Source organism: Maniola jurtina, chromosome 27, assembly GCF_905333055.1.
Source record: "Maniola jurtina chromosome 27, ilManJurt1.1, whole genome shotgun sequence".
NCBI lineage: Eukaryota > Metazoa > Arthropoda > Insecta > Lepidoptera > Nymphalidae > Maniola > Maniola jurtina.
In genome coordinates, this window is record NC_060055.1 from 4,721,669 (window position 1) to 4,850,123 (window position 128,455).

General features: G+C 39.2%; 7 protein-coding genes and 3 long non-coding RNA genes across 12 annotated transcripts; 4 read left to right on the plus strand and 6 right to left on the minus strand.

Annotated features, from left to right (window-relative positions):
• Positions 1-1,795: 1,795 nt before the first annotated feature.
• Positions 1,796-23,791, minus strand: LOC123879233. Its single transcript, XR_006798969.1, has 3 exons — positions 23,781-23,791; positions 23,026-23,031; positions 1,796-1,896 (listed from the first exon to the last, which is right to left on the minus strand). It is a non-coding gene; the product is annotated as an uncharacterized LOC123879233 (long non-coding RNA).
• On the minus strand, positions 5,489-24,183 carry LOC123879229 (synaptic vesicle glycoprotein 2A-like). The gene is made up of 14 exons (XM_045926845.1): positions 23,587-24,183; positions 20,191-20,354; positions 19,074-19,219; positions 17,932-18,079; positions 17,050-17,212; positions 12,485-12,703; positions 11,169-11,289; positions 10,210-10,353; positions 9,617-9,709; positions 8,959-9,239; positions 8,331-8,548; positions 7,211-7,370; positions 6,514-6,704; positions 5,489-5,696 (listed from the first exon to the last, which is right to left on the minus strand). The coding sequence occupies exons 2-13, from the start codon at positions 20,315-20,317 to the stop codon at positions 6,557-6,559; spliced, it is 1,968 nt and encodes a 655-aa protein (XP_045782801.1). The 5' UTR covers positions 20,318-20,354; positions 23,587-24,183; the 3' UTR covers positions 5,489-5,696; positions 6,514-6,556.
• Positions 24,184-25,809: 1,626 nt separating this feature from the next.
• LOC123879058 (origin recognition complex subunit 4) lies at positions 25,810-39,542 on the plus strand. 2 transcript variants are annotated; one of them, XR_006798936.1, is made up of 8 exons: positions 25,810-26,288; positions 27,277-27,402; positions 28,271-28,493; positions 32,428-32,643; positions 35,620-35,849; positions 36,143-36,351; positions 38,905-39,259; positions 39,342-39,542. XR_006798936.1 is itself a non-coding variant. In XM_045926564.1 (8 exons), exons 1-7 carry the CDS (start codon positions 26,079-26,081, stop codon positions 39,173-39,175), a joined length of 1,485 nt encoding a protein of 494 aa, XP_045782520.1. In that variant the 5' UTR covers positions 25,810-26,078; the 3' UTR covers positions 39,176-39,209; positions 39,342-39,542. The 2 variants fall into 2 exon arrangements, 1 of the variants encoding a protein (XP_045782520.1); XM_045926564.1 differs by having other exon boundaries at positions 38,905-39,209.
• On the plus strand, positions 28,833-31,180 carry LOC123879060. Its single transcript, XM_045926566.1, has 3 exons — positions 28,833-29,306; positions 29,472-29,575; positions 30,482-31,180. The coding sequence occupies exons 1-3, from the start codon at positions 29,024-29,026 to the stop codon at positions 31,097-31,099; spliced, it is 1,005 nt and encodes a 334-aa protein (XP_045782522.1). The 5' UTR covers positions 28,833-29,023; the 3' UTR covers positions 31,100-31,180.
• On the minus strand, positions 29,574-31,818 carry LOC123879059 (protein ALP1-like). Of its 2 annotated transcripts, XR_006798937.1 has the most exons (3): positions 31,222-31,818; positions 30,929-31,054; positions 29,574-30,398 (listed from the first exon to the last, which is right to left on the minus strand). XR_006798937.1 is itself a non-coding variant. In XM_045926565.1 (2 exons), the coding sequence occupies exons 1-2, from the start codon at positions 31,657-31,659 to the stop codon at positions 29,589-29,591; spliced, it is 1,248 nt and encodes a 415-aa protein (XP_045782521.1). In that variant the 5' UTR covers positions 31,660-31,815; the 3' UTR covers positions 29,574-29,588. The 2 variants fall into 2 exon arrangements, 1 of the variants encoding a protein (XP_045782521.1); XM_045926565.1 differs by lacking the exon at positions 30,929-31,054 and having other exon boundaries at positions 31,222-31,815.
• A 2,046-nt stretch (positions 39,543-41,588) lies between the features above and the next one.
• On the minus strand, positions 41,589-100,410 carry LOC123878942. The gene is made up of 18 exons (XM_045926318.1): positions 100,157-100,410; positions 79,694-79,786; positions 74,793-74,927; positions 73,813-74,208; positions 73,416-73,446; positions 70,524-71,905; positions 59,653-59,736; positions 59,317-59,400; positions 58,514-58,896; positions 53,979-55,713; positions 49,817-49,936; positions 49,514-49,606; positions 49,055-49,189; positions 48,012-48,461; positions 47,631-47,661; positions 44,766-46,676; positions 42,199-42,922; positions 41,589-42,037 (listed from the first exon to the last, which is right to left on the minus strand). Exons 1-18 carry the CDS (start codon positions 100,205-100,207, stop codon positions 41,881-41,883), a joined length of 7,995 nt encoding a protein of 2,664 aa, XP_045782274.1. The 5' UTR covers positions 100,208-100,410; the 3' UTR covers positions 41,589-41,880.
• On the plus strand, positions 59,857-70,409 carry LOC123879222. The gene is made up of 3 exons (XR_006798968.1): positions 59,857-59,963; positions 67,856-67,939; positions 70,331-70,409. It is a non-coding gene; the product is annotated as an uncharacterized LOC123879222 (long non-coding RNA).
• On the minus strand, positions 92,070-96,808 carry LOC123879220 (histone-lysine N-methyltransferase PRDM9-like). The gene is made up of 2 exons (XM_045926833.1): positions 95,400-96,808; positions 92,070-93,286 (listed from the first exon to the last, which is right to left on the minus strand). The coding sequence occupies exons 1-2, from the start codon at positions 96,037-96,039 to the stop codon at positions 92,139-92,141; spliced, it is 1,788 nt and encodes a 595-aa protein (XP_045782789.1). The 5' UTR covers positions 96,040-96,808; the 3' UTR covers positions 92,070-92,138.
• Positions 96,883-97,430, minus strand: LOC123879221. Its single transcript, XR_006798967.1, has 2 exons — positions 97,271-97,430; positions 96,883-97,106 (listed from the first exon to the last, which is right to left on the minus strand). It is a non-coding gene; the product is annotated as an uncharacterized LOC123879221 (long non-coding RNA).
• Positions 100,411-101,315: 905 nt separating the features above from the next.
• On the plus strand, positions 101,316-112,152 carry LOC123878969 (zinc finger protein 271-like). Its single transcript, XM_045926373.1, has 8 exons — positions 101,316-101,534; positions 101,887-101,979; positions 102,304-102,438; positions 103,021-103,409; positions 103,797-103,834; positions 104,602-105,146; positions 105,315-106,570; positions 111,969-112,152. Exons 1-8 carry the CDS (start codon positions 101,484-101,486, stop codon positions 112,084-112,086), a joined length of 2,625 nt encoding a protein of 874 aa, XP_045782329.1. The 5' UTR covers positions 101,316-101,483; the 3' UTR covers positions 112,087-112,152.
• Positions 112,153-128,455: the final 16,303 nt, after the last annotated feature.

Genomic DNA, 128,455 nt, shown 5'->3' on the forward strand with positions numbered 1-128,455 from the left:
GCACGGCAGCCCCTTAGAGCGCTTTCCAGTCAGTTTTAACAAAAAAAAAAACACTCCAAAAAGACAGAGCACGCCCGCCAGCTAACACCAACACGGACGAAGTCCAGAGTAACTATATGATTCTATATACAAATCGTAAGAAGATTCGCTTCTGTCAAGTGTGCGGCTTTTTTTACATAAAATAAATTAGCCAATCTTTCGTCAAAACACAAAAATATACATGAAATTGACATTTTAATTATAAAATTAGATTTTTTTTTAGTTTCTTTAGAGATAGGTGGAACAAAATTGACTAGGGATACACGTAGAAGCTGCAATTTTTTCTAGGAGGTGGCAATTTCAGGTGTGTTAGTATACAATGAAAAGTAACAGGTATCATTACAGAATGCGTCTAAAAAATATTATTGAGGTGGACGCGAAGGGAATGCCCGCGGCATTCAAATTTAATTTGGTTTTTCGCAATTTGTAAACTAATACGACAAAGTAGGCTTATGGCACTTTAATTGCGCCAATGGCAGTATCATCCTCACAGGTTTATATAAAAATCTTTATTTAAAAGGGTCCAGTTTAAGAAATTAGCTCAAGTATCGACTATAACTCACAAATTAGTCGATACTAGAGCTAATTTCTTAAACTGGACACTTTCAAGTAAAGAATTTATATAAACCTGTGAACCTGCCATTGGCGCAATTAAAGTGCCATAAGCCTACTTTGTCCTATTAGTTTACAAATTGCGAAAAACCAAATTAAATTTGAATTTCGCGGGCAGACCCGTCTCATGCCCCTTAAGTAGGTACTTTTATAACAATTGAGTTTTTTTTGAGTGATTATTAGTTCACTACAATAATGAGAATTTTATATGGCAAGTAATAGTTTATTGTTAGTTTTTACACGTTGGTGCTAATTCGGTTTAAAAAAAAACTAGATTAATAGCCGAAATTAATCTCTATCCACGGAAAGAAGTTAGTATGGCATTCTCTCTGTTACGCAATCCCATACGAATGATAGAGACGAAAATTTCAGTGGGCGTTAACCTTGAGTGACCACAATTTACGTTAGTAGGTTAGGTTTTAGAATAAAAATAATAGTGAGGGTACATATAATAATAGTGTCTTTTATAACCTATCAAAATAATAATAAAAGCAGTCTATTATGAATATCACTTAAGATATGGCATCTACGATATCATGCTAAAAACGGGCATACTTCACGAAAATATAAAACTACCCGCATTTTTATTTTCCACTAAGATTTTGCTCTTGGGAATAGGAACAACACAACTAAAACTCGGTCAGGTGCGTGTTGGACTCGCACACGTAGGGTTCCGTACACTTTTCAACTTTTTTTCTGTCTCGTCTGGCTTTACAAAGATTAGCCAATGTCAATTTTGTAGTTATTTGTAACAAGTTAGTTAAACTATACAAGTATGGACCCCGTCTGTGCCAGCGCTCGCCGACACACGCACGGCACCCCCTTAGAGCGCTTTCCAGTCAGTTTTACCAAAAAAAAAAACACTCCAAAAAGGCAGAGCACGCCCGCCAGCTAACACCAACACAGACGAAGTCCCTTTTCCATTTTATTTTCATGGAAGGCATTTTGTTTTTTTTTATTTGTTGTTACAGCGACAATAGAAATAGAAAGTATAGATCGTTTCAACAAATAGTTCCTATGGCGTTATGTTAGCTCCCCTGTCTGTCTAAGTCATTGGCACTATATTGGCATGAGAAGACGCAGATTTTGTTTATTTTCATTTCATTCATTCATGAAAATCAAATGAAAATAAACAAAATCTGCGTCTTCTTATGCAAATATGCTGCCAAGTGCCAATGACTTGGACAGACAGGGGAACCAACATAACGCCATAGGAACTATACGTTGAAACAATCTATACACATTCTGCAAAAATTTCAACTCTCTACCTATTGCTGCTGACAGACAGACAAACGAACGGACAGCGGAGTCTTAGTAATATGGTCCTGTTGAGCCGTAGGGTCTTTTCGGAGCCCTAAAATCTAACATTATGTATGCAAAGGCGGCCTTATTGCTTAAGCAATCTCTACCAGGCAACCTTTGGTGACACGATAGTGTTTGTAGGATACCAAGTTTTATATTTTCGTGAAGTTTACACTTATTTATACTAAAAAAAAAGGATTACAACCATTTTCACCCTTCCTTACGATATGTTCAGCCTTAATAACTCTACCAATTTGTAATAATGCTAAATAACATAGTTTTTAGTATTAAATAGTTGTTAGCGATAGTACAATTCTTAGGTCCGACAAATAACTAAGTATAGGGTAGTACTGAACTTGTAAAAAATACGGGAGCTGTATTCACTATAGGCAAGTGCTTGACCACAATCACACCTGATGGAAAGTGATGATGTGGCCTAAGATGGGACGCGTTTACCTAGAAAATGCGTATTCACTCTTGTTTTAAAGATACCGATTGCTTAGGAAAGTTGCTTAGGTAAATTATTTTGAAAAATGATATTTGTTTCGGAAAATCGTTATACAAATCATGAGATTATACAAATTGATGGATATATGTATAAAAATTGGCAGACTGGTTAAGCGAGTTTGACCCAAATTAGTATCTGGATTGGGTAACAAAACTTTGGTCACACTAAGTAGCGACTCAAAACTACTTATTTTTAGAAATACGTATAATGCGTACATTTTGAGATCTTTTTTTTTCTCTCTCTCGTCTGGCTTTACAAAGATTAGCCAATGTCAAGTTTGTAGTTATTTGTAACAAGTTAGTTAAACTATACAAGTATGGACCCCGTCTGTGCCGGCGCTCGCCGACACACGCACGGCACCCCCTTAGAGCGCTTTCCAGTCAGTTTTAACAAAAAAAAAACACTCCAAAACGGCAGAGCCCGCCCGTCAACTGTCAGGTCAAAAGTACGATTCATCTTTCTTTTTTCTCTCGTCTGGCTTTACACAGATTAGCCAATGTCAAGTTTCTAGTTATTTACAAGTTAGGGAAACTATTTATGTATGGACTTCGTCTGTGCCGGCGCTCGCCGACACACGCGCGCGCCCCTTTAGAGCGCTTCCCAGTCAGTTCCACCACCAAAAAACACCAGTGAAACACAAAAACCGGCCACTTTTAACAAAAAAAAACACTTCAAAAAGGCACTGCACGCGCGCCAGCAAACGCCAACACAGACAAAGACCAAAAATCATACTTTTGGACATGACAGTTGACAAATAGAACTAAAAATAGCGAGTGAGATCTCAAAATGTATGCATTATATTATCTACTTTTTAATATTATTATGAAGCTGATTTTTCAATCGCCAAATAAATTTTAACTGACCAAATAATTTGACATTTTGACAGATTTCCAATACAAAACTGTCAAATAATTGGCGATCGAAAAATCGTTTTCTGAATTTTTACAACCGTAGACATGAATTTTGTTGACGAAAATTATTTTATAGTTACGTATCTTTATAATATTTACAACTTTTAACCTTTTTTTACAATAATAATTTAGCTGCCCCTACACATAGACTTTTCATGACCGAATTGATATATTTTCTGTCTCTTTTTAACCCCACAAATACATAATAATATCAGCCCCTGTTTCACATACAAAGGTTTTGTATTAGAACCATTGTAATAGGCTATATTTGACAGTTGTCAATAATGTATGTAAAATAATCAGCAAATATGAAATTGCAGTAATATTAATTTCTGTTTTTTCTTTTAGTTTTGAAATAAAACTTTTGAAATATTGAATTTGTTATAATAGACAACATTAAATAAAATATTAAACTTTTCTTTATGAAAGCCCTGTTTGTTTCAATAAAATGATGTGTGTGATTACTTAATACTTATAAGTAATAATATATGAAATGTCAAAAGAGGCTTATTAAAATGGCTCTACAGTAGTTATCTCGCTCTTTCAACAGTGCTCTATATAAGTAATTGATACATCTATCTTTGTCTAATTCTTACATGGCATATTTTGCCAGGAACTCTTATATTTCTTGACACATATTTCATATCTTGACATTTTTGGAAGCCTAGATCAAACAGTAATTCACATTTTTGCATTTCTCATTCATGGACCTATATACCTATGAATAGAACTCTCCTTATACCTACTTGAAGCAAATAACTACTTTAATTTTTTTTTTTTTGTATTTTTTTTTTGTATCGCTATCTCACTTCGACTAACGAATTAGAGCGAATGGTCCAACCTCTCGCTCTCACTCGACAGTTGAAGTGGGACAGCAAATTATTTACTTCAAGTAGGTATTAGGAGCGCTCTATCCATCTTTAATATACATTCATGGTTTCATTTCACTACATATTTTATGTGAACCTACTTTAGCCATAGCTTTTTGTATAAATAAAGATATATAACTTAAAAAGAGAAGGGATTATTGCTCCCTCACTTTGTCACATTTGTCTACTTTCTCACTCTTTCGATTTGCTGTTTCTTTCAAACACTATTTTTTAGAGCGAATGGTCCAACCTCTCGCTCTCACTCGGCAGTTGAAGTGGGACAGCAATATATTTACTTCAAGTAGGTATTAGGAGCGCTCTATCCATCTTTAATATACATTCATGGTCTCACTTCACTACATATTTTATGTGAGCCTACTTTAGCCATAGCTTTTTGTATAAATAAAGATATATAACTTAAAAAGAGAAGGGATTATTGCTCCCTCACTTTGCCACATTTCTGACTACTTTCTCACTCTTCCGATTCGCTGTCTCTTTCAAACACTATCATTCACCGACTTTTAATGCGCTGTCTCGCTCTAACAGTCTAGCCACTATTGATTGGCTATGACTGATCTACTACTTTCAACCTATATTTGACCTCTTGTCATTTATACGAGCCTAGTACTTTATCCGTTAACTTTTGGCCTTTTATGTAACCCTCATACAAGTCGAATCGGCAAAATTCATTTGCGCAGAAAAGGGCAACCTAACCTTGACTAAAACCAATCAAAAACAGACCTTATCGCTTGACGTTAAGATTTTAAACCCATGAACAATAGAGACTCTTGCTATCTCGCTCATAATTCGCGCGTACAAAACATGGCACGTAGGCAACAACCAGTAACGGACGCGCGCTATAACTGGCCGAGATATTTTCGCGCCATTCAAAAATAATATTTCTGCGCAGGTACATCGACATAACTTATAAAAGTGGTAGTACTACTACTAAGCAAAAAACTATTTTAAAGAATAAAAAAAAGCAATGAATACCACTACCTATATCGTCTAATCGCCATCTTTTTAGGGTTTTTCACACTAGTAACACATTTTCAATCTCTTTCTAACACACTAGTTCACCGTATCGCCGTCTTGTTCTATCGTAGCCTCGTGGCTATTCCCATGACCACGAAGTACGTGCCCAACTACGTACTAAGCAGGTATGAGTATTAAATACGCATTAAATTATAACTACCTATTGACTTTTATGTGAGCTGGTCCTAAGACAAAGTTAACTGAAGTTAAGACACTGAAAATATCATTGTCTCTTGCTAACACACTAGTTCACCGTATCGCCGTCTCGTTCTATCGTAGCCTCGTGGCTATGCCCATGACCACAAATTATAACTACCTATTGACTTTTATGTGAGCTGGTCCTTAGACAAAGTTATTATTTTTGTTTGACTAACAGAATACAGGAAAACACCCATCTCATTTTTTCACTGTAAATATCATTGTCCCTTTCTTACACGCTAATTCACCATATCACCGTCACGTTCTACTACGCATGAATGATGAGTATTGAATACGCATTAAAAGAACACGTAAAGAGGATATAGACATCACTATCAACATCAAATTTCTTGTGTAAATATCTGTCTCTTTCTAACACACTAGTTCACCGTATCGCCGTCTATGACTATGACTGCAAAGTAAGCGCAAAGCAGAAATGAGTTCTTCTTAAATTATTGATTTTAATGTGAGTTTTAAACTTTTAACAAGTTATTATTTGACTGTATGTTGGAATAAATAATATTGGGAGAGCAAAATACCAACATTTTGTTCACACTAGTAGCACTAATTCACTGTTACTGTATCTTTCTAACACACTAATTCACCGTATCGCTTTCTCGCTCTACTGTAGCCTCGCGGTTATAGGAGTGGCCATGACCACAAAGTTACATGATAAGAATAAAATATAATATTGATAGTTACTATTGACTTTTAGATGAGCCTGATACTTGGACAAATTATTTTTTAATATTTCACTAGTAAAATAAACAATCTTGGGAGAGGACTCTTTAGCAACACTTTTTTTTTTCACTGTCACTATTCTTTTCTGACGCGATGTTTCAGCGTATCGCCGTCTCGGTCTATCGTAGACATGGTGGCCATAACCTCAAAGCAGGATAAGTTTGCCTTAAATTAACTGTTGATTTTTCTGTGAGTGATACTTTTAACAAAATAATTAATGCCTGACTTTTGGAATAAATAAATGGTTTTGGGAGAGGAAAAGACGAATATTTTGTTCACACTAGTAGCACATTTTCACTGTCACTGTCTAACACACTAGTTCACCGTATCGCCGTCTCGCTCTATCGCAGCCGCGAGGCTATAGCGGTGGCCATGATTGCAAAGTATGCGCATAGCATTGTACTGAGAAGGGGGGTACATGCTCCCATACCTCGTACCGCCGCCCCTACCATGTAAGCTATTGATAGGATCAGTCCATGTGCTGTGCATCTGTGGGAAAGAGATAAAAAATAATTGTTAGGCTAAGGCAACGAAATATTTAATAAGTCAACTAGCAATAAGTGTGTCCGCTTTTTCAAATTTACAGACTAGCGCTTGGCTGCAATCAGACCTGCTGGCAAGTGATGATGCAGCCTAAAATAGAGCGTGCTTGCTTTGAAGATATGTAGCACCATCTCGCTCTTAGCGAAGTATATAGAGGGAGCGAGCAATATACTCGCCTCAAGTTAGCGGGACTAGTGTAGCTTCCACGATGTATAGCGCCATCTCACTCTGTGCGAAGTGTATAGAGGGAGCTAGCAGTATACTAGACTCGAGTGAGCACAATTAGTTGCGCCTCCACGATGTATAGCGCCATCTCGCTCTGTGCGAAGTATATAGAGCGAGACCGCAGTATTTTCACATAGAGTGAACAAGATTAGTGTCGCCTCCACGATGTATAGCGCCATCTCGCCCTGTGCTTAGTATATAGAGAGATAGCAGTAAGGTATACTCGCCTCAAGTGAGCGGGATAGGTGTCAATGATCTTGACCCCTACGCCGAAGAATATCACGATGATGACTAGTCCGTACACAGCCTCCACGATGTATAACGCCATCTCGCTCTGCGCGAAGTATATAGAGGGAGACAGCAAGATCAGCAAGGCGCATATTGCCACTGAAAACGGAATTCGACGGTAAAATAGCAACTTATACCAGGTAGGTGAGGTTCATTTGTACGAGTATTTGGAAATCCAAATCATAGGAGAGATAAGTCAAGGGTAAAGTGGGTTTTGTGACCGAATTCTTCTTTTCACTTCTCCCACTGCGCAGGTACAAGGTCGGAGGCCTTTTAATAAAACGCTAAATATACAGAGCGATATCACAAAGCGCAAGTACCAGACGCCAACTGTAGCTTACGTAAAGTACCAGGAGAGCATGGGAGCATAGGAGACTAGGCTTTGACCATATAGAAATTTCCATACAACACTTGCATTGCAAAAAAGCAGGCTTAGTCCGCTTACATCCAGCAAAAGACTTTTTTTAAGAAGAATATTAGCCATGCTAATCATGACTAACACTCCCCTTTCCCCTCCAATTTAGCGTAAAGCTTGTGCCAGGAGTGGGTACGACAATAGTGCAGCGGGTGGGGTTTGAACCGCCGACCTTTCGGAATTCAGTTCGCTCCTCAACCGTTGAGGCTCTATGCACCTCTATGCATGAGAAGTAACAAGTGTAAATTAAAAATTTTCAACACCCCCGACAAATCATTTTCAAATAAATAATTATGTATATCTAGGCAACGTCCATCTTGACAGCTTGACATTTGTCAATTGACACTTGAATATTATGAACCTAAGGGTTATGTAACCTTCTTTTCTACAATAAAACTAGAAAATAGCTGATAACTTTTAAACGGCTGAACCAATTTTCTTGGATTATAGCTGAGAACACTCTCGATCAAGCCACCTTTCAAACAAAAAAACTAAATTAAAATTGGTTCATTCGTTTGAATGAACAGATTCGTTTCACAGATGCACAGATACACAGATACACAGATACACAGACACACAGATACACACGTCAAACTTATAACACCCCTCTTTTTGGGTCGGGGGTTAAAAAGAATGGGTAATACCTGTCGCGGGCGGTCTGTGCAGGCTGCGCGGCACAAGGCACGGCGCGGCGAGCAGCGCGGCGTGCGCGGCGAGCGTGCGCTCGGCGAGCCGGCCGCGCACCGCCCAGCGAAGATCAGCGTGCCGCGCGCACGCGCCGCGCATCCCGCGCACCGTCGTGCCGTTCAGCACGCAGTCCGCGTGCAGCTCGCGCCCCTGCTCCATGTCCGTGTCGATGATGCTGCACAGATAATGCTCAGTCACTCTACCGAACTGCAAGCTACGAGACCCAAAACACCAAAAAGTGGCACTAAAACAGCCAAAACTGGTCCCAAACACTCAAAATTAGCTACTAAACCACACTTACTTGCAATTAACAAACACGGAGGCCCGGAAGGCGGTATAGGACGTCTTGATGTTCGTAAGCGCCGCGTCCACAAACGTGCAATTCACAAACTGCACATGCGACATGAGTATGTCACGGAACGTCACGTCGATATAGTCCACGTTCTCGAGCGTCTCGTAGTATGACGCATTTAAGACCGAAAACAACCGAAATCGGCTCCAAAACACCCAAAAGTGGCACTAAAACAGCCAAAACTGGTACTAAACGCGCCAAAACTGGTCCCAAAAACTCAAAATCACACTTACTTGCAATTAACAAACACGGAGGCCCGGAAGGCGGTATAGGACGTCTTGATGTTCGTAAGCGCCGCGTCCACAAACGTGCAATTCACAAACTGCACATGCGACATGAGTATGTCACGGAAGGTGCAGTTCCGGAACGTCACGTCGATATAGTCCACGTTCTCGAGCGTCTCGTTGTAGGAAACGTTGTCGAATGTAGTATTCGTTATCGTTTTCTTGGCAGCGTCGTATTGCTCGTTGTCGATGATCGTTACGGCGTATGGCACGTAGAGTGAGAGGTAGCACTGTGAAAGAGTAAAACATATGACAATTTTTTTTATTCAAACTAACTTTTAAAAGTACTTTTGAATCGTCAGAGTAATACACCACTGATCCGGAGTGCCGTTCCTAACGAGAGAGCAAGCAACTCGGCGGCTGCTCTTTTCAAATGTTCAATTTACAATAATATTATGCCATATTACTAAGCAATTGCAGTCAGTAATTGTCTGTCTGTCTGCAAGCTTTTCAAAGCCCAACAGTTTCACCGATTTTGATGAAATTTGGTAAAGAGTTAGCTTACATCCCAGGGAAGGACACGGCTACTTTTTATCCCAGAAAATCAAAGAGTTCCCACAGGATTTTTAAAGTCCCATCTGTTTAAACGATTTATCCCACGATTTACCTGTATAGCCACAGCGAATAGCAGCATGCCAGCCAAAGAAAGTGTAGTGTGCCTATATGCGCTCGAAAATAGCTGGAAAAACGCCTGCCAGAACTGAAACAAAAGAAAACCGGTCAAGTGCGAGTCGGATTCGCACGCGAAGGGTTCCGTACCATCATACAAGATATACCTAACACTTATTTAGTAGACTGCAAGTTAATAACAGACTGCGCCATCTATAAGTTATTTTTCCGTGATGACATTTTTTTTGTGATTTAACCACAAATTCACGGTTTTCGGATTTTTTCCTTACATGATTTTGTCCTTATACGATTTGATTCCCTTTTTTTAACAGATTACAACATGAGGCGGACCAACGAATTCCTAAAAGGTGGCAATTGGCGGAACCTCTGGTGCTGCAATTGTTCATGGAAGGCGGTAATCACTTAACATCAGCTGACCCGCCTGCTCGTTTGCTCACCGTTTCATTATAAAAATTTTAGAAAAACACACGATAAAGTGATCCTATAAGGGTTCCTTTTTTTCTTTTGAGGTACGGAACCCTAAAATACATATGACTGGCTCTAGTGAGCTATGACCTTAAAGGTCCTAACCATTTTAACACTGTGCCTGACGTGGTGCAGCGCAGGCGGGCGTCTCTTCCCCGGCAGCGACAGTTCGCCGAGTCGGTAGTCTGCGTCGCCCGACAGAGTCGCCGCGCGACCGCACAGTCGCGTCTGGTTTCCACTGTGTATACTCTGAAAGACAAAATAAAAATCGACTCGATTCTTAGATTCCATGCCTGGATAGAACGTAGAACCTAAGAATCCCACCATAGAACGTAGAACCTAAGAATCCCACCATAGAACGTAGAACCTAAGAATCCCACCATAGAACGTAGAACCTAAGAATCCCACCACAAATGCTCAACACACGCTTTACACACGTATCACGCACGGTCGCACACGCTTCACACACGCTTCACATACGCGATTCGCACATGCGTTACTCACTCACCACATACAGTCACTCACGCCCAATACCCGTGCCACACACCCTCTACACATGCGCAACACACGCACCACTCACGCGCAACACACGCTCTACCAAAGCGGTATGGGTTTAATAAAAACTGCCATTCCCCTCCCAAGTTAGCCGCTTCCATCATCTGTATCATCACTTACCACCAGGTGAGATTGCAGTCAAGGGCTAACTTGTATCTGAATTCTGAATAAAAAATAAAAAAAAAACACGCTTCACACACGCGCAACACTCGCAGCACAAAGCGGCAGAATATATAATACTAGCTAATGCCCGCGACTTCGTTCGCGTGGATGTAGGTTTTTAAAATCCCGTGGGAACTCTTTAATTTTTCGGGATAAAAAGTAGCCTATGTGCTAATCCAGGGAATAATCTATCTCCATTCCAAACAGCCCAATCTGTCCAGCCAATTTTGCGTGAAGGAGTAACAAACATACACACATACATACACACACACACACACACACACACACACAAACTTTCGCCTTTATAATATTAGTGGGAAGTGTAATGGATTACTTGTTGAACACACCTGATAAACCATCATAGCGTCCACCTCTCGCCCAACGTCGAGTAAGTAGCGAGGAGACTCGGGCGTCCATATTAGGCTTATGAGGGACGCAATGATTGGCAGTGTGCATAATAGGAGATATCTGCAACAAAAATTATCATGATCATCATTAACTCAAAAAAACCGGTCAAGCGCGAGTCGGACTCGAACACAAAGGGTTCCGTACCATCGTACAAGATTTAGTATTTTTAGGGTTCCGTACCTCGCAAAGGAAAAAGGAACCCTTATAGGATCACTTTGTTGTCTGTTGTGTAAGTCAAGAAAACTAAAATAGATTTTTATTTATTTCATCCATATTATCCATAGATTTTGATTTATCATGCAAAATGTCAAGAAAGGGACTCGGTGAGCGAGTTTGACACGCAGGCTGGTTTTTTTTAACATTATAGTGGCTACACTCTATTACTCTCTATCTGTGTAGAAACAGCGAAGTGGCAGATACATGACTCTAACGGCCGAAATTAATTACTTATCTATCTGTAATCTATACACATAATAAAATTGTAGAAAAGTGGTGTCTGTACAATGGAAATATATAAAAAAAAGTAGCAGGGGTTGTTATTATATCGATGCCGAACCCGAAATTGTAATTAATTTTTTTTTGTCTGTTTGTCTGTTTATCTGTGTGTTTGTGCACGCTAATATCAGAAACGGCTTATTCGATTTAGATACGGTTTTCACTAATATATTGTAGTAAGCTTCACTTAGCATTTAGTGTTTATTACATGTCAATCGGTTCATAAATAAAAAACTTATGTCAATTTAAAGAATCACGGCGAACATTTTAACGTACAGAGTATATGCTGCCCGAAAAGTCACTATTCCACGCGAACGAAGTCGCGGGCACAGCTAGTCTGTCAATAAATTTCTTAGCAACGTTGTTATTTGTCAAGAATCACATGATTTTTTTGACAAATAACAAAGTTGCTAAGTTACTTATCGACAGATTAAAGATAGAATGATTATTAATTTCGGCCGTAAGTCAACAGGAAGTATACTGTATAACTTCTAAAAATGGACTTCGTCTGTGGTGGCGTTTGCTGGCGCGCGTGTTGTGACTTTTTGGAGTGTTTTTTTTTGTTAAAACTGACTGAAAAGCGCTCTAAGGGGGTGCCGTGCGTGTGTCGGCGAGCGCCGGCACAGACGGGGTCCATACCTACTTGTATAGTTTAGCTAACTTGTTACAAATAACAACAAACTTGACATTGGCTGATCATTGTAAAAGCCAGACGAGAGAAAAAAAAAAAAAACTTCTAAAAAAATAAAAAAATACTCACCTATGCCAAGCACTAAAATGCTCTTTATTCTCCACCAGCGCCTCGGGTCCAGTGCCGGGCAGGATCGCCTGCGCCAGCCCAGCGGACAGTAGGATGCCAGCGCCCATACTGGCCGGGAGAGTGGCGAGCAGCGCCGTGCGGTAGGGCCGCGCCGCCACCTCGGCCGCGTACGTGAACCCCGTGGATATGATGCCCCCGGAACCGATGGCTGAACAGAATCTGATGGACAAGAGGATATAATATCATCATCCTGGAGGAGATAAGACGACCCCGTGGATATGATGCCCCCGGATCCGATGGCTGAACAGAATCTGATGGACAAGAGGATATAATATCATCATCCTGGAGGAGATAAGACGACCCCGTGGATATGATGCCCCCGGATCCGATGGCTGAACAGAATCTGATGGACAAGAGGATATAATATCATCATCCTGGAGGAGATAAGACGACCCCGTGGATATGATGCCCCCGGATCCGATGGCTGAACAGAATCTGATGGACAAGAGGATATAATATCATCATCCTGGAGGAGATAAGACGACCCCGTGGATATGATGCCCCCGGATCCGATGGCTGAACAGAATCTGATGGACAAGAGGATAAAATATCATCATCCTGGAGGAGATAAGACGACCCCGTGGATATGATGCCCCCGGATCCGATGGCTGAACAGAATCTGATGGACAAGAGGATATAATATCATCATCCTGGAGGAGATAAGACGACCCCGTGGATATGATGCCCCCGGAACCGATGGCTGAACAGAATCTGATGGACAAGAGGATATAATATCATCATCCTGGAGGAGATAAGACGACCCCGTGGATATGATGCCCCCGGATCCGATGGCTGAACAGAATCTGATGGACAAGAGGATATAATATCATCATCCTGGAGGAGATAAGACGACCCCGTGGATATGATGCCCCCGGATCCGATGGCTGAACAGAATCTGATGGACAAGAGGATATAATATCATCATCCTGGAGGAGATAAGACGACCCCGTGGATATGATGCCCCCGGAACCGATGGCTGAACAGAATCTGATGGACAAGAGGATATAATATCATCATCCTGGGGGAGATAAGACGACCCCGTGGATATGATGCCCCCGGATCCGATGGCTGAACAGAATCTGATGGACAAGAGGATATAATATCATCATCCTGGAGGAGATAAGACGACCCCGTGGATATGATGCCCCCGGATCCGATGGCTGAACAGAATCTGATGGACAAGAGGATATAATATCATCATCCTGGAGGAGATAAGACGACCCCATGGATATGATGCCCCCGGAACCGATGGCTGAACAGAATCTGATGGACAAGAGGATATAATATCATCATCCTGGAGGAGATAAGACGACCCCGTGGATATGATGCCCCCGGATCCGATGGCTGAACAGAATCTGATGGACAAGAGGATATAATATCATCATCCTGGAGGAGATAAGACGACCCCGTGGATATGATGCCCCCGGATCCGATGGCTGAACAGAATCTGATGGACAAGAGGATATAATATCATCATCCTGGAGGAGATAAGACGACCCCGTGGATATGATGCCCCCGGAACCGATGGCTGAACAGAATCTGATGGACAAGAGGATATAATATCATCATCCTGGAGGAGATAAGACGACCCCGTGGATATGATGCCCCCGGATCCGATGGCTGAACAGAATCTGATGGACAAGAGGATATAATATCATCATCCTGGAGGAGATAAGACGACCCCGTGGATATGATGCCCCCGGATCCGATGGCTGAACAGAATCTGATGGACAAGAGGATATAATATCATCATCCTGGAGGAGATAAGACGACCCCGTGGATATGATGCCCCCGGATCCGATGGCTGAACAGAATCTGATGGACAAGAGGATATAATATCATCATCCTGGAGGAGATAAGACGACCCCGTGGATATGATGCCCCCGGAACCGATGGCTGAACAGAATCTGATGGACAAGAGGATATAATATCATCATCCTGGAGGAGATAAGACGACCCCGTGGATATGATGCCCCCGAATCCGATGGCTGAACAGAATCTGATGGACAAGAGGATATAATATCATCATCCTGGAGGAGATAAGACGACCCCGTGGATATGATGCCCCCGGATCCGATGGCTGAACAGAATCTGATGGACAAGAGGATATAATATCATCATCCTGGAGGAGATAAGACGACCCCGTGGATATGATGCCCCCGGATCCGATGGCTGAACAGAATCTGATGGACAAGAGGATATAATATCATCATCCTGGAGGAGATAAGACGACCCCGTGGATATGATGCCCCCGGAACCGATGGCTGAACAGAATCTGATGGACAAGAGGATATAATATCATCATCCTGGAGGAGATAAGACGACCCCGTGGATATGATGCCCCCGGATCCGATGGCTGAACAGAATCTGATGGACAAGAGGATATAATATCATCATCCTGGAGGAGATAAGACGACCCCGTGGATATGATGCCCCCGGATCCGATGGCTGAACAGAATCTGATGGACAAGAGGATATAATATCATCATCCTGGAGGAGATAAGACGACCCCGTGGATATGATGCCCCCGGAACCGATGGCTGAACAGAATCTGATGGACAAGAGGATATAATATCATCATCCTGGAGGAGATAAGACGACCCCGTGGATATGATGCCCCCGGATCCGATGGCTGAACAGAATCTGATGGACAAGAGGATATAATATCATCATCCTGGAGGAGATAAGACGACCCCGTGGATATGATGCCCCCGGATCCGATGGCTGAACAGAATCTGATGGACAAGAGGATATAATATCATCATCCTGGAGGAGATAAGACGACCCCATGGATATGATGCCCCCGGAACCGATGGCTGAACAGAATCTGATGGACAAGAGGATATAATATCATCATCCTGGAGGAGATAAGACGACCCCGTGGATATGATGCCACCGGATCCGATGGCTGAACAGAATCTGATGGACAAGAGGATATAATATCATCATCCTGGAGGAGATAAGACGACCCCGTGGATATGATGCCCCCGGATCCGATGGCTGAACAGAATCTGATGGACAAGAGGATATAATATCATCATCCTGGAGGAGATAAGACGACCCCGTGGATATGATGCCCCCGGAACCGATGGCTGAACAGAATCTGATGGACAAGAGGATATAATATCATCATCCTGGAGGAGATAAGACGACCCCGTGGATATGATGCCCCCGGATCCGATGGCTGAACAGAATCTGATGGACAAGAGGATATAATATCATCATCCTGGAGGAGATAAGACGACCCTGTGGATATGATGCCCCCGGATCCGATGGCTGAACAGAATCTGATGGACAAGAGGATATAATATCATCATCCTGGAGGAGATAAGACGACCCCGTGGATATGATGCCCCCGGATCCGATGGCTGAACAGAATCTGATGGACAAGAGGATATAATATCATCATCCTGGAGGAGATAAGACGACCCCGTGGATATGATGCCCCCGGAACCGATGGCTGAACAGAATCTGATGGACAAGAGGATATAATATCATCATCCTGGAGGAGATAAGACGACCCCGTGGATATGATGCCCCCGGATCCGATGGCTGAACAGAATCTGATGGACAAGAGGATATAATATCATCATCCTGGAGGAGATAAGACGACCCCGTGGATATGATGCCCCCGGATCCGATGGCTGAACAGAATCTGATGGACAAGAGGATATAATATCATCATCCTGGAGGAGATAAGACGACCCCGTGGATATGATGCCCCCGGATCCGATGGCTGAACAGAATCTGATGGACAAGAGGATAAAATATCATCATCCTGGAGGAGATAAGACGACCCCGTGGATATGATGCCCCCGGATCCGATGGCTGAACAGAATCTGATGGACAAGAGGATATAATATCATCATCCTGGAGGAGATAAGACGACCCTGTGGATATGATGCCCCCGGAACCGATGGCTGAACAGAATCTGATGGACAAGAGGATATAATATCATCATCCTGGAGGAGATAAGACGACCCCGTGGATATGATGCCCCCGGATCCGATGGCTGAACAGAATCTGATGGACAAGAGGATATAATATCATCATCCTGGAGGAGATAAGACGACCCCGTGGATATGATGCCCCCGGATCCGATGGCTGAACAGAATCTGATGGACAAGAGGATATAATATCATCATCCTGGAGGAGATAAGACGACCCCGTGGATATGATGCCCCCGGATCCGATGGCTGAACAGAATCTGATGGAAAAGGTGATATAATATCATCATCCTGGAGAAGAAAGGTCCATGAAAGTACCAGGCTTTCATAAATACAGAAGAGTTTAGGGTTTAGCCCCCCCATAAAACCCGTCAGTCCGTTCCCAGTCACCAGTAAAACACAAATCCCGGCCACTTTTGACAAAAAAAAAACACCCCAAAAAGGTGGAGCACGTACGCCAGCAAACACCAACGCAGACGAAGGCCCCTGGTCAGTGAACTTTGACTTTTGAGGCCCAACAATCTGAGAGCACCAGGCTGGTAGTGTAAGCAAACTGACCTGGCCATCATGAAGGTGCCGTACGTGGGCATGAAGGCGGCGATGGTCGCGAACACCGCGTTGACCGCGAGAGCGGAGTGGAGCGCTCGTCGCCTGCCACCACGCTCGGCGAGCGCGCCCCAACCCACGCCGCCCAGCGACCAGCCCATTATCGTGATTAGAACTGGAGATAACAAGTGTAAATTAAAAATTTATAACACCCCCGACAAGTGAAGGTTACAGTAACTAGAAAAGAGCTGATAACTTTCAAACGGCTGAACCGATTTTCTTGGATTATAGCTAACAACACTTTCGATCAAGCCACCTTTCAAACAAAAAAAAAAAAATTAAAATCGGTTCATTAGTTTAGGAGCTATGAGGCCACAGACAGATACACAGATACACACGTCAAACATGTAACACCCGTTTTTGGGTCAGAGGGGTTAAAAATAAACCATCGCCGGATGGTTTATTTTTAACCCCTCTGCACTAATCCGTACACCAAAGGTTGCCTGTAAGAGATGCAATAAGGCCGCCTTTGCACCAACTAGTATAGTTTCTTCTAATGTTTTCTGTAAAATTATGTTTGTGTGGTCAATAAAGTTTTCCAAATAAATAAATCGATCAAGTTTAAATTGAATTCGCACGAAGATTCCGTGACATCGTGCTAGAAATAAAACTATGATTTTTTTTATTTTCATGGCAGCCATTTTGAAATTTTATTGTTTGTTGTTATATCGGCATTTTTTTTTAAATTAGATTACGGTCGGAGTGATACAGGGTATACAAGTGTAAATAAAATAATAACAACCCCGACAAGTGAAGGTTACAGTAACTAAAGCTCTCGTATGAATGAGGCCTAAATGATTATGATTATGTCCATGTTCAGTGGTTACCACTCACCCAGCCAATTCTTCTCGTGCGGCAGTATACACAGTTCGATTTCCGCGGAGGGCAACACGAAGGCGATGGAGGCGAGCTCAAGTGAAGCTCCCGCGACGGCCAGGCAGACTGCCACATACACTTTGAGCTGGGATAAACCACAGCCAGCCTGAAATAGTTCAAACAAATCGCAGCAACCGACTCCAAAAAAACCGGCCAAGTGCGAGTCGGACTCGCGCACTGAGGGTTCCGTACTCGGGTATTTTTTCCAACATTTCGCACGATAAATCAAAAACTATTATACATAAAAATAAATAAAAATCTGTTTTAGGATGTACAAGTAAAGCCCTTTCATATGATACCCCACTTGGTATAGTTATCTTATTTTGAAAATTGAAACACATTTTAATTATTTTTTTTTAATGATGTAACCACAAATTCGCGGTTTCCAGATTTATTCCTGTACTTGTGCTATAAGACCTACCTACCTACCAAATTTCATGATTCTAGGTCAACGGGAAGTACCCTATAGGTTTCTTGACAGACAGACAACAAAGTGATCCTATAAGGGTTCCGTTTTTCCTTTTGAGGTACGGAACCCTAATGATCTGCATCATCACTTACCACAAGGTGTGATTGCAGTCAAGGGGCTAACTTGTATCTGAATAAATAACAAGTGTAAATTAAAAATTTATAACACCCCCGACAAGTGAAGGTTACAGTAACTAGAAAAGACCGAAAAGACCTGATAACTTTCAAACGGCTGAACCGATTTTCTTGGACTATTCCGCGCCTACGATCCAAAGTATTTGAGTTTTCCAAAACATCATTTTCAAATAAATAATTATGTATCTAGGCAACGTCCATCTTAACAGCTTGACATTTGTCAATTGACATAATATTATGAACCTAACGGTTATCTAACCTTCTCTTCTACAAGAAAACTAGAACAGAGCTGATAACTCTTAAACGGCTGAACCAATTTTTTTGGATTATAGCTAAGAACACTCTCGATCAAGCCACCTTTCAAACAAAAAAAGTACATTAAAATCGGTTCATTCGTTTAGGCGCTACGATGCCACAGACAGATACACAGATACACACGTCAAACTTATAACTCCCCTCTTTTTGGGTCGGGGGTTAAAAACACAATAATTACTTACTTGTCGTAACGCATCCTCATGGAACTGCTCCAGCACGCTGGAGTCGTTATAGTCCAGGAGCTCACCGCTCTCGTTGCTCTCCGCGTTTTCTTGAGGCGCGTTCCCCATATTCCCCGCGTTACCAGGGTCTCCCGAGCCTTCCGTGCCTAGAGTAAAAAGAAATCAGGACTTCGTCCGTGTTGGTGTTAGCTGGCGGGCGTGCTCTGCCTTTTTGGAGTGTTTTTTTTTTGTTAAAACTGACTGGAAAGCGCTCTAAGGGGGTGCCGTGCGTGTGTCGGCGAGCGTCGGCACGGATGGGGTCCATACTTGTATAGTAAAACTAACTTGTTACAAATAACTACAAACTTGACATTGGCTAATTTTGTAAAGCCAGACGAGAGAGGAAAAAAAAAAAGAAATCAGTCAAGTGCGAGTTGACAGACGCACACAAAATAACACTTTTTAGGGTTTCATACCTCAAAAAGAAAAACGCAACCCTTATAGGATCACTTTGTTGTCTGTCTGTCTTGTCTATCAAGAAAACCTATAGGGTACTTCCCGTTGACCAAGAATCGTGAAAGGCAAGTGTGAGTCAGATTCCGCGCACCGAGGGTTCCGTACTCGGGTATTTTTCCAACAAGAAATACGGAACCCTTATAGGATCACTTTGTTGTCTGTCTGTCTGTCGTGTCTATCAAGAAAACCTATAGGGTACTTCCCGTTGACCAAGAATCGTGAAAGGCAAGTGTGAGTCAGATTCCGCGCACCGAGGGTTCCGTACTCGCGTATTTTTCCAACATTTTGCACGATAAATCAAAAACCATTACGCATAAAAGTAAATAAAAATCTGTTTAAGATTGTACACGTAAAAGCCCTTTCATATGATACCCCACTTGGTATAATTATCCTACTTTGAAAATTGAAACACATTTTAATTTTTTTTTTCTGTGATGTAACTACAAATTCACGGTTTTCAGATTTATTCCTGTACTTGTGCTATAAGACCTACCTACCTGCCAAATTTCATGATTCTAGGTCAACGGGAAGTACCCTATAGGTTTCTTGACAGACAGACAGACAACAAAGTGATCCTATAAGGGTTCCGTTTTTCCTTTTGAGGTGCGGAACCCTAACGTACCTTGCACATTAAGTTTCCCCTCGTTGTATGTCATGCTGTAGGACTTGGCGAGGGAGCCGAAGCTGCCCAGTTTTGACGAGGTCTCAGAGTCGGAGCGCGCACGCACGAGGCACGCCTGTTCCTCCATTGTGCGGCCGGCTTAACACTAATGTATTGCGATACATCTGAAAATACAAATCATATTAAAGCACCTTAACAGATTCAACTTACAACTTGTATCTAGTATGCTCCTGGCAAAAGCTTATTACACAATCGAGGATTATGTAAATGATAAAAAACCGGCCAAGTGCGAGTCAGACTCGCGCACCGAGGGTTCCATACTCGGTTATTTTTCGGACATTTTGCACGACAAATCAAAAACTATCATGCATAAAAATTCATAAAAATCTGTTTTAGAATATACAGGTAAAGCCCTTTCATATGATACCCCACTTGGTATAGTTATCTTATTTTGAAAATTTAAACACATTTTAATTTCTTATGACGTATTAAAAAATAAACTACTTACTAGATCTCGTTCGATAAGAAGTAGCCAATGTGCTAATCCAGGACATTATCTATCTCCATTCCAAATTTCAGCCAAATCCGTCCAGTAGTTTTTGCGTGAAGGAGTAACAAACACACACACACACACATACACACACACACAAACTTTCGCCTTTATAATATTACTGTGATTAGCTGATGTCCACGAATTTGTAACTGTGGATTTAGGTTTTTAAAAAACCTGTGGGAACTCTTTGATTTTCCAGGATCAAAAGTTGTCTATGTCACTCTCCAGGTATTTAATACCCAAAAAAATCACGTCAATTCGTTGGATATGATTTAACAGGGCTCTCTCCGTCACTTACTCCATACAATCGTAGTCCCAATTTCATTTGAATATTAAGCAACCAAAGTCCATGAAATTTCGCAGACATATTCTAGAAACTAATATCTATGCCTGTGGTGTTTTAGATTTTTCTAAAAATATGTACTTAGTTTTAAAATTACAGGGGCTCAAAGATTTGTATGTGAATTTTTGAGACCGCGTAACTTTGAAACCGAATATTTTAACGGAAATCTGGAAAACCACAGGCATAGATATTAGTTCCTGGAACATTTCTACAAAATTCCATTGAGTATGATTGGTTAGTATTCCAATGAGAGACAAACTACGTTTGTATGGAGCGAGTGACAGAGAGACCCCTCATAAGAACAAACTAAGAAACTTTCGCATTTGTAATATGGGTAAAAAGTAGCCACATTGATCCAAGGTAAAATCTATCTTCATTCTAAAACTCATCCAAATCCATCCAGCGGTTTTTGCATAAAGGTGTAACAAACATACATACAAACTTTCACCTTTATAATTTACTAGCGACCCGCCCCGGCTTCGCACGGGTGGACATTTATTTTTTCTATTTTCCGGGATAAAATATAGCCTATACGGATTCGGAAGAATCCCTCTAAGTAATGGTAAAAGAAATTTTGAAATTGGTCCAGTAGTTTTTGAGCCTATTCAATACAAACATACAAAAATACAAAAATACAAAGGTTTTCCTCTTTATAATATTGGTATAGATTAGTGTGATATATGATTTCACCAATCCATATGGCCTTAATAACAAAGTAGTTCTTCATATTTTGACCTTATACAGGTTTCACTTAATTAGTGCTAGTAAATTAATATCATCCTGCAGTAAATAATAGTGCTAACCAAATAGTTTTTTTTTTCATGTAATAATATTATGATATAACTCTTAAACTATGCAAAAGATACAAGTGTAAATTAAAAATTTATAACACCCCGACAAGTGAAGGTTACAGTAACTAGAAAAGAGCTGATAACTTTCAAACAGCCGAACTGATTTTCTTGAATTATAGCTAAGAACACTCTTGATCAAGCCACCTTTCAAACAAAAAAAAAACTTAATTAAAATCGGTTCATTAGTTTAGGAGCTACGATGCACAGACAGATACACATGTCAAACTTATAACACCCCTCTTTTTGGGTCGGGGGTTAAAAATTAAATCATGTAATCCATAATTCAATACTAATATAAATGCAAAAGTGTATTTCTGACTGTCTACTAGCTTTTCACATCCCAACTGTGTAAACAAAATTTGGTATAGATGAACGCTTGGATCCTGGAGAAAGACAGGATTATTTTTTATCCCGAAAATTCAAAGATATCCCACAGAATTTTTAAAAAACCGAAATCTGACACTGACACCACAGATATCAACTAGTAATCCATACTTTTACAGTAAACACAAGACAGATAATATGATTGCTAAGCTATGGACACATTTAGCAGAATTCTTTGTTCCAAATTCCAATACAATATTATAAAATACTGAAACGTAAGGAGAGGATACTGCATGGCTTAGACACTGTTGAAAAATTCCAAATTTTTCTGTTCAAGGAACCTAATTTTTGACCCTAGCCTTAAATTGTTTTTTTTTTGTTTATAAAAGAATATTAGCCATGCTAATCACGACTAATGCTCCCCTTTCCCCTCCAATTAAGCGTAAAGCTTGTGCCAGGAGTGGGTACGACAATAATGCAACGGGTGGGGTTTGAACCTAGAAACCTAAAATACATAAAATATTTGCTATTACCTTTGTTGTATAATTATATCTAAGAATTAAATTAATAGAGAGGTAGTATAAGATTAATGTACTTTAAAAACATTTTTAACATTTGGGCATGCAAAGTAAGCATAAGCTGGAAATAAAAAAGGGTAAGTAAATAAGTAAACCACAAAAGTAGGCATTGTACATAGAACTACATAACATAGGATAACTAAAATATAAATTACATAGTAGGAATAGCAAAAACACCAAAACAACAATAAACTGGCCTAACACTGATAACTTATCTATAAATAACCAAATTCCAATCAATTGTTCCATGCACAACGTGAATAAAATAATAATTTCTTATCAAGTTATCACCAATAAAGTTGAACGACTTCTAGACAAAGCAACAACAAAATAACTTACGTTTAACTGCAATATTGATAAAATATTATCAAGGGAAAGAGATTAAACGTTAAATTTCATTTTAATTTTGAGCTATTCACGCAAAATCATGAAACAAAATAAACATGCGAGAAAAATTTCAAGATCAGACAAAATTCTTTGGACAAACGCAAGGTAGGTACCACAGACCAGAGACTAACTTTTTCACAGGAAGTGACAGTTAATAAGGTTTTAATTCATTTTGTAAAGCCGTATTCACACGTATGCGAACATAACACCTTAAAAAGGTATTTATTGTCATGAAACTACTAAAAACAGTATTCAAAATTTAATCACGGACAATTATTGTTCTGTATAGTTATTATACTGTTTCTGTATATTCTAAGCATGGTTTAGGAAAAAAATACTACATTATAGCATTAAACTTACAATTTTCAAGCGTAAAGCAATGAAGTTCGGATTGTAACACGTCTTATTATTCTTAAACTCTCATTATGCACACTGAAAGCGACATCACACCAGTATTTATTGAGAAAATTTGTACAAATTACATTGTGATTATTTATTGCTCGTGATATGTGCAAATTTAAAAATAATATTGAGCTGTTTAGAACCTGCTGCACATCATACACATCTTGGTTTTAGTTGGAAAGAACTAAAAAGTAAATAAAAACCCCATTCCACTAATATAAACACTTCGATCACACATTTCCGTTAGTGCTATTACTCAATTTTGCAATACGAAACACATTAATTAAACACTGCGCGGCTAACACTTTAATTTTCAATTATTATCATACGATCGTTTATTCACTAATATTTCACCTATTCTTTTAGTAATTTTAAAAACTTATACCACTAAAACTGCAACAGTTATTAGCAAATTAGTGAAATAAAATTAAGTCTATTTATAGAAATAAGAAGTCCTCAATACATCACACTTATAACTAAGTGCTACATTTATAACTGCGGAGTTTAAGGTCAAAAAAGGATAGAATAACAAAACGAGTAATTGTAGGAACGAGAGGTGTATAGTAACCCATGGTGGCATGACAAGCGTAATGCAATACAGCACCATGACACATCTTCGGATTGATCCTGAGATATTTTTTGAAGTGATTACGTAAAGAACTTTGTTCTACTTGTAAGCAAAGAAATTGGGAAACTCTTATATTCTACTAATGAATTGAATAATGATTAAAAACCCTGTTTAGTATAATATATTATATTTTATAGAATTATTTGATAACAAATAATTTCAATCATTAAACAATGTGTACTTAGCTTAAGATAAAGTTCGAAAATAACAACCGACTTTAATGTTATTATTGGATGGCAATTGGCATGTACCTACATACACAAAATTAAAATAACTATTGTGAGATTACAATAATACAAAACTAGCTCGTGTGTAGCGTATCAAATCGATTTATGGAGCCCACGCAATGCGCAGCAAGGAGTGTCGACACATGCGCAGATAGATTTAATAAAACTATAAATTGAAATAAATTACATGCATTTATCTATACTAATATTATAAAGAGGAAACCTTTGTATTTTTGTATTTTTGTATGTTTGTATTGAATAGGCTCAAAAACTGCTGGACCGATTTCAAAATTTCTTTTACCATTACTTAGAGGGATTCTTCCGAATCCGTATAGGCTATATTTTATCCCGCAAAATAGATAGGATTTTTCATGGTAGTGAAAATTGTGGAGTAAGGCGTCGAAAAAACTGCCGTACGTTAACGATTCTCGCGAACGCTGCCTAAATGGTTAGAGATGTATGGTTGACTTCTATAGAAAAGTTGTAGAACTCAATAATTCCTACAAAAAAGTCCGCGATAGTATAAACCAAACATTTATATTTTAGCCATTATAAGCACTTTTCCATAGAATAAAAGTAATTAAAATTATTAGCCTATGTTTATTGATCATATTAACGTCAAATACTAATCCTTATCCAAATAAACTATTTATTGAGCAAGATTGTTTCAATAGTTATAAATTACTTTTTATTTTATTCCAATCGGACAATCCATTCAAAAGATATTACGAATTTAAAATTGTAATTGGTATTAAAATGAATGATGGTGTCGCACGACTCGCGCGAAACCGCAGGGGTTCAGAGAGCTTAAAAAATAAATGTCCACCCGTGCGAAGCCGGGGCGGGTCGCTAGTGTAAGATAAAGACCAATGTTATGTATTTTATGACCAAAGGTTATAATATCTAGTTGGTACTATTGTTGGTACTATTTGAAAAGGAAAAGTTGCCTAGCTAGGTAAGCCTTATTTGAATGACCAACCATTCAAGTCAGCGCAATAATTGTCTATGATAGATAAATAACGTAAAATCCATTTTGTTTTTGAACGCAAAGAAAAAAACTTTGGCTGACCTTCAACCGACCTGTCAGTATTGGTCGGACTTCGTCTGTGATGGCGTTTGCTGGCGCGCGTGCTGTGCTTGTTTGGAGTGTTTTTTTTTGCTAAGAGTGGCTGGTTTTTGTGTTAGTTGGTGTTTTTTGTGGTGGGACTGACTGGGAAGCGCTCTAAAGGGGCGCTGCGCGTATGTCGGCGGGCGCCGGCACAGACGGAGTCCATACTTGTATAAATTCAATAACTTGAAAATATCACAAACTTGACATTGGCTAATCAGAGTAAAGCCAGATTTAAAGAAAAAAAAAAAAAGTATTGGTCAGTATGCTGTCAGTTGCTGTCAGTCATCTCAATCTTTTGTTTCTGGTCGGTGATCTCAATGTCAATGTCAAAAACTTGAAGCTGCGAAACCGCGAAATCAAAAACATTGAAAACGTGTTAATTTTTTGCATTTGTTGTAATTTTTCTCTTTTGAGGCAACAAACGCGCTGTGATTTCAAACCGTAAACATACAAATTAACGAACCGTAAACATACAAAACGAATTATGGACGACCAAAACCCAACACAATCAGCTTTGCATAATATGAAGCTAATAAAAAAGTATTTGAAGATTAAAATAATGGAGGACAATATCTCGTTTACGGGTCGTAAGTATGAAAGGGAACACGTCTACGATTTGATAGCACGGTCTGTTTTACACGGGGAGTCGCATTCAGCGCTCATCATCGGACCCCGAGGCTCTGGTAAGACTACGGTAAGTATCGTCAGCCTGTTTGCGTACACTCCTGGACCTTTCTTCACCCTTTCCTAAGGCTGCTGGGCTCGGCTTAAGGCTGCTTTTCCACCAGAGATGTGCTATGCTACGTTGCTATGGATGCGTTTGATATCCACCAATCATATTCATTGGTGCACATAGCTTAGCACTGGTGGAAACGGATTCAACTTAGATAGTTTTTTATATGGAAGGATGCGTGCTATGGATGCCTGCTAGGGGCCGTCGCGAGTGGTGTAGCTATGTGCAGGCACGGCAGGACGCGTGAGCGCCTCTCTCCTCACCGCTTCCTTACTATCGATACATCGCATAGCTCAAGCTGAGCATCTTTCTCGCGCAGCTACATTTTCATAGCGCATTCTCCTCGCACAGCTACATAGCTTAGTATTGGTGGAAAACGGTCACATGTTTTCGTAGCGTAGATTTCACATCTTTGTAGCATAGCTGCATATCACATCTCTGGTGGAAAGGCACCCTTAGTATTGCGCCCGCGCTTAAGTGGAGCGGGTAGGGGGCTAACGCCAAAAACAACGATTCATAATAGTTTATGAGATCTTTTTTTTTAATTTTGATATTTCTAGGTTAGTTTTATGTTTGAGTAGTTCAGGGGCGAGGTGGTTAGAGAAGTTGGAAGGTTAGGGGAACATCACTAATCTTTCCCCTCTCCCTTCAACTAAGAACAGTTAGAGACTAGACTAGACTAGACTAGACTAAATAAAAAAAGACCTGAACGAAATGTAATCATCCCAACTCCATGCATACTGGCAAAGCTGTGCCGCCAAGCAATTTAAGGTGCAGGTATGATGCTGTGTTGAAACCAAAGCATGGGTATAGTAAAAACTGCCATACCCCTTCCAGGTTAGCCCGCTTCCATCTTAGACTGCATCATCACTTACCACCAGGTGAGATTGCTGTCTAGTACTAACCTAACTTGTATCTGAATTTAAAAAATTGTACCTTGTCTTTGCAGCTCCTAAATTGGGTGCTTCACCAGGTGTCCAACAAAGTAGACTTGGTTAATGATGCCTATCTCATCAAATTGAACGGCCTCATACATCATGATGACAAACTCGCTTTTAAATACATCACTGCACAGGTATTTCTTTTTATTTTTTTAGGGTTCCATACCTTAAAAGGAAAAACGGAACCCTTATAGGATCACTTTGTTGTCTGTCTGTCTGTCTCTCATTCACTCCGTCTGTCCATCATGTCTGTCAAGAAAACCTATAGGGTACTTCCCGTGTCCTAGAATCATGAAATTTGGCCAGTAGGTAGGTCTTATAGCACAAGTAAAGGGATAAATCTCAAAATCGTGAATTTGTGGTTACATCATTAAAAAAAATTAAAACGTGTTTGAATTTTCAAAGTAAGATAACTATACCAAGTGGGGTATCATATGGAAGGGATTTACTTGTACATTTTAAAACAGATTTTATATATTTTTATGCATAATAGTTTTTGATTTATCATGCAAAATGTCCAAGAAATACCTAAGTATGGAACGCTCGATTCGCGAGTCTGACTCGCACTTGGCCGGTTTTTTACCTCGATGCAGGCCCTGCACAGAGGACTATCAGTGACATGAAAGGCATCATATTCCAGACTAGCTGTGCCCGCGACTTCGTTCGCGTGGAATAGTGACTTTTCGGGCAGCATATACTCTGTACGTTAAAAATGTTCGCCGTGATTCTTTAAATTGACATAACTTTTGTATTTATGAACCGATTGACATGAAATAAATACTAAATGTTAAGTGAAGCTTACTACAGTATATTAGTGAAAACCGTATCTAAATCGAATAAGCCGTTTCTGATATTAGCGTGTACAAACACACAGACAAACAAACAAAAAAAATTAATTATAATTTCGGGTTTGGCATCGATATAATAACAACCCCTGCTACTTTTTTTTATATATTTCCATTGTACAGACACCACTTTTCTACAATTTTAATATATGTATAGATGCGGCTAGAGAGTGCAGTCGGTGACAGAGTATTTGGGTCCTTTGCTGAGAAACTGAGCTTTATACTGCAATGTCTGACGAGCGGTGCAGACAGACAGTGCAAAACTATAGTGTTCATATTGGAGGAGTTTGACATGTTCTGTCACGGTGCACACAGACAGACACTTCTGTACAATCTGTTTAACATCACACACACCAATAAGGCGCCCGTGTGTGTATTGGGTGAGATTTATTTTTATTTGCACCAGAAAGTTGTAACAATAGAGACAACAAGTGTAAATTAAAAATTTATAACACCCCTGACAAGTAAAGGTTACAGTAACTAGAAAAGAGCTGATAACTTTCAAATGGCTGAACCGATTTTCTTGGGTTATAACTAAGAACACTCTCGATCAAGCCACCTTTCAAACAAAAAAAACTAAATTAAAATCGGTTCATTACTTTAGGAGCTACGATGCCACAGACAGATACACCGATACACAGATACACACGTCAAACTTATAACACCCCTCTTTTTGGGTCGGGGGTTAAAAAGAAAGTGGACAGGGAAGCACTTATCTCTATAGCCGGGTCCACACCGGACGATCCATCGCGCTCCGATCGCGCGCGGCAGCAGCGCGATCCAAAGATGCAGGCGGTGTGGACGTGCCGCGCGCGATCCATGCGCACGTATTGGAGCGCGCGCTCCCTACCTCGCGCGATCCGTGTGCGGTCGGTTTTTGTGCCAGCCTCAAAGGTGCCTCAGTTGCGTGATGCGCGCGGTGTGGACGGTTGTGTTGGTTCGCGCGATCCACCTCGCCATGGACATCTCAGAAAGTCGCCGTTTGATATCGCTTTATAAAGAATTTAAATGTTTATGGGATCCCAAAGATTCTAATTACACCAATAGAGGTGTTAGAGATGATGCTTGGTGTCAGATTTCTCGTGAAATGGGGAATAAGTCGATCGAGAACCTAAAGAAAAAAATGCGATCTCTGGCGGGAGGCTACAGAAGGGAGAAACACAGAGAGAAGCAAAGCCGTATAACTGGATCCGGTAAGAAAACAAAGCTACTTTTTATCTGTAGGTATTAAAATTATATATTTTATTATAAGTAATTACATCATAATATTTACTGTGGATTTCACGTGATTTCGCTTTTTACATTTAAGCTGTTAGAAATACACGTGGTTATTTTAATGAGTAACTTGTTTATTTCAGGTGCTCAAGATACATATAAATCAAAGTGGTTTGCGTATGATGACTTCGACTTTATGGCGGATAAAAATGAACCCGGAACCACACGCGATACATTGGAACATATTGTGAGCTATTAGTTTACTGATATTCATTTTGCCAAACTATTGTATGGTTTGTAACAAAGTGTCTTGCTAAGTGGGACCGTATTGTAGTGGCATTTTCTGTTGCTCTTCTTGGTACGACGGCCATCGGTTGTAGCGATTGTGATGGCGGTTCATTTCGCCAGCTTCCAGGTATTACATCTCCATTCTCCTGTACTGTATCAAACGTTCCTGGCGATATAAAGTTAGGATTACTGCGTAAGTAGTTATATAAATGAACCGTTGCCAGCACGACTTTAGTCGCAGTTTCTGGTTCCAAAAGCATAGGTTTACGCAGGACTCTGTAGACAGAACTAAGTACTCCAAACGCGTTTTCAACTACTCTACGTGCTCTTGACAGTCGGTAGTTGAAAATTCTTTCACAAGAACCCCTTTCCCGTGTACCATCGTATGGTTTCATAGTATAATCATTAAGCTGAAAAGCTTTATCACCTAGTATATAATAGGGTACCTCAATTTTATAGGGAACTTGCAATATCTCCGGTGGAGGAATATTTAGCTCTTTTTTTTCAAGTTTTTTATATAAATTTGTGCTTTTGAACACGCCTCCATCTGATATTCTGCCTTTAGTCCCAACATTCACATACAGGAACCTATAATTTGCATCTACTAATGCAAAAAGAACAATACTAGGAAATAATTTGTAATTATCAAAGTCGTTGCCACTATTAAAAGGCGATTGTATAGCGACGTGTTTGCCGTCCATCGCTCCTATCACGTGTGGGAAATTCCACTTATTCTCGAATTGCTGAGAAACTGTACGCCATTCTTCTTTAGTTGACGGCACCTGAAAATAAAGGAGATCTTAATTATAATATAAAGCTGAAAATAAGAATAAGCAGTAAATAGTAATAATAATTGTTGTTACAGGTAGAATCTGATACGACTGATGGGGAACTTGAAGTTAATACTACAGTGAGCGAAAACGAGAACAGTAACATTACTAGTGACACACAACCGGAGAGAGCCAACCACCACACAGATCAGAGTAGAGAGCAGAATGATCAGAATGCACAATCCAGTGTCCAAACAACAAACAAAAGAACAAAAAAAAGAAAGAAAACTACTTCTAATAATGCAGATGACATATCAGATGAAACTCTTTCAGAGGCTTTCCAACTTCTGCAACAATGTGCTCAGCCACCACAACCGGAAACTGATTCTTACATTGCTTTCGGGCAGTATATATCTACTGAATTGCGGAAATATGATGCAGTAACATTAGTTAATGTCAAAAATGCTATATGCCAAGTTATTTTTCAAGCTGACACAGGAAGATATGGGGATAGCAATTATGGATATTACACTAATTCATACCCTGGCACACCAATAGCATCCACTTCATCACAGTCCCAGTCTCTACAACCTCAAAATTATCCAGCTCCAATTCCACAGACATCACCGTCTGCTCATCTAGCCTCCAATTCATCGCAGTCCCAGTTTCTGAAACCTCAGGATTATTCACTTCCACAGTCACCACCGAATTAAATAAGTACCTACCTATATCATGTTTTCAAAAAATAATTAATAATTGTAAACATGTTACTTCTTTAAATTATGATTGTAATACACTACTTTTTTATTGAGTAATAAAGTATGGTTTTACTTACCTTTACATAATCATTTAACAGGTCAATGATGGCTTCACAAACTTCAGGAATAATTATCGATATAGACTGTTTGGAAATGCGGAACAGATACTGCAAACTGACGTACGAATCTCCAGTTGCTAAAAATCTCAATGTTAGTAATAATCTTTCCTTCACAGTAATGGCATCTCTATAATTTGTATCATTCTTTCTTAGCTTGTTATTTAATAATGAACACAATATCTCAAATTGATTAGCATTCATTCTTGCAAAATTGTGTTCAACTTTATCTGACACTAACTCTGCGTACAGCTGAGTCCCAGATTCCAAGCGATTTTTGTAAATTTGTTTCACCCAAAACCGTCGTTTTCTTTTTTGTGATTTTTTGCGCAAGCATTTAAGCAAAATAAAAGTTACTGCTGCAACGGCAAGACGCCGCCGTTGTACGTGTGACTCCATATCGTACAAGAGTTAGACTGGCTGAATCACGGATCGCCTTAGGATCGCTTGGAGCGCATATTTGGGATCGCAAGTTTCCAAGAGTGGATCGGCATAACACGATCCACGATCCACGATCCGCGATCCTGGATCGCGGATCGCGGGATCGATGGATCGTCCGGTGTGGACCCACCTTATCACACTTCACACTAATATTATAAAGGCGAAAGTTTGTGTGTATGTGTGTGTGTGTGTGTGTGTGTGTTACTCCTTCACACAAAGACTACTAGACGGATTTGGCTGTGGAATGGAGATAGATAATATCATCCTGGATTAGCCCATAGGCTACTTTTATTCCCGTTAAATTGTGATAATAAAATATACCCAACTAAGTTTGTTGTGGGCTCTTCTCAGACTTGAGCGCGTTTGGAACCCTCGTAGCTTTAGTTTTAAGTTTATGTAATCAATTATCACCACTTAACCCCCAACCCAAAAAGAGGGGTGTTATAAGTTTCACCTGTGTATCTGTCTGTGGCATTGTAGCTCTTAAACTAATGAACCGATTTTAATTTATTTGAAAGGTGGCTCGATCGAGGTGTTCTTAGCAATAATCCAAGAAAATTGGTTCACCCGTTCTTATCAAGTTATCAGCTTTTTTCTAGTTACTGTAACCTTCACTTGTCGGGGGTGTTGTAAATTTTTAATTTACACTTGTAGTAATAAATGATTTTGACTTTTGACTTTTTGATTTTTAAACGTACAAACCTGTATTCTATTTTATCGTTCCAGGCATAACAAGTCACTTAAACGTTATGGAGCTACTAGATAAACGAGTGAAGTCCCGATTCTCACATAGGAACATATTCATTTACTCCAACGAGACAGAAGTGGGTGCAGAGTGCCCCGTAACCAACTACAAAGAAAAGCTAGTTCAATCTCTCAGTATGCCCCTTAGCTTGGCAAAAAAAGATATGTCTGAAAAACGCAGAGGCAGGAAATCGACAGGTAATTTTTTTTTTTTTTTCTCCCGTCTGGCTTTTACAATGATTAGCCAATGTCAAGCTTGTAGTTATTTGTAACAAGTTAGCTAAACTATGCAAGTATGGACCCCGTCTGTGCCGGCGCTCACCGACATACGCACGGCACCCCCTTAGAGCGCTTTCCAGTCAGTTTTAACAATAAAAAACACTCCAAAAAGTCACAACACGCGCGCCAGCAAACGCCACCACAGACAAAGTCCCAGGTAATTTTTACTTTGTATCTATCCATCTTTTTTGTTAAGGGGCATGAGACGGGCCTGCCCGCGAAATTCAAATTAGTCAAAATTAGATTAAAACAAATTAGTCGATACTAGAGCTAATTTGTTAAACTGGACCTTTTCAAGTAAAGATTTTTATATAAACCTGTGAGGATGATACTGCCATTGGCGCAATTAGAATGCCACAAGCCCACATTGTCGTATTAAACTAGCGGCACGCTATGATGGCCGGTTTGACGTTTGTCCGCTCATGAAGTTCCGTATTAATTGATAACGACTTTGAAGGAAATAATTGTATTACTTTATTGACGATAGTGATGTGCAGAGATTCATAAATTTTATCGAATGTAGTTTTAGGTTTAGGACTCAAAATTTATTTATTAAATTGATTTCTTAAATGTATACAAGTGTAGAAAAATCAGTTTGCACCATTTAAGGGGTGAATGTACTTGTGAATATGAACAATTTTCACTATGTGGACAAACCTCTGAAATCGCAAAAAAATATCAATAAATTTTTAAAAATGGAATCTAATACGATCGTCACATAGGATCGCTGGCTGGCACAACTACTACCTCCGGCAAACTCGCGTCAATGCTCAATGCAAAACAAAGCAGTTTCGAATTGACGTTGCTTCGAAAAGTATAAACTGTCAGTGCAATGCGATTGTGATATAGTTTTGACCTGGCTTTGGATTTCAAATATTGATACTGCATTACTGTTGACCCTTGCTCGTTAATTTGGACTCTGTTCAAGCCCTTTGTTGTGGTTGTTGTTTTCGTCGATATGACCGAACGTACGCAGAGAACTGTTCTAAATAGTCAGACACGTGAGTTCGTAATACGCCTTCGTAACTATTTCGATCGTGAAGCTCAAAATGGAGGGCCAATTTTACCTATAACGTCAGTGGTTGAACGCGTAGCTGATGCGCTTAATATTGGACAACGAACTGTTAGACGGATAACTAAAAAAAAATATGGCGAGACTGGCACAGAAGAAAATAAACTTCACACACCAAAAAAGAGAAAACGAGCAAAACCAGTCGTAGGCATCGATAGCTTTGATGCCGATGCTATCCGAAGACATGTTTACGGCTACTATTTACAGAAGGAGTATCCAACAAGAAAAAAGTTGGTGCATTCACTGAAGGAAGCTGGATTATTCTTCGGTGGGGAAAGTTCTTTAACGAAGATTTTGAAGACCATTGGATTTCGATACAAAAAATGTAACAAACGCAAAATATTGATGGAAAGATTTGATATAGCGATGGCAAGGTATACTTTTTTACGGCAAGTGAAAGAAATCAAAAATTGGCAAAATGTTGTGTTCTTGGATGAAACATGGCTTAATGCTAACCATACTGTAGGCCGTTCTTGGAACGATGACACAGCAGCATCTACTTCCAAAGTTCCTGTAGGAAAAGGATCGCGACTTATAATTTGTCACGCCGGAACCATCAACGGGTTTGTCGAAGGTTCTCTCATGGCTTTTGCGTCAAAAACCACTGGAGACTATCATGAAGACATGAATGGAGAAAAGTTTACTGAATGGTTTACCTCAATGTTGTGTAGCCTCCCTGAACCATCTATTATAATTATGGACAACGCCCCATACCACTCGATGCAAATTGACAAGCCACCTGCCCAATCCCAAAAGAAAGCTGATATCGTCGCATGGCTTCGTAAAAATGGCGTAGATGCAAACATGAATATGTTAAAAGCGGAATTAGTACGTCTTTTAAAAGAAAACAAACCAACCAAGATCCGATACGTCATTGACGAAATAGCATTAGAACATGGGCACAGAGTTATACATTTACCGCCTTACCATTGTGAGTATAATGCGATTGAGTTGGTGTGGGCTCAAATTAAGGGATATGCTGCAAGACACAATACAGAACCCCCATTTACCACAAAAAAAATGCTAAAATTATTAGAAGAAGCTTGTGAACATGTGACTAAAGGAGACTGGGAAAAGGTTGTGAATAGAACTGTTAAATTAATAAGGGAAGATTATGAAAGAGATGTGAAAATAGATAATATTATAGAAAACAAACATATAATTATTAATGTATGTGATGATAGCAGTGACGACAGTGAAAATAGTAGTATGGACGAATCTGATTAATTATGGCCTTTTGTGGCACCTTTTTTGGTATCTTTTGTATTCATATGTTTCTTGTGTGCATATAAAGTATGTATATTCATTTTCGTTCAAATATTCAGTTCGTTCAAATAAATTAAATAAACATATACATTTTTGTTTTATTAAACCTATTTAATCAGGTACAAAAACAAAACTTAATTGTTTTTTGTTCGAGAATAAATTGACATTCCACATCACTATTGTAATGTGTCAAACCGGCCATCATAGCGTGCCGCTAGTGTAGTTTACAAATTGTGAAAAACCAAATTAAATTTGAACTTCGCGGGCAGGCCCGTCGCTTCCACCTTAACAAGGATCGCAAATATCGTCAGCATTAGTAAGTTCATTTGTCTCGTAACTCCCAATCTTCTCATTTAAATTAAGCAAGCATGTTTTTAGGATTCCAAACCTCAAATGGAAAAACATAACCCTTATGGGATCACTTTAGGGTCTATCTATTAAATTTAAAAAAAAATAGTAATTAGTTATTTTTGCCACTTTTTTTTCATGGTTTATTTTTCATGGTAAGTCACCATGAAAAAAAAAACTGTTATGTATGATCATATTCTATTTTTCAGTTAATATGGACGAGCAAATGGAAGTTGATGGTGAAATCCAATTTTGCATACCAGATGTCATCCTAACTAAATGCAAAACAGATAAAAGACAATTCCAGCATCTGGATTCCAGTTTTCTGGAAGATTGGAATGCCCACATACAAAGCTTGGCGAACGACCAAAAAATTCTGGATTCTCTGGAAAAATTGTACCACTTCACTGGCAATGAACAAACCTTTAAAGATATTTTGGTAAGTTAATAAAAAAAAATGGCGATCCACACTGACAATTTTCCCGACAGATGGCGCATAAGTGAACCGGTCATACACATAACAAAAATGTATTTTCAATTTTCGAAGTAAAATAACTATACCAAGTGGGGTATCATATGAAAGGGCTTTACCTGTATATTCTAACAACAGATTTTTATTTATTTTTATGCATTATAGTTTTGAATTATCGTGCAAAATGTTGAAAAACATACCCGAGTACAGAACCCTCGGCGTGAGGCTGACTCGCACTTGACCGATTTTTTTATTTCCAGTTTCAAACAGTGTCAAAGCTGTTACCAAACAAGCCATACATAGATACCACAGAGCTATGTAATGCAATAGACAGCGCAGTGTGCTCGGAGCATAGAGTCAAGCTCCTACAATCCCTGTCTATTCTGGAGTTGTCTCTGGTCATCGCGATGGTACACGGAATGGCCATATTCGACGGACAACCGATGAACTTCGAAATGGTTTTACACAGGTAAGTCAATCATTATCATCTGATCTGACGTCCGCTGCTGGACATAGGTGTGTGCTGGACAGAGGTTTGTGGTGGGCATAGGTGTGTGGTGGGAATAGGTGTGTGCTGGGCATAGGTGTGCGCTGGACATAGGTATGTGCTGGACATAGGTGTGTGTTGGACAGAGGTGTGTGCTAGACAAGTATGTGCTGGACATAGGTGTGTGCTGGACATAGGTATGTGCTGGACATAGGTGTGTGCTAGACAAGTATGTGCTGGACATAGGTGTGTGCTGGACATAGGTATGTGCTGGACATAGGTGTGTGTTGGACAGAGGTGTGTGCTAGACAAGTATGTGCTGGACATAGGTGTGTGCTGGACATAGGTATGTGCTGGACATAGGTGTGTGTTGGACAGAGGTGTGTGCTAGACAAGTATGTGCTGGACATAGGTGTGTGCTGGACATAGGTGTGTGCTGGACATAGGTGTGTGCTGGACATAGGTATGTGCTGGACATAGGTGTGTGTTGGACAGAGGTGTGTGCTAGACAAGTATGTGCTGGACATAGGTGTGTGCTGGACATAGGTGTGTGTTGGACAGAGGTGTGTGCTAGACAAGTATGTGCTGGACATAGGTGTGTGCTGGACATAGGTATGTGCTGGACATAGGTGTGTGTTGGACAGAGGTGTGTGCTAGACAAGTATGTGCTGGACATAGGTGTGTGCTGGACATAGGTGTGTGCTGGACATAGGTATGTGCTGGACATAGGTGTGTGTTGGACAGAGGTGTGTGCTAGACAAGTATGTGCTGGACATAGGTGTGTGCTGGACATAGGTGTGTGCTGGACATAGGTGTGTGTTGGACAGAGGTGTGTGCTAGACAAGTATGTGCTGGACATAGGTGTGTGCTGGACATAGGTGTGTGCTGGACATAGGTGTGTGCTGGACATAGGTATGTGCTGGACATAGGTGTGTGTTGGACAGAGGTGTGTGCTAGACAAGTATGTGCTGGACATAGGTGTGTGCTGGACATAGGTGTGTGTTGGACAGAGGTGTGTGCTAGACAAGTATGTGCTGGACATAGGTGTGTGCTGGACATAGGTGTGTGCTGGACATAGGTGTGTGTTGGACAGAGGTGTGTGCTAGACAAGTATGTGCTGGACATAGGTGTGTGCTGGACATAGGTGTGTGCTGGACATAGGTATGTGCTGGACATAGGTGTGTGTTGGACAGAGGTGTGTGCTAGACAAGTATGTGCTGGACATAGGTGTGTGCTGGACATAGGTGTGTGCTGGACATAGGTATGTGCTGGACATAGGTGTGTGTTGGACAGAGGTGTGTGCTAGACAAGTATGTGCTGGACATAGGTGTGTGCTGGACATAGGTGTGTGCTGGACATAGGTGTGTGCTGGACATAGGTATGTGCTGGACATAGGTGTGTGTTGGACAGAGGTGTGTGCTAGACAAGTATGTGCTGGACATAGGTGTGTGCTGGACATAGGTGTGTGCTGGACATAGGTATGTGCTGGACATAGGTGTGTGTTGGACAGAGGTGTGTGCTAGACAAGTATGTGCTGGACATAGATGTGTGCTGGACATAGGTGTGTGCTGGACATAGGTGTGTGTTGGACAGAGGTGTGTGCTAGACAAGTATGTGCTGGACATAGGTGTGTGCTGGACATAGGTATGTGCTGGACATAGGTGTGTGTTGGACAGAGGTGTGTGCTAGACAAGTATGTGCTGGACATAGGTGTGTGCTGGACATAGGTATGTGCTGGACATAGGTGTGTGTTGGACAGAGGTGTGTGCTAGACAAGTATGTGCTGGACATAGGTGTGTGCTGGACATAGGTGTGTGCTGGACATTTGTGTGTGCTGGACATAGGTGTGCGCTGGACATAGGTGTTTCGGGATCTGAAGCCCAGATCGAATGTACGCCGGAGTACATGAGAGTCACCGTACCCATGGATGGAGACAGGAAGCTGTCATACCTCGACCAGCTCAAAGGTAAGGCATCTATCACCTGGGTGCCTGGTGCACTACGACCGCCCGTTGTGCCAGATCCTTTTTTCCACGCACATGCAAACTGTGGAATCAACTCCCATCGGCGGTGTTCCCACTAGATAACAACAAGGGGTTATTCAAGGGGTGGACTAACAAATTCCTGAAAGGTCGGCCACGCATCGGCGGTTCCTCTGGTACTGCAAATGTTCATGGGCGGCGTCATCACTTAATCCGCCTGCTCGTTTGTTCGCTAAGGAAGAAAGTTCTCTTGTAGGGACTTTCACAAGGCACAGTCTTCCAATTAAGCCCGATTCCATCTTAGATTGCATCATCACTTACCACCAGGTGAGATTGCAGTAAGCCCTTGGCTGAGTATTTGAGTTTAAAAAAAACCCAAAAGCTTGATCTGCTATCCATTGAAAAATCGGTTTGGTATAATATGCATTGCGATTCAAGAATGACGTCCATTTTCAAATCCAAAATGGCCACCTTTTTTGTACAGCATACTCTTAGCAGCTCGTTTATACTATCGCAAGAAAACTATCATAAGTTTGGTTTTTCACTTGTTACAGATATACCAAATTCGCCAATACGAACTCTTCAAACCAATCCGTGCCGCGACCAGTGGTGCTGAAGGCATTCGAACATTTGGAGCTGCTACAGATCATAACCCCTTCAAAGAATGCGCCCCACAGTTCAGAAGACGCGTGCACGAGTAGTGTGCAGAAGGAGTATAAGCTTTACGCCCTGTCTGCGTCCGTGGATGATGTGAAGCAAGCCATCGCGAGCTACAGAGCACTGCCGACTGAAATTAGTCATTGGTTCAATAATTCCATTGACTGAGTTCCAGAAATTCCGAAATTAATCATTGGAACAATGTTTCTATTGACTGAGTTCTAGAAATTCCGAAATTAATCAGTGATTCAACAATCAAAATAAAATCAATTGAAATAAAACTACCAAACTACCATTTTACTTAAATATATAGGTACTTAGGATTGTAAGTATTCAATTCCATTGATTGAGTTCCAGAAATTCCGAAAATAGTCATTGATTCAACAGTTCCATTGATCGAATTACAGAGATTCCGAAATTAATCATTGGTGTAACAATTCCATTTGACCAAGATCCAGAAATTCCGAAATTAGTCATTGGTTCAACGGTTCCATTGACCGAGTTCCAGAAATTCCGAAAGTAATCATTGGTTCAACAGTACTATTGACTGATTTCCAGGAATTCGGATATTAAACCAATGACTAATTTCTATTGACTGAATTCTAGAAATTCTGAAATTACTCATTGGATAAATGGTTCCATTGAATGAGATTTCCGAAAATTCCGAAATTATTCAAGAAACTAACTAAGTTACAAAAATACAAAATAATCATTGGATCAACAATTCCATTGATTGAGTTTCAGAAATTCCGAAACTAGTCCTCGGTTTAGTAACAATTATAGGATACCTGCGACTTCGTTCGCGTGGATTTAGGTTTTTAAAGATCCCGTGGGAACTGTTTGATTTTCCGGGATAAAATGCCTATGTCTATTACAGGGACGCAAGCTACCTCGGTACCAAATTTCATACAAATCGGTTAAGACTCAGAGTATCTATCTATACAGTCCGACAACCCTCTTTTGGCGCGTGGCCTAAATCGGAACTAAAGCCGCCATCTTGAGAAGTGCACTTGTTGATAGTTCGCTGTGTCGGCATAAAGCTTGCATAAAGTGACAACTGCGCCCTCACTCGTGCCAAGAGAGCCTTGTCGGACTGTCGGTTCATTCTTGGTAGGTTTTTTTAAATTGAAATAAAATAACACTCGAACTACAAAATAGTTTATTCTCAAAATTGACAAATTTCTAGAGACAAAGATGTACAAAGCAACGTATTTAAATTCAATGCACAAAGCACATTGCAGTCAAAATAAGATAACATTACATAGGTACAAAATACTTTGTTTACATTTTACATGATTTTTACATACTTGCTATCAGGTGCCTTTTGCAACCTGTGTGCTAAGTATGAGATTTTAAGGCTAATAAATTTCTTTTTGTGATGTAACCACAAATTCACGGTTTTCGGATATTTTTCCTTTACTTGTGCTATAAGACCTACCTACCTGCCAAACATGATTCTAGGTCAACGGGAATTACCTATCCTATAGGTTTTCTTGACAGACGGACAGCCAGACAATAAAGTGATCCTATAAGGGTTCCGTTTTTCCTTTTGAGGTACGGAAACCTTAAAACAAAATCCTTCAATTGCTACTAAGCTAACTGCCTAGCTGACTGACAGTTGTTCCTGTTAGCCACCCGCCTTACAGGCAAAGAGTACTCACCAGTGTTTTCTCATGTGCAGCACTAAATAACTGCTCTGACTACATTTATACAGGGTGTTTGGTAATTAGTATATAATGACGACACGTACCCATGCTACTTTGATCTGATAAATACAATGCTGAAGTATAATGACGAAATAAAATTATAATTTTTTCCATACAAAATTAAACAAGTGTAAATTAAAAATTTATAACACCCCCGACAAGTGAAGGTTACTGTAACTAGAAAAGAGCTGATAACTTTCAAACGGCTGAACCGATTTTCTTGGATTATAGCTAAGAACATTCTCGATCAAGCCACCTTTCAAATAAAAAAACTAAATTGAAATTGGTTCATTAGTTTAGGCGCTACGGTGCCACAGACAGATACACAGATACACAGACACACAGATACACACGTCAAACTTATAACACCCCTCTTTTTGGGTCAGGGGTTAAAAAACAAATTAGGTATGTCAAAGTTTTCATGACCCTAACGTGCCCTAACTCACTGAGATCGTTGGCCATCTTTAGATAGGCCGAGGCCAACGATCTCAGTGAGTTAGGGCACGTTAGGGCCATGAAAACTTGGATATAAGAAAAAATTAAAATTTTGTATGGAATCACACTAATATTATAAAGGCGAAAGTTTGTATGTGTGTGTGTGTGTGTGTATGTTGCTCCTTCACGCAAAAACTACTCGGATTTGGCTGAAATTTAGAATGGAGATAGATTATATCCTGGATTAGCACATAGGCTACTTTTAATCCTGGAAAATCAAAAGAGTTCCCACGGGATTTCGAAAAACCTAAATCCACGCGGGCGAAGTTGCGGGCATCTGCTAGTTTTTTATAATTTTATTTCGTCATTATACATCAGCAATGTATTTATCAGATCAAAGTAGCATGGGTACGTGTCGTCATTATATACTAATTACCAAACACCCTGTATTGGCACAACCCACAACTAAAGGGTTTCTGACCGGTAGGTATGTGTTCTCATGTGCTGCACTAAATTACTTTTCTCCGTAAACTTACAGTGGCATAACTTACAAGCGAAGCGTTTTTCACCAGTATGCGTTCTCATGTGCTGCACTAAACTACTTTTCCAACTAAATTTATATTGGCACAACTCACAACTAATGGGTTTCTCACCAGTATGTGTTGTCATGTGCTGCACTAAATTGCTATTCCGCGTAAACTTACAGTGGCATACCTTACAAGTAAAGGCTTTTTAACCAGAATGTGTTCTCATGTGCCGCACTAAATTACTTTTCTCCGTTAACTTACAGTGGCATAACTTACAAGCAAAGGCTTTTTCACCAGAATGTGTTCTCATGTGCCTCAGTAATTCATAGTTCCGACTACATTTATATTGGCACAACTTGCAACTAAAGGGTTTCTCACCGGTATGTTTTCTCATGTGCTGCACTAAATTACCTTTCAGCGTAAATGTACTGTGGCACAACTTGCAAACAAAGGGTTTTTCACCAGTGTGAGTTCTCATGTGCTGCACTAAACTACTATTCAACTAAATTTATATTGGCACAACTCACAACTAAAGGGTTTCTCACCGGTATGTGTTTTCATGTGCTGCACCAAATGACCTTTCTGTGTAAATGTACTGTGGCATAACTTACAAGCGAAGGGTTTTTCACCAGTATGCGTTCTCATGTGCTGCACTAAACTACTTTTCCAACTAAATTTATATTGGCACAACTCACAACTAAAGGGTTTCTCACCGGTATGTGTTGTCATGTGCTGCACTAAATTGCTATTCCGCTTAAACTTACAGTGGCATACCTTACAAGCAAAGGCTTTTTCACCAGAATGTGTTCTCATGTGCCTCAGTAATTCATAGTTCCGACTACATTTATATTGGCACAACTTGCAACTAAAGGGTTTCTCACCTGTATGTTTTCTCATGTGCTGCATCAAATTACCTTTCAGCGTAAATGTACTGTGGCACAATTTGCAAACAAAGGGTTTTTCACCAGTGTGAGTTCTCATGTGTTTCACTAAATCACTTTTCCTTGCACATTTATAATGGCATAGCTTACAAACAAAGGGTTTCTCCCCAGTATGTGTTCTCATGTGCTGCACTAAATCACTATTATCTGTACATGTATAGTGACATAGCTCACAAGCAGCTTCTGCTTCGGTATCGTCGATGTCAAACACTTGTTCACATTCGTGTATAGTTTCATCCTGTTCAGTCTCGTCACGGCGCGTGTCGTTGTCGTCATGGGTCGCAAGTCTCGCGGGCACAAGAGCGACTGAAACAAAATATTCAGACTTTTTTTCGAAAATATTTCAATAAAACTTAAGCTAGCCTTATACTATACAAGTCATGCCCGCGTGGAATGGTGCCAAGAATACTGGCTGCATTTCCACGCTGGACAGCCAGGCTGATCCGTTCTGACTTATATAGTCATGAATGTACGTTGTACCTACCTTTTGTTGTTATGTTTTGTACTAGCTGATGCCCGCGACTTCGTTCTCGTGGATATAGGTTTTTGAAGATCCCGTGGGAACTCAATGATTTTCCGGGATAAAAAGTAGCCAATAAGAGACCTTGCCAACGTTTGTCTTTACTCCTCTTGCTACGAAAAGTTAATCGACCGTGATGCTACACATTTTTGTTGCATTTCATAATTTTGTTACTCAATTCATCCAAGAAAATAATTTTACCAAGTGGGATATCATATGAAAGACCGATATAAGATATCATACCAAGATACCAAGATATCATATGGAATACACGGCGCTGCAATTGCTTGTATACAGTATGGCATATTATTGTAAATTGTACATTTTAAAAGAGCAACCGCCGAGTTTCTTGCTGGTTCTTCTCGGTAGGAACAGCATTCCGAACCAGTGGTAGATTATTTTGACGATTCAAAAGCACTTGTAAAAGTTTAATTGAATAAAAATAATTTGAGTTTGAGTTTGAGTTTGAAAGGGCTTCACCTGTACATTCTAAAACAGATCCTCATTTATTTTTATACATAATAGTCTTTGATTTATCGAGCAAAATGTATCATTTAGGTACGTATATTTATGCAAATACATAGTACAAAACAATTTTTGGGATTTTAGTTCGCGGTTTGTTTCGATGTTCTAGCTCAGAAAAGAAATATTTCACACACCCAAAATATGTATGGAACCCTAAAAGAGTGGAGCCCGATTCGCACTTGACCGTTTTTATTCTTCTTATTGTTACAACAATATTTTCATACGATTAAAATTACTTACTTTACTTGAACTTTTCGTTGATAAATAAAACACACATACAAATGACACAATTTATTGAAATAAAGAATTGGGGCGGTAGTTTTAAAATATAATAATATTATTACAAAGAAATAAGTACATTTAGGTATTTCGTACGCGTATTATCCAATTATTTAGTTACTAGCTGATGCCCGCGCCTTCGTTCGCGTGGATGTAGTTTTTTAAAAATCCCGTGGGAACTCTTTGATCTCCATTCTAAATTTCAGCGCAATCCGTCCAGTAGTTTTTGCGTGAAGGAGTAACAAACACACACACACACACACACACACACACACACACACACACACACACACATACACACCCATACAAACTTTCGCCTTTATAATATAGGTATATAAGCTGTTGTTTGATACCTTAAATATCAATTCACCATCAGGGCTTAGGGGTTCATTACCTTGCAGCATCAGCATTGAGGAGTTGGATGAAAATTGAACAGATGGATCTTTGAGTTAAAGAGCTTTAACTTGACTCATTGAATTTAAAAGTCCAGATTTCATGGTTTTGCTTTCATTTAATTTATCAAGCTTCTTAGAGAGATTTCATCCTTATAATTGACCCTAACGATCGATGCAATAAAAGTACAGGTTGTAATTTTTACAGATTTTAGTCAGTTCGATTCCCGCGTGTGACAAGCGAATTTTCGAAAATCTTTAAATGCAGTTTTCTTTCTATTTAAAAATAAAGGAATGTTTTCTTGGAGTAAAATTTAGTGGGTCTTATGTTAAATATAAAATCCTTCTCACATGTACGAATTATCATGGGCCTCTTTAAATTAGTTTTCCTAGTAAAATTGATACTGGCACAATTCACTTGCATTATTAGCTTATGAATTATGAGTGTGACTTCTCATGTGTTTCAATAAAGTTCTTTTAGCAGCACATTTATATGAGCAGAACTCACATGCAAAAGGTTTCTCCCCAGTGTGAGTTCTCATGTGCTGCACTAAAGAACTATTCTGCGCAAATTTATGATGGCATAACTTACAAACATATGGTTTCTTCCCAGTATGTGTTCTCATGTGCAGCACTAAATGACTATTCCGTACACATTTATATTGGCACAACTCACAAACAAACGGTTTTTCACCAGTATGAATTCTCATGTGCTGCACTAAAGCTGATTTTGTACTACATTTGTACTGGCACAACTCACAACTAAAGGGTTTATCTCCAGTATGTGTTCTCATGTGCTGCATTAAATTACTATTCTGTGCAAATTTATAATGACATAGCTTACAAACAAATGGTTTTTCACCAGTATGTGTTCTCATGTGCAGCACTAAATGACTATTCTGTGCACATTTATACTGGCACAACTCACAAACAAAGGATTTATTACCAGTATGAATTCTCATGTGCTGCACTAAAGCTGATTTTGTACTACATTTGTACTGGCACAACTCACAACTAAAGGGTTTATCTCCAGTATGTGTTCTCATGTGCTTCACTAAATTACTATTCTGTGCAAATTTATAATGACATAGCTTACAAACAAATGGTTTTTCACCAGTATGTGTTCTCATGTGTTGCACTAAAGTACTATTCTGCATACATTTATACTGGCACAACTCACAAACAAAAGATTTATTACCAGTATGAATTCTCATGTGCTGCACTAAAGCTGATTTTGTACTACATTTGTACTGGCACAACTCACAACTAAAGGGTTTATCTCCAGTATGTGTTCTCATGTGCTTCACTAAATTACTATTCTGTGCAAATTTATAATGACATAGCTTACAAACAAATGGTTTTTCACCAGTATGTGTTCTCATGTGTTGCACTAAAGTACTATTCTGCATACATTTATACTGGCACAACTCACAAACAAAAGATTTTTTACCAGTATGAATTCTCATGTGCTGCACTAAAGCTGATTTTGTACTACATTTGTACTGGCACAACTCACAACTAAAGGGTTTATCTCCAGTATGTGTTCTCATGTGCTTCACTAAATTACTATTCTGTGCAAATTTATAATGGCATAGCTTACAAACAAATGGTTTTTCACCAGTATGTGTTCTCATGTGCTGCACTAAATTACTATTCTGTGCAAATTTATAATGACATAGCTTACAAACAAATGGTTTTTCACCAGTATGAGTTCTCATGTGTCTCACTAAATCACTTTTCCTTGCAAATTTATAATGGCATAGATTACAAACAAAGGGTTTGTCACCAGTGTGAGTTCTCATGTGCTGCACTAAGTCACTGTTCTGACTAAATTTGTACTGACATAACTCACAAACAAACGGTTCTTCTATACTGTGAGCCATAATGTGTTTCACTAGGAGATTTTTACATTTAAACCTATGTTGGCAAACGTCACATATATAGTTGCTTGTTTCCTCTACATGTTTTGCTGAATATGAAAGTTCCGTAGTTTCCATTGTTACTATATTTCCCACATCATTGTCATTGTTCAAAGAAACTTTGTCTACAGTAATAATATGTGAGGTGACTGATTCATTGGTTTCTGATATAGGGAGTTCATCTTGGCTTTCTGTCTCACCAGAGTCAGTATCGTTATTTTTACTGACCAAATCAGAAAAACTGCAAATGTTTAATGGTGATTTTATGCACTGCGTAGGCTCATTGTATTTTTGGCTCGGTTTGTCTGCTTCGTCATTATCAATCCCAAACACTTGTTCACATTTGTCGATTGCTTCAGCCTGTTCGGTATTGTCAGGGTGCTCTCTTTCGTCGTCAGTGCTCGCAAGTCTCGCGGCCAATACGTCTGAAACAATATATGTTAACTTATCATTCGCTGTTAATCGAAAATGAACGCAATAAGTTTCGGTTGCTTTACAATATTTATAGCGCTTGATATGAACACTGAGAAGGCTATGCTCGACTTTATAGTCTGTTACAATAACAATTAGTATGAAACAATCACAAACCCCTTTTATATATTCGCTAATAACGTCTGCATTTCTCATACTTATGTAATACTTGCACTGTAGGCAAGTAGGCTGTACTTAGAAATGTAATTTTTATGACCCCTTATTATTATCGCCACACATACTCCTATGTACTGTAGGTATACATGTTGCTTCGTCAGATACAAAACAAAAAATTGGTTGTCTGTAAAGTCGGTTTACTGACGATAGTTGAACGTGACAACAAAGGCCGATCGCGGCGTTACCTCGCCTGCGGCGAGGTAACGCATGAGTCATGTCGAGGTAACGCCGCATGAGTCATGTTTTTTCGTGCGTGCAGCCGGCTGTATCGAATTATAAGACGTTGTCACGTCAAAAAAGAGAATATGAAGGACACTTAACTCGCCCCTTTCACACGCAGGCCATACCAGCCAGGCCAGCAATGGAACCATATCTACCTATTCAGTAAAGCACTACTTAAATAATTATAAATGCTAAAGTGTTAGTATGTTAGTTACTCCTTCAATCACACCGCAACAGAGCAACATGTCGACTCGGATTTTTGCATAGATTCCTATAGCAAAAACATGAAGCGTGATATATTAGGCTACTTCTTATCCCGCAAGTAAAAGAGTTCCCAGAGGATTTGAAACGCGGACGCGGACACAGTCGCGAGCATCATCTAGTAAATTATATTTCATTTCATTTAAAGGGCTTTCACACCTGTATGTGTTCTCATGTGCCTCAGCTACTTTTCTTGTGTGTGTGTATGTGTTTGTGTGTGTGCGTGCGTGCGTCTGTGTGTCACTCACCGGTAGCTGAGCAGCCTTCACTCGCGCGAGTCTGTGGACAAGTAGACACAATCAGACTAACTACGACACCTCATCTTAACCCTTAAAGCTATCACGCTGTTCGCCGTTTGCTGTTCAACCCAGGCGACTTGGCATGGAGCAGCTCCTCTATTCCTTCGTGCTATGAGTCGACAGTGGCCATATTTTTGGGGCAACACATGTCCTGTTGTTAATTCGTTCAAAATAAGCGCCATACAATAAATGTAAAATAATACAAGGTACCAGACCAAAGAGAAAGAAGAGTGCCAGTACGCGGCCCAAGAGTGCCAGTATGCGGCTCAAGAGTGGCAGTACGCGGCTCAAGAGTGCCAGTACGCGGCTCAAGAGTGCTAGGGGGCTCACCGTGCGATGTCTCGAGTGCGCGTGCTCGTTGTACTCGCGCTCGCGGGAGAACTCCTCGCCGCACTCCGTACACTGCAGCGTCACATTCTCGCACTTCAGCAGATCCCGCGTCGCCAGCGCGCGCTCTTCCACACGCGACATTCTCGTCAGCAGCACTCTGCACAGAGCCTCGTCCAGCAGCTTGGCGTCCCGCAGCATGCTGGCACTGCCTTCGGACTTCACCGAGGCCTGCGCGTCTTCGCTGTCCGAGGCTTGCGCGTCTGCGCTGTCCCAGTCCGCGCGCAGGTCGGGCTCCGTCTTCACCGAGGCCACGTCTGCGCTGTCCCAGTCCGTGCACAGGTCGGGCTCCGTCTTCACCGAGGCCACGTCTGCGCTGTCCCAGGCCGTCTCTACAGAGGCCTGCATGCTGTGGTCCAGCGGGCGCAATGCAGCGATGTGCTGTCTCGTTATCTGAAACACCCACCCACTGTAGCAGTGCACCCACAACATACACCCACACCCTGGCAGCAGTTTTTATGTTTTAAGTTAATTCATACTGATTAGTTTTCCTGTACTCCAATCATTGCTGAGAAATCTAAATCAGCAACATAATATTATTCTATATTGATGTGATTGTGAAGAGAGACTATCAGTAGGAATGGCATTCCATACCAGTGGTAAATTATTTTGACAATTCAAAAGCACTTGTTTAAGTTTATTTGAATAAAAAATATAATCTATTCTAAATGTTAGCACCAAAGTCATTTAATTTGAAATAAATGAAATAAATACCACCTTGCATTTTTAAAATGATGATGTCAGATTTGAAGCAATAGTGTAGTGATGTAGTTCTGTTGTGTCATTGTGAATGATCAATGAACTTTTTTAGATGGAGCTCACACAATTTTTTGATATTACATACATACATAGTCATATTATTTACCTACATTATATAATAATTTACATACATTGAATATGTATTAAGAGTTAATTCTGTACCTAAGAAGTACTGCTTCTCTGTTATGTCAAGTTCAAAGCCAATAGTCAAAGTCATTATAACTCACCACTTCATGTTGTTTCACCAAGTCCATCATCAGCGCACGAGCTCTCAAGCTCCTGTCTCTGAATTTGTCAAAGTTTGTCAATCTCTGAGCACATTCAGCGCAAAGTGAGTGTTGTAGGTTGCCTACGTCAAACAACTGAAACAAAATGTATTCAACATTAACAAGTGAAGGTACTGAACAGATCTTGCTCATCTCTACAGTGTGATGATTTGTCAACTGCACTTGGTTTTGTTCTGTGAGGCAACTCTATGTATATGCAGCTATTTCAATTGACTGTAAAATTATGTTCACACAGGTGCAGCACCTATGTCTCACATAACACCAGGAATCTGGTGGATTCTTCTAAAGATTTTGTAGCCTAATTGCACCACTAGAGTTAGCCTGTACTTTTCACTTTCATTTTGAACAATTTTGTCATTTACCATGTTTGACAATGAGATAGATAAATGAACAACTTACAGGATAACCAGTCAAGTGCTCATACGCTTGTTCCAACTTGCATTCGCTCACTGAAAACATTTGGCTGTCAGTGTCCAGGCATGTCATGCAAACCTGCAACAAACAGTACTAAATGTTAGTTTATCCACGTCCCACAGTCGAGCAATGGCCTCCTCTGGAGCTCAGAGCCACCACACTAAGGCGGATCGCCAGGCTACCGATATTTCAGAATCCTCACAGTGTGTTCCTTCACCTAAGCCTTCCGCAGTGAGGTGAAGCCACTGACACATTGTAAATATCGCGTATGTATAGGAACAGAGGCGCCTGAGCAGGATTGTACCCGGTCAGCACAGCTCGGTCTATCGAGTTGTTCAGTGTACAGTTGTAATGCCTCGGCGCGTGGCAGGGGCTCGGACAGAGCTCCAGAAGCTCCGACTTCACTACGCATTAGTGCTGGGACACAGACCTGCACTGTGGCGGCGTGGAGGCGCCTCTCGCCGCACAGCTCCTGCTCCATGTTACCTACTATGCGAGTATGGGTATCTACTATGAGTACTCGGACCGTTTTCAGTTCTCCTGTCTCCAGCTCCTACTGCCACTTACATACAGCTACATTTGTACCGACAATTTGAACCATCGATTTGATGTGATTTGAACAAATTGAACAGCCATAACCACAAAAACCATATAGGTAACACTTACAAAACTAAAAAAATAAATTGACACTCAATAGGCTTGTAGAATAAATATCGATATATCGATTAGTCCTGTGTCAGTCACGACCGATTCGGTCATTTGACTGAGGTCGCGCAAAAGTACTGATGAACGAATCAGTCGTTTTTGACCGATCCGGTTCAACCAGTCGCCACGAACCGAGAACCACCGAGAACGAAGAATGAAACTAAAAAATATTGAAAGAAATGATTGGTCTACAGATCATAGTAAAATAGTAATAGTAAGTAATCTATACTAATAAATAAAATTGGAGTGTCTGTCTGTAATTTCGAAATAACTACCGTATATTAAGGTCATATGGTTATTTGAACGATACTATAACTGAATCACACGTTTTTAAAATTTTTGTCTGTCTGTCTGTCTGTCTGTTTGAAAAGGCTAATCTTGGGAACGGCTGAACCGATTTTGACGGGATTTTCACAGACAAGTAGAGAATTGACCAGGGCTACTTTTTTAACCGACTTTCAAAAAGGGAGTTGTGTTTTTCTACCTATGTACACCGAAATCTCCGAGATTTCTGAACCGATTTGCGTCATTTCTTTTTTAATCGATAGAGGAACTTTGCGACATTGTTTCATAAAAAATTTGGAGTCCAACTCCTCAATCCTGATGCTGCAGGGGATCTGACCAATCCACGCGGGCGAAGCTGCGGGCATCAGCTAGTAATATATAGATATGGACTAGGTAGGTATATTTTCCCAATATTTACCCTTGTTGTTATGTTCATTGTAAAATTGTAGGTATCTACCTACTTCATTTAGGCAACACGTGTAGGTATATGAGATGCATAAGGTTTTAGTATCTATAAATCTTAACATAATGATTAAACATGTTTAAAAATAAAAGCTCAATTAAAAAGATAGGTAATTACATCATAACAGTGCATACAATCGGGAAAAATATTACAATAATGCAGCGATTTTGAACCCGCGTCGTCCGACGACCTATAACGAAACGCGAAACTATACGAAACGAGCGTGCGCAATCGAGACGTCTTGGAGTCTCATCGTCCGATTCACGACTGAGACTGACGACTGAGACTGAGTACCGAATACCGATACATTCGTGAGGAACGAAGAGACTGATTGGACCGAAGTACCGAAGTACCGAAAAAATGACTGATGACTGATGAACGACCGAAAAGATCTCAGTCGTTGCTGTAATCAGTACTTGAACGACCGAATCGCAGAAAATGAACGATTGACACAGGACTAATATCGATATATTGATATTGGCTATATGACGACATTTATGAGGAACTTTCAATGGTGCGTTCCATAGAAGCCTCATAGATGGCACCCCAATATGTCCCAAGGTGTCAATCGTAAAATAATTATCATGACTCTTTGACTTTAAGTCATGTTTGTTTATTTGAATGCTATCTATGTAATTTTGATAATTTAAATTCTTAAATTAAATTAAAGTGTCCACTGATTGGCTGTAGTTGCATTATATTTTTGCACACTGTCTGCGTCTGTAGGTTGTGTTCGGGTCTAACTATTGTAACTACTACCATCTGTTATTACCCACAATTTTGCAATATAATTATAATTATCATTTGGATATTACACTAGCATTTTAGAACCGCCATTATTCTTAAATAATGTTACCGATATACCCAGTTGTCTTCTCGATGGGTACTCATGTTATAAATATGTTTATTAAATATATCGATATTTTTTGGCACATTCGACATCCCTAATTGACAGTGACACTGCACTGCGTTCTTACCGGTGTTGCCAACGCACTAAATAAATTGGCGTCGAAAATGTACTAGATACAGTAGTGACGGGTAACATTGGTATGATAGCGGAATAGATTTAGAATGCTACTAAAAAAGTTTTGCGTAAATGTGGTATATTCACAGAGGTTCTCTAAACACAAGATGTAAGCGGTGAACCAATAAATATACAAACAACAAAACTAAAGTAGTCCTCAACTCAATTGTTTTAAAAAGACCGTCTCCATTTTCAATATTCAACTCTGCATGCCCGCGGACCACAGAAGTTACACAGAAGTTAGTAGGTATGGCATATTTTAAAACGAGACAGATTTATGCGGTATACTGAAGCGAAAATTGTATGTCTATGCCGTATACTGTCTCATTTAAACAGTGTCTTAAAGGCTCGATGACACTGGGCTAATTTACGAGCTGCTAGTCGGCGAGTTTAAAAGCTAGCGAGTGAGCGAGTAAGCGAGTGTCGATGACACACAAAACATTCCACTCGCTCAGTAGCCAACTAGCTAGCGTGTTGACATTTTAGCTTTAACTGCCAAAACGCAGATGCTCGCAACTAGTTTACTAGCAGTGATGATGACACGTGGCTAGTTAACTAGCTTACAGGCCAACACGCCAGCGAATGGCGAGTAAATTAGCCCGGCTTTCTATTTTTCAAGCAGCGTTTTTACAATCTGATAATCAAAAGCAGATTGTGAAAAAGCTCGATGACACATGGCGAGTTTACAAGTTACAAGGCAGCGAGTTCGCTAGCAGCTTGTAAACTCGCCCCGTGTCATCGAGGCTTAAGTCGGAGCAAAGTCAAAGTAGGTACCGGTCTCCACCTAAGCGGAGCAGAGAGAAGTATACAGACAACCAATCAGATTTTTAAAAGATAACGGGATAATATTTTTGCATCATTTATTATTATCAGTCTGATTGGTCGACTGAACACATCTCTTCTCCTCTCCTCTTAGGTGGAGACCGGGCCTTAGTGGCATTAACCACAATAGCCGAAAGAATGAGGTATAGCTATAGATTTGATCTTTCATATCAATGAGCCCCAGATAAGTACTCTGGTCATTTTCTGAACGATGGATAGATCAGATATTGACCGGTATTATGATGAGGCAGGAAGGTAATTACAGAAACTTTGCCCTCGATGAACCAAATGGTATGTAGACAAAATATAAATTAATTGTCTGACAACTGAACAGGATAGTGGTGGGTAATTAAGGTAGGTGGTATACATAGGTAGGTAAATCATAAAAAGGTAAAAAATATATGGGCTCAACTTATATATCATATTCATATTCATTTATTTCTTCCTTAAAACTAAAAATTACATCTTTGATAGGACCAACTACCAACCCATTCGACAGTTTGTCGGCAGACGGCAGCACGATAGTCTTTTTATTTACCTCGACTAATTAGGTACAAAGCACTCCCCAAATACCTTCTACAAACCCCAACCTCCTTGCTACGTTACAATACTAGTAAAGGCTCGCTTGCAGCTCGGTTTTAATACCTCTATAAGCCCTGATTCACACGAGCACTGACAATACAAAGTGCGCGTTAAAAAAAGCATTAACGTGTGAACAGATACTTGGGAATGCATTTGTTCTATATGAACGCTTTTTTAACAGACGTTAAAAAAGTTCTCGATCGAATTAGCCCCTATGCAACCGTTTCATAAACTAGTATTATACCTACAACAAAGTTATATATTATTATCTACGTGTTTCTGTTTTCTACCAGATATTTTGGTAAGTTTTGCATGTTTGTACATGTAATAAAAAAACAACGATATTAAGGCATAAAAATATGTTGGGCAAATTATTTTACAGAAATTCTCAGTTTGTTTTAGGTCCAAAAATTTGTTGGCCAAAAAATATACGAGAACTTATAAACATTTATCTATTTTTCTATGGTTCAGGTAGCGCCCCTTGTTCGAAGCCAGAGCGAGTTAATAGTTACAAATAAACTCCTGCAGATATGTACAAATCATCACGTGCCTCTTTGGAATTATGATTTATGAGTGTGACTTCTCATGTGTTTCAATAAACTACTCTTAGCGGCACATTTGTACGAGCAGAACTCACATACAAAAGGTTTCTCACCAGTATGTGTTCTCATGTGCTGCACTAAACTACTATTCTGCGCACATTTATAATGGCATAGCTTGCAAGCAAAGGGTTTTTCACCAGTGTGGGTTCTTACATGCTGCACTAAAATACTTTTCCGACTACATTTGTACTGGCAAAGCTTACAAGCAAAGGGTTTTTCACCAGTATGAGTTCTTATGTGTTGTACTAAATCACTGTTTTGACTACATTTGAACTGGCACAACTCACAATGGAAGAGTTTCTCACCCGTATGTGTTTTCATGTGTTGCACTAAATGAGTATTCCGCGCACATTTATAATGGCATAACTTACAAACAAAGGGTTTTTCACCTGTGTGAGTTCTCATGTGCTGCAATAAGTTACAGTTCTGACTACATTTGTACTGGCATAACTCACAAGCAAAGGGTTTGTCACCAGTATGTGTTCTCATGTGCTTCACTAAAGTACTATTGCGCGCACATCTATAATGGCATAGCTTACAAACAAAGCGTTTCTCACCAGTGTGTGTTCTTCTGTGCCTCACTAAATCACTGTTCTGACTACATTTGTAGTGGCACAACTCACAACTAAAGGGTTTTTCATCAGTATGTGTTCTCATGTGCTGCACTAAATGAATATTCTGTGCACATTTATACTCGCATAACTCACAAGCAAAGCGTTTCTCTCCAGTATGTATTTTCATGTGCTGCACTAAAACACTTTTCCGACTGCATTTATATTGGCACATTTCACAACTAAAGGGTTTCTCACCAGTATGTGTTCTCATGTGCCGCACTAAAAGACTGTTCTGACTACATTTGTACTGGCACAACTCACAACTAAAGGGTTTCTCACCAGTATGTGTTTTGATGTGCCGCACTAAAAGACTGTTCTGACTACATTTGTACTGGCATAACTCACAACTAAAGGGTTTTTCACCAGTATGTGTTCTCATGTGCTGCACTAAACCACTATTCTGCACACTTTTATACTCGCATAACTCACAAGCAAAGCGTTTCTCTCCAGTATGTGTTTTCATGTGCTGCACTAAAACACTTTTCCAACTGCATTTATATTGGCACAACTCACAACTAAAGGGTTTCTCACCAGTATGTGTTCTCATGTGCCGCACTAAAACACTTTTCCGACTGCATTTATACTGGCACAACTCACAACTAAAGGGTTTCTCACCAGTATGTGTTCTCATGTGCTGCAATAAATCTCTGTTCTGACTACATTTGTACTGGCATAACTCACAACTAAAGGGTTTTTCACCAGTATGTGTTCTCATGTGCTGCACTAAACCACTATTCTGCACACTTTTATACTCGCATAACTCACAAGCAAAGCGTTTCTCTCCAGTATGTGTTTTCATGTGCTGCACTAAAACACTTTTCCGACTGCATTTATATTGGCACAACTCACGACTAAAGGGTTTCTCACCAGTATGTGTTCTCATGTGCTGCACTAAATGAATATTCTGTGCACATTTGTACTCGCATAACTCACAAGCAAAGCGTTTCTCAGCTGTATGTGTTCGCAGGTGTCTCACTAAATTACTGCTCTGACTACATCTGTACTGGCATAACTCACAAGCATAGGGTTTCTCACCAGTATGAGTTCTCACGTGCCACACTAAACTACTGCTATCTGTACATTTATAATGACATAGTTTGCAAGCAAACGGTTTCTCACCGGTATGTTTTCTCATATTGTGCCTTACTAAATCACCTTTCTTACTACATTTATACTGACATAACTCACACGTAAACGGGTGCTCACCGATATGAGTTCTCATGTGCCGCACTAAATGACTATTCCGCGCAAATTTATAAGGGCATAGCGTACAAAAAAAAGGTTTTTCACCAGTGTGAGTTCTCATGTGCCGCACTAAATGACTATTCCGCACACTTTTATAATGGCATAGCTTACAAGCAAACAGTTTCTTCCCAGTGTGAGTTCTCACGTGCAGAAGTAAAGCACTTTTTCGACTACATTTATATTGGCACAACTCACAAGCAAAGCATTTCCCACCAGTATGTCTTCTCATGTGCCGCACTAAATGACTACTATATTTACATTTGTATTGGCACAACTTGCAAGTAAGCGGTTTTTCTTGAGCGTGAGACATAATGTGTTTCACTAAAATACTTTTACGTTTAAACTTTTTTTGGCAAATGTCACAAATATAAATTTTTTGCTCGATATGTTTTTCTGAATATAAATCCGTTGTTACAATATTTCTCACATCACTAACATAAAACAAAGAAACTTTCTCTACGGATTCTGTAGTGCCTGACTCGATGATTTCGGATGTAGGGAGTTCATTTTGGCTTTTTGTCTGGTATTCGGAACCTTCAGAGTCAATTCCATTATTTTCAGTATCTGAGTCAGAAAAACAATTAAGTTTTCGTGTCATAGAGAGCAATTGATCTTGTTCCAGTGCGGCTTTCTCAGATTTTCTCAGAGCATCGCAAGTTGTCTCTGAGCAAATGTTTGGCATGTTTATGCATCCTTTGTCGTTTGTACCAGTGTTGTTTACTTCGTCGTCATTATAAATCTCAACCTCTTATTCACATTTGTCATTTGTTTCGTCTTGTTCAGTCTCGTCATAGTAAACATTGTTTTCAGCACGAAGCGCAAGTTTTCCAGGCAGAAGAGCAACTGAAACAAAATATTCAGACTTTTTTTCGAAAATATTTCAATAAAACTTAAGCTAGCCTTATCTAATTACTATACAAATCATGCCCGCGTGGAATGGTGCCAAGAATACTGGCTGCATTTCCACGCTGGACAGCCAGGCTGATCCGTTCTGACTTATATAGTCATGTATGTACGTTGTACGTACCGTTTTGTTATATTATGTACTAGCTGATGCCCGCGACTTCGTTCCCGTGGATATAGGTTTTTGAAGATCCCGTGGGAACTCATTGATTTTCCGGGATAAAAAGTAGCCAATAAGAGACCTTGCCAACGTTCGTCTTTACCCCTCTTGCTACGAAAAGTTAATCGACCGTGATGCTATACATTTTTGTTGCATTTCATAATTTTGTTACCTAATTCATCAAAGAAAATAACTATACCAAGTGGGGTATCATATGAAAGGGCTTCACCTGTACATTCTAAAACAGATCCTCATTTATTTTTATACATAATAGTCTTTGATTTATCGAGCAAATTGTAATATTTAAGTATATTTATGCAAATACATAGTAGATACAAAAAAAATTTTGGGTTTTTAGTTCGCGGTTTGTTTCGATGTTCTAGCTCAGAAAAGAAATATTTCACACACCCAAAATATGTATGGAACCCTAAAAGAGTGGAGCCCGATTCGCACTTGACCGTTTTTATTCTTCTTATTGTTACAACAATATTTTCATACGATTAAAATTACTTACTTTACTTGAACTTTTCGTTGATAAATAAAACACACATACAAATGACACAATTTATTGAAATAAAGAATTGGGGCGGTAGTTTTAAAATATAATAATATTATTACAAAGAAATAAGTACATTTAGGTATTTCGTACGCGTATTATCCAATTATTTAGTTACTAGCTGATGCCCGCGCCTTCGTTCGCGTGGATGTAGTTTTTTAAAAATCCCGTGGGAACTCTTTGATCTCCATTCTAAATTTCAGCGCAATCCGTCCAGTAGTTTTTGCGTGAAGGAGTAACAAACACACACACACACACACACACACATACACACCCATACAAACTTTCGCCTTTATAATATATATAAGCTGTTGTTTGATACCTTAAATATCAATTCACCATCAGGGCTTAGGGGTTCATTACCTTGCAGCATCAGCATTGAGGAGTTGGATGAAAATTGAACAGATGGATCTTTGAGTTAAAGAGCTTTAACTTGACTCATTGAATTTAAAAGTCCAGATTTCATGGTTTTGCTTTCATTTAATTTATCAAGCTTCTTAGAGAGATTTCATCTGTATAATTGGCCCTAACAATCGATGCAATAAAAGTACAGGTTGTAATTTTTACAGATTTTAGTCAGTTCGGTTCCCGCGTGTGACAAGCGAATTTTCGAAAATCTTTAAATGCAGTTTTCTTTCTATTCAAAAATAAAGGAATGTTTTCTTGGAGTAAAATTTAGTGGGACTTATGTTAAAAATAAAATCCTTCTCACATGTACGAATTATCATGGGCCTCTTTAAATTAGTTTTCCTAGTAAAATTGATACTGGCACAATTCACTTGCATTATTAGCTTATGAATTATGAGTGTGACTTCTCATGTGTTTCAATAAAGTTCTTTTAGCAGCACATTTATATGAGCAGAACTCACATGCAAAAGGTTTCTCCCCAGTGTGAGTTCTCATGTGCTGCACTAAAGTACTATTCTGCGCACATTTATAATGGCATAACTTACAAACATATGGTTTCTTCCCAGTATGTGTTCTCATGTGCAGCACTAAATGACTATTCCGTACACATTTATATTGGCACAACTCACAAACAAACGGTTTTTCACCAGTATGAATTCTCATGTGCTGCACTAAAGCTGATTTTGTACTACATTTGTACTGGCACAACTCACAACTAAAGGGTTTATCTCCAGTATGTGTTCTCATGTGCTGCATTAAATTACTATTCTGTGCAAATTTATAATGACATAGCTTACAAACAAATGGTTTTTCACCAGTATGTGTTCTCATGTGTTGCACTAAAGTACTATTCTGCATACATTTATACTGGCACAACTCACAAACAAAAGATTTATTACCAGTATGAATTCTCATGTGCTGCACTAAAGCTGATTTTCTACTACATTTGTACTGGCACAACTCACAACTAAAGGGTTTATCTCCAGTATGTGTTCTCATGTGCTTCACTAAATTACTATTCTGTGCAAATTTATAATGACATAGCTTACAAACAAATGGTTTTTCACCAGTATGTGTTCTCATGTGTTGCACTAAAGTACTATTCTGCATACATTTATACTGGCACAACTCACAAACAAAGGATTTATTACCAGTATGAATTCTCATGTGCTGCACTAAAGCTGATTTTGTACTACATTTGTACTGGCACAACTCACAACTAAAGGGTTTATCTCCTGTATGTGTTCTCATGTGCTGCATTAAATTACTATTCTGTGCAAATTTCTTATGACATAGCTTACAAAAAAATGGTTTTTCACCAGTATGTGTTCTCATGTGTAGCACTAAAGTACTATTCTGCATACATTTATACTGGCACAACTCACAAACAAAAGATTTATTACCAGTATGAATTCTCATGTGCTGCACTAAAGCTGATTTTGTACTACATTTGTACTGGCACAACTCACAACTAAAGGGTTTATCTCCAGTATGTGTTCTCATGTGCTTCACTAAATTACTATTCTGTGCAAATTTATAATGACATAGCTTACAAACAAATGGTTTTTCACCAGTATGTGTTCTCATGTGTTGCACTAAAGTACTATTCTGCATACATTTATACTGGCACAACTCACAAACAAAAGATTTATTACCAGTATGAATTCTCATGTGCTGCACTAAAGCTGATTTTGTACTACATTTGTACTGGCACAACTCACAAACAAAAGATTTTTTACCAGTATGAATTCTCATGTGCTGCACTAAAGCTGATTTTGTACTACATTTGTACTGGCACAACTCACAACTAAAGGGTTTATCTCCAGTATGTGTTCTCATGTGCTTCACTAAATTACTATTCTGTGCAAATTTATAATGGCATAGCTTACAAACAAATGGTTTTTCACCAGTATGTGTTCTCATGTGCTGCACTAAATTACTATTCTGTGCAAATTTATAATGACATAGCTTACAAACAAATGGTTTTTCACCAGTATGAGTTCTCATGTGTCTCACTAAATCACTTTTCCTTGCAAATTTATAATGGCATAGATTACAAACAAAGGGTTTGTCACCAGTGTGAGTTCTCATGTGCTGCACTAAGTCACTGTTCTGACTAAATTTGTACTGACATAACTCACAAACAAACGGTTCTTCTATACTGTGAGCCATAATGTGTTTCACTAGGAGATTTTTACATTTAAACCTATGTTGGCAAACGTCACATATATAGTTGCTTGTTTCCTCTACATGTTTTGCTGAATATGAAAGTTCCGTAGTTTCCATTGTTACTATATTTCCCACATCATTGTCATTGTTCAAAGAAACTTTGTCTACAGTAATAATATGTGAGGTGACTGATTCATTGGTTTCTGATATAGGGAGTTCATCTTGGCTTTCTGTCTCACCAGAGTCAGTATCGTTATTTTTACTGACCAAATCAGAAAAACTGCAAATGTTTAATGGTGATTTTATGCACTGCGTAGGCTCATTGTATTTTTGGCTCGGTTTGTCTGCTTTGTCATTATCAATCCCAAACACTTGTTCACATTTGTCGATTGCTTCAGCCTGTTCGGTATTGTCAGGGTGCTCTCTTTCGTCGTCAGTGCTCGCAAGTCTCGCGGCCAATACGTCTGAAACAATATATGTTAACTTATCATTCGCTGTTAATCGAAAATGAACGCAATAAGTTTCGGTTGCTTTACAATATTTATAGCGCTTGATATGAACACTGAGAAGGCTATGCTCGACTTTATAGTCTGTTACAATAACAATTAGTATGAAACAATCACAAACCCCTTTTATATATTCGCTAATAACGTCTGCATTTCTCATACTTATGTAATACTTGCACTGTAGGCAAGTAGGCTGTACTTAGAAATGTAATTTTTATGACCCCTTATTATTATCGCCACACATACTCCTATGTACTGTAGGTATACATGTTGCTTCGTCAGATACAAAACAAAAAATTGGTTGTCTGTAAAGTCGGTTTACTGACGATAGTTGAACGTGACAACAAAGGCCGATCGCGGCGTTACCTCGCCTGCGGCGAGGTAACGCATGAGTCATGTCGAGGTAACGCCGCATGAGTCATGTTTTTTCGTGCGTGCAGCCGGCTGTATCGAATTATAAGACGTTGTCACGTCAAAAAAGAGAATATGAAGGACACTTAACTCGCCCCTTTCACACGCAGGCCATACCAGCCAGGCCAGCAATGGAACCATATCTACCTATTCAGTAAAGCACTACTTAAATAATTATAAATGCTAAAGTGTTAGTATGTTAGTTACTCCTTCAATCACACCGCAACAGAGCAACATGTCGACTCGGATTTTTGCATAGATTCCTATAGCAAAAACATGAAGCGTGATATATTAGGCTACTTCTTATCCCGCAAGTAAAAGAGTTCCCAGAGGATTTGAAACGCGGACGCGGACACAGTCGCGAGCATCATCTAGTAAATTATATTTCATTTCATTTAAAGGGCTTTCACACCTGTATGTGTTCTCATGTGCCTCAGCTACTTTTCTTGTGTGTGTGTATGTGTTTGTGTGTGTGCGTGCGTGCGTCTGTGTGTCACTCACCGGTAGCTGAGCAGCCTTCACTCGCGCGAGTCTGTGGACAAGTAGACACAATCAGACTAACTACGACACCTCATCTTAACCCTTAAAGCTATCACGCTGTTCGCCGTTTGCTGTTCAACCCAGGCGACTTGGCATGGAGCAGCTCCTCTATTCCTTCGTTCTATGAGTCGACAGTAGCCATATTTTTGGGGCAACACGTGTCCTGTTGTTAATTCGTTCAAAATCAGCCCCATACAAAATCAATGGACTCAAAAATAAATAATTACAAATGTAATTAATACAAGGTACCAGACACCCAATGAAATAATGAAGTATGCGGCTCAAGAGTGGCAGTACGCGGCTCAAGAGTGGCAGTACGCGGCTCAAGAGTGGCAGTACGCGGCTCAAGAGTGCCCGTACGCGGCTCAAGAGTGGCAGTACGCGGCTCAAGAGTGGCAGTACGCGGCTCAAGAGTGGCAGTACGCGGCTCAAGAGTGGCAGTACGCGGCTCAAGAGTGCCAGTATGCGGCTCAAGAGTGCCCGTACGCGGCTCAAGAGTGCCCGTACGCGGCTCAAGAGTGGCAGTACGCGGCTCAAGAGTGCCAGTACGCGGCTCAAGAGTGGCAGTACGCGGCTCAAGAGTGCTAGGGGGCTCACCGTGCGATGTCTCGAGTGCGCGTGCTCGTTGTACTCGCGCTCGCGGGAGAACTCCTCGCCGCACTCCGTACACTGCAGCGTCACATTCTCGCACTTCAGCAGATCCCGCGTCGCCAGCGCGCGCTCTTCCACACGCGACATTCTCGTCAGCAGCACTCTGCACAGAGCCTCGTCCAGCAGCTTGGCGTCCCGCAGCATGCTGGCACTGCCTTCGCACTTCACCGAGGCCTGCGCGTCTTCGCTGTCCGAGGCTTGCGCGTCTGCGCTGTCCCAGTCCGCGCGCAGGTCGGGCTCCGTCTTCACCGAGGCCACGTCTGCGCTGTCCCAGGCCGTCTCTACAGAGGCCTGCATGCTGTGGTCCAGCGGGCGCAATGCAGCGATGTGCTGTCTCGTTATCTGAAACACCCACCCACTGTAGCAGTGCACCCACAACATACACCCACACCCTGGCAGCAGTTTTTATGTTTTAAGTTAATTCATACTGATTAGTTTTCCTGTACTCCAATCATTGCTGAGAAATCTAAATCAGCAACATAATATTATTCTATATTGATGTGATTGTGAAGAGAGAATATCAGGAGGAATGGCATTCCATACCAGTGGTAAATTATTTTGACAATTCAAAAGCACTTGTTTAAGTTTATTTGAATAAAAAAAATAATCTATTCTAAATGTTAGCACTAGTCAATTAATTTGAAATAAATGAAATAAATATCACATTTTAAGAGTTAATCCTGTACCTAAGAAGTACTGCTTCTCTGTTATGTCAAGTTCAAAGCCAATAGTCAAATTCATTACAACTCACCACTTCATGTTGTTTCACCAAGTCCATCATAAGCGCACAAGCTCTCAAGCTCTTGTCTCTGAATTTGTCAAAGTTTGTCAATCTCTGAGCACATTCAGCGCAAAGTGAGTGTTGTAGGTTGCCTACGTCAAACAACTGAAACAAAATGTATTCAACATTAACAAGTGAAGGTACTGAACAGATCTTGCTCATCTCTACAGTGTGATGATTTGTCAACTGCACTTGGTTTTGTTCTGTGAGGCAACTGTATGTATATGCAGCTATTTCAATTGACTGTAAAATTATGTTCACACAGGTGCAGCACCTATGTCTCACATAACACCAGGAATCTGGTGGATTCTTCTAAAGATTTTGTAGCCTAATTGCACCACTAGAGTTAGCCTGTACTTTTCAGTTTCATTTTGAACAATTTTGTCATAGTTTAACAATGAGATAGATAAATGAACAACTTACAGGATAACCAGTCAAGTGCTCATACGCTTGTTCCAACTTGCATTCGCTCACTGAAAACATTTGGCTGTCAGTGTCCAGGCATGTCATGCAAACCTGCAACAAACAGTACTAAATGTTAGTTTATCCACGTCCCACAGTCGAGCAATGGCCTCCTCTGGAGCTCAGAGCCACCACACTAAGGCGGATCGCCAGGCTACCGATATTTCAGAATCCTCACAGTGTGTTCCTTCACCTAAGCCTTCCTCAGTGAGGTGAAGCCACTGACACATTGTAAATATCGCGTATGTATAGGAACAGAGGCGCCTGAGCAGGACTGTACCCGGTCAGCACAGCTCGGTCTATCGAGTTGTTCAGTGTACAGTTGTAATGCCTCGGCGCGTGGCAGGGGCTCGGACAGAGCTCCAGAAGCTCCGACTTCACTACGCATTAGTGCTGGGACACACAGACCTGCACTGTGGCGGCGTGGAGGCGCCTCTCGCCGCACAGCTCCTGCTCCATGTTACTATGCGAGTATGGGTATCTACTGTGAGTACTCGGACCGTTTTCAGTTCTCCTGTCTCCAGCTCCTACTGCCACTTACATACAGCTACATTTGTACCGACAATTTGAACCATCGATTTGATGTGATTTGAACAAATTGAACAGCCAACACAAAAACCATAGTAATTAGTAACAAAACAAAATTACAAGATTAAAATATAAATTGACACTCAATAGGCTTGTAGAATAACTATCGATGTATCGATATATTGATATAACATCATATCAAGTACTCGAATATAACAAAAACGACATTTATGAGGAACTTTCAATGGTGGTGGAACTTCAAACCCACAATTTTGCAATATAATTATTATAATTATCATTTGGATATTACACTAGCATTTTAGAACCGCCATTATTCTTAAATAATGTTACCGATATACCCAGTTGTCTTCTCGATAGGTACTCATGTTATAAATATATCGATATTTTTTGGCACATTCGACATCCCTAATTGACAGTGACACTGCACTGCGTTCTTATCGGTGCTGCCAACGCACTAAATAAATTGGCGTCGAAAATTACGTCCATGTCGAAAATGTACTAGATACAGTAGTGACGGGTAACATTGGTATGATAGCGGGATAGATTTAGAATGCTACTAAAAAAGTTTTGCGTAAATGTGGTATATATTTTGTGGAATTAGGTATTCACAGATCACTATGAGAAGAGTCTCTTGATGGAGTGACCTTCTCCAAACCCGTAACGCACTCATATAATCTGATTATAGTCGACAAATGACTGATTGCAGATAGGCTAGAAATATCAAAAAAAAAAAGTGTTCACAGAGGTTATTAGTTACACAAGATGTAAGCGGTGAACCAATAAATATACAAACAACAAAACTAAAGTAGTCCTCAACTAAAATGTTTTAAAAAGACCGTCTCCATTTTCAATATTCAACTCTGCATGCCCGCGGACCACAGAAGTTACACAGAAGTTAGTAGGAATGGCATATTTTAAAACGAGACAGATTTATGCGGTATACTGTCTCATTTAAACAGTGTCTTAAGTCGGAGCAAAGTCAAAGTAGGTACCGGTCTCCACCTAAGCGGAGCAGAGAGAAGTGTACAAGACAACCTATCAGATTTTTAAGAGATAAGGTGATAATATTTTTGCATCATTTATTATTATCAGTCTGATTGGTCGACTGAACACATCTCTTCTCTTCTCCTCTTAGGTGGAGACTGGGCCTTAGTGGCATTAACCACAATAGCCGAAAGAATGGGGTATCTATAGATTTGATCTTTCATATCAATGAGCCCCAGATAAGTACTCTGGTCATTTTCTGATCGATGGATAGATCAGATATTGACCGGTATTATGATGAGGCAGGAAGGTAATTACAGAAACTTTGCCCTGGATGAACCAAATGGTATGTAGACTCCTCCTCAATTATTAAGTAGCTTTAAATTTAAGGTTCCTGTCTATTATCCACGTAAACCTATTACACCACTTTGTCCCCCGTTGCGTAGAACTGTCCTTGGCGCCAATTCTCCTATTTCAAGGTTGTGTAAAACTCTTAACCTCAACAGCTCTGTCATCGACATTAACTCTGACTCTTTGTATAGGGTTCGGGAAAAGATTTTCGTATCGTGGAAGTCTTGAGTCTTACCAGCTAAAATTTCAAACCACACTTTACGTTTAGCCATAAGTTTACACTATTAGATACACTTCATTCATTCTTTCTTTTTTGTTTATCTTTATCCACTTAATTATCATCGTTGTACCTATTAATATTTTTTTTTTTTTTGTAACTTTGTTGTTGTAAATGTTGTGTTCACTTGTAAATAGCGACTACATTTAGCAAATAAGTTTAGATTATGTACTATTTTTAATATTTAATGTAAGTAGCTGTAAGTGAACCTAATTAATAAAAATAAAAATAAAATAAAATAGACAAAATATATAAATTAATTGTCTGACAACTCGAACAGGATAGTGGTGGGTAATTAAGGTAGGTGGTATAATCATAAAAAGGTAAAAAATATATGGGCTCAACTTATTTCATATTCATTTATTTCTTCCTTAAAACAAAAAATTACATCTTTGATAGGACCAACTACCAACCCCTGCAAGTTTGTCGGCAGACGGCAGCACAATAGTCTTTTTATTTACCTCGACTAATTAGGTACAAAGCACTCCCCAAATACCTCCTACAAACCCCAACCTCCTTGCTACGTTACAATACTATTAAAGGCTCGCTTGCAGCTCGGTTTTAATACCCTCTATAAGCCCTGATTCGCACGAGCGTTAAAAAAGCGCTGCGTTAAAACCCGGCGTTGCGCTGACAATACAAAGTGCGCGTTAAAAAAGCATTGACGTGTGAACAGATACTTGGGAATGCATTTGTTCTATTTGAACGCTTTTTTAACAGACGTTAAAAAAGTTCTCGTGCGAATTAGCTCTTATGCAACCGTTTCATAAACTAGTATTATACCTACAACAAAGTTATATATTATCTACGTGTTTCTGTTTTCTACCAGATATTTTGGTAAGTTTTGCATGTTTGTACATGTAATAAAAAAACAACGATATTAAGGCATAAAAATATGTTGGGCAAATTATTTTACAGAAATTCTCAGTTTGTTTTAGGTCCAAAAATTTGTTGGCCAAAAAATATACGAGAACTTATAAACATTTATCTATTTTTCTATGGTTCAGGTAGCGCCCCTTGTTCGAAGCCAGAGCGAGTTAATAGTTACAAATAAACTCCTGCAGATATGTACAAATCATCACGTGCCTCTTTGGAATTATGATTTATGAGTGTGACTTCTCATGTGTTTCAATAAACTACTCTTAGCGGCACATTTGTACGAGCAGAACTCACATACAAAAGGTTTCTCACCAGTATGTGTTCTCATGTGCTGCACTAAACTACTATTCTGCGCACATTTATAATGGCATAGCTTGCAAGCAAAGGGTTTTTCACCAGTATGTGTTCTCATGTGCCGCACTAAAAGACTGTTCTGACTACATTTGTACTGGCACAACTCACAACTAAAGGGTTTCTCACCAGTATGTGTTTTGATGTGCCGCACTAAAAGACTGTTCTGACTACATTTGTACTGGCATAACTCACAACTAAAGGGTTTTTCACCAGTATGTGTTCTCATGTGCTGCACTAAACCACTATTCTGCACACTTTTATACTCGCATAACTCACAAGCAAAGCGTTTCTCTCCAGTATGTGTTTTCATGTGCTGCACTAAAACACTTTTCCAACTGCATTTATATTGGCACAACTCACAACTAAAGGGTTTCTCACCAGTATGTGTTCTCATGTGCCGCACTAAAACACTTTTCCGACTGCATTTATACTGGCACAACTCACAACTAAAGGGTTTCTCACCAGTATGTGTTCTCATGTGCTGCAATAAATCTCTGTTCTGACTACATTTGTACTGGCATAACTCACAACTAAAGCGTTTCTCTCCAGTATGTGTTTTCATGTGCTGCACTAAAACACTTTTCCGACTGCATTTATATTGGCACAACTCACGACTAAAGGGTTTCTCACCAGTATGTGTTCTCATGTGCTGCACTAAATGAATATTCTGTGCACATTTGTACTCGCATAACTCACAAGCAAAGCGTTTCTCAGCTGTATGTGTTCGCAGGTGTCTCACTAAATTACTGCTCTGACTACATCTGTACTGGCATAACTCACAAGCATAGGGTTTCTCACCAGTATGAGTTCTCACGTGCCACACTAAACTACTGCTATCTGTACATTTATAATGACATAGTTTGCAAGCAAACGGTTTCTCACCGGTATGTTTTCTCATATTGTGCCTTACTAAATCACCTTTCTTACTACATTTATACTGACATAACTCACACGTAAACGGGTGCTCACCGATATGAGTTCTCATGTGCCGCACTAAATGACTATTCCGCGCAAATTTATAAGGGCATAGCGTACAAAAAAAAGGTTTTTCACCAGTGTGAGTTCTCATGTGCCGCACTAAATGACTATTCCGCACACTTTTATAATGGCATAGCTTACAAGCAAACAGTTTCTTCCCAGTGTGAGTTCTCACGTGCAGAAGTAAAGCACTTTTTCGACTACATTTATATTGGCACAACTCACAAGCAAAGCATTTCCCACCAGTATGTCTTCTCATGTGCCGCACTAAATGACTACTATATTTACATTTGTATTGGCACAACTTGCAAGTAAGCGGTTTTTCTTGAGCGTGAGACATAATGTGTTTCACTAAAATACTTTTACGTTTAAACTTTTTTTGGCAAATGTCACAAATATAAATTTTTTGCTCGATATGTTTTTCTGAATATAAATCCGTTGTTACAATATTTCTCACATCACTAACATAAAACAAAGAAACTTTCTCTACGGATTCTGTAGTGCCTGACTCGATGATTTCGGATGTAGGGAGTTCATTTTGGCTTTTTGTCTGGTATTCGGAACCTTCAGAGTCAATTCCATTATTTTCAGTATCTGAGTCAGAAAAACAATTAAGTTTTCGTGTCATAGAGAGCAATTGATCTTGTTCCAGTGCGGCTTTCTCAGATTTTCTCAGAGCATCGCAAGTTGTCTCTGAGCAAATGTTTGGCATGTTTATGCATCCTTTGTCGTTTGTACCAGTGTTGTTTACTTCGTCGTCATTATAAATCTCAACCTCTTATTCACATTTGTCATTTGTTTCGTCTTGTTCAGTCTCGTCATAGTAAACATTGTTTTCAGCACGAAGCGCAAGTTTTCCAGGCACAAGAGCAACTGAAACAAAATATTCAGACTTTTTTTCGAAAATATTTCAATAAAACTTAAGCTAGCCTTATCTAATTACTATACAAATCATGCCCGCGTGGAATGGTGCCAAGAATACTGGCTGCATTTCCACGCTGGACAGCCAGGCTGATCCGTTCTGACTTATATAGTCATGTATGTACGTTGTACGTACCGTTTTGTTATATTATGTACTAGCTGATGCCCGCGACTTCGTTCCCGTGGATATAGGTTTTTGAAGATCCCGTGGGAACTCATTGATTTTCCGGGATAAAAAGTAGCCAATAAGAGACCTTGCCAACGTTCGTCTTTACCCCTCTTGCTACGAAAAGTTAATCGACCGTGATGCTATACATTTTTGTTGCATTTCATAATTTTGTTACCTAATTCATCAAAGAAAATAACTATACCAAGTGGGGTATCATATGAAAGGGCTTCACCTGTACATTCTAAAACAGATCCTCATTTATTTTTATACATAATAGTCTTTGATTTATCGAGCAAATTGTAATATTTAAGTATATTTATGCAAATACATAGTAGATACAAAAAAAATTTTGGGTTTTTAGTTCGCGGTTTGTTTCGATGTTCTAGCTCAGAAAAGAAATATTTCACACACCCAAAATATGTATGGAACCCTAAAAGAGTGGAGCCCGATTCGCACTTGACCGTTTTTATTCTTCTTATTGTTACAACAATATTTTCATACGATTAAAATTACTTACTTTACTTGAACTTTTCGTTGATAAATAAAACACACATACAAATGACACAATTTATTGAAATAAAGAATTGGGGCGGTAGTTTTAAAATATAATAATATTATTACAAAGAAATAAGTACATTTAGGTATTTCGTACGCGTATTATCCAATTATTTAGTTACTAGCTGATGCCCGCGCCTTCGTTCGCGTGGATGTAGTTTTTTAAAAATCCCGTGGGAACTCTTTGATCTCCATTCTAAATTTCAGCGCAATCCGTCCAGTAGTTTTTGCGTGAAGGAGTAACAAACACACACACACACACACACACACATACACACCCATACAAACTTTCGCCTTTATAATATATATAAGCTGTTGTTTGATACCTTAAATATCAATTCACCATCAGGGCTTAGGGGTTCATTACCTTGCAGCATCAGCATTGAGGAGTTGGATGAAAATTGAACAGATGGATCTTTGAGTTAAAGAGCTTTAACTTGACTCATTGAATTTAAAAGTCCAGATTTCATGGTTTTGCTTTCATTTAATTTATCAAGCTTCTTAGAGAGATTTCATCTGTATAATTGGCCCTAACAATCGATGCAATAAAAGTACAGGTTGTAATTTTTACAGATTTTAGTCAGTTCGATTCCCGCGTGTGACAAGCGAATTTTCGAAAATCTTTAAATGCAGTTTTCTTTCTATTCAAAAATAAAGGAATGTTTTCTTGGAGTAAAATTTAGTGGGACTTATGTTAAAAATAAAATCTTAAAAATAAAATCCTTCTCACATGTACGAATTATCATGGGCCTCTTTAAATTAGTTTTCCTAGTAAAATTGATACTGGCACAATTCACTTGCATTATTAGCTTATGAATTATGAGTGTGACTTCTCATGTGTTTCAATAAAGTTCTTTTAGCAGCACATTTATATGAGCAGAACTCACATGCAAAAGGTTTCTCCCCAGTGTGAGTTCTCATGTGCTGCACTAAAGTACTATTCTGCGCACATTTATAATGGCATAACTTACAAACATATGGTTTCTTCCCAGTATGTGTTCTCATGTGCAGCACTAAATGACTATTCCGTACACATTTATATTGGCACAACTCACAAACAAACGGTTTTTCACCAGTATGAATTCTCATGTGCTGCACTAAAGCTGATTTTGTACTACATTTGTACTGGCACAACTCACAACTAAAGGGTTTATCTCCAGTATGTGTTCTCATGTGCTGCATTAAATTACTATTCTGTGCAAATTTATAATGACATAGCTTACAAACAAATGGTTTTTCACCAGTATGTGTTCTCATGTGTTGCACTAAAGTACTATTCTGCATACATTTATACTGGCACAACTCACAAACAAAAGATTTATTACCAGTATGAATTCTCATGTGCTGCACTAAAGCTGATTTTCTACTACATTTGTACTGGCACAACTCACAACTAAAGGGTTTATCTCCAGTATGTGTTCTCATGTGCTTCACTAAATTACTATTCTGTGCAAATTTATAATGACATAGCTTACAAACAAATGGTTTTTCACCAGTATGTGTTCTCATGTGTTGCACTAAAGTACTATTCTGCATACATTTATACTGGCACAACTCACAAACAAAGGATTTATTACCAGTATGAATTCTCATGTGCTGCACTAAAGCTGATTTTGTACTACATTTGTACTGGCACAACTCACAACTAAAGGGTTTATCTCCAGTATGTGTTCTCATGTGCTTCACTAAATTACTATTCTGTGCAAATTTATAATGGCATAGCTTACAAACAAATGGTTTTTCACCAGTATGTGTTCTCATGTGCTGCACTAAATTACTATTCTGTGCAAATTTATAATGACATAGCTTACAAACAAATGGTTTTTCACCAGTATGAGTTCTCATGTGTCTCACTAAATCACTTTTCCTTGCAAATTTATAATGGCATAGATTACAAACAAAGGGTTTGTCACCAGTGTGAGTTCTCATGTGCTGCACTAAGTCACTGTTCTGACTAAATTTGTACTGACATAACTCACAAACAAACGGTTCTTCTATACTGTGAGCCATAATGTGTTTCACTAGGAGATTTTTACATTTAAACCTATGTTGGCAAACGTCACATATATAGTTGCTTGTTTCCTCTACATGTTTTGCTGAATATGAAAGTTCCGTAGTTTCCATTGTTACTATATTTCCCACATCATTGTCATTGTTCAAAGAAACTTTGTCTACAGTAATAATATGTGAGGTGACTGATTCATTGGTTTCTGATATAGGGAGTTCATCTTGGCTTTCTGTCTCACCAGAGTCAGTATCGTTATTTTTACTGACCAAATCAGAAAAACTGCAAATGTTTAATGGTGATTTTATGCACTGCGTAGGCTCATTGTATTTTTGGCTCGGTTTGTCTGCTTCGTCATTATCAATCCCAAACACTTGTTCACATTTGTCGATTGCTTCAGCCTGTTCGGTATTGTCAGGGTGCTCTCTTTCGTCGTCAGTGCTCGCAAGTCTCGCGGCCAATACGTCTGAAACAATATATGTTAACTTATCATTCGCTGTTAATCGAAAATGAACGCAATAAGTTTCGGTTGCTTTACGATATTTATAGCGCTTGATATGAACACTGAGAAGGCTATGCTCGACTTTATAGTCTGTTACAATAACAATTAGTATGAAACAATCACAAACCCCTTTTATATATTCGCTAATAACGTCTGCATTTCTCATACTTATGTAATACTTGCACTGTAGGCAAGTAGGCTGTACTTAGAAATGTAATTTTTATGACCCCTTATTATTATCGCCACACATACTCCTATGTACTGTAGGTATACATGTTGCTTCGTCAGATACAAAACAAAAAATTGGTTGTCTGTAAAGTCGGTTTACTGACGATAGTTGAACGTGACAACAAAGGCCGATCGCGGCGTTACCTCGCCTGCGGCGAGGTAACGCATGAGTCATGTCGAGGTAACGCCGCATGAGTCATGTTTTTTCGTGCGTGCAGCCGGCTGTATCGAATTATAAGACGTTGTCACGTCAAAAAAGAGAATATGAAGGACACTTAACTCGCCCCTTTCACACGCAGGCCATACCAGCCAGGCCAGCAATGGAACCATATCTACCTATTCAGTAAAGCACTACTTAAATAATTATAAATGCTAAAGTGTTAGTATGTTAGTTACTCCTTCAATCACACCGCAACAGAGCAACATGTCGACTCGGATTTTTGCATAGATTCCTATAGCAAAAACATGAAGCGTGATATATTAGGCTACTTCTTATCCCGCAAGTAAAAGAGTTCCCAGAGGATTTGAAACGCGGACGCGGACACAGTCGCGAGCATCATCTAGTAAATTACAGTGTAAACTCCATGTAACGTCACTCTATTTAACGACAAACTCCCTTAAGCGTCGAAATCAATTGGCTTCGGTTGGTTTAGCTTGTCTTTCATACCATGTTTCACTCTACATAGCATTACACCCACTCTCAATAACGACAACAATTGAGTAATAAAAAGTACCTTTTAAGTTGCTAAAATTAGTAAAAACTGCGCAGCTGTGTACGATCTATTGTCGCTTTATTATCCTAGCCCGCAATAAACTCGACTGTCGGCATCATGCATACCGAACATTCCAAGAAATTCGTTCTTTTGTTTACAAATTGGGATTGCTTGTTACGTGTACACTGTTGTTGACCATGACTCATAAGTAGGAGTCATGGATTATCTATACCTTATCATATTCTTAGTTGCTCACAAACTTTCTAGCGTTCAAATAACATTCTTTTTTATGCACATAAATAAACTTTTTCTTTTTCTAATTCTGATGTTTCTTCTCTCCATTTAACGACAACTCTCTATAACGCCATAAAATGCACAGTCCCTTCGGTGTCGTTATATAGAGTTTATACTGTATATTTCATTTCATTTAAAGGGCTTTCACACCTGTATGTGTTCTCATGTGCCTCAGCTACTTTTCTTGTGTGTGTGTATGTGTTTGTGTGTGTGCGTGCGTGCGTCTGTGTGTCACTCACCGGTAGCTGAGCAGCCTTCACTCGCGCGAGTCTGTGGACAAGTAGACACAATCAGACTAACTACGACACCTCATCTTAACCCTTAAAGCTATCACGCTGTTCGCCGTTTGCTGTTCAACCCAAGCGACTTGGCATGGAGCAGCTCCTCTATTCCTTCGTGCTATGAGTCGACAGTGGCCATATTTTTGGGGCAACACATGTCCTGTTGTTAATTTGTTCAAAATCTGCGCCATACAAAATTAATGGACTCGAAAATAAATAATTATAAATGTAAAATAATACAAGGTACCAGACACCCAATGAAATATCAGGAACACTCTAGGCCATAGAGAAAGAAGAGTGCCAGTACGCGGCTCAAGAGTGCCAGTACGCGGCTCAAGAGTGCTAGGGGGCTCACCGTGCGATGTCTCGAGTGCGCGTGCTCGTTGTACTCGCGCTCGCGGGAGAACTCCTCGCCGCACTCCGTACACTGCAGCGTCACATTCTCGCACTTCAGCAGATCCCGCGTCGCCAGCGCGCGCTCTTCCACACGCGACATTCTCGTCAGCAGCACTCTGCACAGAGCCTCGTCCAGCAGCTTGGCGTCCCGCAGCATGCTGGCACTGCCTTCGCACTTCACCGAGGCCTGCGCGTCTTCGCTGTCCGAGGCTTGCGCGTCTGCGCTGTCCCAGTCCGCGCGCAGGTCGGGCTCCGTCTTCACCGAGGCCACGTCTGCGCTGTCCCAGGCCGTCTCTACAGAGGCCTGCATGCTGTGGTCCAGCGGGCGCAATGCAGCGATGTGCTGTCTCGTTATCTGAAACACCCACCCACTGTAGCAGTGCACCCACAACATACACCCACACCCTGGCAGCAGTTTTTATGTTTTAAGTTAATTCATACTGATTAGTTTTCCTGTACTCCAATCATTGCTGAGAAATCTAAATCAGCAACATAATCATATTCTATATTGATGTGATTGTGAAGAGAGAATATCAGTAGGAATGGCATTCCATACCAGTGGTAAATTATTTTGACAATTCAAAAGCACTTGTTTAAGTTTATTTGAATAAAAAATATAATCTATTCTAAATGTTAGCACCAAAATCATTTAATTTAAAATAAATACCACATTGCATTTTTAAAATGATGATGTCAGATTTGAAGCAATAGTGTAGTGATGTAGTTCTGTTGTGTCATTGTGAATGATCAATGAACTTTTTTAGATGGAGCTCACACAATTTTTTGATATTACATACATACATAGTCATATTATTTACCTACATTATATAATAATTTACATACATTGAATATGTATTAAGAGTTAATTCTGTACCTAAGAAGTACTGCTTCTCTGTTATGTCAAGTTCAAAGCCAATAGTCAAAGTCATTATAACTCACCACTTCATGTTGTTTCACCAAGTCCATCATCAGCGCACGAGCTCTCAAGCTCCTGTCTCTGAATTTGTCAAAGTTTGTCAATCTCTGAGCACATTCAGCGCAAAGTGAGTGTTGTAGGTTGCCTACGTCAAACAACTGAAACAAAATGTATTCAACATTAACAAGTGACGGTACTGAACAGATCTTGCTCATCTCTACAGTGTGATGATTTGTCAACTGCACTTGGTTTTGTTCTGTGAGGCAACTGTATGTATATGCAGCTATTTCAATTGACTGTAAAATTATGTTCACACAGGTGCAGCACCTATTTCTCACATAACACCAAGAATCTGGTGGATTCTTCTAAAGATTTTGTAGCCTAATATCACCACTAGAGTTAGCCTGTACTTTTCAGTTTCATTTTTGTTGGAACTGGCTGTAAACTAAATTGTTTATATTTAAATATATTCTTATTCTTATTCTTTTTCTAAAATCCTTTTGTTTTACGTTCGATGACTTTTTATCTCACTTCAAATATATATCTCAAACAGGACGTCCAAGCTTTTCTTTTTTTTTCCTATAAATTCAAAATATCCCAACACGTTATCAGCACGAAGCTCTTGGGAAAAATCATAAGTGGAAAAGTGGTGTTAATTGTCCAGTGTTGCTATATTTGTTGCGAACAAGGAAAATCATATTTAGATATTTTTCTTTCCAAATGTCGCAAGCAAGCGGAGATATAAGTGGTAACAAGATGTTACATTCGTCGTCAGTTCCTCTTTTTAGTCTTAAAAATAGAGAAGGATATCCAACTTGGAAATTTAAAATGCGGAATTATTTACTGCATGAGGACCTTTGGTTTCCTATAGATGGGTATCCAGAAGGAGATACGACCGCTGCACCAATTAAGGTAAGGAATGACGCTAAGGCTCTGGCTAAAATATGCTTAACATTAGACGGTGTAGCGATTACACATGTAAGATGTGCAAAAACTGCAGCCGAAGCATGGGAAGCCCTGAAGGCAGCTTTTGAGGATAAAGGTATGGGCCGAAGGCTAGCATTAGAGCGTAAGCTTTATAGATTAAGTCTTTCAGACTTTGAAAATATTGAACAATATATAGATGCAGTTCTGTCAACGGCACAAGACCTAGCTGACATAGACAAAGTAATAGAAGATAAATCGATTGCAGCTATATTACTAGGAGGTCTCACATCGAAATATGAGCCATTGATTATGGCACTTGAAAACTGCAACATCGATATTACTTCCGATTTGGTCAAAACAAAACTATTAAATGAAATGTCTAAAAATGACACCATACCAACAAATACAGTTTTCCAGGCCAAAGGAATGAAATCCAAACCAAATAAAATGATTATTTGCTATGACTGTAACTTGCCAGGGCATAAACGCCCGGATTGCCCTCAGCGACGCAATAAAGAAAAAATAAGTGTAGCAAATGAAGTCACGAATTCGGTCACAGCACTTACTGCTAATTTTTCAAATAAGGATGTTTGGTACGTAGATTCTGGGGCTACAAAACATATGACTTTCAGAAAAGATTGGTTCCGGGACATTAGGTCAATGAATACTGGAAATATAACTGTTGCAAATGGTGAAAGCGTTAAATGCTGTGGAATAGGAAATATTTCTATTAAGACACCTGGTGATGTATTAAAAACAATAAGTGATGTTGCCCTAGTACCAGATTTAAAGGCTAATTTACTATCAGTACAGAAAGTTATTGATAAAGGTTTTGTATGTGTTTTCGACAAAAGCGGATGTAGTTTTTATAAAAATGATACTTTTTGTGTTTCAGGTGATTCTGTCCTTCATGCTTCGCCCTGTGGTGGACTGTACATAGTTGATGGTACTGTTAATATTCCACCTAAGATGAATAGTGAAAATATTGCGTACGAGGTGCACACTGACTGTCTGAGCAAGTATCAGCTCTGGCATAAACGGTTAGGACACTTATGTCGCATAGGCATGAATCAATTGAAGAATCATCAGGTAGGAGTAGATTTTACTAAGGTTGATAAAAATAGTTGCATCGCTTGCGTAAAAGGCAAACAAGCCAGAAAACCGTTTAAAAATGTAGCGTATAATAGGGCGTCATCACCTTTAGAACTAATCCATAGTGATTTATGCGGACCAATGTCCACGACATCTTTTCAAGGAAACGTTTATGTTTTAACTTTCATAGATGATTATACTCGCAAGATTTTTGCTTATTTTTTATCTTCTAAAACTGAGGTAAAGAATAAATTTTTATTATTTCGAGCTCTAGTTGAGAAACAATTAGGTTTTCAAATAAAGGCTCTTAGAACCGATGGAGGAAAAGAATATGTAAATAAAGAGTTTTCTGATTATCTTTCTTCAAATGGTATTGAGCACCAAGTAACAACACCTTATAGTCCGCAGCAAAACGGAGTTGCAGAACGAACGAACCGTACAATAACGGAAAAGGCAAGATCAATGTTGGCCGAAAGCTCACTCTCTAATGCATACTGGCAAGATGCTTTCCAAGTTGCTGTTTATTTGAAAAATAGGTCCCCTCATCGAGCTTTGAGTGGCAAAATACCTTATGATAAGTGGAGTGGTCGACAATGTGATCTAAGTCACTTAAGAGTATTTGGATGTCGAGCTCTAGTACATATACCTTCATGTAATAGAAGGAAACTAGATTTAAAAGCAGAGGAAGCAATTTTCGTTGGCTACTCGGAAGATCCTAATACTTATGTTTTTCGGGATCCTGCAAATCCAAGACGTATTATTAAGTCAAGAGATGCAAATTTTTTTGAGAATTGCTTTACAAATTTAAAGGAAAATGCATCAGAACCTATAGTTCAAAATACGGAGTCAGTATTACTATTCGAAGAACATACTGAACCTGATGATGATCAATTTTATGATTGTGTTGATTGTTGTAGTCCAGAAGGAGAATCATCTGTTCCTGTGAACATGGATAAAGAGTCTCTTTGTATTGAACAAACGCAAGTAAGTAATGAACCCAGATACCCATCTAGAAATAGAAAGCCACCTGATTTTTTAACTTATCACGTCTCTACTGATGTTGATTCAGGTGAACCAACAAACTATTCTGAAGCTGTACATTCAGAAGATGGTAAAAAATGGGATTTAGCAATGACTGATGAATACAATTCACTAATGAAGTTAAATACCTGGGAGTTAGTAGACAGACCAAATAAAAAAGTTATTCCCTGCAAATGGGTTTATAAGCATAAGAAGGATGCTTATGGCAATATAACCAAGTATAAGGCAAGGCTAGTGGTCAAAGGTTTTAATCAAACAAGAGATATAGATTATCATGAGACGTTTGCGCCTGTGATTCGTCATTCTTCCCTGCGTACTTTGTTTGCATTGGCAGCAGAAGAAAATCTTAAAATGAGACATTTGGATGTTGATACAGCATTTCTTTATGGAGATTTGGAAGAAGAAGTATTTATGGAACAACCTCTTGGTTTTTGTGTGAAAGGCCAAGAAGACAGGGTTTGCCGGCTTCGAAAATCTCTATATGGTCTCAAACAGGCACCTCGTGCTTGGAACAAAAAATTGAATGAAGTCCTTTCGAAAATAGGTTTTGTAGGAACTTCTTCGGAGCCTTGTGTATTTACGAAACTTTTTGGTGATGAATTTGTTATTTTGGGTGTCTACGTGGATGACATAATTGTCTTTTATAATTCTGACGTGACGTTTGACATTGTTAAAAATGACTTGTCAAGATATTTTAGTTTGAAAGATCTTGGCAATTTGAAGTCATATTTAGGATTACAAATAGAAAGGAATCAAAATTACATAAAAGTTAGTCAATCTAATTATATATTGTCCATATTGGACAAATTTAATATGAGTGAATGCAAGTCGGCTAGTACTCCTTTAGCTCACAACAAATTAGAACGAAACGTTAGTGGTGAGTCATTGCTGCTGCCTTACAGAAATCTAATAGGATGCCTTATGTTCTTGGCAGTCAATACACGTCCTGATATAGCATTTGCAACGAGCTACTTAAGCCAATTCAATACTTGTTTTTCAACGGAACATTGGAAAGCAGCAAAAAGGATTCTTCAATATTTGAAGGGTACACTAGAGTATTCCTTAATATATAGGAAAACTGGAAAGCCGTTAACAGGGTATGCAGATGCTGATTGGGCAAATTGTCCAATTGACAGAAAGTCTTACACGGGCTATGTCTTTAAATTAGCTGGTGGACCAGTGTCTTGGGAATCAAAGAAACAACCAACTGTTGCTCTGTCATCCACTGAAGCTGAGTACATGGCTCTTACTGCAGCAACTAAAGAAGCCTGTTATTTACGTAAATTTATAGAGGATATTACCGGTAAGATATCTACAATTAAGATATTGTCAGATAGTCAGAGTGCACTAAACTTAGCTCACAATCCTGTGCACCATAGCAGGACGAAGCATATTGACACTCGTTTTCATTTTATACGAGAAAAAGTTAGTAATAATACAATTATTTTAGACTATATGAAAAGTTGTGATACACCCGCAGATATTCTTACCAAACCACTTGGGCCTATCGCAACTAGTAGAATTATAGGTAGTTTAGGTCTTAGTTAGTTTTTATTTTATTTTTCCTGTGTGTTAATATGTTATGTTAAGTTTTTTTTTTGTAAGACAATTTAGTTTAAAGGGGGATGTTGGAACTGGCTGTAAACTAAATTGTTTATATTTAAATATATTCTTATTCTTATTCTTTTTCTAAAATCCTTTTGTTTTACGTTCGATGACTTTTTATCTCACTTCAAATATATATCTCAAACAGGACGTCCAAGCTTTTCTTTTTTTTTCCTATAAATTCAAAATATCCCAACAATTTTGAACAATATTGTCATTTACCATGTTTGACAATGAGATAGATAAATGAACAACTTACAGGATAACCAGTCAAGTGCTCATACGCTTGTTCCAACTTGCATTCGCTCACTGAAAACATTTGGCTGTCAGTGTCCAGGCATGTCATGCAAACCTGCAACAAACAGTACTAAATGTTAGTTTATCCACGTCCCACAGTCGAGCAATGGCCTCCTCTGGAGCTCAGAGCCACCACACTAAGGCGGATCGCCAGGCTACCGATATTTCAGAATCCTCACAGTGTGTTCCTTCACCTAAGCCTTCCTCAGTGAGGTGAAGCCACTGACACATTGTAAATATCGCGTATGTATAGGAACAGAGGCGCCTGAGCAGGATTGTACCCGGTCAGCACAGCTCGGTCTATCGAGTTGTTCAGTGTACAGTTGTAATGGCTCGGCGCGTGGCAGGGGCTCGGACAGAGCTCCAGAAGCTCCGACTTCACTACGCATTAGTGCTGGGACACAGACCTGCACTGTGGCGGCGTGGAGGCGCCTCTCGCCGCACAGCTCCTGCTCCATGTTACCTACTATGCGAATATGGGACGATATTGTAGTCTTTGATTATGAGTATCTACTGTGAACACTCGGGCCGTGTTTTTAGTTATTATTTATTTTGAAATAACAAAACAAAACAACAAACAACAAAATAAATTATAATTTAAAAATTTAGAGTGACAGGACAGTCAGACTCAGTAGGCTTCTTTTTTTCAGGACTACTGCAATGCAAGACTAGTGACTAGTGACTAGAAACAGAATTCAGAAAGAAAGGGGCTTGTTGTTGGAAAAGGTCGATATATCGATATTTTCAGACATATCATGGAACATATCGATGTATCGATTATATTGATATAAAATATCAAGTATCGAAAATGACAAAAACCGGCCAAGTGCAAGTCAGACTCACGCACCGAGGGTTCCGTACTCGGCTATTATTTCCGACATTTTGAACGATAAATCAAAAACTATTATGCATTAAAATAAATAAAAATCTGTTTTAGAATGTACAGGTAAAGCCCTTTCATATGATACCTGGTACCTATAGTTTAACTTACTTTGAAAATTTTAATTATTTTTAATGATGAAACCACAAATTCACGGTTTTCAGATTTATTCCTTTAATTGTGCTTTAAGACCTACCTACCTGCCAAATTTCATAATTCTAAGTCAACGGGAAGTATCCTATAGGTTTTCTTGACAGACACAACGGACGGACGGACGGACGGAGAGACAGACAGACAGACAACAAAGTGATCCTATAAGAGTTCCGTTTTCCTTTTGAGGTACGGAACCCTAAATACAACATTTTTTCTATTGAGGATGAAATTTTCCATGGTGCGTTCCTTCAAATAAATGGCACTGTCCATACATTCGTATAATTTTAGGCATCGGCTGGAATACAGACCCTGGTAAGACGCTGCGACTGTCGCCCACGCCTCTGCCACTGCTGGAAACAGCTGGTATGATCAGAGCTGTGGGTTAGAAGTGTTGAACCATGTCCCATCCCAAGGTGTCACTAGTAAAATAATTATCATGACCCTTTGACTCTATTAATGACTAGCTGTTGCCCGCGACTTCGTCTGCGTAGAATTGCTGATTTTTATTAATGATTGTCTATATGAATGCTATCTATTATTTGGGCAAGTATTACACTAGTATTTTAGAACCGCCATTACTTACAAAATGTTACCGATACCTATATCCAATTTGTTTTCGATACCTATATCGATATTGTTACTCATATAATATTTATGAAATATATCGATATTTTTTGGCACTTTCGACATCCCTAATTGACAGTGACAGTGCACTGCGTTCTTACCGGTGTTGCCAACGCACTAATTAAATTGGCGTCGAAAATGTACTACACACATGACACAATAGAAACGGGTAACATTGGTAAAGTAGCGGATTTATAAAGCACTAGCCGATGCCCGCGACTTCGCCCGCGTGGATTCAGTTTTTTCGAAATCCCGTGGGAACTCTTTGATTTTCCGGGATAAAAAGTAGCCTATGTGCTAATCCAGGATATTATCTATCTTCATTCCGAATTTCAGCCAAATCCGTCCAGTAGTTTTTGCGTGAAGGAGTAACAAACATACACACACACACACACACACACACACACACACACACATACAAACTTTCGCTTTTATAATATTAGTGTGATTAAAAAAGTTTTGCGTACATATGGTATATTACTCCCAGTGGTTATTACAAGAGATGCAAGGAAGCGGTGAAAATCTATTTCTGCATCAACACTATTATATTATACTATATATAGCTCGATTACCACTGACTGACTCACTGACTCATTGACATAATTGTTCTCCTAGAAAGAGAAGGAAAATGATATAGTGATGTAGGGGAGATGTGTTTGGATTCGGGAACCCTCTGGGGAAAAATTATGACTTTTCGGAAAAACAAGATGGCGGCCGACGTGATTTTTGCAGCTCCGTTGTTTTCCAACCGATTTCGTTGAATTTTGCAATCTTTGAAGAAAGTAGTAAACGATTAATGGGAAATGTCAAAAAAGTTGAAAAAACAAGATGGCGGCCGAACCGTAGCGTTTTCAAAATTTTGATTTTTCGACCCCGAACCGCGGCGCCACAGATCCGAAACGGGAAATCGATAATAATATTTTTTTTCTGGTTTCGTCTATGATTATCCTGAATTTTGACGGAATGGGAGTGGTTTTTAAAAATTCAAGATGGCGGCTGTCGTGGCGGCCATTATGTTAGAGGTACGAAAAAACGCAATTTTAAAAGTTAAATATCCCAAAGTTGGCAACATCGGAGCGATTTGACTTCTATGAAGCGATTGTATGTTTGAACTTGAGGTATAGATTGGTGGGGAAAAATTACCCCATTTTTCGGGAAATTTCAAGATTTTTGCGAAAATGTAAAAAATTGAAATACGGACTTTTCGCAAAATCCGAGTATGAGCGATTATGTGTTTTGCTCGCACAAATGACATTTGCGTATTTTTGTCGCCGGAGACTGGCAACACTGGAATTTATTAAAAAAAAAGTGATTTTCGACATCGTCTTTTTTCAGGGACGATCATTTCGCGTGGGTGCGAGCGAGAGGAGAGATTGAAACGTCATCGGGAGCGGTATATCCTGTAGTTAATAGGAAAGTTGTAAAATTATCTAATTTGCTTCTGCAAAAAGAGTTGGTGGCCATTTTGTATTTTCTTCAAATTTTCCGAAATTTTGATCACGTTTTTGAGGCAGTTGGCAACATTTTGGAAAGTCGACATGTATCAATCGATTGTGTGACTCAACCAGCAGTATCGAAATATGTAAACAGTGTTGCCACATTTGGGGAGATTTTCGAGATTTTCCCCAAAAACTCCTCCTGTAAAATTTTGTATGAAATTTTTTTTTTCACTGATGGTTTCGTATAGAAAACAAAAAAAAAATCGAGGGAAAATTTGGAAATAGCTGATGATCGAGGATGTCGGAGACGGGTGAAGGGTCCGCTCAAGGTATTGAAGATAGGTGGGGAGTGCTCGACCAAATGTCATTCATGACATCATCCAATTGCCAAAAAGCTGAAAAAAAATTCAAAATGGCGAAGAAAAGATGGCCGCCATACAAATTTCGCCGGCGTCCAGCCCGGAGGGTATAAAAGATGGAGGTGCGGTTTCTTGGCAAAAGAGGATCAGGATCCAAAGGTCTACTCGATGAATAGAAAAAAAATTCAAAATGGCGGAATTTATTTTCCCATACATTTTGTATGGCGAATATTGAATGTCTCATTCTCCTAGAAAGAGACAGAAAACGATACATTGATGTATGGGAGATATGTTTGGATGCGTGATATGAGTAGGGGAAAATTATGACATTTCAGAAAAACAAGATGGCGGCCTATATGATTTTTGCAACTCTTTTGTTTACCAACCGATTTCGTTGAAACTCGCAATCTTTGAAGAATGTAGTAAACGATTAATAGAAAAAGTGGAAAATTTTGGAAAAACAAGATGGCCGCCGTACAAATTTCGTCGTTGTCTATCTCGGATGCTATAAAAGATGGAAGAATGGTTTCTTGGCAAAAGATGATCAGGGTCCGAAGGTCTACTCGGTGGAACAAACTCTGCATGCTCGTGGACCACTTTAGTGGTCCGCGCACCCACGCACCCTACTTTATTAACCTCAACTATCCCGTTTTTAAAAAAAATGATATGGATGTCGTTTTCAGAGTTTTCCAGGGCGCTGATTTTGATAACGACATTTATTTTGGAATCCAAGATGGCGGGCGTGCACTTTTTAGAAAAAAATTGATAAAGGTGTCGTTTCATGGGGTTTTCGGGGTGGATTGTCTATCTCAATAAAAAAATAACATTGCCACGTCACGCGAGCTGCTTTAGCAGCTCGCGCACCGAGCAAAACACTAGTTATTATACTATATATAGCTCGATTACCACTGACTGACTCACTCACTCATTGACATAATTGTTCTCCTAGAAGGAGACGGAAAATGATATAATGATGTGGGGGAGTTGTGTTTGGTTTCGGGAACCCTCTGGGGAAAAATTATGACATTTCGGAAAAACAAGATGGCGGCCGAGGTGATTTTTGCAGCTCCGTTGTTTTCCAACCGATTTCGTTGAATTTTGCAATCTTTGAAGAAAATAGTAAACGATTAATGGGAAATGTAGAAAAAATTGGAAAAACAAGATGGCGGCCGAGCCGTAGCGTTTTGAAAATTTCGATTTTTCGACCCCGAACCGCGGCGCCACAGATCCAAAACGGGAAATTGAAACTAATAATTTTTTTCTGGTTTTGTCTACGATTATCCTGAATTTTGACGGAATGGGAGTGGTTTTTAAAAATTCAAGATGGCGGCTGTCGTGGCGGCCATTATATTAGAGGTACGAAAAAACGCAATTTTAAAAGTTAAATATCTCAAAGTTGGCAACATCGGAGCGATTCGGCTTCTATCAAGCGATTGTACGTATAGGCTCGAGGTATAGATATGAGGAAAAAAATTACCCCATTTTTTGGGGAAATTTCAAGATTTTCGGGAAATTGAAAAAAATCGAAATACGGACTTTTTGCAAAATTCGAGTATGAGCGATTACGTGTTTTGCTCGTGCAAATGACATTTAGGTATTTTCGTCGCCGAGGACTGGCAACACTGGAATTTATCGAAGCAAAAGTGATTTTCGACATTGTCTTTTTTCAGGGACGATCATTTCGCGTGGGTGCGAGCGAGATGAAAGATTGAAACGTCATCGGGAGCGGTATATCCTGTAGTTAATGGGAAAGTTGTACAACGATGTAATTTATTTCTGCAAAACGAGTTGGCGGCCATTTTGTAATTTTTTGAATTTTTCGAAATTTTGATCACGTTTTTGAGGCAGTTGGCAACATTTTGGAAAGTCAATATGTATGAATCGATTGTGTATCTCGGCTGGCAGTATGGAGATATGCAACCGGTGTTGCCACTTTTGGGGAGATTTTCGAGAATTTCAACTAAGAAACTCCTGTACTCTGGACTGTACAAAGGAAACTCCTGTTTTATTGGAGAAGTTTGGTCGAAACAACTATAAGATAGTAATATGTGGTGACTTCAATATTGATCGACTAAAGAAAACTAGCTTATCAATGAGATTTGAACAAGTGTTACAGTCATATAACATAAAACTAGAATTCAATGAAGCTACTCGCAAATGCAGTGGAACATGTATAGATAATATCGCACACAATATTAAAGGTGCAAAAAGTGATATATTAGAACTAGCATTATCTGACCACTCAGCTCAACTTTTAAAATGCCCAACAAAAAATAAATTTAGACTACCTTTCTGGTTTATAAAAAGACGCGATATGTGTAAAGAGAACATTAAAAAGTTTACTGATTGCATTGCAGCTCTTACTTTTAATGACTGTTATGATACTGAGGACGCTAATACTGCTTTTAATATATTTTATAATTGGTTTAAGCTTTTGTATGATTTATGTTTCCCAGTCATTAGATGTAAAATAAATGCTGAGAGAAGGCAAAATTGGATAACAAAGGGGATCAAAAAGTGCTCAATTCGCAAAAGGGAATTATTATGGAAATACCGAAAAACTCCATCTGGCGAGAATAAAAATGCTTTTAAGGGTTATTCTAAGCGACTGAAAAAAATAGTAGCGTTGACTCAGAAAGCACAAAATAGCTACGCAATAAAAATGGCGCGTAATAAAACAAAAGCTTCTTGGCGAGTCATACAAAAATCACAACCGATGATTCCCAAAACAACTATCGAAAAAATCAACGCTAACGGTAATCTCATAATGGATCCCTATAAAATAGCACAAAGCTTTAATGATTACTTTGTTGACCAAATTAAACCTAATACAGCACTTTTAAAATCTTATAATATAAAAAATAATAAAAGCAACTCTATATTTTTCGGACCCACTACTGCTAAAGAAATTATGCATCACATAAGCTCGTTAAACAATACGAAAAGCACCGGTCATGACAACATATCGACTAAAATATTGAAATGTGTGGCACATGTAATAGCTCCAGTTCTTAGTCATATCATTAACATGTGTATACTTAATGGGTCGTTTCCAGAACAACTAAAGACAACCATAATTAAACCACTCTTTAAGAAAGGAGAAAGAGATGATCTAAAAAATTATAGGCCTGTAGCATTAATTTCAGTGTTTTCTAAAGTTATAGAAAAAGTGATATATGAGAGACTATATGATTATTTAGATAAAAATAATTTATTAGCTAATGAACAAATGGGATTCCGGAAGAAAAGTGACATTAACATAGCAATATATAAATTTTTAAATACGGTAATGACAAATATAGATAGGAAAAACACAGTATGCGCATTATTTATGGACCTAAGAAAAGCTTTTGATCATGTGGATCATACCTTATTAATTAACAAGTTATATAATTATGGCATTAGGGGTAACGTTAATAATTTGATTAAATCGTACCTAAGCAACAGAGTTCAATATACCATAATAAATAAAATTGACCAAACCTGCAAATCTGAAATCGTTTATAAATCTGACCTCCGCTCTATATTGTATGGTGTACCCCAAGGGAGTGTACTTGGCCCTCTCTTATTTATAATCTATATAAATGACTTTCCACAATCAATTCATTACCCAATAACACTTTTTGCAGATGACTGTACTGTGACATTCATTAATAATGCTACACTTAATTTTGAAAATGAAATCAATAACTCACTTAGAACTATAGTTGACTGGCTAAATAAAAATAACCTTATTTTAAATTTTGATAAGACAAATGTTATGATTTTTAAAAATAGAAATAAAGAAACCATTCCCCTTAATATTACATACGACAATGAAAAAATAAAAGAAATAAATGTCTCCAAATTTCTAGGGCTTCATATAGACTATAATTTAAATTGGAAGGCACATATCGAAAGCGTTTGTGCTAGATTGAGCAAATTCTCGTACGCTCTTTATATGCTCTCTAAAGTAGTAAGCACAGATACACTCAGAACGGCATATCATGCCTATGTAGCGTCCACTTTAAGATACGGGCTTATGTTCTGGGGCAATGCAACGGGTCATGATGCAGTTTTTAAAGCCCAAAAAAGATGTGTACGAGCAATGTTCAATTTAAAACAAACTGATAGTTGTAAACCATATTTCAAACAATATAAAATATTGACATTTCCTTCGATGTATATATTAGAGTCAATTTTGTTTGCTAGGAAGAATCTTCACTTGTATAAAAAATTAGTAAGTAAAAGGCACAAAAATAAACTGGGTTTGCCGGTGTCAAACACTGCACATTTTAGTAACAGTGCATTTGTAATGACGTGCATTCTATACAACAAGCTGCCTGAAACAATTTTAAATATTAATAATTACCAAAAATTTAAAAGGACCTTACAAGAATACTTAGTAGACAAGGCGTACTACACCATTCAAGAATACGCCAATAGATATAAAGCATAATAAGTGTTACGTTTCTCATTATTTTTATTTTTCTCTCCTTTGTTACAATAATAATTTCCAATTTCCATTTATTGTCATTCATGTTATCAATATAATTATGAAATATGTTGCCTATTGCACACCACTATAATGGTAAATACACTGTAACCTTAAACTTTTGTACCACCTATTGTAAAACGTGTATTTGCAATAAATTAATTATGATTATGATTATGATTAAAATTTTGTATGAAAAATTTTTTTTTCACTGATGGTGTCGTATAGAGAACAAAAACTTAGTAAGCCAAAATTATGGAGAGAGCTGATGATTGAGGGTTTCGGAGACGGGTGGAGGGCCCGCTTAAGGTATTGAAGATAGGTGGGGGGTGCTCGAGCAAATGTCATTCGTGACATCATCCAATTGCCAAAAAGCTGAAAAAAAATTCAAAATGGTGAAGAAAAGATGGCCGCCATACAAATTTCGCCGGTGTCCAGCTCGGAGGGTATAAAAGATGGAAGTGTGGTTTCTTGGCAAGAGATGATCAGGGTCCGAAGGTCTACTCGATGAATAGAAAAAAAATTCAAAATGGCGGAATTTATTTTCCCATAGAAAATGTATGGCGAATATTCAATGTCTCATTCTCCTAGAAAGAGACGGAAAACGATACATTGATGTATGGGAGATATGTTCGGGTGTGGGATGGAAATCGGGAAAAATTATGACATTTCAAAAAAACAAGATGGCGGCCTATATGATTTTTGTAACTCTTTTGTTTTCCAACCGATTTCGTTGAAACTCGCAATCTTTGAAGAAAATAGTAAACGATTAATAGAAAAATTGGAAAATTTTGGAAAAACAAGATGGCCGCCGTACAAATTTCGTCGGTGTCTATCTCGGAGGCTATAAAAGATGGAAGAATGGTTTCTTGGCAAAAGATGATCAGGGTCCGAAGGTCTACTCGGTGGAACAAACTCTGCATGCTCGCGGACCACTTTAGTGGTCCGCGCACCCACGCACCCTACTTTATTAACCTCAACTACCCCATTTTTAAAAAAAATGATATGGATGTCGTTTTCGGAGTTTTCCAGGGCGCTGATTTTGATAACGACATTTATTTTGAAATCCAAGATGGCGGTCATGCATTTTTTAAGAAAAAAATCGATATGGGTGTCGTTTTATGGTGTTTTTGGGGTGAATTTTGAATCTTAATAAATAAATTCGTTTTAATACTTATCAACCTAACCACGTCACGCGAGCTGCTTTAGCAGCTCGCGCACCGAGCAAAACACTAGTTATACTATATATAGCTCGATTACCACTGACTGACTCACTCACTCATTGACATAATTGTTATCCTAGAAGGAGACGGAAAATGATATAATGATGTGGGGAAGTTGTGTTCGGTTTCGGGAACCCTCTGGGGAAAAATTATGACATTTTGGAAAAACAAGATGGCGGCCGAGGTGATTTTTGCAGCTCCGTTGTTTTCCAACCGATTTCGTTGAATTTTGCAATCTTTAAAGAAATTGGTTAAAAATTAATAAAAAAAGAAGAAAAAATTGGAAAAACAAAATGGCGGCTGAGCTGGAGCGTTTTCAAAATTTTCATTTTTCGACCCCTAACCGCGGCGCCACAGATCCCAAACGGGGTAGTCTAGGATAATTATTTTTTCGTGATTCGCCCACGCATATCCTGTATTTTGACAGAATGGTAGTGGTTTTTAAAAATTCAAGATGGCGGCTGTCATGGCGGTCGTTTTGTTCGAGGTACGAAAAAACGCAATTTTAAAATTCGAATATGTCAAAGTTGGCAACATCGGAGCGGTTCGGCTTTTATGAAGCGATTGTACGTATGAACTTGAGGTATAGATTGGTGGGGAAAAATTACCCCATTTTTCGGGAAATTCCAAGATTTTTGCGAAAATGTAAAAAATCGAAATACGGACTTTTCGCAAAATCCGAGTATGAGCGATTATGTGTTTTGCTCGTACAAATGACATTTGGGTATTTTTGTCGCCGGAGACTGGCAACACTGGAGTTTATCAAAAAAAAAGTGATTTTCGACATTGTCTTTTTTCAGGGACGATCATTTCGCGTGGGTGCGAGCGAGAGGAGAGATTGAAACGTCATCGGGAACGGTATATCCTGTAGTTATTGGAAAAGTTGTTCAACGATGTAATTTATTTCTGCAAAACGAGTTGGCGGCCATTTTGTAATTTTTTGAATTTTTCGAAATTTTGATCACGTTTTTGAGGCAGTTGGCAACATTTTGGAAAGTCAATATGTATGAATCGATTGTGTATCTCGGCTGGCAGTATGGAGATGTGCAACCGGTGTTGCCACTTTTGGGGAGATTTTCGAGATTCGAGACTAAGAAACTCCTGTAAAATTTTGTATGAAAATTTTTTTTTTCACTGATGGTGTTATATAGAAAACAAAAACTTAGTAAGCCAAAATTATGGAGAGAGCTGATGATTGAGGATTTCGGAGACGGGTGAAGGTTCCGCTTAAGGTATTGAAGATAGGTGGAGGGTGCTCGAGCAAATGTCATTCATGACGTCATCCAATTGCCAAAAAGCTGAAAAAAAATTCAAAATGGCGAAAAAAAGATGGCCGCCATACAAATTTCGCCGGCGTCCAGCTCGGAGGGTATAAAAGATGGAGGTGCGGTTTCTTGGCAAAAGAGGATCAAGATCCAAAGGTTTACTCGATGAATAGAAAAAAAATTCAAAATGGCGGAATTTAATTTTCCATACATTTTGTATGGCGAATATTGAACGTCTCATTCTCCTAGACAGAGACAGAAAATGATACATTAATGTATGGGAGATATGTTCGGATGCGCAATATGAGTAGGGAAAAATTATGACATTTCAGAAAAACAAGATGGCGGCCGACGTGATTTTTGCAACTCTTTTGTTTTCCAACCGATTTCGTTGAAACTCGCAATCTTTGAAGAATGTAGTAAACGATTAATAGAAAAAGTGGAAAATTTTGGAAAAACAAGATGGCCGCCGTATAAATTTCATCGATGTCTATCTCGGAGGCTATAAAAGATGGAAGAGTGGTTTCTTGGCAAAAGATGATCAGGGTCCGAAGGTCTACTCGGTGAAACAAACTCTGCATGCTCGCGGACCACTTTAGTGGTCCGCGCACCCACGCACCCTACTAAATTATTATCCTAATCTACAAAAAATGATATGGATGTCGTTTTCAGAGTTTTCCAGCGTGCTGATTTTGATAATGACATTTATTTTGAAATCCAAGATGGCGGACATGCACTTTTTAAGAAAAAAATTGATATGGGTGTCGATTTGTGGGTTATTGTGGTGAATTGTGTATTTTTAATAAATAAATTTGGTAAAATATAATAAAGTTAACATAACCACGTCACGCGAGCTGCTTTAGCAGCTCGCGCACCGAGCAAAAGCTAGTTATATATAAAGGTAAAGTTTGTTTGTAGGAAGTAATCTCTGGAACTTCTGAATCGATTTTGAAAATTCTTTCACCATTAGAAAGCTAACTAATTATATTATTCCTGAGAGACATAGGCTGAATTTTTTTTTTCAAAAAGTTAGAGATCCCTACTATAATTGTAATAATCTTAAAAATTCAGCTCTGCATGCCCGCGGACCTCTTTAGTATCGCGTATTTTTATATTATGGTGCAAGAGACGGGTCTGCCCGCGAAATTCAAATTTAATTTGGTTTTTCGCAATTTGTAAACTAATACGACAAAGCAAGCTTATGGAATTCTAATTCCGACAGTGGCAGTATGATCTTCACAGGATTACATAAAAATCTTTACTTGAAAGTGTTCAGTTTCAGAAATTATTGTCACTAGCGGGGCGCGACTGGCGCCTTGTGCGTTTGGTTGGCTGTCATATCTCACGTCTTAGGTTTAAATCTATAGAGCGCACTTTGACTTTGCTTAGACTTAAGTTTCAGATAAAACGAGACAAATTTATGGCAGCGGTATAACGCTGTCTCGTTTCAACAGTCTTACTCTCCTAATTCCTATGCGGTATTATAATCCTTTATAGAACGAGTGAGTGAGTTGTACATGTGCGCCTTGTATCCAAGCTCATGCCACCTTCAATTTATATTACGAAGTTAGTGGCACGATATTAGTTTCATGACATTAACTTCATCATCAATAGCACGTGTAAACGTCTAATTTCATAATGGATGTATTACGAAATTAGACTTTTTTTTGGTTCCTTTTTCATGAAGGTATGGGAGCTCGCCTCAAAAATAATTTAGTTTACTAATTTCTAATTCAATGTTCGGTTTCGGGTCAACGTTCTACACCAAATATCAAATATTCAGGTCTGTAACTCATTTTGTCTACGAGCTAGAGATCTGTGACATGCGGACAGACAGACAGACAGAGTGACATTAATAGGGCTCCATTTTTAGGTACCCTTTGGGTACGGATCCTTAAAAACCATAGATCAAAAGTCATACTTGTAGATAAGTTTATATATTAAGTAGCTACTAAATACTGAACTATTCAATTGATAACATGGAATAATTTCATTTGTTCTCATCTGAGTGGGTTCTCATGTGCCGCAGCAGGCTTGCGTTCTGAATACATCTGTACTGGCATAGCTTACAAGCAAAAGGTTTTTCTCCAGTATGTGTTCTCATGTGCCTCACTAAATGACTATTCTCAGTACACTGATAGTTGCACAGCGCGCAAGCGAACGGCTTTTCACCGGTATGTGTTCTCATGTGCTTCACTACACTGCCTTTCTCGGTACATTTATATGGGCATACATTACAAGCAAAAGGTTTTTCAGCAGTATGTGTTCTCATGTGGTTCACCAAATTACTACTCTGTGTAAACTTGGCACTGCATAACTTACAAGCGAACGGTCTCTCGCCTGTGTGTGTTCTCATGTGCTTCACTAAATGACTATTCTGCGCAAATTTATAATTGCATAGCTTACAAGCAAAGGGCTTTTCACCGCTGTGAGTTCTCATGTGGTTCACCAAATGACTGTTCTGCATGAATTTAGACGGGCACAGCTCACAAGCAAGCTGTCTCTCACCGGTGTGAGTCCTGATGTGACGAACTAAAAGGCTATTGTATTTACAAGTGTATCGGCACAATTTGCACGTAAACGGCTTTTCTTTATTGTGAGCAATAACGTGTTTCAATAACAGATTTTCACGTTTAAACTTACGATGGCAAATTTCACAAATATAACTTAAATCCTTGTCATTTTTTGCTGATGAATGTGCAATATCTTCCATTATTACGATATTAGGCACATCGCTGTCATTATTCGAAAAAACTTTCCCTACAGATTGTGCAGTGATTGGTTCAGAGATTTCTGATGTAGGGAGTTCATCTTGGTCTGGTTTTTGATTGTCCAAATGTTTTGAGGCAATTCTATCATCTTGAGCGTTGGAGTCAGAAAGACAAATAAGTTTCCTTGTTGTAGTGAGCGATTCGTCTAGTTCTCTTTCAGGTTTTCTCAGAGCATCACAAGTTGTCTCTAAGCAAATGTTTGGCGTGTTTATGCATCCTTTGTCGTTTGTATCAGTGTTGTCTACTTCGTCGTCATTATAAATCTCAACCTCTTGTTCACATTTGTCAATTGTTTCGTCTTGTTCAGTCTCGTCATGGTGAACATTGTTTTCAGTATGAAGCGCGAGTGTGCCCGGCAGAAGAGCGACTGAAACAAAATATTCTGGTTTTTATTTAGATAGGTAAGTACCTACATTGAGCTCGATTATAACAACCGATGATCGAAACGTAAATATTCGATTTATCTATGTTACAATAGTTGATTTGAACACGCTAAATCGTTAAAATTTACAAGCTTATCTCTTCTGTAATTAAACCTAAGTACTATGAAACAAAGTCGCAATATCAGCGAAGTTACTTGAAATATTTGTAGGAAGATTCCAAAGAGATTGTTTCACAATCAAATATATAAAAGGAAAATCTGACTGACTGACTGATCAACGCACTGCTCAAACTACTGGACGGATCGACGGACCGTAATTTAAAAATATCCCTTCGAAGCTATATTTTTTCAGTAGTATTGTACGAGGTAGAAGTCTGCGATGGGCAACAAACTGGAAGCGTTCGAGAAGTGGGTATACAGGCGAATGTTGCGATTCTCTTGGAGAGATCGTGTTCGCAATACCGCCGTGTTGCAGAGAATGGAGAAGTGCACTGAGTTACTCGAATGTGTGCAAAGGAGGAAGCTCGAATATCTGGGTCATATAATGCGCAACTCAAAATATGACCTGCTACAGCTTATAATACAGGGCAAGATAAAAGGCAAACATAGATCTGGCCGTAGACGAACATCCTGGCCTAAGAACCTTCGCCAGTGGTTCAATATGAGTACAAGGTCACTGTTTAGAGCAGCGGTGAACAAAATCCAGTCAGCCTTAATGATTGCCAACCTCCGATAGGAAAGCACTAGAAGAAGAAAACATATATTATTATTATTTAAATAAGTAACTACAAATAAGTGACTTGGTGCAATATCTCATTCGTGTTCCGGATCGGGCCAAAAAATTATTGTCTCATTTGTTACTTTCTGTCACAAAATCCTCAGTAGCAGCGTCCTACGAAGCTCAAACGTTCGCGACAGTGTGGAGCGGTTTGCTGACAGCGCCCGCCGTGTCGTCAGAACTCACTACTCAGAACAACAACAGTTGGCGGCTTCGGTACAAGAAATAAAACTACGCTTTTGTTATTCTTATATTTTATTTTTGTATGTCAAAGTTATTCATGTACCTAAATATGCTTTTTGAAGTTATATTTAAGACTAGCTGATGCCCGCAGCTTCGCCCGCGTGGATTGGTCAGATCCCCTGCAGCATCAGGATTGAGGAGTTGGACTCCAAATTTTTTATGAAACAATGTCGCAAAGTTCCTCTATCGATTAAAAAAGAAATGACGCAAATCGGTTCAGAAATCTCGGAGATTTCGGTGTACATAGGTAGAAAAACACAACTCCCTTTTTGAAAGTCGGTTAAAAAAGTAGCCTATTTTACGCCCTGGTCAATCCTCTACTTGCCTGTGAAAGTCCCGTCAAAACCGGTTCAGCCGTTCCAAAGATTAGCCTTTTCAAACAGACAGACAGACAGACAGACAGACAGACAAAAATTTTAAAAACGTGTGATTCAGTTATGGTATCGTTCAAATAACCATATGAGCTTAATATGAGGTAGTTATTTCGAAATTACAGACAGACACTCCAATTTTATTTATTAGTATAGATGCACAAAAAAAAAAGATGTGATAGCCTAGTGGTTAGAACGTCCGCCTCCTAATCGCAGGTCGGGGATAAATTCCCAGGCACGCACCACTGACTTTTAAGTTAGTTATGTTCGTTTTAAGCAATTAAATATCACTTGCTTTGACGGTAAAGGAAAACATCGTGAGGAAACCTGCATGCCTGAGAGTTCTCCATTTTCTCAAAGGTGTGTGAAGTCTGCCAATCCGCATTGGGCCAGCGTGGCAGACTATGTCCTAAACCCTTCTCATTCTGAGAGGAGACCCGTACTCAGTAGTGGGGCGGAAATGGGTTGATCATGAAACGTGTCTAACCGCGAAATTCAAATTTAATTTGACTTTTCGCAATTTGTAAACTAATACGACAAAGTAGGCTTATGGTATTCTAATTCCGCTAATGGCAGTATCATCTTCACAGGTTTACATAAAAATCTTTACTTGAAAGTGTTTAGTTTTAAATTAGTCAAAATAATGAGTTTGACGTGAGTTACTCACAAATTAGTCTACTGTACTATGACTTAGGTACCTACTTACTAACAAAACTACCCCTACGGCTCGGTTTTACGTGACCAGCCCATTTCCATTTCAGTTTTCTCGCTTGTCTTATAACATCGATCAACTTAGTTCGGTTCCTTAGGTATTCGTTTCTGAATTTATCTACCAGCCTCACTCCGAGAATACTCCTTTCCATTTTCCTTTGCGCTATCTTTACTTTCTTTATCTCTTCTTTATTCGGTGCCCAGGTTTGTGCTCCATAACTCAAAATTGGCAATATACACGTGTTAAATACTTTCGATTTAGTGGACAGTGATATTTTTTTGTTTTTAAAAATGTATTTCAAGCTCCAGTACCTTTTCCACGCATTCGAAATTCTTTTATTTAGTTCGTCGCCTTGGGTAGAGCTCTTGAACGATATCGTTTTTCCTAAATACGTAAAACTATCTACTGTTCCTAGGATATCATTCTCCAGACTTATAGAGGTCGAGCAACCTGTGCTGGACATGATCTTAGTTTTACTTTTATTCATTTTTAAACCCACTTTACCACAGTGTGTATTTAGTTCGTCTAACATTGCTTGTAGGTCTTCTTCGTTGGTGCTAAATAACGCTATGTCGTCTGCGAATCTTATATTGCTCATATATCTGCCATTAATCCTTATACTTTTTGATGCCATTTTAGCTTTCGGAAGATGTTTTCCAGAACGCAGTTAAAAAATTTTGGAGATAAGCAGTCACCTTTCTTTATTCCTCTCTCTATTTTCAGCGGTTGTCCTAACTGATCAAGTTGTATCCTTGCTGTGCTACGTTCATACATTTTTTTCAGTATCCGTATATATTTGTGGTATACCATCTCTCTCTAAGGCTTGCCATAGGTAGCAGTGCTCTGTTGAGTCGAAGGCTTTGGTGAAGTCAATGAAGGCGATGTAGAGCAGTTGTTTATACTCCTAGACCTTTTCTACCAGCTGTTGTAGATGATCGTTCGTACTGTAGCCCTTACGGAATCCCGCCTGCTCCACCGGTTGTTGTGAATCTAAGATTGGTGTTAAGCGTGACAGTAACACTTTTGCGAAGATCTTGTAAATGTTGCTGGTCAGAGTTATGGGGCGATAGTTGTTGACGTCGTTAATACTTCCTTTTTTAAATAATAATGTAATTGTAGAGTTCAGCCATTCATCAGGGACAGTTTCTTGCTGTAGGATATCATTAAAAAGATTTGTGAACACCGTACTCAGCTAATTAATGCCAATTTTTAACAGTTCACATACATAATGGGCATCCTTAAATTAGTTTTTCTAGTAAAATTGATACTGGTACTTGCAAAAGCTTATAATTGTAATGAATTATGGGTGTGACTTCTCATGTGTTTCAATAAACTACTGTTAGCAGCACATTTATACGAGCAGAACTCACATGCAAAAGGTTTCTCCCCAGTATGAGTTCTCATGTGCTGCACTAAATTAGGACTGTCTGCACCTTTATAATTGCATAGCTTACAAGCAAAGGGTTTTTCACCCGTATGATTTCTCATGTGCCGCACTAAATTACTATTCTGTGCACATTTATAATGGCATACCTTACAAACAAAGGGTTTTTCACCCGTATGAGTTCTCATGTGCCGCACTAACTGACTATTCTGCGCACATTTATAATGGCATACCTTACAAACAAAGGGTTTTTCACCCGTATGAGTTCTCATGTGCCGCACTAAATCACTACTCCGCGCACATTTATAATGGCATACCTTACAAGCAAATGGTTTCTCACCAGTATGTATTCTCATATGCTGCACTAAATGAGTATTGTCCCCACTTTTATAATGGCATACCTTACAAACAAAGGGGTTTTCACCAGTATGTGTTCTCATGTGTTTCACTAAATTACTATTATCTGCACATTTAAAGTGACATAGTTTACAAGCAAACGGTTTTTCACCAGTGTGAGTTCTCATGTGCCGCACTAAATCACCATTCCGCGCACATTTATAATGACATAGCTTACAAACAAAGGGTTTCCCCCCCGTATGAGTTCTCATGTGCTGCACTAAGTCACTGTTCTGACTAAATTTGTACTGACATAACTCACAAACAAACGGCTCTTCTATACTGTGAGCCATAATGTGTTTCACTAGGAGATTTTTATTTTTAAACTTATGTTGGCAAATGTCACATATATAGTTGGTTATTTCCTCTACATGTTTTGCTGTTTCAATATTGTCAGGGTGCTCTCTTTCGTCGTCAGTGTTCGCAAGTCTCGCGGCCAATACGACTGAAACAATATATGTTAACTTATCATTTGCTGTTAATCGGAAATGTACACAATAAATTTTCAGGTATTTTACATATATATTCAAGTCTAAAATATACTGTGTGTGTGTGTGTGTGCGCGTGCGTGTGTGTGTGTGTGGGTGTGTGTGTGCGTGCGTGCATGTGTGTGTGTGTGTGTCACTCACCGGCAGCTGAGCAGCCTTCACTCGAGCGAGTCTGCAGACAAGTAGACACAATTAGGCTTAAGACGACAACCAACGACGTCACGTCATCTTAACCCCCAAAGCTATCACGCTGTTCGCAGTTCGCAGTTCAACCCAGGCGACTTGGCATGGAGCAGCTATAACCTCTATTCCTTCGTGCTATGAGTCGACAGTGGCCCTCTTTTTGGGGCAACACGTGTCCAGTTGTTAATCGTTCAAAATCAGCCCCATACAAAATTAATGGACTTAAAAATAATTATAAATGTAAAATAATACAAGGTACCAGACACCCAATGAAATATCATGGAACACTCTAAGCCAAAAAGAAAGAAGAGTGCCAGTACGCGGCTCAAGAGTGCCAGTACGCGGCCCAAGAGTGCCAGTATGCGGCTCAAGAGTGGCAGTATGCGGCTCAAGAGTGCCAGTACGCGGCTCAAGAGTGCTAGGGGGCTCACCGTGCGATGTCTCGAGTGCGCGTGCTCGTTGTACTCGCGCTCGCGGGAGAACTCCTCGCCGCACTCCGTACACTGCAGCGTCACATTCTCGCACTTCAGCAGATCCCGCGTCGCCAGCGCGCGCTCTTCCACACGCGACATTCTCGTCAGCAGCACTCTGCACAGAGCCTCGTCCAGCAGCTTGGCGTCCCGCAGCATGCTGGCACTGCCTTCGGACTTCACCGAGGCCTGCGCGTCTGCGCTGTCCCAGTCTGTGCACAGGTCGGGCTCCGTCTTCACCGAGGCCATGTCTGCGCTGTCCCAGGCCGTCTCTACAGAGGCCTGCGTGCTGTGGTCCAGCGGGTGCAATGCAGCGATGTGCTGTCTCATTATCTGAAACACCCACCCACTGTAGCAGTGCACCCACAACATACACCCACACCCTGGCAGCAGTTTTTATGTTTTAAGTTAATTCATACTGATTAGTTTTCCTGTACTCCAATCATTGCTGAGAAATCTAAATCAGCAACATAATCATATTCTATATTGATGTGATTGTGAAGAGAGAATATCAGTAGGAATGGCATTCCATACCAGTGGTAAATTATTTTGACAATTCAAAAGCACTTGTTTAAGTTTATTTGAATAAAAAATATAATCTATTCTAAATGTTAGCACCAAAGTCATTTAATTTAAAATAAATGAAATAAATACCACCTTGCATTTTTAAAATAATGATGTCATATTTGAAGCAATAGTGTAGTGATGTAGTTCTGTTGTGTCATTGTGAATGATCAATGAACTTTTTTAGATGGAGCTCACACAATTTTTTGATAATACATACATACATAGTCATATTATTTACCTACATTATATAATAATTTACATACATTGAATATGTATTAAGAGTTAATTCTGTACCTAAGAAGTACCGCTTTTCTGTTATGTCAAGTTCAAAGCCAATAGTCAAAGTCATTATAACTCACCACTTCATGTTGTTTCACCAAGTCCATCATCAGCGCACGAGCTCTCAAGCTCTTGTCTCTGAATTTGTCAAAGTTTGTCAATCTCTGAGCACATTCAGCGCAAAGTGAGTGTTGTAGGTTGCCTACGTCAAACAACTGAAACAAAATGTATTCAACATTAACAAGTGAAGGTACTGAACAGATCTTGCTCATCTCTACAGTGTGATGATTTGTCAACTGCACTTGGTTTTGTTCTGTGAGGCAACTGTATGTATATGCAGCTATTTCAATTGACTGTAAAATTATGTTCACACAGGTGCAGCACCTATGTCTCACATAACACCAGGAATCTGGTGGATTCTTCTAAAGATTTTGTAGCCTAATTGCACCACTAGAGTTAGCCTGTACTTTTCAGTTTCATTTTGAACAATTTTGTCATTTACCATGTTTGACAATGAGATAGATAAATGAACAACTTACAGGATAACCAGTCAAGTGCTCATACGCTTGTTCCAACTTGCATTCGCTCACTGAAAACATTTGGCTGTCAGTGTCCAAGCATGTCATGCAAACCTGCAACAAACAGTACTAAATGTTAGTTTATCCACGTCCCACAGTCGAGCAATGGCCTCCTCTGGAGCTCAGAGCCACCACACTAAGGCGGATCGCCAGGCTACCGATATTTCAGAATCCTCACAGTGTGTTCCTTCACCTAAGCCTTCCTCAGTGAGGTGAAGCCACTGACACATTGTAAATATCGCGTATGTATAGGAACAGAGGCGCCTGAGCAGGATTGTACCCGGTCAGCACAGCTCGGTCTATCGAGTTGTTCAGTGTACAGTTGTAATGCCTCGGCGCGTGGCAGGGGCTCGGACAGAGCTCCAGAAGCTCCGACTTCACTACGCATTAGTGCTGGGACACAGACCTGCACTGTGGCGGCGTGGAGGCGCCTCTCGCCGCACAGCTCCTGCTCCATGTTATTATGCGAGTATGGGTATCTACTATGAGTACTCGGACCGTTTTCAGTTCTCCTGTCTCCAGCTCCTACTGCCACTTACATACAGCTACATTTGTACCGACAATTTGAACCATCGATTTGATGTGATTTGAACAAATTGAACAGCCAATAGCCATAACTACAAAAACCATATATTATGTAACACATGGTAAGAACGCAGTCCAGTGTCACTGTCAATTAGGGATGTCGAAAGTGTCGATATATTTCATATCGATATAGGTATCGAAAACAAATTGGAGATATCGGTAACATTTTGTTAGTATAATGGCGGTTCTAAAATACCTACTAGTGTCATATTTGCCCAAATAATAGATAGCACTCATTAGAAAAAATGTCGTTTTTAGGGTTCCGTACCTCAAAAGGAAAAACTGAACCCTTATAGGATCACTTTGTCGTCAGTCTGTCTGTCTGTCCGTCCGTGCGTCCTTCGTGTCTGTCATAAAAACCTATAGGGTACTTCCCGTTGACTTAGAATTATGAAATTTGGAAATTTATAAATCTGAAAACCGTGAATTTGTGGTTATCATAAAAAAAAATTAAAATGTGTTTCAACTTTCAAAGGTAAATAAACTATACAAGGTGGGTATCATATTATGAAAGGGCTTTACCTGTACATTCTAAAACAGATTTTTGTTTATTTTTATGCATAATATAGTTTTTGATTTATCGCTCAAAATGTCAGAAATGATAGCCGAGTACGGAACCCTCGGTGTGCGAGTCTGACTTGCACTTGGCCGGTTTTTATGTACAATTGCTTTTGATTTATCGTGCAAAATATCGGAAAAAATATTCGAGTACGGAACCCTTGGTGCGCGAGTCTGACCTGTACTTGGCCGGTTTTTTGTCATTTTTTGTCATTTTCTATACTAATTGATATTTTATATCAATATATCGATACATCGAGATGTACATACATGTCATGGATGATAATATGTATGAAAATATCGATATATCGACCATTTTCCAACAACAAGCCCCTTTCTTTCTAGTTCTAGTCTAGTAGACTAGTAGTGAAAAAAAAGAAAGAAGCCTACTGAGCATAGAGTAGGATTATATTATGCTACTGAGTCTGACTGTCCTGTCACTCTTTTGTATATTATTATTTATTTTGTTGTTTGTTGTTTTGTTTTGTTATTTCAAAATAAATAATAACTAAAAACACGGCCCGAGTGCTCACAGTAGATACTCATAATCAAAGACTACAATATCGTCCCATATTCGCATAGTAGGTAACATGGAGCAGGAGCTGTGCGGCGAGAGGCGCCTCCACGCCGCCACAGTGCAGGTCTGTGTCCCAGCACTAATGCGTAGTGAAGTCGGAGCTTCTGGAGCTCTGTCCAAGCCCCTGCCACGCGCCGAGGCATTACAACTGTACACTGAACAACTCGATAGACCGAGCTGTGCTGACCGGGTACAATCCTGCTCAGGCGCCTCTGTTCCTATACATACGCGATATTTACAATGTGTCAGTGGCTTCACCTCACTGAGGAAGGCTTAGGTGAAGGAACACACTGTGAGGATTCTGAAATATCGGTAGCCTGGCGATCCGCCTTAGTGTGGTGGCTCTGAGCTCCAGAGGAGGCCATTGCTCGACTGTGGGACGTGGATAAACTAACATTTAGTACTGTTTGTTGCAGGTTTGCATGACATGCCTGGACACTGACAGCCAAATGTTTTCAGTGAGCGAATGCAAGTTGGAACAAGCGTATGAGCACTTGACTGGTTATCCTGTAAGTTGTTCATTTATCTATCTCATTGTCAAACATGGTAAATGACAAAATTGTTCAAAATGAAACTGAAAAGTACAGGCTAACTCTAGTGGTGCAATTAGGCTACAAAATCTTTAGAAGAATCCACCAGATTCCTGGTGTTATGTGAGACATAGGTGTTGTACCTGTGTGAACATAATTTTACAGTCAATTGAAATAGCTGCATATACATACAGTTGCCTCACAGAACAAAACCAAGTGCAGTTGACAAATCATCACACTGTAGAGATGAGCAAGATCTGTTCAGTACCTTCACTTGTTAATGTTGAATACATTTTGTTTCAGTTGTTTGACGTAGGCAACCTACAACACTCACTTTGCGCTGAATGTGCTCAGAGATTGACAAACTTTGACAAATTCAGAGACAAGAGCTTGAGAGCTCGTGCGCTTATGATGGACTTGGTAAAACAACATGAAGTGGTGAGTTGTAATGACTTTGACTATTGGCTTTGAACTTGACATAACAGAAAAGCAGTACAGAATTAACTCTTAATACATATTCAATGTATGTAAATTGTTATATAATGTAGGTAAATAATATGACTATGTATGTATGTATTATCAAAAAATTGTGTGAGCTCCATCTAAAAAAGTTCATTGATCATTCACAATGACACAACAGAACTACATCACTACACTATTGCTTCAAATATGACATCATCATTTTAAAAATGCAAGGTGGTATTTATTTCATTTATTTCAAATTAAATTACTTTGGTGCTAACATTTAGAATAGATTATATTTTTTATTCAAATAAAATTAAACAAGTGCTTTTGAATTGTCAAAATAATTTACCACTGGTATGGAATGTCATTCCTACTGATATTCTCTCTTCACAATCACATCAATATAGAATAATATTATGTTGCTGATTTAGATTTCTCAGCAATGATTGGAGTACAGGAAAACTAATCAGTATGAATTAACTTAAAACATAAAAACTGCTGCCAGGGTGTGGGTGTATGTTGTGGGTGCACTGCTACAGTGGGTGGGTGTTTCAGATAACGAGACAGCACATCGCTGCATTGCACCCGCTGGACCACAGCACGCAGGCCTCTGTAGAGACGGCCTGGGACAGCGCAGACGTGGCCTCGGTGAAGACGGAGCCCGACCTGCGCGCGGACTGGGACAGCGCAGACGCGCAAGCCTCGGACAGCGAAGACGCGCAGGCCTCGGTGAAGTCCGAAGGCAGTGCCAGCATGCTGCGGGACGCCAAGCTGCTGGACGAGGCTCTGTGCAGAGTGCTGCTGACGAGAATGTCGCGTGTGGAAGAGCGCGCGCTGGCGACGCGGGATCTGCTGAAGTGCGAGAATGTGACGCTGCAGTGTACGGAGTGCGGCGAGGAGTTCTCCCGCGAGCGCGAGTACAACGAGCACGCGCACTCGAGACATCGCACGGTGAGCCCCCTAGCATTCTTGAGCCGCGTACTGGCACTCTTGAGCCGCGTACTGCCACTCTTGAGCCGCGTACTGGCACTCTTCTTTCTCTTTGGCCTAGAGTGTTCCTGATATTTCATTGGGTGTCTGGTACCTTGTATTATTTTACATTTATAATTATTTATTTTCGAGTCCATTAATTTTGTATGGCGCAGATTTTGAACAAATTAACAACAGGACATGTGTTGCTCCAAAAATATGGCCACTGTCGACTCATAGCACGAAGGAATAGAGGAGCTGCTCCATGCCAAGTCGCCTGGGTTGAACAGCAAACGGCGAACAGCGTGATAGCTTTAAGTGTTAAGATGAGGTGTCGTAGTTAGTCTGATTGTGTCTACTTGTCCACAGACTCGCGCGAGTGAAGGCTGCTCAGCTACCGGTGAGTGACACACAGACACACGCGCGCATTCACGCACGCACGCGCACACAGAAAGACATACACACACACAAGCTGAGGCACATGAGAACACATACAGGTGTGAAAGCCCTTTAAATGAAATGAAATATAAATTACTAGATGATGCTCGCGACTGTGTCCGCGTCCGCGTTTCAAATCCTCTGGGAACTCTTTTATTAGCGGGATAAGAAGTAGCCTATATCACGCTTCATGTTTTTGCTATAGGAATCCATGCAAAACTCTGAGTCGACATGTTGCTCTGTTGCGGTGTGATTGAAGGAGTAACTAACATACTAACACTTTTGCATTTATAATTATTTAAGTAGTGCTTTACTGAATAGGTAGATATGGTTCCATTGCTGGCCTGGCTCATATGGCCTGCGTGTGAAAGAGGCGACTTAAGTGTACTTCATATTCTTTTTTGTTCTGTGTCTGATGAAGCATCATGTATTCCTACAGTACATAAGAGTATGTGTGGCGATAATAATAAGGTGCCATAAAAATTAAATTTCTAAACACAGCCTACTTGCCTACAGTGCAAGTATTACATAAGTGTAAGAAATGCAGACGTTATTAGCGAATATATAAAAGGGGTTTGTGATTGTTTCATACTAATTGTTATTGTAACAGACTGTAAAGTCGAGCATAGCCTTCTCAGTGTTCATATCAAGCGCTATAAATATTGTAAAGCAACCGAAATTTATTGCGTTCATTAACAGCGAATGATAAGTTAACATATATTGTTTCAGTCGTATTGGCCGCGAGACTTGCGAACACTGACGACGAAAGAGAGCACCCTGACAATATTCAACAGGCTGAAGCAATCGACAAATGTGAACAAGTGTTTGGGATTGATAATGACGAAGCAGACAACAAACAGATCCAAAAATACAATGAGCCTACGCAGTGCATAAAATCACCATTAAACATTTGCAGTTTTTCTGATTTGGTCAGTAAAAATAATGATACTGACCCTGGTGAGGCAGAAAGCCAAGATGAACTCCCTATATCAGAAACCAATGAATCAGTCACCTCACATATTGTTACTGTAGACAAAGTTTCGTTGAACAATGACGGTGATGTGGGAAATATAGTAACAATGGAAACTACGGAACTTTCATATTCAGCAAAACATGTAGAGGAAACAAGCAACTATATATGTGACATTTGCCAACATAGGTTTAAATGTAAAAATCTCCTAGTGAAACACATTATGGCTCACAGTATAGAAGAACCGTTTGTTTGTGAGTTATGTCAGTACAAGTTTAGTCAGAACAGTGACTTAGTGCAGCACATGAGAACTCACACTGGTGACAAACCCTTTAGTTGTGAGTTGTCCCAGTACAAATGTAGTAGAAAATCAGCTTTAGTGCAGCACATGACAATTCATATTGGTAATAAATCCTTTGTTTGTGAGTTGTGCCAATATAAATGTGCGCGGAAAAGTCATTTAGTGAGCCACATGAGAACACATACTGGAGATAAACCCTTTAGTTGTGAGTTGTGCCAGTACAAATGTAGTACAAAATCAGCTTTAGTGCAGCACATGAGAACACATACTGGAGATAAACCCTTTAGTTGTGAGTTGTGCCAGTACAAATGTAGTACAAAATCAGCTTTAGTGCAGCACATGACAATTCATATTGGTAATAAATCCTTTGTTTGTGAGTTGTGCCAATATAAATGTGCGCGGAAAAGTCATTTAGTGAGCCACATGAGAACACATACTGGAGATAAACCCTTTAGTTGTGAGTTGTGCCAGTACAAATGTAGTACAAAATCAGCTTTAGTGCAGCACATGAGAACACATACTGGAGATAAACCCTTTAGTTGTGAGTTGTGCCAGTACAAATGTAGTACAAAATCAGCTTTAGTGCAGCACATGAGAACACATACTGGAGATAAACCCTTTAGTTGTGAGTTGTGCCAGTACAAATGTAGTAGAAAATCAGCTTTAGTGCAGCACATGAGAATTCATACTGGTGAAAAACCATTTGTTTGTGAGTTGTGCCAATATAAATGTGTGCAGAATAGTACTTTAGTGCAACACATGAGAACACATACTGGTGAAAAACCATTTGTTTGTAAGCTATGTCATTATAAATTTGCACAGAATAGTAATTTAGTGAAGCACATGAGAACACATACTGGAGATAAACCCTTTAGTTGTGAGTTGTGCCAGTACAAATGTAGTAGAAAATCAGCTTTAGTGCAGCACATGAGAACACATACTGGAGATAAACCCTTTAGTTGTGAGTTGTGCCAGTACAAATGTAGTAGAAAATCAGCTTTAGTGCAGCACGTGAGAATTCATACTGGTAATAAATCCTTTGATTGTGAGTTGTGCCAGTATAAATGTGTGCAGAATAGTACTTTAGTGCAACACATGAGAACACATACTGGTGAAAAACCATTTGCTTGTAAGGTATGCCATTATAAATGTGCACGGAATAGTAATTTAATGCAGCACATGAGAACACATACAGGAGATAAACCCTTTAGTTGTGAGTTGTGCCAGTACAAATGTAGTAGAAAATCAGATTTAGTGCAGCACATGAGAATTCATACTGGTGAAAAAACGTTTGTTTGTGAGTTGTGCCAATATAAATGTGTACGGAATAGTCATTTAGTGCTTCACATGAGAACACATACTGGGGAGAAACCATATGTTTGTAAGATATGCCATTATAAATTTGCGCAGAATAGTCATTTAGTGCAGCACATGAGAACTCACACTGGGGAGAAACGTTTTGCATGTGAGTTCTGCTCGTATAAATGTGCTGCTAAAAGTAGTTTATTGAAACACATGAGAAGTCACAGCCACAATTCATAAGCTAATAATGCAAGTGAATTGTGCCAGTATCAATTTTACTAGGAAAACTAATTTAAAGAGGCCCATGATGATTCGTGCATGTAAGAAGGATTATATTTTTTCATTAGACCCGCTTTGGCTTCGCACGTGGGGCCTACCTTAGCCAAAGACAAATGTACCCATTATATTTGAATAAATGTCTAATTAAGAATATTCCTCGTGAAATGTTCTGAATGACAATGGAAACGGTATTGAATTGGACGTCGGAGTTTTGGTATCTACCACTTTTTTTTACCGAAATCGAACCTGTTAGTACTAATAAAGATGAAAAGGTAACGTTGTGTATTATGTATCTATGATTCCAAGTCAAATGTTTACTGGGCTATTATACTGATCTTATGAGTGACTTGCTTTATTGGGTAAAGTAGGTGACTCTTTGAGTCAAACTCAAATAGAAATTAGGTTATGAGTATGACTGGTGCACCGGTCGCACACTAATAATAATAATAAGCCTTTTATTTTTCTCTCTTCATTTCACATTTGGTTTTTTACAATATAATTATATACTAGTCATTATGAACAACATCATATTAAACAATTATAACTAATCTTACATCATTAATATTTTTAGATAAACAAAAAATTACAAAACTAAATTACATTTTAAAAATAATTTATAGTAGTGTACCTAAAGTTATTATTGATTTTGTTTAAAATTACATTTTAATTTAATTTATTTTACTAAGTCTTATTAATTATTCCTATTCAGTAATTAGTGTTTATAATATGTACATTAAAATTAATTACTAATCTTACAATAATTTACATTCTTTTAATAAACAAAAAATTTATCTATGTCACACAATAGGGGTAATAAAACAGGAGTGTGATTTTAAAAACCGAGCCGTAGGGGTAGTTTTGTTAGTAAGTAGGTACCTAAGTCATAGTATAGTAGACTAATTTGTGATTAACTCACGTCAAACTTTTTATTTTTAACCCCCGACCCAAAAAGAGGGGTGTTATAAGTTTGACGTGTGTATCTGTGTATCTGTGTATCTGTGTATCTGTGTATCTGTCTGTGGCATCGTAGCGCCTAAACGAATGAACCGATTTTAATTTAGTTTTTTTTGTTTGAAAGGTGGCTTGATCGAGAGTGTTCTTAGCTATAATCCAAAAAATTGGTTCAGCCGTTTAAAAGTTATCAGCTATTTTCTAGTTTTCTTGTAGAAAAGAAGGTTAGATAACCCTTAGGTTCATAATATTCAAGTGTCAATTGACAAATGTCACGCTGTCAAGATGGACGTTGCCTAGATATACATAATTATTTATTTGAAAATGATTTGTCGGGGGTGTTGAAAATTTTTAATTTACACTTGTGACTTATTTCTTAAACTGAACACCATGGCTGAACACTTTCAAGTAAAGATTTTTATGTAAACCTGTGAAGATTATACTGCTATTGCATTGGCGGAATTAAAATACCATAAGCCTACTTTGTCGTATTAGTTTACAAATTGCGAAAAACTAAATTAAATTTGAATTTCGCGGTTAGACCCGTTTGGTGCATCTTAAAATATATAACTTTAAAAAGCATGTTTACATGAATAACTTTGACATACAAAAATAAAATATAAGAATACCAAAAGCGTAGTTTTATTTTTTGTACCGAAGCCGCCAACTGTTGTTGTTCACGGAGTAGTGAGTTCTGACGACACGGCGCTGTCAGCAAACCGCTCCACACTGTCGCGAGCGTTTGAGCTTCGTAGGACGCTGCTGCTGAGGATTTTGTGACAGAAAGTAACAAATGAGACAGTAACTTTTTGGCCCGATCCGGGACACGAATGAGATATTGCATCAAGTCACTTATATGTACATATTTAATAATAATAGGTATATGTTTTCTTCTTCTAGTGCCATCTCCTATCGGAGGTTGGCAATCATTAAGGCTAACTGGATTTTGTTCACCGCTGCTCTGAACAGTGACCTTGTACTCATATTGAACCAGTGGCGAAGGTTGTTAAGCCAGGATGTTCGTCAACGGCCAGACCTACGTTTGCCTTTTATCTTGCCCTGTATTATAAGCTGTAGCAGGTCATATTTTGAGTTGCGCATTATATGACCCAGATATTCGAGCTTCCTCCTTTGCACACATTCGAGTAACTCAGTGCACTTCTCCATTCTCTGCAACACGGCGGTATTGCGAACACGATCTCTCCAAGAGAATCGCAACATTCGCCTGTATACCCACTTCTCGAACGCTTCCAGTTTGTTGCTCATCGCCAGTGACGGATTAAGACTACTTGATGCCCTAAGCAATCCATGCCTGTGGGCCCCCCTATCCGTATGTTTACTAGAATCGTTCTTTTTAAACCTTTACTGCCTAAAAACATTAGTTTTTAGGGTTCCGTGGCTGAATGGCAAAAAACGGAACCCTTATAGATTCGTCATGTCTGTCTGTCCGTTCGTATGTCACAGCTACTTTTCTCCGAAACTATAAGAACTATACTGTTGAAACTTGGTAAGTAGATGTATTCTGTAAACCGCATTAAGAGTTTTACACAAAAATAGAAAAAAAAACAATAAATTTTGGGGGTCCCCATACTCAGAACTGAAACTCAAAATATTTTTTTTCGTCAAACCCATACGTGTGGGGTATCTATGGATAGGTCTTCAAAAATGATATTGAGGTTTCTAATATCATTTTTTTCTAAACTGAATAGTTTGCGCGAGAGACACTTCCAAAGTGGTAAAATGTGTCCGTCCCCCCCCCCCCCCCCCCTCCTCTTGTAACTTCTGAAATAAGAGAATGATAAAACTAAAAAAAATATATGATGTACATAACCATGTAAACTTCTAACGAAAATTAGTTTGAACGAGATCTATGTAGTTAGAAGTTTTTTTTTAATACGTCATAAGAAATTAAATTGTGTTTAAATTTTCAGAATAAGATAACTATACCAAGTGGGGTATCATATGAAAGGGCCTTTACCTATATATTCTAAAACAGATTTTTATTAATTTTTATGCATGATAGTTTTTGATTTATCGTGCAAAATGTCGGAAAAATACCCGAGTACGGAACCCTCGGTGCGCGAGTCTGACTCGCACTTGGCCGGTTTTTTGTAAAATAAGATGATGAGATGGTAACGTACTTTACAAGTGGAGTAGGTGCGACAACAATAAAAAACCGGCCAAGTGCGAGTCAGATTCGCGCACTGAGGGTTCCGTACTCGAGTATTTTTTCTAACATTTTGCACGATAAATCAAAAGTTATTAGATATACATAAAAATAAATAAAAATCTGTTTTAGGATGTACAGGTAAAGCCCTTTCAAATGATACCCCACTCGGTATAGTTATCTTATTTTGAAAATTGAAACATATTTTAATTTTTTTTTTAAATGATGTAACCACAAATTCGCGGTTTTCAGATTTATTCCTGTACTTGTGCTATAAGACCTACCTACCTACCAAATTTCATGATTCTAGGTCAATGGGAAGTACCCTATAGGTTTCTTGACAGACAGACAGACAACAAAGTGATCCGTTCGTTAAGGGTTCCGTTTATCCTTTTGAGGTACGGCACCCTAACAAAGCATAATTTATTTATTTATTGAAATGCATCTTGCGGCTTTCGGGGGCATTCGAAGTGTGGTGGCGAGTGGGCAAGCGGGAGTGGGGTTATGACTCTAGGTCGGACTCTATGTCAACTTAAAACGCGCGAATTTTCAAATTAGTCCTAGAAACTTTTTTTGGTGACGTGAGAGTGAGATGTGATGCCCAAAGGACGGATTTTTTTTGTGCTTCTTCTGGTGCCCCCTCAGACGTGATGCCCTAGGCAATTGCTTAATTTGTTTAAGGGTTAATCCGTCACTGCTCATCGCAGACTTCTACCTCGTACAATACTACTGAGAAAATATAGCTTCGAAGGGATATTTTTAAATTACGGTCCGTCGATCCGTCCAGTAGTTTGAGCAGTGCGTTGATCAGTCAGTCAGTCAGATTTTCCTTTTATATATTTGATTGTGAAACAATCTCTTTGGAATCTTCCTACAAATATTTCAAGTAACTTCGCTGATATTGCGACTTTGTTTCATAGTACTTAGGTTTAATTACAGAAGAGATAAGCTTGTAAATTTTAACGATTTAGCGTGTTCAAATCAACTATTGTAACATAGATAAATCGAATATTTACGTTTCGATCATCGGTTGTTATAATCGAGCTCAATGTAGGTACTTACCTATCTAAATAAAAACCAGAATATTTTGTTTCAGTCGCTCTTCTGCCGGGCACACTCGCGCTTCATACTGAAAACAATGTTCACCATGACGAGACTGAACAAGACGAAACAATTGACAAATGTGAACAAGAGTTTGAGATTTATAATGACGACGAAGTAGACAACACTGATACAAACGACAAAGGATGCATAAACATGCCAAACATTTGCTCAGAGACAACTTGTGATGCTCTGAGAAAACCTGAGAGAGAACTAGACGAATCGCTCACTACAACAAGGAAACTTATTTGTCTTTCTGACTCCAACGCTCAAGATGATAGAATTGCCTCAAAACATTTGGACAATCAAAAACCAGACCAAGATGAACTCCCTACATCAGAAATCTCTGAACCAATCACTGCACAATCTGTAGGGAAAGTTTTTTCGAATAATGACAGCGATGTGCCTAATATCGTAATAATGGAAGATATTGCACATTCATCAGCAAAAAATGACAAGGATTTAAGTTATATTTGTGAAATTTGCCATCGTAAGTTTAAACGTGAAAATCTGTTATTGAAACACGTTATTGCTCACAATAAAGAAAAGCCGTTTACGTGCAAATTGTGCCGATACACTTGTAAGTACAATAGCCTTTTAGTTCGTCACATCAGGACTCACACCGGTGAGAGACAGCTTGCTTGTGAGCTGTGCCCGTCTAAATTCATGCAGAACAGTCATTTGGTGAACCACATGAGAACTCACAGCGGTGAAAAGCCCTTTGCTTGTAAGCTATGCAATTATAAATTTGCGCAGAATAGTCATTTAGTGAAGCACATGAGAACACACACAGGCGAGAGACCGTTCGCTTGTAAGTTATGCAGTGCCAAGTTTACACAGAGTAGTAATTTGGTGAACCACATGAGAACACATACTGCTGAAAAACCTTTTGCTTGTAATGTATGCCCATATAAATGTACCGAGAAAGGCAGTTTAGTGAAGCACATGAGAACACATACCGGTGAAAAGCCGTTCGCTTGCGCGCTGTGCAACTATCAGTGTACTGAGAATAGTCATTTAGTGAGGCACATGAGAACACATACTGGAGAAAAACCTTTTGCTTGTAAGCTATGCCAGTACAGATGTATTCAGAACGCGAGCCTGCTGCGGCACATGAGAACCCACTCAGATGAGAACAAATAAAATTATTCCATGTTATCAATTGAATAGTTCAGTATTTAGTAGCTACTTAATATATAAACTTATCTACAAGTATGACTTTTGATCTATGGTTTTTAAGGATCCGTACCCAAAGGGTACCTAAAAATGGAGCCCTATTAATGTCACTCTGTCTGTCTGTCTGTCCGCATGTCACAGATCTCTAGCTCGTAGACAAAATGAGTTACAGACCTGAATATTTGATATTTGGTGTAGAACGTTGACCCGAAACCGAACATTGAATTAGAAATTAGTAAACTAAATTATTTTTGAGGCGAGCTCCCATACCTTCATGAAAAAGGAACCAAAAAAAAAGTCTAATTTCGTAATACATGCATTATGAAATTAGACGTTTACACGTGCTATTGATGATGAAGTTAATGTCATGAAACTAATATCGTGCCACTAACTTCGTAATATAAATTGAAGGTGGCATGAGCTTGGATACAAGGCGCACGTGTATAACTCACTCACTCGTTCTATAAAGGATTATAATACCGCATAGGAATTAGGAGAGTAAGACTGTTGAAACGAGACAGCGTTATACCGCTGCCATAAATTTGTCTCGTTTTATCTGAAACTTAAGTCTAAGCAAAGTCAAAGTGCGCTCTATAGATTTAAACCTAAGACGTGAGATATGACAGCCAACCAAACGCACAAGGCGCCAGTCGCGCCCCGCTAGTGACAATAATTTCTGAAACTGAACACTTTCAAGTAAAGATTTTTATGTAATCCTGTGAAGATCATACTGCCACTGTCGGAATTAGAATTCCATAAGCTTGCTTTGTCGTATTAGTTTACAAATTGCGAAAAACCAAATTAAATTTGAATTTCGCGGGCAGACCCGTCTCTTGCACCATAATATAAAAATACGCGATACTAAAGAGGTCCGCGGGCATGCAGAGCTGAATTTTGAAGATTATTACAATTATAGTAGGGATCTCTAACTTTTTGAAAAAAAAAATTCAGCCTATGTCTCTCAGGAATAATATAATTAGTTAGCTTTCTAATGGTGAAAGAATTTTCAAAATCGATTCAGAAGTTCCAGAGATTACTTCCTACAAACAAACTTTACCTTTATATATAACTAGTGTTTTGCTCGGTGCGCGAGCTGCTAAAGCAGCTCGCGTGACGTGGTTATGTTAACTTTATAATATTTAACCAAATTTATTTATTAAAGATACACAATTTACCACAAAAACCCACAAAACGACACCCATATCAATTTTTTTCTTAAAAAGTGCATGTCCGCCATCTTGAATTTCAAAATAAATGTCATTTTCAAAATCAGCACGCTGGAAAACTCTGAAAACGACATCCATATCATTTTTTGTAAAAACGGGGTAGTTGAGGTTAATAAAGTAGGGTGCGTGGGTGCGCGGACCACTAAAGTGGTCCGCGAGCATGCAGAGTTTGTTCCACCGAGTAGACCTTCGGACCCTGATCATCTTTTGCCAAGAAACCACTCTTCCATCTTTTATAGCCTCCGAGATAGACACCGACGAAATTTGTACGGCGGCCATCTTGTTTTTCCAAAATTTTCCACTTTTTCTATTTATCGTTTACTACATTCTTCAAAGATTGCGAGTTTCAACGAAATCGGTTGGAAAACAAAAGAGTTGCAAAAATCACGTCGGTCGCCATCTTGTTTTTCTGAAATGTCATAATTTTTCCCTACTCGCCTTCCCCACCCAAACACATCTCCTTCACATTATCGTAACGTTTTCCGTCTCTTTCTAGGAGAATGAGACATTCAATATTCGCCATACATTTCCTATGGGAAAAAAAAATCCGCCATTTTGATTTTTTTTTTCTATTCATCGAGTAGACCTTCGGATCCTGATCATCTTCTTCCAAAAAACCACACTTCCATCTTTTATACCCTTCGAGCTGGACACCGGCGAAATTTGTATGGCGGCCATCTTTTCTTCGCCATTTTGAAATTTTTTTCAGCTTTTTGGCAATTGGATGATGTCATGAATGACATTTGCTCGAGCACCCCCCACCTATCTTCAATACCTTAAGCGGGCCCTTCACCCGTCTCCGATATCCTCAATCATCAGCTCTCTCCATAATTTTGGCTTACTAAGTTTTTGTTTTCTATCTGACACCATCAGTGAAAAAAAAAATTTTCATACAAAATTTTACAGGAGTTTTCTAGTTGAAAATCTCGAAAATCTCCCCAAAAGTGGCAACACCGGTTGCATATCTCCATACTGCAAGCCGAGATACACAATCGATTCATACATTCTGACTTTCCAAAATGTTGCCAACTGCCTCAAAAACGTGATCGAAATTTGGAAAAGTAAAAAAAAATACAAAATGGCCGCCAACTCGTTTCACAGAAAGATTTTACACGGTTTCATAATTTTCCTATTAACTACAGGATATACCGCTCCCGATGACGTTTCAATCTTTCCTCTCGCTCGCACCCACGCGAAAGGGGATACCGTGAAAAAGACCATGCCAAAAATCACTTTTTCTTTGATAAATTCCAGTGTTGCCAGTCTTCGGTGACAAAAATACCCAAATGTCATTTGTACGAGCAAAACATATAATCGCTCATACTCGGATTTAGCTAAAAATGCGTATTTCGATTTTTTACAATTTCCCGAAAATCTTGAAATTTCCCTAAAAATGGGGTATTTTTTTCCCACCGATCTATACCTCAAATCTATACGTACAACGTCTTCATAGAAGCCGAATCGCTCCGATGTTGCCAACTTTGAGATATTTAACTTTTAAAATTGCGTTTTTTCGTACCTCGAACAAAACGGCCGCCACGACAGCCGCCATCTTGAATTTTTTAAAACCACTCCCGTTTTGTCAAAATACAGGATAATCGTGGGCGAAACACGAAAAAATAATTATCCTCGACTACCCCGTTTCGGATCTGTGGCGCCGCGGTTCGGGGTCGAAAAATCAAAATTTTCAAAATGCTACGGCTCGGCCGCCATTTTGTTTTTCCAATTTTTTCCACATTTTCTGTTAACCGTTTACTACATTCTTCAAAGTTTGCAAAATTCAACGAAATCGGTTGGAAAACAACGGAGCTGCAAAAATCACATCGGCCGCCATCTTGTTTTTCCGAAATGTCATAATTTTTCCCCAGAGGGTTCCCGAATCCGAACACATCTCCCCCACATCATTATATTATTTTCCGTCTCTTTCTAGGAGAACAATTATGTCAATGAGTGAGTGAGTCAGTGGTAATCGAGCTATATTTACCTTTATATATAACTAGTGTTTTGCTCGGTGCGCGAGCTGCTAAAGCAGCTCACGTGACGTGGTTAGGTTTATGAGTTTTATTAAACCGATTTTTTTTATTAAGATACACAAATTACCCCGAAAACCCCATAAAACGACACCTATATCAATTTTTTTCTTAAAAAGTGCATGTCCGCCATCTTGGATTTCAAAATTAATGTCGTTATCATAATCAGCACCCTGGAAAACTCTGAAAACGACATCCATATCATTTTTTGTAAAAACGGGGTAGTTGAGGTTAATAAGGTAGGGTGCGTGGGTGCGCGGACCACTAAAGTGGTCCGCGAGCATACAGAGTTTATTCCACTGAGTAGACCTTCGGACCCTGATCATATTTTGCCAAGAAACCACTCTTCCATCTTTTATAGCCTCCGAGATAGACACCGACGAAATTTGTACGGCGGCCATCTTGTTTTTCCAAAATTTTCCACTTTTTCTATTAATCGTTTACTACATTCTTCAAAGTTTGCAAAATTCAACGAAATCGGTTGGAAAACAAAAGAGTTGCAAAAATCACGTCGGCCGCCATCTTGTTTTTCTGAAATGTCATAATTTTTCCCTACTCATATTGCACACCCAAACATATCTCTCATACATCAATGTATCGTTTGCCGTCTCTTTCTAGGAGAATGAGATATTCAATATTCGCCATACAAAATGTATGGAAAAAAAAAATTCCGCCATTTTGGATTTTTTTTCTATTCATCGAGTAGACCTTCGGATCCTGATCATCTCTTGCCAAGAAACCTCACTTCCATCTTTTATACCCTCCGAGCTGGACACCGGCGAAATTTGTATGGCGGCCATCTTTTCTTCGCCATTTTGAATTTTTTTTCAGCTTTTTGGCAATTGGATGACGTCATGAATGACATTTGCTCGAGCACCCCCCACCTATCTTCAATACCTTAAGCGGGCCCTTCACCCGTCTCCGATATCCTCAATCATCAGCTCTCTCCATAATTTTGGCTTACTAAGTTTTTATTTTCTATACGACACTATGAGTGGAAAAAAAATTTTTCATACAAAATTTTACAGGAGTTTCTTAGTTGAAAATCTCGAAAATCTCCCCAAAAGTGGCAACACCGGTTGCATATCTCCATACTGCCAGCCGAGATACACAATCGAGTCATACATATTGACTTTCCAAAATGTTGCCAACTGCCTTAAAAACGTGATCAAAATTTCGAAAAATTAAAAAAAATACAAAATGGCCGCCAACTCGTTTCACAGAAAGATTTTACACGGTTTCATAATTTTCCTATTAACTACAGGATATACCGCTCCCGATGACGTTTCAATCTCTCATCTCGCTCGCACCCAGGTGAACCGATCGCCCCTAAAAAAGACCATGTCGAAAATCACTTTTTCTTTGATAAATTCCAGTGTTGCCAGTCTCCGGCGACAAAAATACCCAAATGTCATTTGTACGAGCAAAACACGTAATCGCTCATACTCGGATTTTGCTAAAAGTGCGTATTTCGATTTTTTACAATTTCCCGAAAATCTTGAAATTTCCCTAAAAGTGGGGTAATTTTTTTCCTCCAATCTATACCCCGAGTCTATACGTACAATCGCTTCATAGAAACCGAATCGCTCCGATGTTGCCAACTTTGAGATATTTAACTTTTAAAATTGCGTTTTTTCGTACCTCGAACAAAACGGCCTCCATGACAGCCGCCATCTTGAATTTTTAAAAACCACTCCCGTTCTGTCAAAATACAGGATAATCGTGGGCGAAACCAGAAAAAATAATTATCCTCGATTACCCCGTTTCGGATCTGTGGCGCCGCGGTTCGGGGTCGAAAAATCAAAAATTTTAAAACGCTACGGCTCGGCCGCCATCTTGTTTTTCCAATTTTTTCCACATTTTTTGTTAACCGTTTACTACATTCTTTAATAGTTGCGAATTTGAACGGAGTCCCTTAAAAAACAAAGGAGCTGCAAAAATCACACCGGCCGCCATCTTGTTTTTCTGAAATGTCATAATTTTTCCCCAGAGGGTTCCCGAAACCGAACACAACTCCCTTACATCACTATATCATTTTCCGTCTCCTTCTAGGAGAACAATTATGTCAATGAGTGAGTGAGTCAGTGAGTGGTAATTGAGCTATATATAGTATAACTAGTGTTTTGCTCGGTGCGCGAGCTGCTAAAGCAGCTCGCGTGATGTGGTTATGTTAACTTTATTATATTTAACCAAATTTATTTATTGAGATACACAATTCACCACAAAAACCCACAAAACGACATCCACATCAATTTTTTTCTTAAAAAGTGCATGTCCGCCATCTTGGATTTCAAAATAAATGTCGTTATCAAAATCAGCACCCTGGAAAACTCTGAAAACGATATTCATATCATTTTTTGTAAAAACGGGGTAGTTGAGGTTAATAAAGTAGGGTGCGTGGGTGCGCGGACCACTAAAGTGGTCCGCGAGCATGTAGAGTTTGTTTCACTGAGTAGACCTCCGGATCCTGATCATATTTTGCCAAGAAACCACTCTTCCATCTTTTATAGCCTCCGAGATAGACACCGACGAAATTTGTACGGCGGCCATCTTGTTTTTCCAAAATTTTCCACTTTTTCTATTAATCATTTACTACTTTCTTCAAAGATTGCGAGTTTCAACGAAATCGGTTGGAAAACAAAAGAGTTGCAAAAATCATATAGGCCGCCATCTTGTTTTTCTGAAATGTCATAATTTCTCCGTACTCATATCGCGCATCCAAACTTATCTCCCATACATCAATGTATCGTTTTCCGTCTCTTTCTAGGAGAATGAGACATTCAATATTCGCCATACATTTTCTATGGGAAAATAAATTCCGCCATTTTGAATTTTTTTTCTATTCATCAAGTAGACCTTCGGACCCTGATCATCTCATGCCAAGAAACCACACTTCCATCTTTTATACCCTCCGAGCTGGACACCAGCGAAATTTGTATGGCGGCCATCTTTTCTTCGCCATTTTGAATTTTTTTTCAGTTTTTTGGCAATTGGATGACGTCATGAATGACATTTGCTCGAGCACCCCCCACCTATCTTCAATACCTTGAGCGGACCCATCACCCGTCTCCAATATCCTCAATCATCAGCTCTCTCCATAATTTTGGCTTACTAAGTTTTTGTTTTCTATATAACACCATCAGTGAAAAAAAAATTTTTCATACAAAATTTTACAGGAGTTTCTTAGTTGAAAATCTCGTAAATCTCCCCAAAAGTGGCAACACTGTTTCTATATTTCGATATTACCGGCTGAGTCACACAATCGATTCATACATATTGACTTTCCAAAATGTCGCCAACTGCCTCAAAAACGTGATCAAAATTTCGAAAAATTAAAAAAAATACAAAATGGCCGCCAACTTGTTTCGCAGAAATAAATTACATCGTTGTACAACTTTTCTAATAACTACAGGATATACCGCTCCCGATGACGTTTCAATCTCTCATCTCGCTCGCACCCACGCGAAATGATCGTCCCTGAAAAAGACAAATGTCGAAAATCACTTTTGCTTCGATAAATTCCAGTGTTGCCAGTCCTCGGCGACGAAAATACCTAAATGTCATTTGCACAAGCAAAACACGTAATCGCTCATACTCGAATTTTGCTAAAAGTGCGTATTTCGATTTTTTACAATTTCCCGAAAATCTTGAAATTTCCCCAAAAAATAGGGTAATTTTTTTTCTTCAATCTATACCTCGAGTCTATACGTACAATCGCTTCATAAAAGCCGAATCGCTCCGATGTTGCCAACTTTGAGATATTTAACTTTTAAAATTGCGTTTTTTCGTATCTCTAACATAATGGCCGCCACGACAGCCGCCATCTTGAATTTTTAAAAACCACTCCCATTCCGTCAAAATTCAGGATAATCGTAGACGAAACCAGAAAAAAATTATTAGTTTCAATTTCCCGTTTCGGATCCGTGGCGCCGCGGTTTGGGGTCGAAAAATCAAAATTTTGAAAACGCTACGGCTCGGCCGCCATCTTGTTTTTCCAATTTTTTCTACTTTTTTTATTAATCTTTAACCAGTTTCTTTAAAGATTGCAAAATTCAACGAAATCGGTTGGAAAACAACGAAGCTGCAAAAATCACCTCGGCCGCCATCTTGTTTTTCTGAAATGTCATAATTTTTCCCCAGAGGGTTCCCAAAACCGAACACAACTCCCCAACATCATTATATCATTTTCCGTCTCTTTCTAGGAGAACAATTATGTCAATGAGTCAGTGGTAATTGAGCTATATATAGTATAACTAGTGTTTTGCTCGGTGCGCGAGCTGCTAAAGCAGCTCGCGTGACGTGGTTAGGTTGATAAGTATTAAAACGAATTTATTTATTAAGATTCAAAATTCACCCCAAAAACACCATAAAACGACACCCATATCGATTTTTTTCTTAAAAAATGCATGACTGCCATCTTGGATTTCAAAATAAATGTCGTTATCAAGATCAGCACCCTGGGAAACTCTGAAAACGACATCCATATCATTTTTTATAAAAACAGGGTAGTTGAGGTTAATAAAGTAGGGTGCGTGGGTGCGCGGACCACTAAAGTGGTCCGCGAGCATGCACAGTTTGTTCCATTGAGTAGACCTCCGGACCCTGATCATCTTTTGCGAAGAAACCACTCTTCCATCTTTTATAGCCTCCGAGATAGACAACGACGAAATTTGTACGGCGGCCATCTTGTTTATCCAAAATTTTCCACTTTTTTTATTAATCGTTTACTACTTTCTTCATAGGTTGCGAGTTTCAACGAAATCGGTTGGAAAACAAAAGAGTTGCAAAGATCACGTCGGTCGCCATCTTGTTTTTCTGAAATGTCATAATTTTTCCCTACTCGCCTTCCCCACCCGAACACATCTCCCCTACATTATCGTATCGTTTTCCGTCTTTTTCTAGGAGAATGAGACATTCAATATTCGCCATACAAAATGTATGGGAAATTAAATTCCGCCATTTTGAATTTTTTTTCTGTTCATCGAGTAGACCTTCGGATCCTGATCCTCTTTTGCCAAGAAACCACACTTCCATCTTTGATACCCTCCGAGCTGGAGACCGGCAAAATTTGTATGGCGGCCATTTTTTCTTCGCCATTTTGAATTTTTTTTCAGCTTTTTGGCAATTGGATGACGTCATGAATGACATTTGGTCGAGCACCCCCCACCTATCTTCAATACCTTGAGCGGACCCTTCACCCGTCTCCGACATCCTCGATCATCAGCTATTTCCAAATTTTTCCTCGATTTTTTTTTTGTTTTCTATACGAAACCATCAGTGAAAAAAAAAAATTTCATACAAAATTTTACAGGAGGAGTTTTTGGGGAAAATCTCGAAAATTTCCCCAAATGTGGCAACACTGTTTACATATTTCGATTCTGCTGGTTGAGCCACACAATCGATTGATACATGTCGATTTTCCAAAATGTTGCCAACTGCCTCAAAAACGTGATCAAAATTTCGAAAAATTAAAAAAAATACAAAATGGGCGCCAACTCGTTTCACAGAAAGATTTTACACGGTTTCATAATTTTCCTATTAACTACAGGATATACCGCGCCCGATGACGTTTCAATCTTTCCTCTCGCTCGCACCCACGCGAAAGGGGATACCGTGAAAAAGACCGTGTCGAAAATCACTTTTACTTTGATAAATTCTAGTGTTGCCAGTCTCCGGTGACAAAAATACCCAAATGTCATTTGTACGAGCAAAACACGTAATTACTCATACTCAGATTTAGCTAAAAGTGCGTATTTCGATTTTTTACAATTTCCCGAAAATCTTGAAATTTCCCTAAAAATGGGGTAATTTTTTCCCACCGATCTATACCTCGAGCCTATACGTACAACCGCTTCATAGAAGCCGAATCGCTCCGATGTTGCCAACTTTGAGATATTTAACTTTTAAAATTGCGTTTTTTCGTACCTCGAACAAAACGGCCGCCATGACAGCCGCCATCTTGAATTTTTAAAAGCCACTCCCGTTCTGTCAAAATACAGGATAATCGTGGGCGAAACCAGAAAAAATAATTATCCTCGATTACCCCGTTTCGGATCTGTGGCGCCGCGGTTCGGGGTCGAAAAATCAAAAATTTTAAAACGCTACGGCTCGGCCGCCATCTTGTTTTTCCAATTTTTTCCACATTTTTTGTTAACCGTTTACTACATTCTTTAATAGTTGCGAGTTTGAACGGAATCCCTTAAAAAATAAAGGAGCTGCAAAAATCACGTCGGCCGCCATCTTGTTTTTCCGAAATGTCATAATTTTTCCCCAGAGGGTTCCCGAATCCGAACACATCTTCCCTACATCATTATATCATTTTCCGTCTCTTTCTAGGAGAACAATTATGTCAATGAGTGAGTGAGTCAGTGAGTGGTAATTGAGCTATATTATATAGTATAATATAATAATAGTGTTGATGCAGAAATAGATTTTCACCGCTTCCTTGCATCTCGTGTAATAACCACTGGGAGTAATATACCATATGTACGCAAAACTTTTTTAATCACACTAATATTATAAAAGCGAAAGTTTGTATGTGTGTGTGTGTGTGTGTGTGTGTTTGTTACTCCTTCACGCAAAAACTACTGGACGGATTTGGCTGAAATTCGGAATGAAGATAGATAATATCCTGGATTAGCACATAGGCTACTTTTTATCCCGGAAAATCAAAGAGTTCCCACGGGATTTCGAAAAAACTGAATCCACGCGGGCGAAGTCGCGGGCATCGGCTAGTGCTTTATAAATCCGCTACTTTACCAATGTTACCCGTTTCTATTGTGTCATGTGTGTAGTACATTTTCGACGCCAATTTAATTAGTGCGTTGGCAACACCGGTAAGAACGCAGTGCAGTGTCACTGTCAATTAGGGATGTCGAAAGTGCCAAAAAATATCTATATATTTCATAAATATTATATGAGTAACAATATCGATATAGGTATCGAAAACAACTTGGATAAATCGGTAACATTTTGGAAGTATAATGGCGGTTCTAAATTACTAGTGTAATATTTGTCCAAATAATAATATAGACAATAATAATTAATCAAATCAAAGAGTCAAGATAATAATTATTTTACTAGTGACACCTTGGGATGGGACATGGTTCAACACTTCTAACCCACAGCTCTGATCATACCAGCTGTTTCTAGCAGTGGCAGAGGCGTGGGCGACAGTGGCAGTGTAATGTCTTTCCAGGGTCTGAATTCCAGCCGATGCCTAAAATTATACGAATGTATGAACAGTGCCATTTATTTGAAGGAACGCACCATGGATTATTTCTTCCTCAATAGAAAAAATGTTGTTTTTAGGGTTCCGTACCTCAAAAGGAAAAACGGAACCCTTATAGGATAAATAAATAAATATACTTTTATTCGGGACTATAAAGTTAGGCGCAAACACAGTACATAGAATGAAAATAGATAAAACATAAAAACTAATAAATTAAACTTAAAAACCTAAATATTTATCTAAAACATAACTTACTGAGCTTTCCATGCATTTCGGCCGAGACGACCACCGCTATTTCGTAGTTCTAATAAATAATAAACTTGTACTGCAAAGGCACGGTGATCCTCTGAGCCGAATTGCATGGAATTTCAATGAATCTTATATCTACTTATATTAAATCTAAAAATAAAATAAATAAATAAATAAATAAATATACTTTTATTCGGGACTACAAAGTTAGGCGCAAACACAGTACACAGAATGAAAACAGATAAAACATAAAAACTAATAAAATAAACTTAAAAACCTAAATAAATTATCCAAAACATAACTTACTGAGCTTTCCATGCATTTCGGCCGAGACGACCACCGCTATTTCGTAGTTCTAATAAATAATAAACTTGTACTGCAAAGGCACGGTGATCCTCTGAGCCGAATTGCATGGAATTTCAATGAATCTTATATCTACTTATATTAAATCTAAAAATAAACAATTATAAAATCTAAATAATAGTAAAAAACAGAATGCGTGTCTGTGGCGCCAAACTGTCCCAAAAAGGGAATCGCCTCAGCATAATGCTGTAGTAGTGTACGTGGATACACTACCTCAGCGCTGTTTTTCAGGCAACCCCTGAAAAAAATCAGCTCGACGTCCCGGATCAGTCTAGATATTATTCTGTTTGACCTGTGCGATTGACCTCCCTATGCAAAATTGACTAAGTCCGCAGATAGCCGTAAAATTTACTTCTTTATAATCTCTATCTCCAACTAATAGATCCAAAGTCTAAGAAACTCCCTGCGCTATTTTTCAGGCTACTTTCCAGAATACCGGATTGATGATAAAAAAGTAAACTCAAGTAAGTGCTTCCAAGCTCTTTTGCTTTTCTAATAGTATCTTTTTAAGCTTAGACTTGAAAGCAAATACTGACTTGAGGTTCTGCACTGGCGGTGGGATAATGTTCCAGATCCTGGAGAAAGCAAGCCTGAAACTCCCTCGGAATGCGGCGGTCCTGTGCCTTGGCACGGCTATTTGACACGCCGAATTTCTTGGCGCATACCTACTGTGCTGCCTTGCCCACTTAATCTTCGTGAAAAGATATTCTGGTTTACCAGTGGAAATAACCCCAAACAACAAAGTAGCCAAGTGCAGATTTCTTCTAGCTGACATATTTAATAGGTTTGCTTTGTTGAGATAGGGACTGATATGAGAACGAGGAGCAATGGAAAAGCAGAATCGAGCGCATGCATTTTGGACTCTCTGTACTAACTTCTTGGTTCTTCCAAGCAGACAAGGCCCGTATGCTGTGTCTGCGTAGTTTAACTTGGACAAGATTAGTGAATCACATATCCGAATTCTAACTTCTACACTTAAGTAAGGTCTTATCTTATAAAGTACTTTTAATCTGTAGAAGCAATTTTTGACTATATTCAAGATATGTGATTCAAAGTGTAGGTTTGAGTCAAAGATTACTCCCAAGTTTCTTGCCTCAGTTACTCTTTCTACACTAATATTTCCTATTTTAACTTGTAGATTGAGAGATTCGATTGTTTTCGTCATCTTATTAGTTCCTAGTATCATGCACTTAGACTTTAGAGGGTTCAATAATAAAGAGTTTTTATCTGACCAGATAAATACTCTTTTTAAATCTTCATTAATTTTGATTTCTGCGTCTGCTGCGTCTTGTGGTTTGAATGAGAAATATAGTTGTACGTCGTCAGCATAGAGATGGTATTTGCAGTTGGAGAAACAGTTAACTATGTCTGCTGTATATACAGCAAAAAGCAACGGACTGAGTGCAGATCCTTGAGGCACTCCTCGTACAACTGGGGACGTTGATGAAATCAATTGACTACCATCACTTTGGTCTATATGTACCGATTGGGCCCGATCACTGAGGAAGCTATTTAACCACTTTAAGGTTGACGTTCCAAATCCATAATAAGACAGCTTTGACAGTAATAGAGTGGTATCGAGCGAATCAAATGCACGAGAGAAATCAAGCAGCACCAGCATAGTTCCCATGCCCTGATCTTGCGCTGTCAGGATGTTATCAATTACATCCATCATTGCGGTCGCTGTACTGTGGCATTTCCGAAATCCTGATTGGTGAGCTGGTAAAATGTTGTTTTCCTCTACAAAAGATGTCATTTGGGCACATACAAGTTTTTCTAAGATCTTAGATATGCATGGCAAAATACTGATAGGCCTAAGATCTTTCATACTGGTTGGAATATTTACTTTTGGAAGAGGTTTAACTATTGCAGTTTTCCATGCATTTGGGAATGTGCTGCTTGTGATGGATTTATTTATAATAGCTGTTAAAGTACTTAAACTCTGTGGAAGTGTCCAATGCAACATTTGTAACGAGATTTCATCAATGCCTTGTGCGTTCGATTTTAATCCTTTTATGGTTTTCATAACTTCTGCTTCAGTTACCGTTTTTAGGTTAAAAGTATTCGGCCCAAACCTGTTGAATTCATAGTATGTAAGGTTAGACAGTGTGGGTCTCTCACTATATGGTATGTTCAAAAAATGATTATTTACTTTCTCCGGGTCACATAAGTTCGTTGGTATTTCATACTCCTGTTTTTTATTTATCCCTACATTTTTTTTAGGTTCTTCCATAACAACATAGGTTTATTAATACATTGATTTATATAAAATTTAAAATAAGCACTTTTTTCAGCTTCTATTGCTTCCCAAACAATCTTTTTAAAATTCTTATAGTACTCTTTATGTGTCTCCTTTTTTGATGCTTTATATCGAGAATGACTTTGATTGCGCAACGTAATCATTTTCTTAATAGTGTGAGTTATCCAGGGGCATGATTGTTCCTTTAACTGTATCTTTTTTGTGGGAGCATGCATGTCAAATAAAGTTAAAATATAATTGTGAAATACTGACACCATATCTTCAACATTATCCAACCGGTTAATAGTTTTCCATGGAACTCTATTTAAATCTTCACTAAAGTCTTCGGCAATGATATCCTTTAGTGGTCTAATGGAGATCCATCGAGGAGCTATTTTAGCCTTCTTTAGGTTTAATAAGAGTGTTATAATGGCATGATTACCTAATTCTTTTACATGACTCACCTCTACATCCCGGGTTGAGGCATCTGTGCAGACTAAATCTATCAAGGTCTCACTGTGGTCGGTAAAATGAGTTGGCTCTGTGACAACTTGGTTAAGGTTTATGTAATTTAAGAAATCATTAAAAAGTTTAGTTTTGCTATCTAACGGGTTTAGTAGATTGATGTTAAAATCTCCCAAGAGTATTATATTTTCATAGCTTGAGAATAGAGTCAGTGATTGGGTGATAGAGTCAATAAATATCTCAACATCCTGCCACGGTGGACGATACGCTGTCCCTACCATGATCTTTTTACTACCTGCTTTTAAACTTAACCACATCTGTTCAACTGAATGAGGATTTGGATGTTCGCAAATAGTGACCCTTAAGCCCTTCTTTATATAGAATCCTACTCCACCTCCTCGTCCTCCTTTTATATGTGGCGGCCGCGGTGTGTGAAGAAGGCGGTAGCCCGGTACTTGCGGAGCAAGCCCTTCCTCCCCCTGTCTCAGCCAGGTTTCATTAATAGCTATTAGATCTACTTTGATGTCACTCATTGCCACTAGGAATTCATCGTGCCGGGTTCCGAGTGAGCCTGCATTAAACAGTCCAACCTTCATGTACTTCGACTTAACCTTCATATTTAGGCTCTATCACCTGATTGTGATATGTTGTGATGGCACCAAAAACACGAGCGATATCTGTCTCTACCTTAATGCTGTGAGCCGGCTGGCCTTCACCTTTTCGCGCGTAGATGCGCCCACGCTTGGTCCACGTATACTTCCACTGCATCTTTCGCGCCGCTTCCCGCGCAAGATAGAAAAGATGCCGGTTTTTCTTCGTCAGCCTCTCATTGACATAAAAGCGCCTGGCCGGTGCGTCGAAGCCCATATCCTCCGTTGTGGCCCCGCGCCTAACCCGCGCGTTTTGGAGCAGCTCGTCCCTAAGGCTGCGCCGCGCCAGTCTCGCCACCAGACGCCTACCTCTACCCCCGCTACTCGACTGAGCTGCGCTATCATTGGATTTACCAACTCTCTCTGCAAAGATGACATCCTTACTGTCCAGGTCTACACCGAGTTTTGCAGCTAGAGTCGTGACAATGTGGATAGGATTTTGTCCTTTCACTTCTGGCAAATTAGTGAACTCTATATCTGCTTGCAAAAGCTCCTGGTCTCGTTCGTTGAGCTCTTCCTGCAGCAGAGCTACGGTTTCCTCCAACACACGCAGCTCTACGACTCTATCTGGTCCCCCCTGACCCATTCCCAGAGCTCCTTTTTCTAGTGCCCCTACTCTCCCCTCTATATCGTCGATGCGCCGATTGCAGCCTGTGATGATATTTCGCATGTCAAGTAGTTCGGTACGAAATTCCTTGAACTCCCTCCTAACCTCTCTAAGCTCCTCGCGGAAAAGGCGCATTTCTAGGGCCAAATCCAGTGGCTGGGTGGTATCAAAGACCGTATCATTTAGAGCAACTTGACTGTCATCGCATGCAGCTGATGCCTCATCTTCCATCATAGAGCCTTCTGGAGCAACCGAGGTATCCAGCTGGTAATCGCTGCTGGCGTGCTTAACGGGTGTCGCCGTATTTCCAGTTTTAGGTATTTTCATTTTGCACTCCGGGCACATCCAACCCTGAGCAATTTGTGCTGCTTCTGGAATCCCTATACACGCTTTGTGATATAAGGTTGGACATGAACTACATTTAGCGCCACCTACCGGCGACAGGAACTTTCCACAAGCACCGCACCGCGTCATTTCCAAATCGATTTAGGAACCCAATCAACTTTCTTAGGTAATGTGCCCGTTATCCGATAGATGGCAATGGGTGTTACTTATTCACTTCGTACAATCCGAACCTATTCGTAATGTTGGCTTCGCTTGTTTGAAATTTGGGTCAAAATATAATTATTTATTAAATAAAATTTTAACACTTAATTAATTGCAATTATTACCACTTTATGAATACTACTATTAAGATCAATAGTTATTAAGGTTTTTTCACTGTTAGCGGTATATTTTTATAATCTTGTTTGAGGGTAGTTAGAAAGTTTAAAACACGTATGGCCGAATCAGGCTGCACTGTCTCTGGTCCGATAGCAATCCAGTGCGTTAAAAAACTTAAACACTGGCACAACTGTTTGTTAAACACTGACACACAATTTTCCGTTATTTACAAAAAAGAGGTTTTGCTCGGCGAGGTCGCACGCACGACCACTCGCGACGCCGGTCGACGTCGAACTCCTAAACTTCCTACGTCGAAAAAATAAACAATTATAAAGTCTAAATAATAGTAAAAGACAGAATGCGTGTCTGTGGCGCCAAACTGTCCCAAAAAGGGAATCGCCTCAGCATAATGCTGTAGTAGTGTACGTGGATACACTACCTCAGCGCTGTTTTTCAGGCAACCCCTGAATCACCCAAGGATCACTTTGTTGTCTGTCTGTCTGTCTCTCCGTCCGTCCGTCCGTTGTGTCTGTCAAGAAAACCTATAGGGTACTTCCCGTTGACTTAGAATTATGAAATTTGGCAGGTAGGTAGGTCTTAAAACACAATTAAA

What these genes read in the sequence shown, in the direction of transcription:
- LOC123879229 (XM_045926845.1), bottom strand. Translation starts at nt 20,317, where the DNA reads ATGGAGGAACAGGCGTGCCTCGTGCGTGCGCGCTCCGACTCTGAGACC. An exon ending in ACGCTATGATGGTTTATCAG is followed by an intron (nt 10,354 to 11,168) that starts GTGTGTTCAACA and finishes TTTGTCTTTCAG; the next exon opens with AGTATACACAGTGGAAACCA. An exon ending in TATTCGCTGTGGCTATACAG is followed by an intron (nt 9,240 to 9,616) that starts GTAAATCGTGGG and finishes ACTCTTTCACAG; the next exon opens with TGCTACCTCTCACTCTACGT.
- LOC123879058 (XM_045926564.1), top strand. Translation starts at nt 26,079, where the DNA reads ATGGACGACCAAAACCCAACACAATCAGCTTTGCATAATATGAAGCTA. An exon ending in GGCGCCCGTGTGTGTATTGG is followed by an intron (nt 28,494 to 32,427) that starts GTGAGATTTATT and finishes TTATCGTTCCAG; the next exon opens with GCATAACAAGTCACTTAAAC. An exon ending in TTCGAAATGGTTTTACACAG is followed by an intron (nt 36,352 to 38,904) that starts GTAAGTCAATCA and finishes CACTTGTTACAG; the next exon opens with ATATACCAAATTCGCCAATA.
- LOC123879060 (XM_045926566.1), top strand. Translation starts at nt 29,024, where the DNA reads ATGCGCGCGGTGTGGACGGTTGTGTTGGTTCGCGCGATCCACCTCGCC. An exon ending in AAGCCGTATAACTGGATCCG is followed by an intron (nt 29,307 to 29,471) that starts GTAAGAAAACAA and finishes TGTTTATTTCAG; the next exon opens with GTGCTCAAGATACATATAAA. An exon ending in GCGATACATTGGAACATATT is followed by an intron (nt 29,576 to 30,481) that starts GTGAGCTATTAG and finishes TTGTTGTTACAG; the next exon opens with GTAGAATCTGATACGACTGA.
- LOC123879059 (XM_045926565.1), bottom strand. Translation starts at nt 31,659, where the DNA reads ATGGAGTCACACGTACAACGGCGGCGTCTTGCCGTTGCAGCAGTAACT. An exon ending in TGTTAAATGATTATGTAAAG is followed by an intron (nt 30,399 to 31,221) that starts GTAAGTAAAACC and finishes CTTTATTTTCAG; the next exon opens with GTGCCGTCAACTAAAGAAGA.
- LOC123879220 (XM_045926833.1), bottom strand. Translation starts at nt 96,039, where the DNA reads ATGGCATCAAAAAGTATAAGGATTAATGGCAGATATATGAGCAATATA. An exon ending in CCGTAGGGGTAGTTTTGTTA is followed by an intron (nt 93,287 to 95,399) that starts GTAAGTAGGTAC and finishes ATTTTGTTTCAG; the next exon opens with TCGCTCTTCTGCCGGGCACA.
- LOC123878942 (XM_045926318.1), bottom strand. Translation starts at nt 100,207, where the DNA reads ATGGAGCAGGAGCTGTGCGGCGAGAGGCGCCTCCACGCCGCCACAGTG. An exon ending in AATCAGCTTTAGTGCAGCAC is followed by an intron (nt 59,737 to 70,523) that starts ATGAGAATTCAT and finishes TTAGTGAAGCAC; the next exon opens with ATGAGAACACATACTGGAGA. An exon ending in AGCACTTGACTGGTTATCCT is followed by an intron (nt 49,190 to 49,513) that starts GTAAGTTGTTCA and finishes ATTTTGTTTCAG; the next exon opens with TTGTTTGACGTAGGCAACCT.
- LOC123878969 (XM_045926373.1), top strand. Translation starts at nt 101,484, where the DNA reads ATGGAGCAGGAGCTGTGCGGCGAGAGGCGCCTCCACGCCGCCACAGTG. An exon ending in TCCACGCCGCCACAGTGCAG is followed by an intron (nt 101,535 to 101,886) that starts GTCTGTGTCCCA and finishes TGTTTGTTGCAG; the next exon opens with GTTTGCATGACATGCCTGGA. An exon ending in TGAAGGCTGCTCAGCTACCG is followed by an intron (nt 103,835 to 104,601) that starts GTGAGTGACACA and finishes ATATTGTTTCAG; the next exon opens with TCGTATTGGCCGCGAGACTT.